Here is a 144,179-nt window from a genome sequence, read left to right as displayed (position 1 = left end):
AGATGGAGAAAAGAAATCTATAAAGAGTTTGGTCAACATTTCAAAAATACATTAGATATTTTCTCCTTGGCTTCCTAACAATGTATGACATCCATTGTGACAATGTTTCCGGATTCAGTAGGGACAGAAGTAAGCACTGGAAGCTTATTTTTTGATTTATAAGGGCAAAGGAATGCAAATGGATATTAACATATATGTGTGTGAACAATATAATAATATAATATTGGTATGAACAATATATACCTATCCATGTATATACCTATTTAGTATGCTACATGGACATACTAAGTGTAACCATCTATACTAATAATAGAGGAATATGCAAATTGTCTGGGACACTGTCACAGTAACAGTAACGACCGAACAGCAGGCTGCATGGGGCCACAAGGATAGCATGGGGGGTTAGTGAGGGATGACCAAATGACTGAACAGCAGGCTGTGTGGGGTGACCAGGCTGGCAGGGGGGCAGTTGGAGGCAACTAGGCCAGCAGAGGGGGAAGTTGGGGGGGACCAGGCCGGCTTGGGGGGCAGTTGAGGGTGACCAGGATGGCAGGGGGCAGTTGGGGGCAACCAGGACAGCAAGGGGGGCATTTGGGGGTGACGAGGATGGCGGGGGGGGGGTAGTTAGGGACAATCAGTCAGGCAGACAGGTAAGCAGTTAGGAGCCAGTGGTCCTGGATTGTGAGAGGGATGTCCGACTACCGGACATCCCCTGAGGGGTCCCGAATTGGAGAGGGTGCAGGCTGGGCTGAGTGCATGAATTTTGTGCACCAGGCCTCTAGTTTTATATATTTTGATTGAGAAATGGTTTTGAAAATAGAGATTATAGGTAAGTAAACAGGTTACAATTTAATTCAGTTTTTGAAATAGAACCAAAAGTTGATTAAGTTATCAAAATGTGAAAACATCTCAATAGACAACAAACAATGCAGCTGATTATTATATTGAAGTTTTAAAATTTTGACTTTTTCTGATCTTATGATTGACACAGAAAAATTACTTATATTTTGCTTTTCATAAAAATGCTCTGTGCCATGAAAATAGACCATATGGAATGAGATTATTCTTCATACTGTTTGGATAAAAGGAAAGAACAACTTGCAGAGAGAGAGAGAGAAAAGGAAGCAGCAATGGGGAGAGGAGGATATAGAAGGAAACAATAGAATTCATAAAGAGAGAAAGGATTTCTGGGGCTGTTTTGTCACTGGACTTCCATTTTTGGTTGGACTGGGTGATCCACTATTTTCACAATACTTTCTTTCAGTTGAACAATTATATTCAGCTGGATCACTGTTACTTTGCTCTACGACAGGTCAAGGAGGGACTCAAAGGCCTGGAGGAGCCAAGCCATGATTTTAACAGGACCAGGCTTTGTGTTCTGAAGCAAAGATCGAGAGCAAAACTAATCTATACTCAAGTGGGTCACAACTGCCATTGTGTCTTTATTAAAAATATATCCTCATAGACTGAATCAATTGGATTCAGTATATATATATATAATATATATATATATTTACCTTTATTTTCATTTTTTTCAAATAAGAACTTTTTTTCTAAGATAAAGCTAGAATTTAAGCAACTTATTAATAGTGCAGAATGATGACAATTTTGATAGGAAAACAAGTTCCACAAATATGAAATCAAGATGATATTTAATCTAATAATAAAATATAAGAATTTCCATAAAAGGTCTTGTAAAATAATAGACATTATAGGCATTACATCATGCAAAACTACTAGAAAAATATCAGCAAAAGGATTCAAACCAGTTACTTTGCCCTTGTAGCCAATAATCTAATCCACTATTTTAAGTACATATTTGATTTGCAAACATGTGTCAGAATATTGTACAATGTCTGCACAATTAAGAAAAATAAAATCAGCATTAATTGATTGTCCATGTAATCTAATTAAGCTAAACGACTCTACCTGATTAGTAGTATTATTATGCCCAAGTTTTTGAAGAGGAACCTACAGAAATGGCTTCTAGTGTAGCTGGATTCCAAGGCCTGCACCATGTGGCTGTAGGTTTTTGTTTCCATTGCACCAGGTGAGAAACAGTACATTACAAATTAAAAAAATAAAGTATTTACTTTTTATTTTATATAAATACCAAAGAAATGTAATATTCAGAGAAAGTTTTGAAAGAACCTTAATTGTTTGGGGGAGCACAGATCAGCTCGATATGTCAATAAATTCTTTTAAATAAGCAGACCCTATAGGTCACTTTATCAGACAATTACCTGACTGTCCAACAAAACCTCCTTCTTAAACATTCCAATATGTTGTTAAGAAAAAGATATGAAGTGTGATGTTAAGTATTAAAACACTTAAAAGCATGCCTGCACTTCTTTGGCGAATGGACGTGCCATTAATGAAGGTATATAAACTTCAGAAAATAAGAGCAGAGTGTGTGAGGAGAGATTTACTTCAAGTGAAATCCTCTGCCCTCAAAGGGTTAAATGTTAACAAAGTTAAAAAGCAGAAATCAGGCTCCTATTAGTCTTGAACACTAATCTTGTTGACGGCCGAAGTGTTTCCTTATTTTATCCATATTTATTATATTGAAGGTGGGTTATATGGTGGTGACTAATGACCAAACATCTGGACCTAGTGACCCTTAAAACCCTCTAGCCATTGCTGTTCACAATTAAATACCACATGACTAAAATGATATTTTGGCTTGATCAGGACAAATTAGTGTGGCAAATCTAAATAAGTAGACTTGCCTTTAGCTTTGCAGATATCATAGCCTATAGAAATTTTAAAATTAAAAAAAAAATGAAATTTTGTATGGCTCACATATCTCATTGTCATTATAGAACTAACAAAAGTAAAATGGACTTTTTTTGGAAGAAAATGAATAAGTATTCTGGTGGATTGATCACTGTGGGTATGAAGAACATTTGTTTCAGAAGTTTTACCTCCCAGAATTTTGATTGAGCTGTGGGAAATGGGATTACTTCAGGTTAAATAATTGGCAAACCTCATTTCCAGAGTAATTAATTTTATCTGCAGACAGATAGCTAAAGGGGAGAGAAAGCAAATGTCACCATCATCATAAGAATTATTCAGTAAGAATGAGTAAGTTTGTCTTCTTACAGGTTGAAAGGCAAGAGAGGCAATATAGAATAATACTGGTCAACAAGAATAAGTTGGAATGGGCAGAGACACAAAAGAAAAAGTGGGTTAATAGAATGCCTGAGGTTGTGTAAGTACCCAATGGAAGGGCTTCCATGAAATTCTGTTTGAACTCTACAAAGTTTGCTGATTTTTCTCTACTCTGGCTAAGAGAGGAGGTGGAGTAGTGCTGGGGAGAGGGGGGCAAAGGTGCTGAATGCCACTCCTGTGATTGAGTCCATGAGAGATGAAGCCTTCATATTTGACTTACATATTAAATTCAAGTCTATCTCTTGTTATGACTAGGTGGTATAAAACCTTTAATTTAAAAAAGTGTCAGAGATGAAAATCCACAAATCGTGTTGACACACAGCCTCTACTGATGAACCCATGCTACCTATCTAAAATAAGAGCACAAAATTACAGACAGACCACAAACCAGCAATAATCAGCCCTCAAACTTTGTGATGGTCTGAAGTGGACACCAAGAGGATTTAGAGAAGAAAGGAAAAGTATCATGGGGAATTCATATAAACTATATCTGGGGGAAATGTTCAGGTATAACTATCCATTTGGAATATGGGAAAGGAGAAAAGAAATCCCTGACCCCTGTGGGAAAAAAAAAATGCCAGCTCAATTTTAAGAACATAAAATGCAACACAAGCTTAAAAACCCTTCTTATGGAACTTATATCAGATACTTGAAAAAGATTTTCTAAAAAGTACTTTCAACTCCAGAAGAAATGCTAAGCAACTTGAAATCAATAAAACAAGGATGAGATAGTGAAACAAGAGAGGGATGTAAATTAGAGACTATGAAATCAAGGGGAAAACTGAGAATCAAAGCCATGTCATTAAAGAATTAACAATTAAGAGACCAATAATAAAGCATAAATATGCATATCTAAAAACTAAAATAATGACATAGAACAGACAATTCTTTAAAGTAGTTAAAGATGGTTTATATTGGGTACAGAGTTAAATTTTTAAAAAAACTAATGTTCCTAAACTAGAGAATGAACCATTATGCAGCAAGTAGTAATCAGATATATAAAATAAGAATGTAAGATTCTCAAAGATAAATCTGTAGAAACTAAATAGAAATAAGTAACACAAGAAATTTTATATCCTAAGAACAATCAAGTAGACAAATGAAAAGATAGAGATGTATATAGTAATTAATAACATTGATCCAAGTATATACATGAGTGAATAACCATGGCACTAGAGTAAAACTTTTTAAAGTTATTTTACATTTTCAAAAAATAGTATATTCTTGACAGAGTATTCCAAAATGTGGTATAGAACAAATAGGACTCAATGCATGTGCACACACACACACACACACATACATATATTTAGTATGCAGAATAGATACAAATGAAAGTACTACATATAAAAAACATATGAGATAGACTAAATTGGGCTCAGATGAAAAATTCAGAGCCTTACACATTAATGCTACTTACTTTGATACACAATAAATCTAAAAAATTAAATATTTAATAGAACAAGATAGAAATAGACTGCAAAATAAACCTAAGGAAAGATAAAAGAAGGGTATAAATAACAAAAGCAGTAACAAACGAATCAAAAAATAGAAAAAATTAAAAAAAAGTGAAGAGAAATTTTTTGGATAAAATTTAAAAAATAATAGGAGCCCTGACCGGTTTGGCTCAGTGCACTGAAGGGTCTTAGGTTCGATTCTGGTCAGGGGCATGTACCTTGGTTGCAGGCACATCCCCAGTAGGGGGTGTGCAGGAGGCAGCTGATCGATGTTTCTCAACGATGTTTCTAGCTCTCTATCCCTCTCCCTTCCTCTCTGTAAAAAATCAATAAAAAATATTTTAAAAAATAATAGGAGAACACAGAATTACAATTTTTTTATAAAAAGTGTAGAAAGGTACAGGCAGAAGTAGTTTAAACACTTTTTAGTATGCATTTTGCAAAAGTATAGATTACAAAAGTACAAAAAAACTAAAAGAAATGATTCTATAATAAAACCCAAACAACATAAAATATTAGAAAACCAAAATAACAAAAATGACCTTAGGAAAAATAGAAACATTGGATAAACTGAACAAACCATTAACTGTGAAAACAAATGCTCACAAAGTCATACGCTAATCATCTTCCAAAGTGGTAGGCTTAGACAATTTCCCAGGTAACTTCTTTTTAATCCCTGGAGGAACAGACAATGCTGATCTTGTTTTCCAGAACATGAAGACAGTGGGTAAGTCAGCATAACTCTGACTATAAATACATATACAGATAGATTTTTAAAAAATTTAAAGAAAATTTATATATGACAGTATTACATAATTTCTCCTGTTGTCTGAAATCAATTTTCAAATAACAGAATCAATTCTAAAGTATCCCTAAAAAGCATCTGTGCTAACTCTTGACTTTAAGGTTCAGCAGTAATTCAGGAGTTCTAATTATTTTTCATGGCTCATGCCATTTTTTTTCAAACGCAAGGTAGATCAAATTTGTATAACATCAGTAGGAAAATGAATACTTCTTTTTTCTACTAGTTTTGCATTTGGAGGTTATAAGCACACACACATTGCTATTGCTGTGTATAAATGTATTGAAACTGATGGTTATTGCATCAAATTCAAAACTTAGTAAGTTAAATTAACAAATGCTGTTCCATAATCATCCCTCCCTGTTTGACTATTTTATATTCTGTAGGGAACTAACTGGTGAATATTTAAAAACAATGCATCCTCAAAAGGTATTTTTTAAAAATAGAGATTATAACATTTGAATTAAGAGAAATATAACATTATCAAAAGAGGTCAAATATCTTTATGATGAGGAATTAATGGATTTTTGAATTTTCAAAATTTTAAATAACTGTCCCAAAGTAGCTTTATTTGATCAGATAGTAAATCACATCTGGTAAATAAATAAATAAATAAATGCAAAAAATTTCACGAGAAATAATCTCCAATTTTTGAAATGTGGTTATATTTTCTCAATAAGTGAGTTAAGCAGTCACCATTTGTTGATAAGCATCATATGGGAGAATGGAGAGGTTTGCCATAGTCGGAAAGTAAATCAATCATAGGTTTGCAAATAGAATCCACATGTGCAGACCTGCAGAGCTGGTTGAGCCACCGGCCAACACTCTCTCATCACACTATATTAGCTCCGTTCCTGTCCGGGGAAGATTGTTAATGGTGAGTCTGATTACACCATGAAACCCTATCCCAAGGGAACTGACAGAAACGCCATCTCACGTGCCATTTAAAATAACTTTAGGACCTGGAGGATATCATCTGGTGTTAAGATGTAAATAAAGGGCTTGATTATCCTGAGATATTAACAAAATCCATCCAACCTAAATAAGCCACCTTAAGGGGGTTTTTTTATTGTTTTTTTTTTTAATTTTTTTTAGGAATGGCCTCAAAAATGACCCAGCAACATGAAGTACAATAATTTGAAGATAATTAATTTTTACTTGGGAGATATTTGTTTGTTTGTTTTGGTAGAAGGGTGCCAAATTGTTGCTATACTTTGACTACAACAAAAATATATTTTATCTTGTATTCCTAGATGATACTTCATTCATTCATTCTTTAATTAGTAAATAAACTGAGGACCCAGCTTCTTCAAAGTCCTGCTATTGTATAGAAGAGGCTTTTCCTACATCACAGCACAGAGACAGTCATGCTATATCAATGCAGACTTTTCTAGTTGCAAATGATGAAAACAACCTAAATTAGCTTAATGTTCATTAGCAAGAATAGCTGAAATACCTAGGGATGCAAATGGCTTCCGGCAAAGTTAAAGTCAGATGCTCAAATACTACTTTAGCATTCATTCTCTCCCTCTTGGCTTCTTGACTACTTCTTAATGGCTTCACTCTCTGGCATGCTTCCAGTAAACGGTGGCAAATATTACCTGCAAATTTACACGATGCTTAGCAAGCGTGCTCTCAGACACTAGACCCGTTCTTTTCACGTGTCTGATGTCAATTTCAAAGTGGAATCTGGTTTTTACCAGTGGGTTATTTGTTCTTCCTGAGTCATTCATTGATTTAACAGAGTAGGTAACTTCTTGGCCTGAGTTTTAAAATGCAATGAAGATGTTTAATTTTTGGACAAAAGTAGTAAGAGGTGACAGCAAGAAGAGAATCTTTGAGTAAAAGTATAGAGAAATTAAACAGTCTGGGAAGCTATTTGTTATGAACTGATCAAGCGATAAGCCTTAAATCCAGATCATAGTAGTACTCACTATGTAACTATCCAGATCATAGTAGTACTCACTATGTTACTATCCAGATCATAGTAGTACTCAATAAAAGTTTGTTGAGTGAATACAAGTTGAACAATTTTCAAACCCAATAGGAAGAATCCAGTGTGAAACTAGGGAGGAGGAAGAATAGACTTTTCCACCCCTTTGGGTGTTTGGCAAATATGTTGATGCTTTTGGCAAAATTAAAAGGTGAGTTTCCAATTGGAGTATCACTAAAGCTAAATAAACTTTGCCTTTGCTAATAGTGACCTCCTCTTACTAAAGATCTCCTTCCCTAACCATATCTTACCACCATCGCTGACAAAGAGAAGAAACAAAGATGAGAAGAGGAGCATTTCAAGATTAAAAAATTTATATGTTTTCTCAGAACCCTATGGTGAATTAAGAACACATTTTCTTCAATATTTATTAGTCATCTTCTGTTCCATCATATGTGTGTGCATAGTTTTCTAATAAAAATTATCATGTTATTATTTAATCTCCATTTAAAAACAAATTATTTTAAAAGCTCTCTTTTAATATTATATTTTCACAATATTCTATTAAAATTAATGTGCACTTGTTAATATAACTAAAATATTTTCTCATTGAGCCCATGAGTACATGAGTATAGTGAGGAAATGGACTAAATAAATAAATAAATAAGTAAATTTTCTGACTTCTTTGTATCTCAAGTCTGTAGGCAGGCTATACATGGAGAGAAAGAGAAACAGTGAGGGGCCTGCATATGTATTTGGAATTAACAGTGTACTTTGTGAGGTGAAATATAAAACCATGTATAAGTCACACCGCATCATGGTCATGGCACTAGGATATAAATTAATCCAAAATATATCTGATTTTCAGTTTTGTCACTTTTAAAACTAGTTTTACTTTGGGCAAATTAGTTAACTTTCTGAAATTTATTTCTTTATCAGTGAAATAACAATAAATTATCAGGGCAATTGTGAAGACTAAATGAGAAAAATGTATGTAAACCACACTGCCTTAGATCTTGTACACAATAAATAGGTGCTGCATAAATATCACTATTATCTGAGAAATCTGTCTTTGAGGAAACGAAATAGATCTCAGGTTACAACAAAATCAGTGAAGGTAACAGTGTATGTAAATACAGAAGGTGTTGGTTGGAAAAGCAGTTACTCAGTCACAGATGTTTTGAGAAGGAACTTCACTGGCAGTTCTCACCTATGTCCAGTGGAGCAGAGATAAGGATGTGAACTGTTTAGTCAGGAGGCTGTTACATGTTTACGTGGAGGTGAACACATTTGCTTGTCCTAGAGCAGTTCCAGTACCCACTGGATCATCTCTCTGTCATTCCTAAATGCAAACTGGTGTCAGCAGACTTGACTGAGGTGCTTTTAAAAGGCAACTTCCAATGTCCCACTTGATATCTCCAGAGTACAGCTAGATAACCCACATTGTTAGCAAGGTCCCTAACTGATCTAACTATGCATCCTAGTGTACGTAGATGGCATGGGTGCTGCTCTCTGCTCTGATTTTGTGCTTATCACTTCGAGTTATGGTTTGGTTCCCCATACCCATCTCCTACAGAAAGAAAATGAACTGGTTATCCGGTCAATGTTTTCAGTGTCAACTGTATTTCTTGCTGTAAATTTACCATTGTCATTCTGGCTTATCCAGAGTTTACTGTGAGCTAGAAAAATATATTTGCCATAGACTACTTGTGGTGTGTTGAGGAAATAAAGTTTCTACACTTCCCAACTGTGAATATCAGACAACTCCTTTAGAGAAGTATCAGAATGTGAAGACCCAGTGTCACCATAGCTGCCGTCTTCTCAAAGGTCAACAGTGCTGGTCCTAGTGACTTCATGTCCTGTGTTCATATACACACCGTGTGCTTTTAGTTAGTGATAGGAGTCACCGAATGTTAGTCTACAGGCCTGACCCAGCCACTCAGTGACTGATTTCCTTGACAAAATGCAAGGGAATTTCAAAAATGAAGGCTCTTGGGTGGATATTACAGGATATTGCTGTCATCCCTCTGTCCCTAAAATTGTCTTTGTGTGGTGACAGGGCAGTCAGCTGAGAAGGGGCACTTTATCCTTCAGGGTTAGCTTTGCTGCATCAGGTCTCAGTGATCTGGTTAGAGCCTCCAGATATAAATCTCCTTACTTTAGGAGAAAAAGAGGAATTCTTTCTCTCACTTGCTTATTTTTGTTGTTCAACAAGAGACTCAAGACCATTAAATAATACTTAAAAATAACCCTGCTGAATCAGCAAAAAATCCTTGTATTGTCAGCACAAGGCTTTGGATGGGCCACATGATTGTATAGACTGGTGAGGTAAGTCCAGTGTGTTGCACTGGCCGCTGGAGGCATGTCTCATGGCATATCTTCTCTCTTGAATCCCTGAGAGACTTGGTTTACTATGAGGACAGTATCATTTGCTTCTCTTTCTATCTGGAAAAGACCATTGTTCTGGTGTTTCATTAAAACCAGACTCTTTTCAGCATGGCAAAACCAGCCCCAGAAAGTATCAACATTAGAGATTCTACCACTGTAAATGTATTTTTGTCATAAACCCTTGCTAAGTTCCCTAAACTAACTTCATTATTTCTGGTGTGACAACATATGAAACTAAACTTACCCTTCCCAGTACTTATTTTCTGAAGGTCTCATTCCAGTTGTAGAAGAAACCAGTTTTAAAAGTCTAAGAAGGACTCTTTTATGAGCATGTAAGGTGCCTACCGGCAGGCTGCCAATAATCCCAAAGCAGCATACAAGCTGGGCTTCTAAAATTTCTTCTCCCTTTAAAACTTGCTCTAATGTTCAGTTTCATCTATTTTGGGAAGTGTCCCAAACAGAGTGATTTTCCCCTGAATGTGTGCTCTCCTAAGTAAAACCTGAGTAGAGGTTGTTATAAACCAGCTGATAGGAAAGTGAGACAATGCCTCTTCCTCACTGTGCAGTGACGTGTAGAGAGCAAACCTGGTCCCTGCTTCACTGTCACGAGGGTTGGCCGTTTGAGGCCTGACTGGCAGAGTGAGGTACAGCAGGTCCACAGTGAAACCTGACCCAAACTCTATGTTGTTCATGTGAATGTGCACCCCGTTTGTATCTGTATACTGTGGTTTCATTGGAAGAAAACAGGGGCTTTTCTGAACAGCGCCTTGGCATCTTTCAGCCCTGAGAAGAACAGAGTGTGTGTGTGCATGCGTGCGTATGTATGTGTGTGTGTGTGTGTTTATGGCGTGCTCATGCCTTTAACCTCCTTCTTGTTCCCAGTCCAATGCCAAGATTTGGAGGGCTCACATTTTTACCAGGCCTTGTGTCGGTCTCTACGTGGGCTGCCTCAGCTATTGCTTCTAACAACCACTGAGAGAGGCATCATGAGCCCCATGTCACAGGGAAGGCGATGGGAAAGGAAATGAGTTGCCCTGGAAGCTGAGCTGATATTTGACTAACTCGGCCCAACTCCAGTGTTTCTATGTCTATCTCCAAACGCGGTAAATACCAAGCCTCTTAAATTAATGAGTGCTTTCTGAAAGGAATTCTAGGAGTCAAACACTAGAATAGAGGAAACCTAATTTTTTTTTCCCCTTCAAGGTTGCTGGTGCCAGGGAATATGGCAGGACATTTGTAAACAATTTGTACAATATCTTAATGATAGAAATCACAACACAAGCATGATTGTTTTTCTTAGAATGTGAATGAATTGAGAAAATGATAGTACTAAGTTTCAGATAAATAAACATCCAGTTATACATCTTATTGATTAAATATGAAAATGTCCTTAGGAAGGTCACAGGTTTAGGAAAATTGAGGCAAAATTTTATATATTATATTGCTCCATTATTAAAATATTTATTTAAATTTCAGCCGAAACCAGTTTGGCTCAGTGGATAGAGCGTCGGCCTGCGGATTGAAAGGTCCCAGGTTCGATTCCGGTCAAGGGCATGTACCTGGGTTGCGGGCACATCCCCAGTAGGAGATGTGCAGGAGGCAGCTGATCGATGTCTCTTTCATCGATGTTTCTAGCTCTCTATCTCTCTCCCTTCCTCTCTGTAAAAAATCAATAAAATATATTTTAAAAAAATAAATAAATAAATTTCAATTGAGAACTGATCCAGTTTATTATTCCTCTATGCATAAAATGGACTTAGTACCCAAATGCATTACTATATAGTCAAAGAAAAGAGATATGTTTATAATATGCAAGTTGTAAATCTTTAACACCATTTCTATATTGAATTATTTTTGTTATAATTATTAACCTTCATAATTCTAAAAATCAGCAAAAAATTAAAGCTATGTTAAAAATCATATTTACAAGTTCATTTATGACAGCATTATGACCATCAGGTTGTTTTCTGTTATACCACAAAAGCAGGTACCTAGGTATTCCCTTGATGGTGAGACTAAAATGCTACTTAAATGTGGATTGGGTGGCAACTGGGAAAGGAAAAGTTTTGCCAGTGGCAAGCTGACTGGGATCAGGCTCACCAGTGGTTTTACTGCCTTACCTTCCAAGAACATGGAGCTGTCTATGAATTTGTTTGAGGTTCTAGACATCTGTTAACTCAATTTTAATCCAACGTTTTTTTTTTTTTTGTCATAAAATACAACCCTTCTTTCTTTTTTGAAAAAAATTAAAATCTTTATGAAATGAACGGATTCTGAATCCATAATATTTAATTCATAGAGTCACTTGATTTCTTAATTTCATTATAGAGTCTACTATTGAAGTCATCCCATATTGCAAAACATTTGTGATTCTCTTATTAAAAAAATAATAGAAAATAGAATTATAAAACCATAGTCTATAATAGTTGTTACCAAATACTCTAAGCACATTGCCTAATTTAAAGGTCACAAGAGCCCAGTAAGATAAATATTATTATTCCAAGTTTATATTGAGAGAACTGAATTTTAGAGATGACACACTCTTAAAAAGACTGACATCAATGTTATTTTCCTCAAGCTACCAAAGCAGAATTGGGGAAAAATAATTTTAAAAATTGTTGTTCAATACTTTCTTTCACACAGAATTGTAGAGAAGATTTAAAATATTTAATTAAAAAAATTGGGAAATCAGAAAATGCTAGCGACTGAAGCAGGCCTAGCGATTAAAATATATAATAAACATATTATAAATAGAACAGTGTAAAATAGAATTCCTAAGGCTTAAGGGCTAAAAAAAACTTTGAACATGCACCATATATATTGAAAGGAGAGAAAAAGAACAATAAAATCTTCACATTTTCAGTGACATCAATTTCTTTTCAATAGTGACCTTTGAGGTTGAGAAGGTCACTCTTGAGATTACATCATAGTGCAAAGGGCAGGAAATTCTCTCATTTCTCACTTTTCCAGCTTTTGTGTCCATCTAGATGTTGATCGATGATGGCAAACAAGACTGTCCCCAATTATACACTAGTGATACTGCCTTCAAAACTCTGGACCTGAAGATTACAGAGAGCGAGGACTCCAGAGAGAAGACAGAGGAGACACAGAAGAATTCAAGTATCTCAGATGAGGGGCTGAGAAATAGGAGTGGAGTGTTAAGTGATAAAGTAAAGAGAGCCTCTACAACTTGTTGAAGACTGAGAAGGACTTAACCTTGTCCTCCCCTTTCCCCATTATTTACCTTCTTGTTTTGTCTGTTGCCTCTTCCTTCTCTTTCCATGCCACTTCCTCTCCACTGCAGCAGGAGAACTGTGGAATATTGTGGTTGCTAACAGCCTGATGGTATTTGGGGAACAGGGCACACTCTTTCTAGTTCTTTCTCCTCCTCCCACAGTTGTCCCTGCGGCCATGTTCCACTTCTCTACAGGCCTCTAGAATGGGAGAAGCTGTGCTGAGCAGATGGTGGTAGGTTGCCGTAGATTAGTTAGACATCTGTTGGGTAATGTTACCCATCAGTTGGGTAAGATATGTGATATACTCTACACTAATGCAGGATAAGCTCCATAGCTGGATAGTGCAGGTAAGCTATCAATAAGTAACAGAGGTAGATGTGTACATTAGTCAGAAATTGCCATATATAGTTTATATGTTACATGTATATCTTATATCACTAAGAGATAATACAAAATTCAAACACACAAACATATTTTTCACTTACTAATTGACTGACCAGGCATTTTTAAATAAGTATGAAGCATAATTAGGATGAAAAGATTTAGATACTTTCTTTTGAGTTGGGAAAGGCCAAGGTTATTAACTCCAGCTTACAGATAAGGAGATTTATGCACAAAGTGGCTGAGGCAGTTAAATGGAATCACTGGATAGTAAGTCTGAATAAATAATTCTTAATATGACATTTCATTTTTACTTACATTGAAATTGAAATCAGTTGAACTTTCTCGGATTCCTGTTTGTTAATTTCTATGGCACTCACCCAAGTGTCAAAATGTCATAGAAACACTTCCATCTCAAAAGATATAGACATGTATATCTTGGCTCTCACAGCAGCTCTCCTGAGTCATATTTCTAACTGCTTGTAAGGTATCACCACTGAACTGTCTTGCCACTATATTCAATTTATCAAGTCCTAACTGTATCATATCTCTCACAGACACTATTATTCTTCTAGTCATCTGAAAGGACTAGAACTTTGGAGCCATCTTTTACTCATTCTGTTCCTTCATCGTCTAATTATGGTCTGTCCCCAGGAGTTCTCATTCCTTCATCTTGGCCTCCCCTGTGTGATTCCCATAGCTACCTCACTACTCTGGGCTTTCATCACCTCAGACTTAAATGGTCAAAAGAACCTTCAGATGGCTCCCTTGCCTACACTCCATCATCTACTGCTCTGGCCCCAGATCAGTGGCCTGTCAATATTCACAGCCACTCGCTAGTCAAAACACTTCTTCTGGGTTTCTGAGTCTTTCTAATCTAAGTCTTTTTTCTAGAATAGTCTAACATTCACTCTCCGCTTGAGGGAGGCCACAAGTCACCTTATTTCTGTTCCACCTTTTTTTTTAAAATAATTTTCTCTTCCATCCTTCTTACATTCTTCTTTGTATTCAAACTTTAGCCATGTTGAAAGACTCAGCTCAAAATCAATGTTCCATCGTCTGTGATTGAGGAAGTTTATAATGATTTCTCTATTTCCTGAATTCACATGATTTTCATCACTATCACATGCTCTGGTATATTACTGTGTTCTAATGAATGTGGTATATTTATCTTACCAAAGCGATTGTAAATGCTTATTGTGTAGAACTACTGTCACTTGTACCTTTCATAGCATCAAAAACAGTTGAAGGCACATAAAAGCGATATTTTACTAATTGACTGATTCATTAAAAATGCATTATTATATTTTATAAGCAGAGAGGAAAAGCTGACAAGGTATCCTTTAGTATAAAAAATCTCAAATAGGTATATGACTTTTTTTTTTAATTTTACAAGTCTAATAATTTTGGCTTTATTTATACACTTATTCTGAGCCAAATATTCTGCTAACAAGGAAAGTATCAGATTTGGAAACATCCTTTATTTTGAGGACCAGAGATTTACATGCAGAATTATATATTGAAATTCTATGCTATTTCAAAATGTAACTCTGATGCCAGAGCTGCATCCTTTTTCTGATTAAATTACTCAATCAAAATATCAAAATGGTTGGGCATCTGAACGCATACATATGCCTGACTTTCTCTCTGTGTTTTTTTTCCTTCCTTTCTAATGTCAGCTGTATAATTTCACAAACAAAAAACCTGGGAAATACTGAACTCCCAGTTAGGTATCCTTGGACTTAAATAGAAATGCATCTAACTCAAGGTTTTGCCATTCCCGCCACTTATTCGAAATCTTTGCAAGAAAAGACAGAAAAGAAACAAGTTGTTCCAGTAAAATGAAACTGTGCATAAAATCCCCAACAGTTCAAAACTTGGCTTTCTGGACTTTTTCACAAATTACAACTGCAAGTTTAACAGCCAGCTTTGGGGACTTCAGTGCACCAGGTAGGGGATATTGTTCCATAGAATAATTGCTCTCCAGGGGAAAGGCATTTCGGTGACTTTCATGTTGTAAGGCAGCACGAGCCAGTGGGTCATTAATCATTAGTGAGTGTCACTGAGGAGTTTAAATATAAAGAAAAGGGCCCAATGACATTAAATATCAGAAGGAAAAAAGAATTGGGCAAATGTTCATGATAATCTGACTTACTGACACTAAAGTTTCTTACCTGTGCACATATGCAAATATCAGGTTTAAAAGAAACTTAAAGACTAATTTACGACATTGAAGTAAAAATGGCATCTTCACAGTTGATTCGTTTGGATACATGTAGGAGAACAGCAGGGTAGATGAAAATAAGGTATGTTTAATAGTCTGAAATAAAAATGTGCCATCTCTATCTTTGATTGGTTGTAATTTTTTGAGTTTTGTTATTTATTATGCATCCATTTAAGTATAAGAAAAGCAACTTTTGATAAAGGCAATTCTGTAGCTAAAAATTAAAATTAGGTAAAAATTAAAATACGGTAAAGATGCACTGATAAGAAAAAAAGAACAGCCCTAACCAGTTTGGCTCAGTGGATAGAGCGTCGGCCTGTGGACTCAAGGGTCCCAGGTTCGATTCCGGTCAAGGGCATGCACCTTGGTTGTGGGCACATCCCCAGTAGGGGGTGTGCAGGAGGCAGCTGATCGATGTTTCTCTCTCATCGATGTTTCTAACTCTCTAGCCCTCTCCCTTCCTCTCTGTAAAAAAAATCAATAAAATATGTTAAAAAAGAAAAGAAAAAAAGAACATTATTTTTCCCCCCAAAAAAGTTTAACTTAAAGATAGTTACTTGTAGTTATGAGCTATTCTACTCCTAAACTTCTTGGCAGCTAACCAAAAAGAAAAATAGGATAAATTATCTTCTGAAAAGCACAATACAATATCAGAAAAACAATTTTTCTCTTACTACTAATTTTCAGGAGTTTATTTCATAAGTGACATTAGACAGCATTGATTTAGTTAGTGTTCAGTTCCAAGTAGCAGAAACCACCTTTGGGCAACTTCAGGGCATTTATTGAAAAGATATTGAGGGAGCTCCCAGAAGCAAAGGAAAGGTTACAAAACCAAGTGTGGGCCCAAGAGCCACCAGGCTTTTAGAGTCTCCGTAGCTGAAACAGTCTGACAGCCTCTCCTTGGCAACAGCACTTCAGTAAGTCCCACTCTCCTGCTGTCCTTGTGCCTATCACTATAACAAGGTGACCTGGGTCTCAAGAGCAGGAAGAATTTGACAGTTTCTTCCAGGCACTATCCCTCTAATGAATTAGTCTCGCTTCCCATGGCCCTCCTGTCTATAGCTTGTGACAGTCAGTTGAGATCTGGAAGTGCTTTCCTTCTCAAGCAATCATCATCTCCCCCCTCCCCTCCCACTGTGTCCGGGGCTGGTAGACCTTGTCCATCCAAATAAATGTGGTTAAGCACATTATTCTGAGAGGAAAGGCACTATTAAACGGAGACAAAACGGAAACGTAATTATCTGCTGAGACCATCTATCATTGCACACAGAGACAGAATTTTTCAGGAGAAAAAAGAAGCACTTTAAGTGGGGATCTCGGTCTTCTCTCCTCCACACCTCTACTCCTCCGCCCCTCCTCCTGGGCCAGAGGGAATAAACCTGTCACCTTCAGGGAAGGAGAGAGATAAAGAGCCATTCCTAAAAAAGAAAGAGTATATCAGATATTTTTAAAATGGCTCCACATCTATTAGATGTTCGGTATTTACAGTCTTGTGAGAGAGTGGCTGAGCTCAGGAGGCACACAAGCCCACACAACTGCTGTGTAGGCCAATAAGAGTCAGGCTCTGATGTAGGAAATCTCCAGGGACCTCGTTGGCTTCCCTAGTGGGAAAGGGGGCATCTGAATGTGCAGTCCCACCAAGGCCACATATAGTGGTAGTGGCAATTACCCCCAAAGGAAATCAGCGTTCTCTCAAAAGAGGGAGAATGGACTGATGTCCAATACAGGCAGCAGCGGCAACAACGGTAGCAGTATCTTTTTTTTTTTTTTAAATATATTTTATTGATTTTTTACAGAGAGGAAGGGAGAGAGATAGAGAGTTAGAAACATCGATGAGAGAGAGACATCGATCAGCTGCCTCCAGCACATCTCCTACTGGGGATGTGCCCGCAACCCAGGTACATGCCCTTGACCGGAATCGAACCTGGGACCTTTCAGTCCGCAGGCCGACGCTCTATCCACTGAGCCAAACCGGTTTCGGCACGGTAGCAGTATCTTATCAGACATTTAGTGAGTGCTTATCTGCCAGGCATGGTTGTAGGTGCTGTACAACCTCTTTGCAATCCTCACAACCTCTCTGTGAAGATGGTACACTTTTATAATCGTCCTCAATAAGTTGCCAAAGGTGCTCAAAAGGTCAGTGTTGAAACTAGGATTCAAACCTGACTGCAGGACACATGTTCCTGATGCCTATGGACACCTTCAGTCGCTGTTTTAAGAGAGATGCAGAACTCTCTTCATCCAGCTGCTTCTCATAAAAATAAATGAAAACCAGAGCTCCTTCGGAATACATCGCGTGTACTATCAAATATATTTAAAAATAAATTATCCAATATAATAAAAGGGTGATATGCAAATTGACCCTAACAGTGGAACAACCAGAAGGACCACTCGACCAGTCACTATGAGGCGCACTGACCACCTCTCACCCGATGGAGAGCGGGAACTGGGGGTAGGTGGCAGGGGATGCAGATGGCGCCGGGCCAAGTCCCTGCCCATCAGTCACCCCACACACAGAAAGCAACCTGCAGCGGGGGGTGGCGGGGCCGGTGAGCAGGCGGGAACGGCCCACCTCATTGTCCCTTCCCCTGGCCATCATGCTCCGATCACCTGATGGCGAACGGGGAACCGGGGTGGGTGGCGGTGGGGGGCAGGGCTGGCTGCAGGCAGCTGGAGAAGATGGCCCTGACCGCAGGCCAGGCCTAGGGACTGTACCCACACATGAATTTCATGCACTGAGCCTATAGCACAGGGGTCCTCAAACTTTTTAAACAGGGGGCCAGTTCACTGTCCCTCAGATGGTTGGAGGGCCGGACTATAGTTTAAAAAAAAAAACTATGAACAAAATCCTATGCACACTGCACATATCTTATTTTGAAGTAAAAAAACAAAACGGGAACAAATACAATATTTGTATTTGCATGTGGCCCGCGGGCCGTAGTTTGAGGACCCCTGCTCTCGTATATATTATAAACATCTCTAGTATCAAGTACATACAAAAATAAGGATAAATAAATGATGCTAAAATGAAGATCAGTATTGTTTTAGAAAAAATAAGAAAGTGAGGTTTTTTTATGGTAGAAAGTTTGAAATTGCTTTCTTTGTATGTTTTGATAAATGTATCTTTCTAATCAAAATAATATAATTTAATTATTATTATTTTATTTCTGTTTTTATATTTTAAAATCCTGGTTGGGTAGCTCAGTTGTTTGGAGAATTGTCTGGATATGCCAAGATTGCAGGTTCCATCCCTGTTCAGGACACATACAGGTATAAACTAATGAAGGCATAAATAAGTGGGATAACAAATCAATCTCTCTCTCTCTCTCACACGCTCTTTCTCTCTCTCCTTTCCCTCTCCCCCCTCTGTAAAATCAATCAATAATAAAAAATAGGGGAGTTATTTAAAAATAATATGTAATCTATTGTCAATAATTTTATCACAATTCACATATTCCCCAACTTAAGAGAGAAAGCTATTTGTCACTGTCCCCAGATCCTCTGCCAGTCCTGTTCCCTAGATGAAAGTCATTTGAAGTGTGATTTTTCTAGAACACCCTCCTTCTCAAGGAGCAGGCAGATACTGTGACAGCCATGACATATTTCTGGCCCAGATTTACAGCCAAATAATAGAGAATGCTATCAATTCATTGAACTTTTATATCACCAAATCTTAAGTGTCTTTTATATTATTCTCCAAAACAATGATAATCAAATTATTTAAGAGTGGCAATGACAAGAAATTGAAGAAACCTATCCTTCTACTTGTCCCAGTTTGTCACTGCTCTGTGTCCTTAGTTTTATATAAAGGAGTGATTTTGTTTTTGCCACACCGATGTTAAGATCTACAGGAGAATTTGATAATCATTCTAAATCTTTTTTCTCTCCTCCTCTCAGGAAAAAGAATCATATACAAATATACTTGCACATATATATGTATCTCCCACAAGGCTCTAAATGATTTCGGGGTTTCATTGTATAATAAAGCCATTTAGTGACAACAGTTCTATGGTAAGACCTTTCATTTTAATTTAGTGTTTTTTGTTTGAAAATTTTCTTATGGAAATGTATATTGGAGAATAAACCAGGAAACAAAACAGGAAGGTCTTCGTATGCAATGATGTCCATAATATATAATATAATAATATAAATATATAATTAATATAATATGAATTAACATATATACACTATGTATTATATATGACATACAATATATAAAATCATATCTTATTTTTTTACCAATTTAAATTGTGTCTTTCACACAGATTTAGGTGTAGAAATGAATTTTTATCATTTGAGCACCTTTTAAGAGAGCAATTTCTGATTACTGAGAAGACTACATCTTAAGGCAGGGGTGGGCAAACTTTTTGACTCGAGGGCCACAATGGGTTCTTAAACTGGACCGGATGGCCGGAACAAAAGCATGGATGGAGTGTTTGTGTGAACTAATACAAATTCAAAGTAAACATCATTACATAAAAGGGTACGGTCTTTTTTTTCAATGGTTTTATTCATTTCAAACGGGCCAGATCCAGCCCGTGGGCTGTAGTTTGCCCACGGCTGTCTTAAGGGTATTTTCAAATTTTAAGGTACTAACACTTTGAATATGAAATGGGTGAGAATAAGACAGATTAAAGTGAGACTTAATTTTACTAATTTTTCTCAGCATCCTCATCCTTCTTCGCACATCCCACACTCTCCTTAATGTATCGGTTCTCTCTATGGTTAAACATATGCATGATGAAGTGCCCACAAATGCTTGCTTGGGGACACACAGGAGTTAACATTTTCTTATGTCCACAATAAATACAAAGTCCCTTATCTTGAAATTTCCTCAATATTTTCTGTGCCTGAACCACCATACTTACAAAGTGACTTTCCTTTAGCTACTCCAAACAGCATTTCTCCCATTTAACCAACCTTAACTTTTTCTATAGCTTAACTCTTGAAAAAATCATTTGTTAGATGTTTGATGATAAAATCGCAAGATCATCACAGAAAATAGATTTTTCTGAGGAAATGTTTTATATAGGTATATTCTGCTACCCATGGGAGGATAAAGACAGGCCTGTTTTCCTTTGTACCTTGGAGTGACCCTAACTTGTAAGGTGATGGTATCACTATTACATTTAAATAGAAAATTGTTCTGTGGAGAAAATGAATGTCCCAAGAACAAGCTTTAAGTTCCTGCAGGGAGAGGAAGGCTTCTTGCCTGAGCAAAGCCCTGTCTGCATACACAGGTATACCAAGAGCATTTTCAATTGCTTAGTTTTAAAAAATGAATAGGCAACCAAAGATGACTAGAGAGTTTCATAGAAGAAGCAACTTCAAAATAAGGAAACAAAGTAAACATTAACCTTGAGTAAAATTGACCTAAGAAAAAGAGCAGACTTAGAACCAGGAACAACTACATAATTTGTGGGGCCCAGTAAAAATAAATATGGGTCCCCTTGTTCAACAAGTATTACGAATTTCAGATGTCCACACTGAGAACTAAACTAAGAGCCCTTCTGAGCACAGGGCCTTTTTGAGACTGCAGATCACACCTGGGGGCAGCAGGCCTTCCCTCTTACAACACAAACTCAAACTTGAATAAATCTTTATGAATGACCTTTGGAGGGATTTGAAATGATATTTCCACAAAATAGGAATACAACAAAAATTAAGAAAATAATAGAGAAAACAAGAAAGGACTCATGAAGTTTAAACATATTTAAAGATGCATCTTCCTTCTTTAAATTTGGCCCAGATTTGCTAATTGGCTTTGGCTTCTGCCTTGGCCTTTGGAAAGCCAAAACGGTGAATGTTAGCTTTCATGTCCTTTTTGGAATCCTGAACTTGTATGTGAAAAGTGATTGGGCCCTGGCTGATGTGTCTCAGTTGGTTGGGTGTCATTCCATGCACCAAAAGATTGCTGGTTTGACTCTCAGTCAGGGCACATGCCCGGGTTTCGCACCCAATCGCTGGTGGGGAATATGCAGGAGGCAGCAATCAATATTCCAATCTCACAATGATGTTTCTCTTTCTCTCTCCCTCTCTCTCTCTCTCAAATTCAATAAAATATTTTTAAAAAGAATAGAAAAGTGATTGGGTTCCCATGAACTTTAATTGCCATATCAATGACAGAAACAGAAACAGGCCATGCCATTCAGATTTAGTTATCATTTCTAAATATTTACTTCCCTTGGAGCAAATAATTAGTAATTAAAGTATAAATACATACTTATTATTGGAAGTTTAATTTCTGAAGTATTTATGACTATAAATTGATATTTTATGAAAAAAGTAATTATTATCAAGCTTTAAAGTAAGTGAATCAACAATCAATTTAAATGTTGAACAAAAATTGATCACCTGGTTCTGTGGAAATTAGGGTTGTAGTACAGAATGTGAATGCTACCAGCATAAATATTAAAAAACACGTTTACATACTTACCATTTAAAAATATGTTTTATTGATTTGAGTGATAAAGGAAGGGAGAGGGAGAGAGAGAAACATTGATGCTGGAGAGAAACATCAAATGTTTGCCTCCTGTATGGGCCTCAACTGGAGATAGAACCTGCAACCTGGTTGTGCGCCGTAACTGGGAATTGAACCTGTGACCTCTGGGTGCATGGGATGATGCTCTACCAATTGAGCCACACCGGTCAGGGCCCTTATTGGAATCTCACAACAATCCTTTGAGGTAAGTAGAGGTAGTTGTTTACATTAGATATTTGAGGACCTTGAGTTTCAGAGAAGTTAGACTTGACCAGGGTCACCTAGGTTATAGAGGCAAATGGAACCAAACCAAATTTTGTTGCTCAAAACCCACTGTTATTTACTTTACACCGTACTGTCTTTTCTGAAAAACTAGATAATTCATGTCAAAATATTATTTTTATGAATAAGTGGGAGAAGATTATTATTCTTTAAATAATCAGAGAGCTCCCTTAAAGCAAGCATAGCATTGGTTCTAAATGAATCATTAGATCAAACATTTTTGTTATCAAGAGACTACCAAAGAGATTGTTTCAAATTGGGTTCCATGGTGTTGTAAGATGTTTGGAACAAAGAAATGTAGGCCAGTCTGGGAGGTAAAAGTATGCTAGGGTACCATTCTTTGAGAGAAGATGGAAGTTCACCTATTACAGGCATATAAGTAAACCATCTTTTGAAGGAAGGATTTCATCCTATATAATAAAAAGCTAATATGCTAATTAGACCAGACAACAGAATGACCTTCTGGAACAAGCAATGGGCAGGGGACTGGGCCACGGGGCAGCCGGGGCCACGAGGCAGCTGGGGCCGTGAGGGCTGAGAGGCAGCCGAGGCGGCTGGGCTGCGAGGCAACAGTTGAGGAGGTCAGGGCTGTGAGGCAGCCAAGGCTGCGAGGACCCTGGCAGCCAGGACTTTGAGGGCCTACCCTTTCACGAATTTCATGCTTTGAGCCTCTAGTGCAGCCGTGGGCAAACTGCGGCCCACGGGCCGGATCCGGCCCATTTGGCTGTTCTATCCGGCCCACGGAGCTGAAAGAGTGGAGGGTTCTCTTGCTCTCCCCTCCGCTCCTTCACCAGCAGCAGTGTTAACATGTATTAGTTCACACAAACACTCCATCCAGGCTTTTGTTCCGGCCCTCCGGTCCAGTTTAAGAACCCATTGTGGCCCTCGAGTCAAAAAGATTGCCCACCCCTGCTCTAGTGTCTTAATAAAAGAAATTAAATGTAAATCAACAATGAAAAATCAATGACACACTGACTTATCTATACTAATAAAAGGGTAATATGCTAATTAGACCGGGAGACCTTCCAGACGTCTTTCCAGACAAAGCCATGGTAGCGAGGCCAAGTCAGAGATGGTTAGGGGAGAGCAGGCCAGCAGGGGCAGGGGCAATTGGGGGCGAGCAGGCCAGTGGGGGGGGGGGCAGTTGGGGGCAATCAGGCCAGCAGGAGGGGCAGTAGAGGGCGAGCAGGCTGGTGGGGGGGGAAGTTGGGGAGAGCAGGCCAGCGGTGGGGCAGTGGGGGTAAGCAGGTTGGCGGGGGGCAGTTGGGGGTGAGCAGAGTGGTGGGGAGGCAGTTGGGGGCGATCAGGCCAGCAGGGGGGTGCAGTTAGGGGTGATCAGATTGGAAGGGGGGCCAGTTGGGGGCAATCAGGCCAGTAGCAGAGTGGTTAGGGGCGATCAGGCAGGCAGGCAGGTGAATGGTTAGGAGCCAGCAGTCCTGGAGGGATTTCCCAGATTGGAGAGGGTGCAGGCCGGGCTGAGGGACACCCCCTCCCGTGCACAAGTTTTGTGCACCAGGCCTCTAGTCTATATATATAAAAGACTAATGTGCTAAGCGTCCAACTGTCCAGGTAATGACGTCACATAGCAATGCCCAGCTTCCTATCCCTGGCGACTAGCCTCCTTGCAGTTTCTTCAGTTAAATATTTTACCCTTTGTTCTCCCTGCATGATCTACAATGATAATCTGCTTCATGTTGCTATTTACTGTGTGTTGCTGACAATTACCTGAAAGAGAAGTCATGGTGCTTCACTGGGCTGGAAAAAGTTTAGCTAAATCAGAAAGCAGGTCTAATTAAGCAATTTTATTATTATTATTATATATATATATATATATATATATATATATATATATATCCTATCTAATAAAAGAGAAACATGGTAATTAGCTTACGACCGCTACCCTTCCCATTGGCTAATCAGGGAGATATGCAAATTAACTGCCATCCAAGATGGCGGCCAGCAGCCAGGCAGCTGATGCGAACAGGGAGGCTTGCTTGCTTCAGTGACAGAGGGAGCCAAGCTTCCCCGCCTGCCTTTCTGGCCTCTCAGCTGCACTCTAAGCAACATTGTAACAAATATAGAAGCTAAACAAAACCCCGGGCTTTAGCCAGCAGGACTGCAACATTGTTTCAAATACAGAAGGGTAAACAAAGGCCAGAAACCTGCTTTCAGCAGCGGAGGTCTCATAGCTGGAGCCGAGCCTCAGAGCTAAAGCTGGCCCAGAATTAAAAAAAGGAAAAAAGGAGCGTTGGGAGCTTCAGTCACCCGCCAGCCTGAAAATGGCCCTCAGCCCCTCACCCAGGCTGGCCAGGCACTCCAGTGGGGACCCCCACCCTAAAGGGTGTGTGACCAGCTGCAAACAGCCATCATTCCCTCACCCAGGCTGGCCAGGCACCCAAGCGGGACCCCCACCCTGAAGGGGGTGTGACCAGATGCAAACAGCCATCATCCCCTCACCCAGGCTGGCCAGGCACCCAAGCGGACCCCCATCCTGATCCAGGACACCCTTCAAGGCAAACCAGCCATCCCCCACCCGTGCACCAGGCCTCTATCCTATATAGTAAAAGGGTAATATGCCTCCCAGCACCGGGATCAGCGTGACAGGGGGCAGTGACCAAACCCCCTGATCGCCCTACAGCTCTGTGTGTGACAGAGGGCGTGGCCACAACCTCTCTATCTGCCCTGCTCTTTTCCTGACAGGGGGGAGCTCCTCAACCCCCTGATCAGCCCTGCTCTGTGTGTGACATTGGGTGGCGCCGCAACCTCCCTATCGACCCTGCCTTGAGTGTGACAGGGGGCGGTGCCCCAACCCCCTAATCGGCCCTATCCTGAGCGTGACTAGGGGTGGCATCGCAACCTCCTGATATGCCTTGTTCTGTGCATGACAGGGGGCAGCGCCCCAACTCCCCAATCGGCCCTGCTCTGAATCCGACCAGGGGCTGCACCTAGGGATTGGGCCCGCCCTCTGCCACCCAGGAGCAGGCCTAAGCCAGCAGGTCGTTATCTCCCGAGGGGTCCCAGACTGCAAGAGGGCACAGGCTGGGCTGAGGGACCTCCTTTCCCCCCCGAGTGCACAAATTTTTGTGCACTGGGCCTCTAGTATATATATATATATATATGGCTAAGTTGACTTGTGCATGAGGAATACATATAAAGCTTTCTCTGGTGCCAATCGCACATTTGTTTTTCAATCAGTCATTGTCAATTGCGAATTTGGTTGACACTTCTATTATAGAGAAAGAGCGAGTAGCAATATTAAAATACTTCTTCTAATTAATTTTCATTTAATGTGCATAAATTTGTGCACCAGGCCACTAGTTGTTAATAAAACTGAAGCCCGGTGTTTTATCTATGGTCCCACACACAGCAAGTGACTAGCTTTATCACATGTTTCATGACCCCCTCCACATAGATCTTTATGTGAAAGCACACTGCTTATGATTTTACTTTTAAACTGCTTTCCACTAATGTAATTACTTGCAGAATATTATTTCTTGCACATTACTGTCAGTTATAGTGTATTAGATACCTATTACTTCTTAAATGTAAACCATGACCATGGCTTTGGATATAATGATATTTTAAAAAATTTATTTTCAAATATTTCAAACTTTACTTGACATCATAATTTCCACAATTCCTATTGCTATGAGTTCTTAGCAATTCCACTTTCTTTTATACACAGATACCATGATCACAAATCTCCTAGAAAAAAAAAGCCCATTTTACATAGTCAACCATGTGTAAAGCCAGATTTAGTTATAAGTGCATAAATCATGCATTTGCACCTGCATAAAAAATGCTGCATTATATAAATAATTTGTTCTTGCCAAGATAATGTTTAATAGAGCCAAACCTAGCAAAATTGTAATTTTTTTATTCCTTTCCTTTGTCTGAAGTTTCTCCCATGCTTTGCTGAGCCTATGTCCTCCAATAACATTAATAATACTAGCTATCATTTATTAAACTCCTCTTCTGCAACAGGCATTTTATTTATGAAACTCAACACAACTCTGCAAGACATTTATTAGCTTCCATATTTTTCAGATGAGGAAAGTGTAGTGCAAGAAATTGCAGAAACGAGTCACACCAATAATCTCTATGGTTTCATAGCTACTTTATCACCTCACCTTACAGAAGACCTCTCCAGACCTTAACAGGAAACTCAAAATAAAATGTAATATATTTCCTTTATTTTTGTCTCAAAAATAAAAGTAGCCTAGGCCTATTTTGGAAACTAATTTATCATATATGGAGGAGATGCTATTGTTTTTACTCATACTTTATATCTTTTCTGATTTTTCTTATACTTTTCAAGATCAAATCTCCAGGAGTAAAATTTTTTCAACAGTATGTCAAAATTTCATGACCAGAAAGTATAGATACTGCTGAGTTTATTTATGGGGATTATTAACTTTATTATTAGTGATATTATTTTAAGTCCTTCAAATGCTCATTTCCCTCCCCATGTTATAGCTGCACTTCAGCCAAATTGTTCACATTTTTAGTGTTAAATTTGTTGTTCAATTATTTTGAATCTATAATAATAAAAATGTAATATGCTAATTAGACCTGACAGCCAAACGACCTTCTGGATATCATTCCGGATGACCTTCCAGATGAAGCCGCGGTGGAGGGGCTGAGGCAGAGGTGGTTAGGGGCAATCAGGCATGCAGGCGAGCAGTTAGGGGCTATCAGGCAGGCAGGCGAGCAGTTAGGGGCTATCAGGCAGGCAGGCGAGCAGTTAGGGGTGATCAGGCAGGCAGGCGAGCAGTTAGGGGCGATCAGGCAGGCAGGCAGAGGGTTTGGGGTGATCAGGCATCAGGCAAGTGGTTAGGGGTGATGAGGCAGGCAGGCAGGGTGGTTAGGGGCAATCAGGCAGGCAAATGGTTAGGAGTCAGCAGTCCTGGATTGTGAGAGGGATTTCTGACTGCCGGTTTAGGCCTGATCCCAGCCTAAACCAGCAGTCGGACATCCCCTGAGGGGTCCTGGAATTCAAGAGTGTGCAGGCCGGGCTGAGGGGATCCCCTCACCCCCCATGCATGAATTTCATGAACTGGGCCTCTAGTATATTATAAAAAGACAAGAATACTTTTCATGAAGCAGTATTTACAGTTCTAGGATTTAATGGTTCAATATCAATATTTATATGAAGGAAATAAATGAGTGATACACTTTTTCATAGATGATAAGCTGAGGAAAAAGGAGAAGGAGAAGGCATGAGAGAGAGAGGGTGATCACTGGGGGAAGGGTGCTACAGGGCTAGAGGGCAGATGCAAATGACCAAAATGACCAAAAAATTACTTATTCTAGGGCTAATTATATAATTATGTCAAATAATCTCTATTATTTGACAGACAAATCTATTTTATCGTCATATAAATTAATATTTTGTCAGTTTCAAATTTTACTTGATTATGCCTTTTAGCTCGGTGTGTAGTTTAGTAGCTTGTTCTCTTAAGTAACAGCGATAAAAAAGACAACATCACAGTGATTGCTACTGACCCTATTTTGCATGGATTGGTATTGATGGCACCATAGCTCAGAGGATACTGGGTGACATAGTCCTGTCTATTCTATTATGTACTTTGTCACAAATAGTCACCATGAAACTAAAGTAATTCTTTAAACTATAGGTAAATCTTAAATGTTCCATGATCAGATTCTTTTACTGGTATTTTTAGAAAATTCTAATAAATAGATCACTTCCTTTGTTTAGAAAGTCATTCTTTTTCTTCTCTCCATTAGAAGAAGAATTCTAAAATGGAACCGCTGTTATACAAGAATATATTTAAATTTTTCACCAAGTGTGACATGCTTCCATTTACCCTTCTAGTTAAGTATGCCCACATTTTATCAATTACAGAGATACACGCAGAATATTTTATGAGAGACAGTATGGTATTATAAAAAAGTGCTCTGGATTTGAGTCAGGAAAACAGATTTCTAGTTCTTATTTCCCAGTTACTGACTGCACACTGCTGCAAGTCACTTCAGGTATCTGAGTTTTAGTTTCCTAACCCATGAAGTGCAATGGTTAAATTATATAATTTCTAACCCTTCATGCTCTAATATTGCAATGAGTCTATTCTTCCTCCCCATCCCCCCATTGCATTAGGAAATCACAATGGTGGAGAATGATGAAGAACTTAAAATACAAAGTTTTATTTATTTTTAAGCATATTTCAAGATAAAACAGATATCATGGTCTTCAGAAGAATCTCTATTTGTGTCCTCTATCGATGAGCTTAAGGCATTAAATAAATTCGTGCTGTGTGTGTTCTTTGGTAGACCGGTAACTATTAACTTTATGTGACACTTCTTTCTTATTTTTCTTTTACTGAAAGAAATCAAATTTAAAATTAAACATTAATATCCTATTATTTCATTCTCTGTAACTGCATAAAATGGTTTACAAATGAGATTAGCAAGTATTTGAGAGAGAAATTTGCAGGTTAACCTTCTTGATATTAGGTAATTACAACCTTCTGTGGTTCTATAGTAACCTTATTTCCAGGGTTAGAGCCAGTTTTTTGCATTAGTTCTTCCAAAGGGACCACATGTCAAATATCCTTGGACAGGGTACAATTTAAATTACTGGTGGTCTACTAGTTATTTTCAGTCTAGGAGAACAAACACCAGATGTATTATGGACAGACTTTAAGAGGCATTATAAAGAGAAGAGGGGATTGGTCTGTTTCTCACATTGTGAGATCCACCCATTGTTGTGTGTAATAATCTCATTCTGGAAAAATTAAGTTCATATTTATCACTGTGTCCTTTGAAATGATTCACTGAATGAACACTCTATGCATAAAGCAACTTCATAGAAGCAAGACATAATTCACTCTTGATTCCTAGCAAGTGACTTGAAATTTGCATGTCAGATTTAAAGAGAAATTGATGGTGTGCATTTTATCAAGTCTTATTTACAGTTACTTGATGGTGTCCTGTGGTTTTGCTTGGAAATGAAAGTGTTTACTAATTCAAGGAACAGTTTGTAATAATTGTCTGCAAAATGAACCTGCGTTATTAAGGGTGAAATAAATTTTAAAACACACCTCATTTTTCTTCTCTATAGGGCAAGGTTTTCCTAGGGATTTTGCTGATATTTTGAGCTACCGTCTTCATAATCCCTTCTCCATTTCATTCCCTGATCTCCAACCATACTCTGTTTCCAGGGTGACATTGACACTCAGCATAGCTATTAACATGATTTTGCTGACTGCTCAATGAGCCTGTGTGAATTGCGTAGCCACCCTCGCCAGCTGTGCAAAGCCTTTGATCTTTATTTACATTTTCATTTCATGTTTTGGTGCTGGTGGAGATTTTGTAGTCAACACTGGGTCAGTGAATTTAAAGTTCTGTACAAAGGTTCTTTTTTTTGTTACTGTCTAATTAGGGCTATAACGCATTGAGGTAAATAACTACCACTTATTTTTCCAAACCATAAAGATATGTACACACTATGTTTTAAGGTGAGCCTAATTCTTATTGAGCCTTGATTCTTTTGTAACCTACATCTACATTTCTATTGGAGTTAATTTAAATAAACATTCTTATCATTTGTACCATCTCATGGATTTTACTGAACAATGTGCATTATATAATTCACCTGAAAATTTTTGCATTTTAATGTAACAAATAATTTTGCTTAAGGTATTACTTAGAGAAATCAGATCAATAAGGGAATTGTACTAAAGGTATCTATCTTTCTGTCAATATGTATATCTTTTAAAGCAGAAGTAGGGGGGTTACAGAAAGAATATAACAGGCATGGCTAAATATATTAACACATAAATAGGGAAATTTTAAATGTTCTCATACATTTTGATTTAGCAAAGCATATATATACTTGTAAATCAATATATAGTAATTTGTACATCTATCTCTATCTTATATGGAATCAAAGGATTATATGAAGCAAAAGAATATTTAAAAGCAAATAATATCATTCTCTTAGACATAAATACATTTTATAACACAGAATCTAAATGTTTCTTAATGAAAGATATCATTTTAGAAGATGAGATGAGCACTGTTTACTGAAATGAGGGCTTAGAGCTTTCCCTGCCAAAAGTGAGTTTGTTCAAATATAAAGGACAAACCTTTCCTCCTGGAAATGACCCTCCAATGGCCATTTCTCTTGCTGTCACTCCTTAGTGTCAACAGTAACATCTGCATTTGTGAACCCTGTGGTTTTTTGTTTGTTTCACATATTATGTGCGTGAGAGATATAATTTTCCCAATTTGCAGACAAGGAAATAAAACTCAATATTGTGTGCAAGCAGAATGCAGGTGACCCATACCTATTAGGGATATTATTAATGGGCTTCCTGGAATTGGGATAGGGGTGGACAACTTCTGAATTCAAGAGAGTAATGTAGCAGAGTTCTATAAGTGTAGGCCTCAGGATTAGTAGAAACCCTTTCAAAAATGTACTTTTTAAATTTAATTTTATTTATTTTTGCTATTGTAAATGGCATTTTTCAATTACAGTTTACATTCAATATTATTTTGTATTATTAGCTTCAGGTGTATGGCATAATTTACATAGTGGTCCCTCCAATATTTCAAGTACCCACCTGGCACCATTCATAGTTATTACAATATTATTGACTATATTCCCTATGCTGTACTTTATATCCTGTGACTACAAATTTGTAGGTATTAATCCCTTCACCTTTTTTACCCAACACCCCAAATCAGTCCCCTCTGGCAACCATCAGTCTGATCTCTGTATCTATGAGTTTATTTCTATTTTGTGTGTTAAGTTTGCTCTTTATAATACAATATAAGTGAAATGACATGGTATTTGTCTTTCTCTTTCTGACTTATTTCTCTTAGCATAATACCTGCTAGGTCCATCCATTCTGTTGCAAATGATAGGATAGTATTCTTTTATGGGCAAGTGATATTCCACTGTGTATATGTACCACCATTTTTTAATCCAAACATCAATTGGGTTGCTTCCATATCATCAATATATACTAGTAAAGGGTTTCCCCACAAATGTATACACACTTGGAATAATTATGAATTCCAATGGATTAAATCTGAAAAGAAAGAAACATAAATTGAGCTATCAGCTGTTAAAGTGTGGATACATTTTTTGAGATACCCTATATATGTTAAATGAGTGGCTGAATCCTATCATTAACTCTTTGGCTTCTAAAACTAGGGAAAATAACTGAAGAATTAAAAATAGTCTGTCATCTCTTCTGTCCCCAGTAATGTCCACTATCTAGTGATCTGGAGAAATTTACTTACTTTTGTGATCACAAATGTCTCCAGTGAATTATTTTAGAAGGGTTTAGTATTTTGCTTTTTTTCCTATATGTCACAAATGAGATGAAATAATTAAATTCTTGGTGATTTATAGAGTAGCTTTTTTGTTAGATGTACAATATTATTGGACCAATGGTCAACATATTTTAGTTAACAGGATTGTTGAGGGAATGTTAACCAAATTAGAAAAAAATTAAAAGATTAAAAAATATACTTAAACATCATTAAAAGCAGAAATCCTTTTAAGGTGCTTCTATATACTATCTATGAATATGTCATTTTGTAAATGTCACAATGTTTGCTGTTTTATAGAATCTAAAATTTTGCTCAGAATTTCACGGTTCATCAGCTCTGTTGCAGTGAAAAAACACAGCAGAACTGGTGGGTGGTCTAGTCCCTACACGGAAGCAATTGGCAATCTGTATCTTTAAAAATATCTAAATTCTGCATTTGTTTCTAGAGCAATTAAATTCTGCCACCTATAATTAATTTACACAATCTGCTAAAGGCCTGAGAGAATGATCCAATCATAAAATAGAACAGAATACCTACGGGCAGGATTCAATCCTAAGAAAATGTTTGTAACATTGAAGAAACAGTGTCGAGGAAGGCAGCTGGGTCACATCTCTTTCTGCTCATCCAACTTGACCAGAGTGACCAGGGATTTCAAAGCCCATGATTTCTTATTAATGCCCTATTCCCCTACCTCACCCAGCTCATTGTTTAGTCTAATAGACTTTCTGCTTAACCAGTTCCATTCAGGATTTTCTAGTTCCCTCCCATTTGGCTTTAGTCATGCATTCTTGTGAATGGGTAACATTCTGAAAAGTTTCTATTTTTCTCCTTGATGAAAAATGTTGAATATAGATCTATTCTCATTTTTATTCAACAAGATTCCATTTAGTAAGACTTCTCTGAGAAAGTAAAGATAATGCTGATAATAATAATGGTAGCTGAAATTTATTGAGTACTTAATATGTGCCAGTATATATTTATTATTTTTTAACACTTAAAACAACCATAGCCTGGCTGGTGTGGCTCAGTGGTTGAGGGCCCACCTTTAAACCAGGAAGTCACGGTTTGATTCCTGGTCAGGGCATATGTCTGGGTTGTAGGATCAATCCCCAGTAGGGGGCATGCAGGAGGCAGCTGATCAATAATTCTCTCTCATCATTGATGTTTCTATTTCTCCCTCTCCCTTCCTCTCTGAAATAAAGTATATATATGAAAAAAAAACCATAAAAGTTAAATATGAGTATTATCATTTTATAGAGTAAAAACAATGAAGTGTAAAGATGGTAAGTAGTTCAGGTCATGCCAATTAAGTAGTAGTGCCAAGATTTAGCCTTCTAAAGTGGACTCTTAAGACTGGGCACCTGTGATAACCATTCCCAAGGATATAGATAGTTATTTCCTGAGCTTCTTGGGATTTATAAGAAACTCATACAATGACTAAGTATTTTATACAAAAAAGGATAAAATTAAGTACTGTATTTTTAGTGGTTGCTGTAGGGAGTAGTCAAAAGATAAATGTGAATCTGGGAATCTTCAGGCAAGGTGGTCAATTTTTTCCTTTTTTAGGAAAAAAAAAAAAGATCAAGAATTGAAGGTGGGAGCAATGCAGTGAAATATCAAGTTAAAGGGGAAAAGGCATCAAGAAAACAGCCTGGCTCCTTCTGAAGGGCCAAAGCACCAACAGCAGACAGAGATGCATGAGCACATTCTTCTAGCCCACAGGCTTTCAGATGCTTTCCTGGAGCTCTAAAATTCTCAGAGTCAAGCGACCCCATGCCTGCTTCAACTGAAATTGCTCTGCATCTGTGTCCACATATGCATGTATCGATATTCCTGCTGGCAGACAGACCAGCAAGCTTAACCTGGTACCACATCTTGCCACTTGCCCTAATGACTTTTCTTAAATAATTAATATGCAGAGTGACAGTTTCCATCTTTCTATAGGGTTGCAGTGCACATGAAGGACTTATAAGGCATTGTATGCTTTGATCTTTCTCACAACCTGGAGCATAGTAGGTGTTCAGTAAGTGAATGTAAGAAAAAAAAAAAGAGGAAAATCTGGTGTAGGTCCAGCAGAGACTCAGTGTTCTTGTTTCCCAAGAACAAGATTTCTAAATTTCCAAAACTTTATTTTCTACTACTGTCTTTCTTCCCCCAGAATAGATCTGACAATAAAGAAATGTAGAGAGTACTGGGTCTCTTTTTCCCTGCCTGTAATTATTTCCTCCAATCAGGATGTAGTTTCAAGAGTAGCCAGCACTGTCAATCACCCTCTACCCTCCTTTGAAACTTCTTGATTATGGGAAAGTGCTCTGCATGTAATCACTCCAATTACTCAGTAAAACTTCCTGTGTTCCTTCTGCTGTTTTGAATTTGGGATTTTAAAGGGGCTTTGCTACTTTCTCCTTACATATAAAAATATATGTATTTGGAAAGAGTCAAACAAAATTGCTTTTACAGATGACCACACATCCAGTTGTCCAAATTAGCTTGCCCAGCATGGAGAGTCTGCAGGAATGGAGCAGACAACAGGGACAGCACAGGCATCAGAATGAGGGGCTTTTTAGCTGAGGGTTAATCTGAGACTGCAGATTCCAGGGAGATTGCAAGCTGGGAACTTGGTAGCAGGCTGTTCCATTTGAAACCATTCATTTGGTCAGAAATTCCTCTGGCATGAAGTTCTGGGTTACTTTATGGGTGATACATTTCTCTGGCCTTGAACTTGGTTTTTTTTTTTAAAAAAAAACAAAAACAAAACAAACCAAAAACAAACAAAGCAACCACAGCAAAAGACCCTCTTTGCTGGACCTCCCAGTGAAGGGAATAATAGCTTCAAAAAGAGATTCCCTCTTGATCTTTGAGGCCTATGACCTGCTCTGTGATATTATAGTCACTCTGTTGGCAAAGTCTGCAGAGGAGCTTCCAGGCTCCTGATCATGGGTGGTGTGGGGTTTACAGGACTAAGTGAGGACTTCTTTCTCAATTGGCTCAGTGATGGCAATGTGGTGCCAGGGGTCAGATTTCTCCATATAATCCTCTGCACCCTTAGACACTCAATTATGGGCAGTGTGATGAAATCTTGGTGGTTTAATACTCAGTGATATACCCCACTCTTCTTATTTTAAAATTCACTCAAGATTATATCAGGATCATGTGAAAATAAATACAAACATTTATTAAACGCCTACTATGTTCTAGAAACTATGCTAGGCACTGGTGATACTGAGGTAAATGATACCTGGCTTTGTCCTCCAGGAGATCACAGGTTAATTAAGTCCTAATGGGGGAGTGGAATCCTCCTTCTGCCTTACGCAGGGCTTAGGCATCAATTCCCAAGGAACTATTTGTGGCGGAGCCAGAATCAGATGGTACCAGAATTGGCAAAACTCTCAATGACAGTTTCTTCTATAACCTATTCTAGATAAAGTGTTTAGACTTTATGTTCTAATGTCCCAATTTCAATTTGCTTAATGTGAGAGAGCTAAAGGCAGCAGAATTCTGAATTTTTCATTTATCATCCAAAAATTAGAGAAAAATTCAAGTGGAAAGATATGAGGACATGGATCAGAGGGAGACACTGGGAATATAAGGGGGAAAACTGACAAAATATTTTACACCATCAATCAAGTACTTTCCTGTATTATTAATTTTTTGTTCCTGTAATCAAAGGGGACAAGGAAGATTACTTGGCACTCATTAATACCAATTGGTTCTCTTTATGTTGTGTGTTCCCCTTATTCTTTACCGAAGTTTTATAAACCAAGCACATCATTTTTTTTAAATAAGGTAAAGGAACTGAGATTAAAAGAGGTTGTCACATTCGTGAGGCCATAGCTGATAAGTGGTGGGCCACATTTTCAATGCATTTGCCTCTTTCCAAAACCCATGTTATTTCCACTAGAAGTGTCTATAATTATTACCTCCGCTTTACAAATGAGAAAGTCATCTAAGTGGTCTAGGTTGACAATCCAAGGAGGTAGGAAGGAGAAGATAGGAAAGCATCTCCAAAGAACAATGGCTAACGCTTCCTCAAAAAAAAGGATGTGGGCGTCAGCTAATTCAAAATTCTGAACCTGGTAGTTTGAGAAGTGGTAATGTCACCAAAAACATTTAAAGTTATAAAGGTTAGCAAGTGTAAAAGAGGAAGTTAATATGGTGGTCTGTTAAACTGACTCTGAGTTGATATCCAAATATTTATTGAGATGACTAGAAGGTAACTGAAGATAATTGAAAGGGCAGGTCACATGACAGGCCCATTCTGGAAATATCTATATATATAAAAGGCTAATATGCTAAGTGTTCGACCATCCGACAAGTCACTATGATGCTCCCTGACCATGAGGGGCAGACGCTCGATGCAGGAGCTGTTATGACACGCACTGGCCATTTACAGAGAAACAGCACTGCAGACCTGGCACCCACAAAGCAACACTCAGCTTCCCCCAAGTGCAGCATAGGCCCCGCCACCACCCGGAGCGACAGCCCACCAAATCACAGCTGATGCTGATACTCATGTCGCAAAATGTGGCCCACAGCCCAGCCCAGCCCAGCTCTAAAACAGTCGCTATGGGTGCTGGGTAATGACATCACGTAGCAACGCCAGCTTCCTCTCCCTAGCAACTAGCCTCCTTGCAGTGTCTTAAGCCCAGGAACACAACTTGCTTTATAGCCAGGTGGAAACATTTTATACTTTAACCAAATGTCTGTGAAGCATTTTTCCATGTCTCATCTCATTTGATCCTCACAGAAGTCCTGGAATAGGTAAATAGGAGACTCGGTGGAATCCTATTTCTTTTCATTAGCTGGAAAATGGAGATTTAGAAAGCTTAGAAACTTGACCCAACTGAAAAGAAGAAATGGTGACCTTGAAAATGACTACAGGTTTTCTCACTGCACAAAATATAGTCAAACACTGCTGCAGTTAAATATTTTACCCTTTGTTCTCCCTGCATGATCTACAATAATAATCTGCTTCATGTTGATATTTACTGCTGTGTTGCTGACAATTACCTGAAAAAGAAGTCAGGGTGCTTCACTGGGCTGGAAAAAGTTTAGCTAAATCAGAAAGCAGGTCTAATTAAGCAATTTTATTTTATATATATAAAAGGCTAAGTTGATTCACACATGTGCGATACATATAAAGCTCTCTCTGGTGCCAATCGCACGGTGTATTTCAATCTGTCATTGTCAATTGCAAATTTGGTTGACACTTCTATTATAGAGAAAGGGCAAATAGTGATATTAAAATATTTCTTCTAATTAATTTCCTTTCAAAGTGTATAAATCTGTGCACCAGGCCACTAGTAGCTTTATAAATATAGTTGCTGCTACCTATGTGTAGAATTTCCTGTCCCAGATTTTCCAAAGCTATTTTCTTTTGATATTCTTACCTTACCTCTCTTGTTACTTTTCCCACTTAGTCTTCCTTAGTCCAATCTAAATTTTTCTTCCCTAGCTACCCCATTGCTCTAGCATTATGTGTTTTATGTCCTTCATATCATTTACTATTATCTGAAATAATCTTACTCATTATTTATTTGCTTGTTTTCTGTCTCTTCACACTAAAATATCATCTCCAGGTGACCAGGGACTTTTGCCTATCTTGTTTACTAGTGTTTCTTCCAAGCCTAGAACTATTATCGGTGGCAAGTAGACACACTATAACATTTTAAAGAAAAAAAAAACAGTGAAAAAAGTAATGGACATAGAAAATTCAACTAAAATATATGTTAAGTACTAAAGGCATACTTTTTAAAAACTTTTACAATTTATTTTTATTATTTATTTAGTTTTGATATTCTTATTGATAGTTTTGAGACAGAGAGGAAAAGAGAGAGAAACATCAAAGAGAGAAACACCCATCGGCTGCCTCCAGCACGCACTCTAAAGAGGATTGAGCCTGATACTTGGGCACATGCCCTGACCTGGAATTGAACCTGCAACTCCTTCCTACATGGGACAATGCTCAACCAACTGACCAGGGCTGAAGACTCATAATTTAATGAAATATATCAACTGTCATTACAGAGCTAAGCCATGGCAATAAAACAGTTTTCTGAGGGAAGGTATTTAGGCATAAGAACAAAATGAAGGACTAAACTCTGGAGAGCAACCAAAGATGATGTGTGGGGACAGAACTGATGCAATGAAAAATAAAAATAAAAGTATATAGTAAAAGTATAATATAATATCATAAACACCAAATGAGAAAATGTTTTGTGATGAACATTTGTGGTATAAAATTAAAATAATTAATTAATTTCAGAGATAAAAAATATCTAGAGCCGGCTTAGAAGCTAACTTATTAACTCCTATTTTAGTCTTTTTGTCCTAATTAAAGATAAATAATAAGTTAAAAATGTACAGGTTTTTCATTTTTTTTCTTTTGGCCTTAAACATCCCTGAAATGTTTTAACAATGATTTTAAGTACAAATTTGAATGCTCTTTTTACACCCTATTAATACAGTATAATTAATATATAATAACAATAAAACATATAATAATATGTGCTACATCTGAACAGTTAAGTGAAATTATCTTTTTTCAACATTAGAACACAATATTTGGCCTGTTATATGCTGTCTTTTTTTTTTTTTTCTTTCTGAAATCATGGCCCTGTTTGGAGATAAGTGTAACATTAGTGGTAGTTCAATAGCTGGAAAAGATTAGCAAGAATGAAAACAATATTTATCCTGGCAGAAAATTTAAATTACATTTTAATTATTACCATTTAAATTTTATTTTAGTGAAACTTACACTCAATCTGTAACTCATGGGGTAATTATGTACTTAATAGTTAGTTTAGTCTCTAAATTTGTTTGAATTTTGACTATTTTATCTTGAATGTCTTTGATGTTATGATGTTTTCAATGGGAGGTAAAAAGGTTGGGTTCTCTTTGTTTTTATTTCAAGAATTAAAGAAAAATAAAGACTTTAACAAACAATTCTATTTTTCCTGAAGTCATTTTTCTTTCTGTCATCAGTTTAAATTATAGATCCATCAGCAAAATTCACATCCTTTACTTACAGAACTTATACATATTTTTAACCACAGTAGCAGAAAATTAGGTTAATCGTGAATGCAGTTAATGTAGCACATTAGTAAGCCCTTAGGTATTTTGTATGCTATTGGAAAAAAAATTATTTTTTATTCTTAAATTCAGCATATTGAGACATGAAGTCTAAAAATAAATTTGTTGCCCTGGCCAGTTTTGTTCAGGGTTGGAGCATTAGCCCATGGGCTGAAGGGTCTCAGGTTTGATTCCTGGTCAAGGACACATAACTCAGGCAGGTTCCCAGCCCTGTGGGGGCTTGCGGGGAGGCAACCAATTTATGTTTCTCTCTCTCTTTTCTCTCTCCCCCTCCTCCCTCCATTCCATTCTTTCTCCTCTCTCCCTCCAACTCTAGAAATCAATGAAAAAAAATCCTCGGGTAAGGATTTTAAAAAATGGATCTGTCTTTGAAAAATGTTACACTGCCAGAAATCCTTAATGAATAGTTATCAGAATCTTTATGAATAAAAGCAAATAGTTTTGGGGAGATGGCCTTTTTAAGAATAATGGCATTCAACTATGAATATTCATTATTTTAATGACTATTTGTGAATTTCTACTTGTACTTTTTCTGCATACATTTTGTGTGTTTTTTTTAGAGAGAGAGAGAGAGAGAGGAAGGGTGAGAGAGATTGATTTCTTATTTCATTTATTTATGCACTACAGGCCTGATGCACGAAAATTTGTGCACTGGAAGGGGGTCCTTCAGCCTGGCCGGCCCCCTCTCACAGTCCGGGAGCCCTCAGGGGATATCCTACTGATGGTTTAGGCCCGCTCCCCATGAGAAGCAGGCCTAAGTCACAGTCTGGCCTCCCTCTGCGGAAGGCAATTGGCAGATCATGGGAAGGCACCACCGCCATCACCCCCTTATGGCTGCTGCCTCTGGCCTCCCTCTGCAGGAGGCAACTGGGCTGATCAGGGGAAGGCAACACCTCCATCATGCCTCTGCTGCTGCCACTGCTGGCCACTGCAGCTGCCTGAGCCTGAGCCCGGCCCTCACAGCAGCAGCTGCCATCTGTGGCTTGCCTAAGCCTCAGCCTGGCTCTCACAGCAGCAGCTGCTGTGGCTTTGTCCAGAAGGACGTCCGGAAGATGTCCGGTCTAATTGGCATATTACCCTTTTATTAGTATAGATTCATTGGCCGATTCTTGTATGTTCCCTAACCAAGGGTTGAACTGTCAACCTTGGTGTATCAGGAGGACGATCTATCTAACCAACTGAGCTACCTGGCCAGGGTAAGTATTCTAAATATGTTAATGTATATGTGTGTGTGTGTGTGTGTGTGTGTATATCTGTGCATTCAGTTTTCATTAAGATTTCCTTAATAAGAAATTTAAAGAATGGTGATTTAGCCCAGCTGGTGCGGCCCAATGTTTGAGCATCGACTCATGAACCAGGAGGTCATGGTTCAGTTCCTGGTCAGGGCACATGCCTGGGTTGCAGGCTCAATTCCCAGTGTAGGACCTGCAGGAGGCAGCCAATCAATGAATCTCTCTCATTATTGATGTTTCTATCCCTTCCTCTCCCTGAAATCAACAATATATTTTTAAAAAAGAATTGTGACTTAAATGCATTTTATTTCTATAAATATTATAAAATACTTCTTATCCATTGTTTCATTGTTTATTTGGAAATAAATACAGCCTAATGTTCTAAGCCTAAAGTCAGATAAACCAACATAATACAGGGGCAATGTACCAAGAACAGGTGAAAACAATTTTAAGGCATTAGTTTGACAATATCAAATAGTTACTATGCATATGTTCATCTTTCTCCCTCATTTTCATGACACAGTTTTACCTCAGTAGAATTTTGACTACATATTCCAAAATAAACAGAACTCAGGCTTCAGTAAATCTATTTTAGAACTTTGTTTCCAAAAATAAAAAAATAAATGGTAACTATACGATAGACAAATACTAAAAGAACTCATTATTTCACCAGTAAGTGGCAACCTGCTTTGCTCTGTTGCTTGACTTTCAAGAGGTTATTTTTCTTACTCATTTTAAACTGTATTCTGAAATATGATTTTTTTCCTGCCGGCATTCTGCCAAAACTTAATAAATTTAGAAAGGTCTGACAAGTCTGTTTATATTTTTGTGAACTATGAAGATCAGGGGTTCCTGGGGTAGATGTGAAAAAAGTGTTAGGTGTCATTTAGTTAATTTAAAACACATTATTGGACAGTTATTCTTTATCTTAATGTTTAATAATTAAATTTTATCCCAGTTGAAAAAAAATGGAATGTGGGTAAATATTCCAAAAGTTTTTTTTTCATAATTTATGGATACTTTTTGTATAGTTGTTTTATTTTAATGTTCCAAACAGCTTTTTAAAAATAATATACATTATTCCTATTATGGGGGATTTCAATTTAAAAAAAAAAATTGTGACCAAATGTTTATCTGTAAATCCTAGATAATAAAACCCTAATATCTAAATAGACCAGCCGTGGGCAAACTACGGCCCGCGGGCCGGATTCGGCCCGTTCAGCTGTTCTATCCGGCCAGCGGAGCCGAAAGAGTGGAGGGTTCTCTTGCTCTCCCCTCCGCTCCTTCAGCAGCAGTGTTGACATGGCAACGTCGGGAAGCACGGCCGCAGCTCCTTCTTCTGAGTCCAGTTTAAGAACCCATTGTGGCCCTCGAGTCAAAAAGTTTGCCCACCCCTGAAATAGACCGAACAGTGGAATGACTGGTCACTATGATGCACACTGACCACCAGGGGGCAGACGCTCAATGCAGGAGTTGCCCCCTGGTGGTCAGTGTGCTCCCACAGGGGCAGCACCTCTCAGCCAGAAGCTGGGCTCATGGCTGGCAAGTGCAGCAGTGGTGGCGGGGAGCGGCAGTTGGACATCCCCCAAGGGGTCCCGGACTGCGAGAGGGCTCAGCCCAGGCTGTACTGAGGCTCCCTCCCCCCCACCCTCCCCACCCCCAGTGCAGGAATATCATGCACTGGGCCTCTAGTATTTCATAATCAAATCATATGTAAATTATGAGCTGACTTAACCTTATATGCATGAGTTAAAGAATGAATTACATGGGAAAATAATACTTCAAAATTAGAGTATTTATGGGGATTTATTATGTGGGAATAGTTTTACTACATCATTTTAATACTGCTATAAAATACATTTATGTTCATTTTATATTTTATTGTTCCTAAATATCTACAAAGTATGTAAGAGAAGTTTCACAAGGCTGCTTGAAGAAGTGACACTGAGTGGGCACTCAGAAACCAGAGTGAACAAAATGTGGAGAAAGAAAGCTTGCATCTGGATAGAAATAGTATGCGTTGCTCCCCACATTACCCACTTCAGGAGGTTATTATGAGGATTAAATGGCATGGTATTATACAAAATTATCCCATATAATAATCTGTCACTATATGGATGAGCCTGTATAAGAATTGAGTTCAATTGATGTCTCTTTAAATTCTTTTAAAGAGGCAGTGCCTTTATTTATTTATTTTTTAACACAATTTTATTTTTTTTATTTTTATTTTTTAAAATATATTTTATTGATTTTTTTACAGAGAGGAAGGGAGAGGGGTAGAGCATTAGAAACATCGATGAGAGAGAAACATCGATCAGCTGCCTCCTTCACACCCCTTATCGGGGATGTGCCTGCAACCAAGGTACATGTCCTTGGCCAGAATCGAACCTGGGACCATTCAGTTCGCAGGCTGATGCTCTATCCACTGAGCCAAACGGTTAGGGCAATTTTATTTATTTTAGACAGAGAGGAAGGGAGAGGGATAGAGAGATAGAAACATCGATGAGAGAGAAATGTCAACATCAATCGGCTGCCTCCTGGGGATTGAGCCCCAAACCCAGGCATATGCCCTGATTGGGAATCAAACTGGTGACATCTTTGTTTATGGGTTGACATTCAACCACTGAGCAACACCAGCCAGGCACAACTCTTTAAGTTTTAATTCAGGAATAGAGATAATCTGAGTTCCACTCTGCGTAGACTAGACCATGTTAATGGTGTTTCATTCCCTTCTGGAGAATTTAGTAGGGCATTTGAGCATAAAAGCTGGAAATGATAATGGTTAAAAGGACTGGAATGAGATGCATCACTTGAAGAAGGAATACACATCTTTATGTATTTGAAAGGGAGTAGTTTTATTTTCTTTGGCTGTGGGAGGCAGAATCAGGAAAACATGGAAGTTGTAAGGTAGCAGATTTCTGATCAATATTGAGGAGAATTTTCTAACAATAAAAATGTTCCACATCAGGAAAAACTACCCAAAATGTTTATTTGAAGAAATAAAAGGATGAATGGCTACTAGTGTCATTTGTAGCAATGAATAACTAGGATTTTAGAATTCATGTTTTATTTTAATATTTAATAGGGTTCAGAAAAAAATGGAAAATTATATAGATGTATACAGGGTCTGGCGTGGTCTTGAGTAATGATTAAAAGAAGTGACTAATCCACACTGCCACCTATCAGATGTAGAAATCAATTATATAATTAATGGAGATATTTTTCCTCATTTTCCATGTTTAATTCAAGTTTCAATTAGTCAAACCTTTATCCTACGCTCTTAGATTGCTGTGAAGAATTTCAATCTTTTTATATTTATTTTCCCCTTCCTTCCTCCCTTCCTCCCTTCCTTCCTCCCTCCCTCCCTCCCTTTCTCTCTCTCTCTCTCTCTCTCTCTCTCTCTCTCTCTCTCTCTCTCTCTCTCTCTCTCCTTTTGTTGTTGTTGTTAGAGGTTATAATATAGGCTCCAGAAGCAAAATGCTTGGGTTTTAATCTTAGATTTGTCATATACTAGCTGTCTGCAGTGTCTGTAGTAAAACTGAGTGTCTGGGAAATGAATATAATAATAGCACCTATTCTTACGTTTGCCGCGAGGACTTAAGGAAGAATTTTAAAAATATAAAGTATGAAATGTGCTTAGAATAGTGCTCTAATAAATGCCTATTTTTATTTATGATTTGGAATTAATTCATTTACATTATTTACAGCAAAATCAATAAGGGAGATTACCTGTCGATTCCCCATACAGATTTCTTAAATTAATGAAAATGGTACTTCTAGCTATTTTTACATTAGGAAACATAGTGAAAGCAATAAGTTTGCAGTAAGTGCAAATGGATACATATTACTGACTGGCCATTATAATGACCAAAAACTAGGGTAACTCAGAACAAAAGGAAGAGTATAAACCCAGTTCTACTTAAGAGTTTAAAAATCATGAGAAAAGTAATACAAAGAATGGAGACACAAAATTAAATGTTAAAATACATGAAACAACTTTATGCATGTCTGAGAGCTCTCTCAGGTTTTCATTGTTAGGCATATTGGTAGAAGATCATTCATTCCTTTGGTTGGGGTTCATGTCTTCTATATCTTTGTATGATCTCATATTTATTAATACCTTGGGCACTCAAAGATTATTAATGTCATTTTCCGGCAGGTGCAAGAATTGGAGTAGGTTTCAGCATATGATTTATGTTTGCAATAAGATGTGTAAATACAACAGTCATCCAAGAAGTAGTAAATGGGCCAGTAAGGCGGGGCGGGGGATAAACATACTTTCATTACCCACATTACACCCACACGTCCTAGAGGATGTGGCCAGGATTTTTAGCAAAACCCATCTGTGTTTGACACTTGGTGTAATTTCTGTAACGATTTTTTCTGCTCCTTTCTAATAAATTATTTGGCTTTTTTTTTTTTTGCACTGTAATATCAATTTTTTAGTTACATTTTGCACAAGAACTTGGGTTCACATCCCAGAGGAGGCTCTGGGAAGCCTAGGGTATCGGATAAACTTGGCCTGGAAGAGGGCCAGACAGAAAAGATTCTCCAACAAGGATAATACTGGCTGTAAAAGCCTCCTTCCTTAGGAATCTGAATAGATAAAGGAAAAGACAGTTTTGCAACTTCCCCTTTCAAAGATACAGATCTCTGTCTTTCAAAACAGCACTATTGTTTGCTAATCTTCCTGAAATGTCAAGTGTAATTTCTGTGCCTTCTCCTGATTACTTGAATAAACAACACATTGCAAAATGTTTCTCTCAGAGCAGTTAATGCATCATTGCACAGAGCAAGGCAGAAACCACTATGAGGTGAAGATTGCCACCACAACCTAAACAGTACAAATAGTTAAACACACACAACTTCCTTATTACATCACTCAATCAAGATTTCTTGAACATTTACTAAGAGAAAGGCATAAAAATAGGCGATTTGGAAAGATATAAAGAAATGTAAGGCTTCACTCCTACCTTTAAAGAGTTTACAAACTACTCAGGGAGGTAATACATACACATATGCATTGGCTGTTATTGCTGTTGTAACCAATTACTACAAACTGGGTGGCTTAAAACAATATATGTTACCTTTGTTAGTGTAGGTCAGATGTCGGACATTGGTCTGACAAGGATAAAATCAAAAGGCTGGCATGGCTGTGTTTTTTTGCAGTGGTTTTCAACCTGTGGGTCGCGACCATCGGAAAACACATATAGCATATCAGATATTTACATGACGATTCATAATAGTAGCAAAATTACAGTTGTGAAGCAGCAACGAAAATAATGTTATGGTCGGGGGTCACCACAACATGAGGAACTGTATTAAAGGGTCTCGGCATTAGGAAGGTTGAGAACCACTGCAAGGGAGAATCTGTTTCCCTGCCCGTTTCAGCTCCAAGAGGATGCCCTCATTCTTTATTTTGTGGTCCCCTTCATTCATCAGCAAATTGCATTTCTTTAGTCATCCTGGTTCCCTCTCTGAACACAGCTGGGAAAGGTTCTCTGTTTTAAAGGATTCCTGTGATGAGATAGGGTCCACCTTGATAGCCCAGGCTAATCTCCCATCTCAAGGCCCTTAATCTTAATCACACATGCAGATCTCCCTTTGCTATGTAAAACGACATATTCGCTGGGTAGAGGGACTGGGGCGTGGACATTTTTGGAAACCACTCTCCTTCCTACCACAATTTATAAAGTCACTGTGGTATCTTTAGCACCTAACAGAGTGTTCCATAGATGTTTAGAATCAAGATGTATAAAACAATATATTAAATATATAAGGAACATCTTTTGGAAATAAACATCGCTTGTGCAATTATCTGGAAGCTGGAAAAAACAGTTAACATTTTAGTATCAACAAGTCCTGTATGGGACTGGCTACAGCTACAGAAATATCTAATTGCTTGAGGTGAAAGATTTCAAGTAAAAATATTTAAAGATATCAATTTATTATAAACATATGCTTATAAATATTTTATTCAATGTTATCATAATCATTGAAAATAAATTCTAATGTTAATGCATATTAATAGTGCCTGTTTTGCTATTGCAAATCATATGTTTTTAAAAAGGTACTTATTAGAGCTGAAATAAATCTCAATAGAGCATCAATGAATGTGGATTTTGGATTTTGTCTTAAATCAATGTCTAAAAATGTTTATCAGAAAATAGGGAATCCTTAAAAGTTCTAGAAAAGTAGAACTTTGCCTTTAGTTTCAATTTTTTTCTCTTGTAAATTGACAGACTTTGGGTCGAATAAAAAATCTAATAGTCTACGAAATGGAAAACTGGCTTTTCTTAGAGTAGTTTGTGATGGAGGGATCACCAGACTTGATGCATTCGTGCATGTGTGTGTATGTGTATATATGTGTCTGTGCATAAAATTAAATAGTGAGTTTATTACTATCTTGTCATGTTGTTTGAAGACAATCATCAACCATTTTGATACATTAGGCCTATTCAGAGTCTATATAGTTTTTGATAGTCACTAAGATATTCCAGACACTACTATAGGCTCTAGTGGACAATATATATTCAATCATATACTCTATACACTTGAATGTAAAATGAACGGATAGCCTGAATTATTTGGGAATAGGGGTAAAAAAAAAACAGTTAAAATTTAAGCATTGAGAAATCCAGACAATAGAAATCTTTTGGATAAATCATGTTGGTATTTAATCCCTTTTTTGCTGATTTAATGGAAGAAAATAGAAATACTGTTCATTTCTGGATGCAATAATTCCCTTAAGTAACATCAAGAATATTATTTTAGTGACATTTATTCAGGCAAGATGCCAATGCAAAGTTGAGCATGCCTCAAACTTTTTACATATTAAAATATCAAATTATTTTACTGAGATATAATTTTTCACTAGCAATATTTTATAACATGGAATTCTATACCTTTTTCTGCTTCCCTAGATTAGTTAACACATGGATGCATATGAAAAACTTATATTCGTATCTAGTGTCACTTAAAATTTATTTTAAAATATTAACAAGCACTTTGGATTAAATAACTGGTAAACACTAGGGGTTTTCCTTATATCATTATGCCAAAAGCATGTCTTCTCTCTGCATTTTAATTGAGGTATTTTCTGTTTGAGACATTAAATAACTAAAAGAGTATCTTATATGTTTCAGTATCAACAAAAACAATTACTAAAATTGTATAGTGTTTCTAAATATCCCCTATGTTCTTTATATGACTATTCTCCAATTGTTACTATAATAATTATCAAATACAACTGTCGTAACCCTTTTTATACATTCTTCATTATCATTTTGCAGATGAGTAAAATGAGTTAATTTGTCTAGGTTTTCTCAATAGGTGGATAATTAGGACTTGAGCCAGCTGGTTTTGACTTTGCACTATCTCTGTGTACATTAAGACATATATATATATATATATGTTTGTGTGTATGTGTGTGTGTGTGTATATATATATATATGAACCTAATATGCAAATAGACTGAATGGCAGAACAACCAAACAACCGGTCGCTATGGTTTGTGCTGACCACCAAGGGGTGTGCATGGAACATGGCGGGCGTTGGCAGCATGCGGCAGAGTGTGGAACATGGCGGGCATTGGATGTGGCGGGATGGTGGAGCAGGTGAGCAGGGGAGCAAGACCAAGGTAGGGCTCCTGTCGCTGTCATCTGGGTGAGTCTCTGGTGGTTACTGAAAATTCTTTGCTCCCACATGCTGCCGTCCTGCCCGGCACTCACACCTGCTCCCAGTGCTGGCCCTGCTTGCAACCGCTGCTGATGCCCGAGCTGCCACTCGCACCCGCTGCCGGCACCCTGATTGCTTGGTGCTGTCAGCAGGTGTGAGTGGTGGCTGCCGGACCCAATCACCCCTGAGGGCTTCTCCACCTCTCCCTGCTCCTGAGGGGTGATCAGGGCCAGCAACTGCCTCTTGCATATGCTGCTGGTGATGGCCTTGCTCGCACCTGCAGCCGGAGCCGCTGCTCGCACCCACTTCCAGCGCTGGCCTCACTCACACCCACAGTCAGCGCTGGAGCCGCCGCTCGCACCCGCTACTGGCACTAGCCCCAATTGCTCCACGCCGTCAGTGGGTGTGAGTGGGGCCAGTGCTGTAAGTGTGTGGGAGCAGCGCCGGTGGGAATGCACCAGTGGGAGCGGGGCTGCCAGCAGACAGGGGCCTGGGGGCGTGACAGGAGGGGCCAGGCGGGGGTGCCAAGGATTGGCTGAGACCTGTCCCTGTGCCCACCGCAGCCTCGCAGCCCACAGTACCTTTCAAGGTGCATGAATTCATGCACTGGGTCCCTAGTAAATCTATAACGAGAAATGTTAAACCATAGGGCATTAAAGCTATATATTGTACAGAAATCCTGAATTAAATCTTTAAGTAAGACACAATGTTTTCTTCTAAGTTACTCTTAGAATGATGCTAACTAACCCTAACATGTAATCGCACTTTGGAGAATTAGGAAGTTGTTTCTGAGGAAAAAGGAGGAGAAAAAATAAAAACCTGGAAAAAATATTAGTTACCTTTAAACATAAAAAATGCTACAATAAATTTATTATTTGGAAATAGACAGACATAATTAAAAAATATTTAATTTATTTTGAAAAGAAAAGGTTGTAACCTCTTTTATTTATAAAAGTAAAAATAAAAAAAATAAATCATGGAAAAAAGATTCAGAAAAATTCTATGAACATTTTTCTTTTATCAGGGCAAAAAAAGAAAAAAAGTTTAAGATAGCTACAATCCAGCGTTTTCCATGTGGGTGTTCTGCTAAATGTCATCACCTATTCAATATATGAGGTATAATTCTGTTTTAGAGTTGCAGGGTGAGAACATTTGGTCATTCTAGAGTTATTTTTCTCCATTCAGGATTAGATTAAAACATTGAGCAACATACTTCACCTGACCTTTGCTATTTTTGCAACATTATTGTGAATTATAAAAGCATAATATAGCACGATTAAATAATTAAGCAACATAGACAGTTTCAGAGATTTTCTCCTCATATTCAGTGTTGTGTGGCTAGAGAAAAGCGATGTTTCTGATGGATTTGATAGTCTCTGCGCTCTAAAGAGTCTCCAGGGGTCCAGTGAGTGCAGAGTCCCAAATATGAGTGAAGTAAGAAGTCTGCCAAAGACCCTACCATTTTGAATGAGAAATCCCAGTCTCCTAGATTAGGAATTTAAGTATAAGCTTATTTAAAAATCTAAACCATACTGCCTTATTATGAACAAACTAGATATAAATTCAGTCATTAAAAAAATTACCAAGGTTATTATGTTATACGAGACCATGGTATCATAGCATTAGTTAGATAGCTTTTTAAGTAATTCATAAGTAAGGCCAATAAACCAGATGAACTGTGTGCAGTATAGTATATTATAAAGAAACACCTCCCTTCACACCCCCCTTCACTTGCCCCCCCCCCGCCCCCCCCCCCCCCACACACACATACAAATTCACAGAAAAGCTGTGCTCCACCAGCTTAAGCCTTTCTCTCAAGTTTGAAATGTAATTCCTGGTATTGAGTGCCATCTGGTAAATGGAGTTGCCCTCAGATATCCCCAAGACCACAATAAACATGCAACATGGACATATAATAAAAGGGAAACCTCAATTTTATGATGTGGCTTTTAAGATGCAAAATGAATGGATTAAACAGTTGCTTTGAAAAGTACCTTATTGTGATATTTCCGTTTTCTTACACTAATATAAATATATTTTTTATCATCATTGGGTTCTAAACTCAGAAAACAAAGTTGATTCCCCAAATTTATACATTTTTACTAATATCCCCATGTTCAACATACCAGGTGTGGAATGCTTAGGCTTTATAAGTTGGGGGCACTCCAGATTTAACGAAGCAGCCAGCACCTGGAAAGACATAAAAGCTAGCCTCTAAACGAAAGGTGATGAGTGTTAGTTAACTAGCCCCCCTGGATTCAGAGAATGGCCCCTCGTGGCTCAGAAAAGAAAACTGAAAATGCAGCATCACAGAGTTTAGTTTTAGCTCAGATTTCCTGGTGTTCTCAACGCCTGTCTTCTCTTTACTCCCCAAAGGCAAGAACAGCCCCAGTCGTGACTGTCCTTTTGTTTTGTTTTTAGAGGAATTTCTTCTAATATGCACCGTGCTATTGCTTTATCAACATTAGTGAACTGCACAACGATTTCTGCTTCAGTATGCACAACATATTTCTAGAGAAAAAATCATTCTGCTTTTTTACACACTTGACAATTCCGACTGTGTGTTGACGTCCTTCAACTGTTTCTGTCATTGTCCTGGATGCTGCCTTGTGGTCTCACCACAAGTTCTGCAACAGATTTCCTGGGAGTGTGGCAAAAGTCACCCTGGGTAAGTGGTTGAGTCTACGATTTGGTTGAGTAAACATTAGACACTTTTTAGTGGTTAATCAATGTTAAGTTATTTAAATGTTTTTAATATTACATATAAAATGTGTCCGAAAGTCAGCGGTTGTTTTCAATTAGGTCATTTTTTTTAATGTACTAGACAGATTTGTCACATTCCTAGAGACCCTATACATACTTGAATGTATGGATTGTACCATATTCCTCAGTAGACAGGTGTTTGTTAAAAATACCTATTTTAGCCGAAACCGGTTTGGCTCAGTGAATAGAGCGTCAGCCTGCGGACTGAAGGGTCCCAGGTTCGATTCCGGTCAAGGGCATGTACCTTGGTTGCGGGCATATCCCCAGTGGGAGATGTGCAGGAGGCAGCTGATCTATGTTTTAACTATCTCTCTTCCTTCCTCTCTGTAAAAAAATCAATAAAATATATTTTTAAAAATACCTATTTTAAAAAGTTTTTCTCATGACCAGTTTCTCTGTGCTTGTTTCTGTAGTGTGTGCCTGACATGTCCTCCAAACAATGAGTTGTCTCCTGTCAGTTACTTTATATCCCAAAGAAAAGTAATGAAAGTCCTGTTATTTTTGTTCAAACTATGTAAAATATTAATAGAAAGAAAGTGTGGGGAGATTTTATATTAAATGTCCCCACCATACAAATTTTTTGTGTGGCCATTGTACCCACTCTTCAAAATATATTCATATAAATATGCCATTATGCCTGCTTGTCTCATTGTTTTCTGATTCTGCTTCGCATATTTTAAAAATATTCTCTATCTGATCCAAACTTATAGGTCAACCACTATGTATGTGGAACATCAGACATACTTTTACTTTTGGTTTTCTGGAAAACAATTGCCCATTAACCATTTTCCATCTCTGAAACATATATTCCTTCTTCATTAGGAGTTCCTGTCAAAGATACTAGTGCCTTTAGTCTGTTTGGCCTGCTACAACAAAATCCCACAGAGTGGGTGGCTTATAAACAACAGACATTTATTCCTCACAGTTCCTGAGACTGGAAGTTCAAAATCAGGTGCCAGCAGACTCACTGCCTAGTGAGGGCCCGCTTTCTAGTTCACAGGTGTTGCCTTCTTCATGTTGTGTCTTCACATCGTGGAAGGGCCTATGGAGCTCTCTGGAGCCTCTTTTATAAAGGCACTGACTCCATCCATGAGGACTGCACACTCATGACCTAAACATCTCCCAACACCCCCACTTTCTAACACTACAATCTTTGGGGACTAAGATTCCAATATTTGAATTTTGGGAAGACATAAACATTCAGATGATACCACCTTTCATACAAGCAGTGGTTCTCAACCTTCCTAATGCCATGACCCTTTAATACAGTTCCTCATGTTGTGGTGACCCCCAACCATAAAATTATTTTCGTGGCTACTTCATAACTGTAATTTTGCTACTGTTATTAATCATAATGTAAACATCTGATATGCAGGATGTATTTTCATTGTTACAAATTGAACATAATTAAAGCACGTGATTAATCACAAAAACAATATGTAATTATATATGTGTTTTCCGATGGTCTTAAGCGACCCCTGTGAAAGGGTCGTTCGACCCCCAAAGGGGCCGCGACCCACAGGTTGAGAACCACTGCATACAAGTTAAGGCAAATTAATGTGTTGACCAACATTTCATGTACATGCTCTACATTGAGCTATATTATCTAAAGGAAATTAATATAAATTGTTATGAATTTTGCAATACTTCCTACATTAAAAGTAGTCAACACAAATTATTCAGTGCTGAGTCTCTATAGATGAAAAATTACCATAGAAGGTCGGACCAATATAAAAGGAAAGAATGAGAAGATATCATTACATGGGAAAGATAAGCAATACCAAAGATTACACAAGTGCTTCTGAGATGTGGAAGGTCAGAATTACATAAAAGTAAGGTGACCACTACAGAATTCAGATAAATAGAATAATCAAATTTATATCTGGGAGAAATGTTGAAAATCTCAATATGGGTCTTTGTCAATGTGGCATTACCTAAGGCAAGTGACTTGTCTCTAAATCTCAGTTTCTGCACACAGTGTCCTCAGCGGGCCTCAGATATGTCTCTTGCTTCAACAGCGTTTGGATGGAATGGACCAAAGGACACCCCTTCTTCCAGCCTCAGGCCACTCTCCAGCATCTTATCCAGTCACCACCTTCAGAACCACCTCAGCCATCCTCAGCCTCTAAGACCAGTCAACACCGTTTTCTTTTTAATCTTAATTCCTATTTCCGAACAACCATGAGCTCCCAAATTCATCAGAATTATTCCACCAGGTGGAGCCTACGGTCAACCCCCTGGCCAGCCTGCATCTGCGGGCCCCATACACCTACCTCTCTCTGGGCTTCTATTTCAACCTCCATCGAGGATGTGGCTCTGGAGGGCGTGGGCCATTTCCTCCGTGAGTTGGCAGAGGAGTGGAGAAGAAGTGGAAGAAGCCTGAGGGCGCTGAGCATCTCTTAAAGATTCAAAACCAGTGCAGTGGCCGCATTCTCTTCCAGGACGTGCTGAGCCTCCCCAAGGTGAGTGGCAAAACTCAGGACGCCATGGAAGCAGCCCTGGCCTTGGAGAGGCATCTGAACCAGGCCCTTTTGGACCTGCAGGGCCCTGGGTTCTACCCTCACAGACCCTCAGCTCTGGGACTTCCTGGAGAACCACTTCCAGGGTGAGGAGGTGAAACTCATCAGGAAGATGGGCAACACCTGACTCATCTCCCCAGGCTGCCGGCCTCCAGGTGGGGCTGGGCGAGTACCTGTCCAAAGGCCTCAGCCTCAAGCTCGACCAGGAGCCTCTGGAGCCCAGAGGCCTTTGAGGGGCCTCTCTGCTTTCCCCTGGGGTCTGGCTTTTACCTGAGCCTCTCCCCGAAGCTACTAGCCATTCTTTTAACCACCCTGGAGCCCTCTCCCATGCCGTGGACCAAATGGAAGCAGTAAAGCTTTTTCAGCAATAAATAAATAATAAATAAATAAATCATATATATATATATAATTGGTGTGTGGGGGGGGAGGGTGAATTGGGTAAGTGAGATGGTACATTGGAAATGGTTAGCACAGTCCTGGCACAGAGTGTCCTAATTTAGTGGTAAGATAACTGAGGTATAGGGATTAATTAACTGTCTTAATAAGAATTGAGACCAGGAGTAGTAGCAGCAAACAGAATGGCATCACAAAAGTGCCAGTCACTTAATAAACGAAATGACTAGTCCAAGAGCACTTTGTACATTAGTGGTCTGCAGAGCACAGGCACATCAGCTTCCTCTTGTTGTGAATACCTGCAAATATCACTTGAGTTTGAGAAACATGGGGCTTACGAAGACAAAAAAATTTTTTGAGCCACGTGCAACCTTTTAAAAAAGTACAATTATGTACATTTTCCATTCAATCAATCTTGTTTCCTTGAGATATAGAGACCTCAATCTTATGAGAGATTTTAAAAATTATATAGATAATTTGTATTTATCCTATATTTAACTAATTACATAAATTCTACTATTTAAAGTATGCTTTTGTCCTGGCCGGGTTGGTTGGAGTGTTGTCCTATACACCAAAAGGTTGCTGGATTGATCCCCAGTAAGGGCACATACCTAGGTTGTGGGTTCAATCCCCAGTTGGGGTGCGTGCGGGAGGTAACTGATTGATGTTTCTCTCTTACATTGATGTTTTTACTCTTTCTTCCTCTCTCTGAAATCAGTAAACATCCTTGGGTGAGGATTTTTTTTAAAAGTATTCTTCTTGAAAAATTTTCTGTTCTACCAAAAAAATTTTAGAAACATTTTTTGGGATTTAAATGAACAGTTTAACTAACACCTAAGGAGTATAAAAATAATAGCACAGGATGGGGAAAACATCATTATTATAACTTAGGAAAAACAAAGAGAATGTGTTACCAACACAAAGTAAACTGATAATGTAATAATTTTTTTCATTTATATATCATTATAGTTTTGAAAGATTTAAAATTACTTATATATTGATTTATTTTATAAATTATTACTGAACATCTCCTGTATGTTCTGTCTTAGGCTAATTTTGGTGACCATAATCATCTATAATAATAAAAGCATAATATGCAAATCAACCGAATGGCCAAACAGCAGAACTACCATCTAGATGACCACGCTATGACACGCACTGGCAATAGGCCAGTCAAAGTGGGTGCAATACAATTGGTCAGGGGGCCCCACCGTCACCCCACAATTGCCCTGCAGAGGGAGGCCCAGGCCACCTTCTGCAGGGTGATCGATTGCAGAGTCCCAGCTGGGTGGGCGGGGCCTCCCTCTGTGGGATGATGGATTGTGGAGCCCTGGCCATGGGGGTGGGGCCTTCCTCTGCAGGGCTATTGATTGAGGAGCCCCGTGATCAATCACCCCAAAGAGAGAGGCTCAGGCTACCCGGCCCGTGGTGCTGCGGCGGGTGGGCCGGGCCTTACTCTTTGGGGAGATCCATTGTGGGGCTCCCGAACTGCAAGAAGGTGCAGGCTGGGCTAAAAGAACTTCCCCAGCCCCTGAGTGCACGAATTTTGTGCACCAGTCCTCTAGTATTGAATAAAAGACATGTGGTTCTTCTCATGGGGTTTATAGAAATTTATGGGACGTGGCCAACTTCATTTACTAGTAAATCTCACATCTGAATCTTTATTCCTTTGTGACCTTGGGCAGAGCAAAAAAGAAAAAGAAAAAACTTGGTGATTGCTGGAGTAGGGGGTGGGAAGAGGTGAAGGAGGTTATAGAAGGGATAAATGGTGATGGATGGCCACCTGACTTGGCACTGAGAACATACAATACAGTGTACAGATGATGTGCTATAGTACTGTGCACCTGAAACCTGTACAATTAAACAGTGTTACCCTAATTAAATAAAAAAGGAAAATAAATAAAACTTAAAAGAATAAAAATAATTTAACTTTAAATTATAAATGGAAATTATAAACAAGTTATAATAAGTAGAAATTATAATCATTCTTTCTTAATATAAGTTTTTTGTAAGGATTAAACAAGACAATCTTTTAAAAGAGTACTTGGAACAATGTTTAGCATAAACTAAAACCTCAATGTATATTAGCTAGCATTTCAAAATAGAGAAAACAAATAATCTGTCAAAAGAGAAATAAAAACATAAAATGCTAAATAGGTTTAAGCATTTATTGTATTTAATGTTGTGATAAGCAGTTAGACAGATATGAGCAGAGCAAAGACAACAGACGAGCTTCATAAGGTCACCAGGGTTGAAAGTCCCAGGTGTAACATAGCCTGGTCCCACTATAAAGTGGGCAATGGAGGGGTTTGGCCAGTAATGGCACCATTAATTTTAACACTATCTTATAGCTACCTCTGTAACTGGACCCCAAGTTCAGCTGCCCGTTGCCACAAAAACCAAACTCATGAAACAAGATCCTAGTGAAAAATGACAGAGGTTTATTCAAGTGCCAGTAACAAGGAGATGAGGGACTCTTGTCACAAAGCCCATTTCAACATCTCAGTGCAGGCATAGGTTTTTATAAGGAGGGAGAGGAGAGCAGAACAAGTAACTCAATGGGAAAGGGTGGAAAAGTTCTCTCTGTGCAGGCCAGCATAGTCCATTCTGATAAGGATCTCAAAACTGGTCAAGTGATGGTTTGGTGTATGTCATCCTGGTCTTCATCATCTTACCTCTACATCATCCTAGTTCTATGTTTGAATGTCAGCAAATCTCCCAGAACTGGGATGACTGAAGGTTGGAGTCTATATCTCCTGAAGTTAGTTCCTAGGATTCTATACAAACATGCTGTTTATCTAAAAGCTCTATGTTAGTCTGAGTCAGCATTCACAGAAGCAATGTCAATATAATCCTCACTGTTACAATGACCTATTTTGCCAGTCCTAAGGGAAGTACACAGAGGATGAGGCCTTTTTAGATCAATATGTCTTTTCCACACATGCAAACTTTTATGGCTCTCTGAAATCACCTTCAGCTATGTACCACTGGCAAACTAGATTTCTCTCTAATTGCTACAGAGCCTGAAAGAAAATATACCTAATGGAAAAACAACAACAACAACAACAACAAAAATTCCAAAAATGGGTGAATAAACTTGCCAGTTTTCACCAACATTTGAGTAGCAACCCAATTCTTGAGGTATTAAAAATGACTTCCTTGTTTTACAAATAAAGTCTTTACAGGGCTATAGGTATGGCTCCAGAACATCAAAGCCCACTAAATCTTTTTACCTTCCCCAAACCTCCACTATTCTGCTCAAAAAGCTTATAGATAATTGGCTTTATGAAACAAAGTTCTAGGAGGAGCCTACATTTATTTCTCTGTACCTTTGAAAGGGAAGTATCTGGTTTTCTTCAAGAACTCTTATCTGAGCCATCTCTTAAAATGCAAGTTTCTGGGATATAATCCTTACCGAAAGAAAAAAAATCTTTAGCCATTTAAACAGATCAAATTAATTTATCTTAGCTGTTAAATATTGATTGCTAGACAGGTATTAAGTTCATCTACTTTTATTATAAAAAGCTAGAAAATAGATTTGGAGCTGTTAATAAATGTCTTAAACTTTGTTAGAAATATGTCTCTTAAAAATATGAGTGTGTTTGCCAGTGGAGAAGCCTATGATTTTAGAACTTATGAAATATATTTGCCAATCTAAAAAATGCTAATTGCTTACTTTTTACTTGTAATTTGAAAAAATTTGTATAGTTTTTTGATAGAAGGTATAAGGTCTAAGAATTTTTTTTTTAAGGAAAATGAGGTAAGTTGTTCCAAAGCTGTTTCTTTCTGAATGGGTAAGAAGGGTTGTGAAGGTTGTAGAAAGGTTTGTGAAAGTTATAGACGATTTGTGAAAAAAAATCTTAAAAGGAAATTATATAAGTAAGCTGAATAATAAATGTATTAAGTGAATCAATTTAAAGAACAAAAGTAAACATTTGATTTTGGTTCTTTTTTACTTTGTTAAATGGACAAGCATTTTCCTCTTACTTTTCAGATATAAGGAGACATTTTTTAAAAGCAATTTGGTAAATTATTTATTTTTCTTTCTACCTGATCCCTCCAGAACCTGGCAATTCTTAATGAGTAAGTCATGGCAATATGTTTCTTTGCATGTTTAAGCCCAGTTTCCAATTGTGGTTTTATTAACCAAGACTTTGGCTGGAATGTCATGTCTGACAGAGACATGCCTGGACTCTGGATGTCACCAGAAATCCTTAAGAAATGAAGATTGACTTTGAAGCCAATACGAGCCCCTTAGAGACATGGCCTGGTACATTGCTTGGGCCTATGATTCATAGTAGTCTTTCCAGGTAAGGAATGAAGGTTGTTTTCCTGAGAGATGACAAGAAAGGAACCTCAAGACATCTTTGGGGACCTCAAGAACTTGAGAAATTCTCCCAAGTCTATAGGTATTGCAGGAAAACCTGATGGCAGCTAGGAGGTTTGGCTTCTTTGTCCTGAAAGGCTTATTGAAGCTCAGTAATGAGAGTTCAGAGAAGTAGATTTAAGAGACCCTAATTGACCAATTGCTATTCTTGTTGTGTTTATGCAAACAATCAGGACAAATTGAAACTGGACTTAATACAGTAAATAAATTAGTCTTAATTTGGCTCTTTGATAGAAAAAATAAGGGTGATTGCAGGGGGGGAAATTATGTTTCAATAGACTATATAATGCACAGTTGTGAATATTAGACTCTAATTCAATTAACTATCTTCAAAATTTATTTTTCACCTATGAATTGAACTGGATCCTGAATATTTCTAATTTTCTTAGGTATTTGACTACAATCCTCCAAATTAATGTTTTGTTTTTCTCCCATCCTTTTACTTAGAACTAAATCTTTCTCCTTCTATCAGACCATTTGTCATAATTCTTGTCATTCTAACTTTTGCCCCAATAATACCAAGACAGTTTATCTCCACCAGGTGACAAGCCCTACTCATACTCAGGGAATACCACCTCTAGACACCATTGCCACCACTTTCCATGCCCAGGCCTCATCATCCCTCTGACAGAGAGCAAGGATCTCTTGCTCTGAAGAAAAATGCCATTTCTCTTCAGCAGGAAGCAGCTATAGAAGAGACCCTGAACCTCTAGAATTTCCACTCTTACAGCCCTTAGGAAGGAGGACCCAGCATGTTCTCCCTCCCCGGAGCATGCCCATGCCTGTGCCTTTTCCTTCTCCCACCCCCCTCCCCACAGGTACATAGATCACCTTTACCTTCCTCACTTCTGAGCTCTAATGGCCCTTCCTTTGCCTGTATCACCTTCTTCTACGAATTACTTCTACTACCTCTGTGATTTTCTAAATAAATGTTCTCTTATAGTTTGAGTCTTGGCTCTGAATTCTTTACTAATCAGAACTCAAGTACATAGGTTGCTGAACCCAGGTGGTCCGGTCTAACCCCACCAGTCTGGTGCCATTCTCATCAGAGACAACAATGTGACAACAACAAATTGTGAAAATGTGTGACCTATTAAATAATCTCTTATCCAGGGTATATTTTTCCCCCAAGCCTGTAGTAATAATTGAAATTATGCTTACAGCCCCATACCGCTTTGTTTGTGTGAGAGAGCAGAAAAACTTGTCTCCTTCATTGTTTACCTACAAGAATTTACTTCAAGAAAAATCTAGCTTCTTTAAAAGGAGTTGGAATCCCTAATACAGTCCAAGAGATGCCATGGTACAATTTAGGATCGTGGTCAGGCAATACACTGAAAGTGACATTTTCCAAAAACTGTAATAGAAAGTCAAAGGAAAGTGAAATGGTTACTTGGGACACCAGAGCGAGGGGACAAATGACTTTTAAATTTGATTGGTTTTGTTTTTATAAGGAGAAAATGATCAAACAGAAAAGTTAGCAATAAAAAGGTGATATAAAATGGATTCCTCAAAGTGGTTGTCTTAAGCCCCCACTTCTCTAGCTATCCTGCAATCTTGTGGTGTGTGTGTGTGTGTGTGTGTGTGTGTGTGTGTGTGTGTGTTTTCTGGAGGTGAGGATGGGTAGAGCAAGAGGAGGAGAAAGCAGAGTTGTAGGTGCAGATAAGGCTGCTCTGTGGATGGCTTTAATTTTGCTCAACACCCTGCTCCAGAGTCATTCTCACATTATGTTCACTTTCCCTTCCTCTGTCCACAGAGACACTGCTTCCCACTGGTGCTCATCTCAGAGACACATGTGGCAACTATCCCCGCCCCCCTAACACCCAGTCCATTAAAAATAAAGCAAGTGCTTGCCCAAAGTAACCAGAGTAGTGCCGAGACAAATCCTCTCAATAAATGCAAAGTCTGGGCAATGATTTCACAAAGAATCTACAGAAATGAGTCGTGTCTCTCTCCCCTTCACCCCCCCCCCCCGCCCCCACACACACACCCTGCTCCAGCTCTTCATCCCTCCATTTCGATTTTGGGAGGCTGGTGGGTGAATGCAGGGGGATGGAGCTTAAGAAGAGAGGTCCATTCATCACTGCTGTATTGAAACCGCTTGAGAGATTTCCAGAGAAATTCTTTGACGGTGCGCACGTCATATAGACATATGTGTGTGTGACTGTGTATGTGTGTACATGTGTACAAGGACATATAGTCCATTCTACATTTATCCATCCAACAGGCAGTGGATAATCGCAGAACCTTAGACATTTTGAGAGCATGACCAGATTTTATCAGACCCCAGATCAGACAAGTTTCCCTGAGGCACTTTGGGTATATTTGTGGTGATTCTGGGGGGCTTAGCACAGCTTCTGAAAAAACTGCCTGCTCTGAGTGCTTTGGACAGGGTCAATTTTCCCACCTGACAGTGTGGCTGCGTTTGTTTGCTTATTTATTTTGCCCATATATTACCACACCCTTTTCTCACCTAACTTCTTTCTACCTGGACTGGGCTTGCCTGCGCTCTGCCTCCTGCCTGCCTCCTCCTCCCACCCTGCCTCTCACCCCCTGGGCACCTGTGCCAGGGTTTTGAATACCTAGATTGCTCTAGCAGTGAAACTAGACGGCTCAGGAGCGAAGGCACATTTGACTAAAAAGCAGCTCTTCGCTTTCTTCTTCTGCTGCTTCCCCTTCCTCTTTTCCCAAATAGATATGTAAACACATGTATTTTCTGTTTAAATTGAGCGAATTGGGTCTCTGTCTGTGCCTTGATTTAGCTATTGGGCTGAGTCTTGCTCCTCCCTCCCCTGCTCGGATAGGAGCGCTCCGATCTGGAGCTCGAGCTTCCAAATTGAAGCTGGCCCCAGGCCAGGTGACCTTTCCTTTGTAAGTTTCTTTCCTAAGCAGAGTTGGAAAGTGGAGGGGGAGGGGGGCGCGGGGAACTGGGATCTGTTTGGTGTTGGGGGGGGGGGGGTAGTGAGGGAAGGAGGGGGTGGAAGAGAGTAAAGGGCTGTTGTTAAACAGTTTCTTACCGTAAGAGGGAGTTCAGACCTAGATCTTTCCAGTTAATCACACAACAAATTTAGCTCATTGCAATAAAAAGCCGCTCAGAGCCGACTGGCTCTTTCAGGCGCTGAGTCGGAACAGGATTCCTCCACCCAGGCATCTCCTCCAGTGGGACCCGCCAGCGCCCAGCACCATGTGGGTGACCAAACTCCTGCCAGCCCTGCTGCTGCAGCATGTCCTCCTCCACCTCCTGCTGCTTCCCATCGCCATCCCCTATGCAGGTGAGTTTTCCCTCCCTCCTTGTTATTATTTCCACTATCTCTTGCTAACCTATTCTTTCCCTGGGCTCTCTCTTCCCCCTGTCCCCAGCATCCTTTCTTAGCTCAGTATGTCCTATGGGTTTTTTTAAACTTCTCAATGTCCTTTCTTTTGATCTCTTTGCAAAGCATTTAAAGTGATAATTAACATCCCCTCAGCGTGTCTCCCCACCCCACCCTTACTCCCTAATGACCCAGCCCCTTCTCACTTAGCTTAATAGGTGTGGACTTCTGGGTAGGGATGAAGTGCCAAAACTGGCTGGAACTTGGATGGTTTGGACAAGTTTAAAGTTGAACAGAAGGTCTGGGCTGACGAGGGGAGAGTGATGGTCAGTGCCGCAGGGATTCATTTTTTTTTTCCAGAGGATACTTTTCCATGACCATCCACGACCCCACATCACTCTGTAAACACTCAGAGCCAAATTATGGCTTTATGCAGGTCAACATTTGGAGACGGCAGATGAAACTCTGAGTCTATGCATGTTATGAAAATGAAAGAGAAAGCCTCCCTTCTAAGATCTCAGTTTTTCTGGGTATGGATGCCTGTCTTTTTGAAACTGCAGAGCAAGGAAGGCAGAAAAAAACAAAATTGTGTAACTTTGAGTAAAGCTGCAGAGCTGCTTTCGGCGTCTCACTTTCTGCCCTGAATTTACAGGTTGGGAAGGAGTTGCTTGGGAGTTCCTATTGCCTGGAAGTTGAGAAACTTCATTTACTGCTGTGGGACGTTTTCTGTTGTTATCAGGGCAAGAGGAAACATCTGCATTTGGTTGTATTATCATTGCAGTGGCTGGGATGCCAGCGGGAGAAAGTAGTGAGCATCATGGGTGGGCACAGGGGAATAAAAGAATGGAACACATGCCCAGATGGTAGACATGGCCTTTTTATAATCTAAAACAGAGAACTGGCTGTATTTTTTAAGAGAAGTTAAATATGAAGTTCGTCAGAGCTCTGATCTAGCTCTTGATGTAATAGAAGAGTTGAAAACATCAGGGATGTGCTAAGTGATAAGAAATCGTTCAATCCACCTGGCTTTCTTCTCTTCTGTGAATCGGTCCTTTTGGAAAACAACACTGTGTTAGAAAGGTCAGCTTGAAAACAGGTAGGTTAGACTTCTGAAGAGGTGAAAAAGAAGTTAGTGCAATCACCAGGTTATCATGCTTGAGATGTACCCTGTTAGAATAGATTCTTATAAGACATCGCTGGTTTAGGGGAATTTAAGTATAAATTGAAATCATGGCTGATATTTTGAGGGCTTTCATTTTTAAAGATTAAAGTGTTGCTAAAGTCTGAAATAGACTCTGGTTACCTGAAATCATCTGTGCTATTGCAAGGGGAACACAGTGTGGAAAACCCAAACAGTAGATCAACCATAGACAATGTCTACTTGCTTTTGGCATGCATCATGAAGTTTTGGCAGGAGATATACATTCGTAATTATATTTCACTTTGGCTAATGTTGAAATGACTGCGTTTCCTGAGTGTAGAGAAAACGCAGCCCAAGAGTGTGCTGGCAGGCAAGGAGAGGCCAATTGGGAATTACAGATATGCTGTGAATAATTCCTGAAGTGTATAATGGTCAAATTGTCATCAAAAGAGGGTCTGCCTTTGTTTGGGTGGCAAGTTTATGTTGATAGTTGTTTTTTTTTTTTAAATAACATTCTTCAAAATGGAAAACATGGATAGCCCTCTTAGGACACAGAAAGAAAGTTTGTTCTTTTCAGTTTCATCTAATGATGAACATTTAAAATTTTTGTTGTTGTTACTTGCTTCAGTGATACTTTTTGATTTATCTTATTGTACATATTGTAAAATCATGCAATGTTAGGAAAGAATTGGATACTATAGTAAAGTGACAAGCAGTTCTGAGCAGAATGCATTATGGAGATATTTTACTGAAAAGTTTTTTAAGAAATATTCAATGCAGTGGACTGAGCCATGTTTATAGAAGTTCTTACACAGAGAATTACCCTTTATCTGTTCCTAACTACACTGGAAATAAATATCTAATCCCTTGTAACTGCTGAAGCATTAAATGAGCATCTACTGTGGGGGACATAAGATGAACAAATGAGGAAGAAACCTACATTACTGAGCAACTGTTATGGACCAAGCTCTAAAAGTGAAACTTACTTAATTCTAATAAGATTGGCACTGTTGGACTCATCTAACACGAGAAAATTGAGGTTAAAGACCTTAAATTATCTTAGTGAAGGAATAGACCTGAGTGTCTTACCCAAATCTATGTGAATGAAATATATGGGATTAAAAAATATTTATACTGAAGCCAATAATTGTGAAATCAATTGAAACAGCCTTTAAAGAATCCATTTTGCTAAGAAATTTAAGAAAAACTGTGGGCAGCTGCTGCAAGTTTTCGAGTTGACAAGGTACTTGACAGTGTAGTTGTTTTGGTTGCTGTGTGGATGGAGCGTGGTAGGCAGAAACAGCAGAGGAAGAGAACAGGAGCTTTATGGGATGAAATGAAATGGAATGAAAGAGAATGGAATGAAAGAGAAGGGAAATGTCTAGGGAGGCCCCTAACCTCCTACGGAACATTGCTTCATTTTGCAAATCTCTTTGCTGCTTCTCAAATATCAACATTTGATTGAAGTCTGACAGGATGCCTTTCTTCTTGACATCTTTATTTGTGATGCTATTACCTTCTCTGCAGAAGGGGAGATGATTGTGATTTCCAAGTTCCTAGATAACTGCAATGAAATTCTGGACCAGTATTTATGATTCCTGCCTTTGAGAAGTTTAAAATCTCCTGTCACAACCATTCCTTCCCATTAATTATTTGTATACTTTCATCTTAACATCTTGCCACTTCAAGCTGTTAATCACTAATCATGTGGGTAGGTTTCTCAGAATATGTAGAGCCAGATTCCTGCATCTTTCTACACCCTGCAAATCCTTTCCTTGCACGATTTTCCTTTGAAGTCAATGGTTAGTCCACACAGAGAAGAAAATATATGAGGTACTGAGAGAAATGAGTGTGAGGCCCAGGGACCAGAGGGAGAAATGTGTCTTTCTTCAAGCACCTTGATACATTTGACCCTACTCTCTGTTTGTCGGTTTTCACTACAATCCTAATGATTTCAGTTCTAAAATAGGGACTTTATGTCCTTCAGGAAACACAGCTCCCAGAATGTTTCCCAGACTGGGAGAAGAGGAAAAAGTCGTTACAATTTCAAGTACAGGAAACATGACAAAGTTGGAGTGCTCTCCCACCCTTTGATTTCATTTCACTATTTTGTTTATAAACTTCAACTAACAGCCATGCACAAAATTAGTAGGGCAAAATCTGATCCAAAGATATTTTTGAGTTTCTTCCCAAATTAAACTTGTCTTTTAACTGTTTTCAGTAAAATAAGCATCAGTTGTTACTACATATGGAAGATAATTCTTTTTGGATGCTGCTTTTTAATGACTTCTGTTTTGAAGTTTTCTTTTATTGAAGAAGAAATTAAGTTTATAGGTGTATGGGGTTACATGATGTACAATTAGCCTGAACTTCACATTTTTGAGTATATGTTACTGATCCAGTAGAAATGACTGAATTATAAGGGAAAGCGTCTAAGTCATGACAAATGAATAGTGGAAAGGGAATCCTGGTATCTGGTTCTGATCGCCTCTGATTAGCTTTTGTAGCCCAGATAAGCCTTTCACTCCTATTTATTATCTAGTAAAGGGAAATCATGGACTTATTTGCCTTTTAGAATGCTTTTTGATCTTTAGATGAAATGTAGTGATGGGAAAATTTATCAGCAAGCAAGAGTAGACTATTTTTATGAGGTACAGCCACACATTAACACATTTCAATAGGACAACTGAGGAGCTGTAGAATTAAACACAACCAGCAAACCCACAGAGACTTTTTTCTCACAGTAGTCTTCCATGCTTGCTTTCATATTACATGGTATCAAGAAAAAAAGCAGAGCATTGACCAGGGATTCTATTTTTTTTCAATAGTTAGTAAAATACATATCTGAATTTAATGTTAGTCTTGGACTTTTTAAATTTCTCTCTCACTTAAATGTGTATAATAAATACATATTCATGAGGTCATTTTTAATTTAATATTTTTAGTTAACAGAATTCATTTGATATATATAATGCTTCCATTTTGGTGGACAATTTTTTAAATAAATGATCTGCATCTATTAACTATATTTGTTTCTAAGAAATATTTCTATTTGTGTAGGAAATCAGATGATTATTATGCTGTGAAACATTTCATAGCACCTGTGAAATAGTGCACTAAGGTCAAATGAAGGAGAACCTCTTAATGAAGAAACTTATCTTCCATTAACATGGTCCTATATTATAAACCAAAATTTGAAAAGAATTCTACTATTTTTTTTTTATTTTTTATTTTTTGCTTGGGAGAGTAAGTTTAACTCTTATGCCAGAAATTAAAGAATAAAATTTCAAAAACAAAAGTAAAACTTTGCATATTAATAACATTATTTATTCAAATTGGTTTCCAAATATTTACTTAATGAGTATGGTTTAAATAGCTCCTTTTAGTTCAACTATAATACAACTTTTATTTTTCTTAGATTGAGTAATTGGGATATTAGCATTTCAGGTAATTAAACAAAGTCATCTGGCGAGTCAATGAGAATGCCAGAATTATCATCTGTCTGCCAACGTTATGCAAGGCATTTGGTCCGCACTCAATAAAAAACATGTTGATAGATTATTTGGTTGATTGAATTTCTATGTTAAAATGTCTTTTAAATTATATCTGTTGTGCCATAGCCATTTAATCTTGTAGGGCAAAGAAAAGCTAAAAAAATGAAAGCATTACTACAGAAATTAATACCAGTCTTTTGGACCCTGTGTTCTGGAGTTTTATAGAGAACTAGACATGTAGAAGACTTCATGTTTTCTCTTATTTATTGTGAACTTCAGGTTAGGAAAGACATTAATGAGTAGCATCTGTCCTCTTAATAAACCAACTGGAGCCAGTGGTTGCTGGCAAACTTAAGAGTACAATGCCATTCTTGGTACCTCACTCTACTAGCCATAGTTCCAATTTTTTTAGACAAAAATTTTCATTCTCTTTTCTTGACACATTTCACCACATATAAAAGCCAGGAATGCATTGTCTGTTCTACTGTCCAACTTACTTCTGTACTGATGGCTCTAATCTAAATCTTCATGAAATATTTACAAGCCATATTCTCACATTCTTTCTTAGCAATGCTAACAGAAAAGAAGGCATCATAAGTGTTTAAGAGTGGGGGTTCTGAAGCTAAGGCAGCTGGGTTTCGAGTCAGATCTTGTAAGTGGTCAATTTTCCCCTGTGTCTTGGTATCTACATCTTTAAAATGAATATATTATTGCTGCCTTTCTTATAAGGTGTTCAAAAGGATTGACAGGCAGAGGAGGGCACAGCTATGTCTATCCTCATTATACAATAGCTGCAGTCTCTTAGACATTTTTATCCTCATGGTAAAGAGGGTGATCATCATTACAAACCAGACAACTTTAGGCAAATTGAGAATAAAGAAGCAAGTTCATGATACTCTGATGTTATTCAATGGATTACATCTTTTAGGATGTTTTAGTTCTGTTCTCGGGTTTTTAATAGGAGGATTCATGCTATCTAGGCGCCTTGTCGAGCACTTTCCTGAAGAAAAATGATGTTGTTACATTAAAGGATGAAGCTTTACACACATTTGATTTGCAGCATTTGGATTGATTTCAAGACAAACAGTTCAATGATACTAAGAACAGAAGTCACTAATGTGGGAAATGAGAAGAGCTAAAATATGAATAGTATGAAATATTTTAAAGAGCAAGTCAGAAAAATGTGTCCACTGTCCCAATTTTAGTGAGAAGTTTCTTATCTGTTATTGAATGGGCTTGTTTAATTAATACTATAAATTACATACAGACCACTTATGGGAGGAAATGACAAATTTAATTATAGAGCATGATATGATATGCCCTGGCCCTTGCTTTCATACTGTTTGGAGAATATCATGTTATTTATTTCTTTAGAGTGAACTCTGCCCTAATTTTTAAAAACATCCTTAATTTGAAAGAATGTAGATGAGTGAAGTGACTCTACATGACAAGTTATTTATTCTTCACTGATTATAATATTCTTTTTTTCTCTTAACTATCAGAGACTATCATTGCCCACTTCACTCTGTCCCTAACTCCTGGAGGTCTAGTATGTTGTCAGATAGAATCATTATTTTGTGGATGATCTTTAAGGATTTTTTGTATGTTAGCCTCAAAAGCATATTCCTCATGTGTGTTTTTTAAATTATTATTAATAGAAGGACAGAAGAAAAGAAGAAACACACTTCATGAATTCAAAAAGTCAGCAAAGACTACTCTATTTAAAGAAGACCCATTACTGAAGATAAAAACAAAAAAAATGAACGCTGCAGACCAGTGTGCTAATAGGTGTATTAGGAATAAAGGACTTCCATTTACTTGCAAGTAAGTTTCTTCATTTTGTTCTTAGGAAAACTTTCCAAATACAGTATGTACTTATTATCATCATGGTTTTTGTTTTTGTTTTTGTTTTTGTATTTAATGTGATTTGCCCTTAAAATTATAAGCTTGACTTTAGTGTTAAACACATTACAACAGAAGACTTAGCTCTCAATTGATGGAAATATGAGTAAGGAAGTACATATAAACTGATATCTTTTAGACCTCATGGTGGCTTTGGTTATGGAATTTATATTTCTCATCTTATAAACAATTGAACTTTAGGAACTGAAAGGTAATTAGATTTACTTTTATCTCACTTTTAAATGTTTTAGAAAACATTTAAAATATTTTATTCAGAGTAAACATTTTTTTTTTCTTTCAAGAGTGAAGAAATTTTCAGAATATAAGTTGGACAATAGCCAAAATTTACTGTAACTTATGTCAATGTCTTTAGGGATTTAAATAAAAGGTGTTGAGAGAATTAGATTAAAAACTAGAGGGGTTGGTGTCAGCAGCAGAGACTGTTACGGCCAGGGTAGTGATGATGACGTTATAGATGAAAAGTGATGGGGTAATTCAGAGAGGCAGGAGGGGACTCAGAGTGAGTTCTCTTACTTGTGAAAGTCCCTGCATGATCTCACAGAGAATTCCTTACTACTTTGCTAGTAATCCCAGAGGATGCAATTTGGAATTTTGGGCCATGAAGGTGACACTTTCATCCTAACTGCCCAAGGAAAATGTGTTTCCTAGTTCTTCTCCATAAACATTTCTCCCCTCACTTACTTTCCTCCCTTTCATTCCCTATTTCATCCCACATGTTAGAGGATTTAGCATGACACCCTGTAAATTTTAAATTCTGCTCTATAACATTTGGGTCATGACACATAATGTGAACACAGATTTAGTAATGTCATGGCAAGTGGTCTGAATTTCATCTCGCCTTTCTCAGAGAAATGAACGTTATGGGCCTGAGGGGAAAGGACATGGTCAGAGAATAACTTCAATAGATTTAGAGGGAGGAGAGACTATCTCCTTTCTATCCATTTACAACTCCTCTGGAAGTATTTTATAGCCAAACTGCCACTTTCAGGGAGATATTTCTTGGCAAGAATAGTGGGGGATTGACTTTGCAAGTATTTTCCTATGATGATTCTGCTTCTTTCCCTGACTTTCTGATAAAAGCCTTGAGTTAGTTAAAAATAAATTAGAGAAAACCACTCTCAATCAGCATCTCAGCTGTGCAGATTTATGGAGATGTTCTTCTGGCAACTGAGGAGGTTGGATTTACTGTATTTCCCCCCTTGGGGTTGGAAGGGCAGGGCATAGAGAATTAGAGAACCACAATCATTGTTGGTTTTTAACTCTGAATCTGACAATACACTCTCCTGAATCCACAAGTAAGGAAAGTATTGCTACCTTTCATTTTTCACATTAATCAGCCTTATGCCTATTAAAACCAAAACAAAACAAAACAAAAAAACCTTTTCCTTTGTTGTATTTAGTAGAAACGAAAATGAATTTGCTTCATGGGAGAACACATGTGACCTGATTAATATATCTTTATATACCCCATGTATATGAGGTTTCATATTTTCCTACCATATTCTGGTTGAGTTAAATTTAGTCTGCAAATTTATGGCAACCTGTACAGAAAATCACATGTAATAAAACCCATGCACAGCCCAAGTTTTCCTGCCTAGAAATTGTATCATCCTTCTCACTTATCTATCCCAATATGTGTGTCTTATACATAAGTGTTTGGAAACACTAAATACATTAGTTATTCAGAATTAAATATATATACTGTGATACTCTGAAATTAGGTTCTTAATGAATTACATGATATTTTTGCCGACTTGTTATATGGACTAGAATCATTGGCAAACAAGGGCAAATATAGGAAAACGTTGGAAAATACCAACAAAGCTGTGTGAAAGCATTTGCGATTGAGTAGGCATGGAGTGGAGCATTGTCAAACACTCTTTTCTCTTGAGAAGGGATCAACACAATTATTTCATAGAGATTGAAATGTTCCTTTGCTGGGTAGGAAAGATAACCAGAGTGCCTGGTTCTAAGCTCTTCAGAAAATTGCCATTCATCCATTGGCTCAAGAGAAGAAAACAGGGGGCATTCCTCTTCAAGCCATGACTGAGTTACTCTTACTGAATTGCCCTCCTGCCATGACCAACTAATTCTGGAAATAAAGTTGATAATTAAAATCAGGCTAAGATAAAGTCAAACTCTTAAAGTCAAACTTAAATTTGACAGCCAGGGTCCAGTCCCTATGGAGTGTACAATGGTCGAAGGAAACAGTTTTCTGAGAGAATATGGCAGAGTAATGGAAGAAGAGAAAAAAGGGAATTAAATCAGTGAGCTGGAGACCCTGTCCCTCACTTTCCAGATGTAACCACATTGTATTCACAGAGGCTAATCTTGCACGTTCCCCATGGGGCTCCTGCAAAGTTATCTCATGTCAAAGCCATATAGAAAAGTAGTTTATATATGTTTGCTACATTTTTATTTTAATGTAAAGTTAAGTGGGACGCTATTGATTTATTTTTAAATGTTTGTTTATTTTTATATATGTTACTTATATAATTACTATGGTTTCAAGGTCATTTAACACTCTCCCCCTAACACTACAATAAGGAAAGAGGGAATTTAACATGTATGGCATAAGCTTATAGTCTACCAGATCACAATACAAATCTATTATTAGCCAATTCTTTTTTTAAAAATTTGTTTTATTGCTTAAAGTATTACATTTGTCTCCTTTTTTTTTCTCTCCCCTTGACCTTCCCCTGGTCTCCCCTACCCCCCCCAGTGTCTTGTCTTATCAAGTTATTCTGCCACAGCTACAAAAATAATACTTTTATGTTTTGCTTTTAATTACTATGTCAGCTGTAAAATGTTTTTAACAGGTAGATATTTTAAAATACTTGTATGTAAATCAAAGCACAAAGTTTATGAATATGTTTTGAAGTTATGGATATAGAATGAATTGTAGTAAATAAAATATAAAATAATAAGTAAAATATTTTCTAAAATTTTATGTCTTTTTTGTATTTGTTTTATAAAAATTATTTCCCCTTATTCATATTATTCAAAAGTTGTCAAAATACTAAGAAATGAAGGCTTGTCCATGGTGGCATCATAAGTAGCATAGTGAGGAATTTAATATCATTTCTTAATGGGAAGAAAACACTTCAGAATTCCAACATCGGTTCTTATGTATAAAATGTTATCAAATACTTTACTATTTATGGTTAAGAGATTTTTGCATTTATAATTTTAGTTTAGAAAGACTTGTTATTGCCCTCCTTGGTTAAACCATGTGCCCAATCTTTAAAAACTGTATAAATAGTAGTATTCCTTCTTTTCATTCAGATATTTTTTTCAGGGCCTTTGTTTTTGATAAAGCAAGAAAACGATGCCTCTGGTTCCCTTTCAATAGCATGTCAACTGGAGTGAAAAAACAGTCTGGCCATGAATTCGACCTCTACGAAAACAAAGGTAACTGGCCACTTTCTAAATACCCATAATGAAATCAAGTGTAAAAGTCTGTAAATTTCTGCCACAGTTCTCTTTCTCATGGATTTTTCTGTTATGTACTGGATCTATTATGCAGTCAATTCATCTGTGAAGACAGACGACACTAGAGACTTGACAATAGAATGACACTTGATTACAGAGATCATTTCCCAAACTTCCCATCATTAGATCACCTCTTCTCAGTTTATTTCTAGGAGCCTCTCCTAGAAATGGTATTCCCCATGTCATTTTGGAAAGTGCCACCTTAAGCTATTAGTTTGACATCTTACATTACAGCAAATTTGGGGATTACTATAGTATTTTAAATTTTAATAACTTTAAATATCTAAGTTATAGTGATAATTGCTGATAATAACAAATGTGGAGATATTGAAAAAATAGTTGGATCTATTTCTAATTATTATGTTCTTTAAAACTATATATATATATATATATATATATATATATATATATATATATATATCTTTATTGATTTTCTGAAAGGAAAGGAAAGGAAGAAAAAGATAGAAACAGCCATAATGATAATCATTGATTGGCTGCCTCCTGCATGCCCCCCACTGAGGATGAAAACCACATCCCAGGCATGTGCCCCGACTGAGAATTGAAGCTTGATCTCCTGGTTCATAGTTTGTGGTACAAACACTGGCCAGGCTAATAAAATTTTTTTAAAAGAAGAATTGAGACCAATTTTTTTGTTAATTTGTCATTTTAGTATTCTAATATTATAGTCACAAGGTACTTACTTTGTAAAAAGCAGAATGATATCAAATTATTGAAGAGTGTTAAATAAATATGAATTTGAGAAGATAAATCTCTCATCACAAGAAATAGTTATGGATTGTATTTATGATAATAGCATTAATTTTAATGCTTCCTTCAATCATATTATCTTATTAATTTAGGTATTTGGTAATATACACAGATATTTTCTTATAATATGGTATATGTATAAATTAAATTAAGATGGTTTCATGGTAGAAAATAAGATGATATTTATACACCCCAATAATTCTACAAATCCTAAATATAATTCATACTCTAGTATAAGACCATCTTCAACTAACAACTGTATTATAGTTGATATTGTTTGACAGAAATATTCAGCATGTTTCAATTTGATTGCCCTGCAATTTAGCAATGGAAATATTAGCAAAAATATGGAAAAAATCAAAATAATATAATTATATCACACACACACACACACACACACACGTATATACAAAACCCACACCATTTTACTAAAAGACAAATTAGTTATTTTTATTATCTTAAAGTAACTCTGAATTCATTATAGGTTTTATAAATCCATTAATTTTCATTCTTAATATTTTCTTAACTTGGTCTGCATAATTGAGCAAATCATTCTGCCAAATTAAGTTTGGCCAGTTGAGTGTAGAGACTATGTTAAATACATAGACTAATATCTTCAGTTATCGAAGAATATGCTCACAAAATTAAAACTTCTCAATAGTCTTTTTGTTGTTCTTGTTTTGGATTATTCTGAAATGTATTATTTTGAAAATATTAGTAGAAGCTTTAGGCAATACATTTCAATACGATTCGAGAAACAGTAGTTTACAAGTGTTAATTACTTAAAGGTTTGAATGGAAGTTTCTTTTACTTTTAGAAATATACTGCATGTTACCCATAGTTATAGCCTTTGTCTCTGCTTTCTTCTGATAGACTATATTAGAAACTGCATTATTGGTAAAGGAGGTAGCTACAAAGGAACGGTATCTATCACTAAGAGTGGCATCAAATGCCAGCCCTGGAATTCCATGATACCCCATGAGCACAGGTAAGAACAGCATGAAGAAGAGAGGATAACCCTCTTTTTTGATTATGTGTGTTATAAATCTCACATTGGTCCTTCAGGATAATTCTACAGTTCTATCATAGCATAGACAACCTTGCTGAATTATAGTAGGCCAAGGATGATGTGAATCCATGACTGGTATTTAGCCAAAGATGAACAAATTTATCATTAAGATGTGGCCTAACAGCATCCTCCCTCAAAACTTCAATTTATAGATCCTAGTGTTTGTGAAAAAGTAATGGAAACATAATTTTAAGATTTCCCCCCCTCCCTTTGCCTTCAAAAAGGTTCCGCATTGTGCAGCTGGAAGTGGAGAGGTTGACTGTATAAATTAGAGATGGATCACATTCTGACCTTACCTAGTGGCCAAATGTTCTTTAACCATGGTGGTTCTCAACCTCGGCTGCACATTGACATCACCTGCTAGAAGCCCATAACACCTCCTGCCACCCAGGTATCAGCATAGACCAATTAAATCAACATTTCTTGGGGAAATAACCATGTGCCATCTTATTTTTAAAAAATGCTCACCAGATGATTCCAAAGTACAGTCAAAACTGAGAACGGCTGCTAAAAACTCATGCCTCTGACCAGCTTTCCTTTTTTACCTACTGTCGGATGACTGAAAACAAAACAAAACACAACCTTCTCATTCCTTGGGAAGTAAATGTCTACACTTAAAATTGTGTTCATTATGAGATGAATGCTATTTAAAGACGAGTACGCATAGTAGCCATAGGCTCATTAGTCTGAAAGTTTTAATCATAATGGAGGAGAAACATAGGTATCTACTCCCCACTAGAGAACTAAATTTAGCCAGTTTTCAAGGTTTATTTTACAAATAATTTTAACTGCAACTGAAGTAGTTGAAAAACAGCTCACCCTGGTTATTGAATGCATTAGAAGATTTAGATTACCATGTGCCAGTTACCTTGCTGAGCAGTATACCGCGTCTATATCCTTTAATCTTTCCAAGAAACACATAGTGGATGGTTTTATTAATTCTGCTTTTATATAGGGGGATGCTGAAGCACAAAGAGCCTTAGTAACCTTTCGAGGTCATTCACATCTAGTAAGTGGGATGGCCAGAATCTGAGTCCTGCTTTTAACAAGCCCAGGGCATCATACACTTAGCAGGTCAATACATACACAGTACATACACAGGCTGTCACTTGTTTTTGCAGTAGTGAGGATAACTTTGCCTTAATGAATCCACTTTTTATCCCACCCCATTAATTTTTGGAGGGTATAATTATGAAAGATGATTTTACTTCAGTAAACAAAGTTGAGTTCATTGGTCCACATACAAAGAAAAAGAGTTTGTTGCTTCATATTGGGATCAAACTTGTGATCTCAGCCTAATTAACACCAGCTAGTAAGTGTCCAAATTGATCAGCTTTCCCGTGTTTCAGTAACAGAAAACAACTAATCTTTTCCAAAGTATTGATTTTTTTAATTTTAAATTTATTTTTTAACTTTATTGTTACTATTGACACTATGACAGATGTCCCCATTATCCCCCGTTTGTCCACCTCTACCCATTCCCCACTCCCCCTTCCCTCTGGCCATCACCACACTGTTGTCTGTGTCCATGGGTTATGCATATATGTTCTTTGGCTAATCCCTTCACCTTCTTTTATCCAGCCTCTCCCTTCTCCCTCCCCCCTGACAGCTGTCAGTCTGTTCCTTGCATCCATGCCTCTATTTCTACTTTGTTGGTCAGTTTATTTTGTTCATTAGCTTCCACATATAAGGGAGATCATATTTACTTTTAATTACACACAGATATCTGTGAAATAGAGAATTGTCCTTATATTTAAAAAACAAACAATATAATTGGTTTTGTCCTCTCATAAGTATGTGGATGGTGTCATTCCCAGGATATTACGGAAAACATCTTATTTAAATAGATAGATCTATGCTTTTCATGAACAAAGGAATAGCATTTGAAATCAATCCAGCCTTAGCTAAGGAGAGTGCACTGGACTGACCCAGTAGAGGTCTTATTTCAATCCAATTTCTCTATGATTGTGATTCTCTGCTAGAGGAGTAAATGTGAAATAGATCTCCCTGGGAACAGGCTTTCCAGTCCAATCAGCTATTTTTCCAACAAACATTTCCTTGAGTTTAGGGTTGAGAAGATCTTGTACATTAATCAACATTTTAAAAAATTCAGTGGGAGCAACACTTAATTATCATCAATTATCAGCTTATTGGAATATCAGCATAATTGCTTAACACTTTTAAGTGTTAACTAAAGATTAACTTCATGGGAAATGGAAAAAGAAATATATAAATGTCTTTGTCTAGAGGAATGATTTGTTGTTGACTCCCTAAATTGAAATATTTTACAAGTGGCTTAATGGGAAGATGATGATAGATGATGAAATGAGCATAGAAACTTAACCAGAGAATCAGGTGACCTGATATCTACACCTCTATCTTTCATTGGCCACCCAGCATTCATTAATGAAGCAGATGATGGAACAGATCAAGTTTCCTATGAACGCTGTTTATATGAAAAGGAAAGAAAAGGTGACTAGCACCAGAAGATCTAATTTATATTTCAAAGTACCTTTATATATAACTCAATTATAAATATTTCTTCACTTATCTCTCTTAAAGCCTTGCCAACAAGGACAAAGAACCAACAATAGTATATATGTAAATAAAAGTTTATTACAAATCCTGTTGACTGGCATACGGCTTTGGTGTAACAGGTTTTCATAAACATTTGTTGACTGAACACAAATAAGTGAAAAGAGCAGGACTAGGCTTCACCCCTCGGTCAGGTACAGGCTGCTACAGAAAAGCATGCTAACACCTCAAAGCACAAAGGAAAACCAGTTAATCTGGGTAAAAAGTCATATATGCCAAAGAATGAAGAGAAGAGATGACGCAGTATTCTTATTACCCTGCATGCCTTCAAGAGGAATTCAATATAAATTGATAAAGAATTGTGAAAAGAAGCACATCTTTTCATTTCTCATTTTGTTAACTCTATTGGGACAAGTTTATTCATTTTTCAGCCACTTTTAGGTTTGATTTACACTTTATCTACCTTTCTACTTGTATTTTTCCTACTAAATTGTTTTTTGATTCATTCACTACTTCTTCGCAGCTTCTTTTTTACTTTAAAAATCCACTGGAAAGGTTTATTTGTTTATATATTTGTGTGTGTGTGTGTGTGTGTGTGTAGAACAAAAATCTCTAAAACTAGATATTTAATGTGTTCATTTAATATGTGCTAAATCCATTATTTAGTTTCTTAAGTAAACTGAGTCTGTAAAATGATACAAAATGAAGGACCTCATAATAATCCCATTCACTCCATTCATCTTATACATCTGGAAGTTGAAAACCCCAGATGTATCTAAGAACTGGTGTCATATATGGCAGCAATGGAGATTTTGTGATTATTCTGACTCTTCTATTATACTAAGCTTTCCCATAAAATAGAGTTATAAGAGAATTTTCTAAGGTAAATTTGATTAATACATTACTTTATGAAAAAGAGTAAAATCAGTTTTGATTCTATCAGAATAGTATTTCATTAAAAGTTATTATAAAAAATTGGAGAACTGACAAAAATGAAAGAAAATTTCAAGCACTGGCACATACAAAAGGTATCCTAAATTATTCTGGAATAACAGGACTAAAACTAAGACAAAAGATGACTCCTTTTTCCTTTCAAAATGAAAACTGTTAGGAAACTAGTGAAATCATATGGGCTTTAATTGTTCATTCAATTGTTTAATTTTTACTTCCACAGAGTAAAGACTACTAAGTGGAGTGTGCTTAATAGGTAGCATTTATTGTCAGTTACTCTGTCATCTCTTAGAACTTCTCAAAACAACTGTATACTGTGTAAGATATGGTGACACAGTGTACTGTGTTATAAGTTATGGTTATATTCATTGTACAGGTAAGCTAATAGGCTGAGAGGCCAAATTACCTGCTGGGTCTCCAGTTAGTAAGTGAGAGAGTTGAAATTTGAGTCCAGGTTTAATTTGATTCTAGACCCTTTGTTCCTGTTACTTCATCAAGCTGTTTCTCAGTTGTTCAGAAAATAGGAGGGACATTCTTCATAATAAAAGCAACAAATAAACAAGCAATTATGTGGGATAAGCAGCGTAACTGTGAGCTTTCAAGGTCAATTGCAGTGTTTCTTCAGTTTTCTTCTTGGTGGCCTTGCTCAATCACTTGCTGCCTTTGAATGAGGCTTAGAAATTGTGGTACAAACAATGTTCACTAGGTTCTTAAATGTTTGGCTCTTGAAAAATCCAGAGATAAATCATTCTTAATGATGTTGAGCATGTGAATTGTTAGCTAAGTGTTTATAAAATTTAAGGATTTTAAGAATGGATGGAAATAACACTTAAAGTTAATATACAGGGTGGGGCAGAAGTAGGTTTACAGTTGTCTATATGGAAAACAATACATAATTAATAAGTAATAATACAAGAATAAACTCTGTGTTTTGCATACTCACAAACTGTAAACCTACGTTTGCCCCACCCACCCTGTGTATGGAGATCTGAGTTAGAATAAATGTTTCTCCACTTTCAGGGAAAACGTACCCACTAATTAGTAAATTTAATAGGCCCACCGTAAAGTTGCATGCGCTTATACTGTAATGATTATCATTTTAAAACTAGCTTTTTGCCTTCGAGCTATCGGGGTAAAGACCTACAGGAAAACTACTGTCGAAATCCTCGAGGGGAAGAAGGGGGACCGTGGTGTTTCACAAGCAATCCCGAGGTACGCTACGAAGTCTGTGACATTCCTCAGTGTTCAGAAGGTAAATGAGCCTGAATGCCGTGCGCTCAGGGGCACTCAGCTCCTCCTTTGTGTAGATCTGCCGCTCGCATGAAAGGTTAACAAAAACAAACCAAATCGCAATGAATATGCTGTTAATTCAAACACACCCAGAGAATTAATAGAGCCTTTTATACACAGTGTTAAAACCTGATCATCACCAGATGAATGCAGACTAAGGGAGCGAGTTATCAGTTTGTGAGTTTAAGAGGCCTGAGGCATCATTCTGGGGAGAGTATAAGCTTGGACTTTTTCATTAACCGTGTGGAGCTCACGTGCCTCAAAGTCTGTTTCCATACATCATCTGAAAGGAACCAAATGCAACTTAGCTCTTTATGTATGAGTAGAGCTAATTCTCTAGTCATCAAACTCCTGCTTCCACAGCAGCGGTGCAGCAAGGCTATATGAACCCAGAAGGGTATATGGGAGGGGGTCATGGGAATTGGACACACCTGTGTGCGTTTTGGTGCAAACGTGACTAGAACCAAATCTAACACATAGACTGGAACACTGTTCAGAATAGCACCTGAAGAGGTCAAGGCTGTCTTGAAGGCAGGCACCCTAAATCCATGTCTATGTTTTTACCTCCTCTCACAGCATAAGAGGGCACTGTCCTTACTTTTGCAGTGGAAAACTGAATGACTGACGAGAAGGAAGAGTAACCATTTCAGCATTGTATACGGTTTATTTTTCTTAGTTATCTGGCTACCAAATAGCTGTTCTTTCAGAACCTAAAATCCTGAGAATCCAAATGAAACATGGATTACATTCTGATAGAAATTTAGTAGGATTTTGAAGTTTTTGGGGTTTGGGGGGGGGTCTGCTGAAATACTGTCCAATTTTTATAGTAAGTTATCTTACCTATTTGTTAATGAACCAGTTTTTTAAAAGACATTTCTTCCCTAAATATCAATTTAGTATTAGGTTGATATTTTCACATAAAAAATCATTGTTAGTTCACTGTCACAGAGAAGGTGGATTTGTTTTCTGTTGTTGGTTAATTTAAAATTGACTTCATGTGCTAGAGCCAGTTCTATCTCTGTTTGTAAATTCTTACTTTTCATTCGTTCCATATCGTATTCTGTTCACTATAACTTCTTCATCATTGTTTTCTTTTCTTTTAAAAATAATAAACTGATCTGTGATAACGTGATGAACAAGTCTGTTTTGTATGAATAAGTCTGTCATTAATGTTTGTCTTAAATTTACACCTGGAAGAAAATAACCTGCTTTTGGGAAACTCTCCATTATCACAATTTTCTGAGGTTGAAAGTCATCGCAAGGAGTTTTGTAATTGATTTTGTTTGACCTTGGAAAATGTTTTCAAGGGAAGGCAACATGGTCAAACTGTAAACAGTTTAGCATTTATGTTACCTGCCTAGTCTGTATGAGAATGTAATTTTTCAACCACTGGTTTATAAGAGAAACCTTATCAAAATACACTGGCATAGATCTGAACTGATAATTAATGTAGAACAAACATGCTAGAAAATAAGTAATTGTAGAAGTCCTCTTTCCAGTTATTCTTATGTCATTAGATTATATACCTCTAACATCCTTTAATAATCATTTTAGGTCATTACAGCTCCCTTGGAAAGGGCATTACTATTTAGTATAATGGTGCATGATGCTGATGGTTACAATGGCACTGAAGGTTGCAGATATGCTTTTTCTGGAAACAATTAGAAATCTGACAATAGTAGAAAAACCCTCCTGTAAGAGAAGTAAACCAACACCTACCTGCCCTATAGGCTGAACATATCTCAGGGAGTGTGAACTGAGTTGTGATGTTTAAATTCATTCTATAATGAACAATGTTTTAGCAGATTTTAATAAAGAGGATCTAAAATAATAAGCACTATCAATACATCAATAAAGAAAAATAGCTCTTTATAAAATAAGTAATAAAATACTCAAAATAATGTACAAATGATGTTCATTTATATTAAGATACAAATGTAAGGGGGAAACCTCAAAATCCAGAATACTTAATATCATCAGTGAGCCATTTTTATCTATGTATATTAATTTATTAAATGGCAATTTCCAAAGGTTACATCATTAGGGATGAGGTAATAATAATCAAATAGTTTTGAATATTTAAAATTAAGCAAGAAAAATGCCTCAAGTCAAACTTCAAACTGTTCTTTTTTAAAAATACATGTAGAACAGTATATATTTTTTGAAAAATTTATAACAAACTTTTGACTAAATACTCATCTGAAATTTTTCAGAAAGTTTGATTCATAGACAATATATATCTGATGTCTGATGATTAATATTATTTTCTTATAATTTCAAACTTTGAAATATATTAAGCATTCCAGTAGAAATGTCAATCTTTGATTCAAAGATTGTGGAAAACTGAGCTTTGTAAAATCTAATTTCTTGTTTTAACATTTGCTTGGGATTTAAAATAAAGCCAACACTAGTCATTGGAACAGATGTCTTTTTAATGATTGTCAGATATCCGAGTAAATACATTTTAAGCCATAATCATTATTTTTTAATGTCTCACACATAATATCCCAAATAAAACTGTGTGTTAAATCCATACTCTGCATGGAGAATGACTTTAAAAAAAACAAGGCTTAAATAAAACTATTACTAGTATTTATAAATATGGATTTGTGAGACTATCCATATTTTAAACATTCAGTTGTTCTGAAATAATCACCAGCATGGAATTTTCTGAGAAATACTTTTTGAAATATCTCTTTTACTCTTAAACTCAGATTACTGTGGTTTTATGATTGAGAAAAACGGAACACAATATTTTTTGTTAATTAGTTAATATGGTGAGAATGATGTTACGTTAATCCTACTTATGTTATAATTATGTGTCATTTTATAATTTTCTACTACTATTTAGGTCAAAACTATATTCAGAAAAAACAATCTACTTATGAATAGAAATAATTAGTTTGCATTTATGTGATCTGGATTAGTATTTTACTTTTTTGTACTTTTTGTTTGTTCTTTTTTTTTTTTTTTTTTTTTAAGAAAAGAACTTGCTAGAAGGGTTAAATAATACACTTACCACAGTAGAGAGAGAAAAAGAAAATAGAGCAGGAGGGCAATGCTCACCCTCTTGTACTGTTAAATAGCTTATGCTTTCACCTGGTTCCTTGAGTAGGTGGACTTAGTTTCTACCTGTCCTACCTGTACTGCTTAACTTTGAGCTACAAAAACTTAGAAGAGTCTTAGAATTCTGGAAGTTTGAAAAGTGACTGTGAGCTTAAAGTTTGGCTTTCTTGAGGTAATTTTTTAAGACTAACCTGATGGTTTGATGCAGTGGTAAAACAACAAACCTTGGAAAAGATGGTCAATCTACCTGCTTTCCCAGGGCCTCCTTTTCCACATGCCCCAATAGGTGAAAATCCAACAGGAGGACAACCTACTGTTATACACAGGAGAGCAAAAGGTAATTGGGACAATGTTGAAAAAGTCAGGGAGGTTGACTTTCTGAAATTATTCTTATCAGTCTACCTGAAAGTGTGACTAGTTAGGATATATAGGGGACACATTAAAATATGTAGGACACAAAAGCAGTGAGGGAGAATGGAAAGAACACTGGACTATGGGTCAGGAGACCTGTGTTCCAAGCACAAGTTTGACATATTTCTGTTTTAGGTAAGTCCTTTAAGATTTTGTGAGTTCTTTCCTCACTACATAGATCAAATGATTTCTTATACATTAAAAGTACTGAATAATCAAAGAACATGTAATGATAATATATTTAGAATCTCACTTCTATCACCATAACACATTCATTGACTACCAAAATCCAACATTATTCTTATTAACTTTTATTATTTAAAAAAATCTCACTAGGTCTGAAACTGCATCCATAATCATCTCTTCACTTTACTATAAACATAGCATGCTAATTCACATTTCTATACCATTTTATGGTATTTTGCCCTTTTTTAGCTTATCCAACTCTCATTCATCCTTCAAGGACCAGGTAAAATCCACTCTCTTCTAAAAAGCTATTACTGACAAACACTTAGAACTTTTAGAATGGAACTAATTATCTACAAACTTGCTACTCTCCATGAGATCCAAGTACCAGAAGTATCAGCATCCGCTGGGAGCATCCCGACCCCCCAAACCCTTTATAAGAACTTGCCCTTTAACAAGATCTCAAAGTGACTTTTTATGCACATTCAAGTTTGGAGAAGCACTGGTCTACCACACTCATTCTAGAAAGTGGTCAAAAGAAAAATAAAAAATCCTGAAGTCCCCAGGAAAAATGTTTTATAATAATCCCCATAGTATAGCCTCCTAGAAAATAACTTTATGTACTCTCATGTAAGGGGATATACTCTTATAAACTGCATTTGCTAAAGGAGACAAAATAGATATATTTTAATTTCTTGAGTACTATCTAAGGTTAGAAATTGTATATGTGGACCCTTACCTCTTATGTCTGACCATAGTATTTTATTCTATTTTCTCATTTAATTGAATTCATTTTTTCATTCAATTTTATTCATTACAAAGGAGCAAACAACAATGATAAATGTCACATCATTTTCTGTGAAGATATCAAATCTTGCATTCTTTTAAAAAAAGGGAACTAAATCAGTCTGTACTGCATTCAAATGGAAAGCTCTCGTGTGATAAGGCATAACATATGTTGAGCATTTCAGTGTTGAAGAGGCCTTGCCCAAACAGAGAACTGTTATCATTATGCTCTTGGACCCCTGAAATGTAGGGTGCACATGCTTACGGACTGTAGTCTGGGAATCTCAGGACCAAATGAGAGGAAGCTGAATTGGTCCCCTGTCTTAGTTCACAGATTAAACTACATGAAAAGAAGTAGATGGATCAAGCCAAACTGTCTCATGTTTTGGAGAGTTAATAGTTAATGTCCTATTAGATGATACAAATCAAAGGTTCAAAAGTGATTTTTCTGATATTATACCCCCAAGTTATTACAAATGCTAATTAGGCTAGATCTTGGTAGATAAAACTAAACATTGACATCTTTGCTCCCTTTCAGTAAAGGTAGATGATCAGTATTCACAAGATACAAATGATGTGTTTGGGGAAGTTTGCCTGACCCATAGGAAAGCTAAGCAATGATTTATTCCACAGGGTGCCTGTAGGACTACAAATCAACCTGTCCATTTGAGAAGTATCTTTTTTTCAGATAGTTGATGTGATTCAGGGTTTTCAGTGTGACATAAGAGGCCAGCCAGAAGAGAACTATTAATTAACCACACAGAATCATCAGTAAGATTCTGCATACCTAGGTCAACTGAAAACATTTTAGAAACAGGGAGTACAAGGAGTTCAATAGTAGGCCAACTTCTATCCTCAGCTAGATCAAAGTAAAGCCTGCACAGTTATTCAACATGGATATTTGCTAGCAGGAAGGAGCTATGGTTTCTTCTTTTAAAATATTCTTTGAATAGTAGCAGATTTGTATGCAAAGCTGGTCTCTACAATCTGTCTCATCCCAATTTGGGCATTGACCATATGAGTAAGATGTACACTCATTTCCGGTGCATGTCATTGGAGGTTCGGCTGAGAGGGGGGCTTTATTGTACTGACAGTATAACTACTGAGATCCCTTGCAGCTTAGACAAACCAAGAGGAAAACCCCAAGGCTCTATCTGCTATTTCCAGTTTCTAAGTACCTTTGGACAGTTATTGAAAAATTAGAAAGGTAATTTCCTGGTCCTGTGGTAAATCTGTATGACACTGAGGACAAAAATCTCATTTAAGCTATATGAAAAGTTCTGTAAGGAGGATTTTATGTCACTCTTTATGGACATTAGGCCATAATTTAAAGTTAAAATGACATGTAAGTTTTTTCTAGAAATCTCTTTGTGAAACAGATGATTTACTGTTCTTTAAATGGAACAGTGGTGTTTTTGATTTTTCTGTCAGAAGCAATTAACATGCCATGCTTTGATTTTATTAGTAGAATGCATGACCTGCAATGGGGAAAGTTATCGAGGCCCCATGGATCATACCGAATCAGGCAAGATTTGTCAGCGCTGGGATCATCAGACGCCACATCGGCACAAATTCATGCCAGAAAGGTAAAATACCACCAACCGTGCTCCCAGCGATTCTTTTCTCAAGCTGTTATTTGCTCCCTGACAAACAGAAATGGAAATTCTCTTTATACAGTGTTTTCTGGAAAGTCTTGGGCAAAGGGATTTATGATGAAGTACCTGAGTGCTGTGTACACTCCAATTGGTCCTGGCTGACTAGATTCCAATTCCCAGAAATCAGGACAGTCCTGAGGAGCACCCGTGGAAAGTGAAAGGGAAGCACTAACAGGAGCTTCCTCTTTCTCTTCCACAGCAGAAAAAAGACAGAGGCCCTTTCAATAATGACCTCTTTGACCAACCTGAGCTCTGGGAGCGGGCATTCTTGCTAAAATACAAGCCAGACTCTTTCTAGAGCCACATCTTCCGTGAGTTAGGTAAAATGGGCTCCCATGGGTGACAACCTGACAGAGGTCCTGCCCAGGGAAAGGGAATGGAAGGCAGAGCAAATGATTCTTTGGCTGATTTATCCTGCTGTAGTTTTTAAAAATACATTTGTATTGATTTCAGAGAAGAAGGAAGAGGGAGAGAGGGAAACATCAATGATGAGAGAGAACCATTGATTGGCTGCCTCCTGCACGCCCCCCAGTGGGGATCGAGCTTGCAACCTGGGCATGTGCCTCTAGACTGGAACCAAACCTGGGGCCCTTCAGTCTGCAGGCGGCCACTTTATCCACAGGGCCAAACTGGCTAGGGCTACCCTGCTATATTTTGAAATTTTAACCAAGTCTATTTTCTCCTCAGAAGTAGGTTTTGGAACTTAAATGGTTAAAAGAAATACTATCTACTTTGGCCCATTCATTTCACATGAAACACTTTAGTTGAAAAAAAAAAATCTTGTTTTTATTATAAAGAATAAAAATACAGATAATAATTCCAGAGGAAGCTTTCTCCCTATCTCTGTTTAGAAATGTGTTTTTAGAAACGTGTTTTTTCTTCTTTATATTTTTATTTATTGTTCTTCTAAATGAGGTTAGAACTTGGCTTTCTTTTTCAGTGCATCTCTCATCCTTCAAGTGAGAGCAGAAGGGACATGGTAGCAATTAAAATCAAGTCACCTATGCAGGCCCCAGCTAATTGAAAGGGAGGCGGGTAGGGAGAAAGGGGTGTGATGGAGTTTGTCTCTTGCTCCAGGGAAGGTGAGGGCATGACCTAGAAAGGCTCTGGTTCCAGAATTGAGCTATATCATTAGTAACAGCTCTTGAAACCTACCTTTTGGTTTAAACTTAAAGCCTGCCATGGAAGAAGACCTGTTTTTTAAATGAGTATTTTACACGAGGTGATGTTTGTGTAATCTGTTCTTAATTGGGCTTTATGAAAAGAGGTTTAGGTTTTGGACCTCTAATGGTAGACAGGTACCCAATGGACTTAACTTATTAGTAAAGGTGATGGTACTCTATACTTGGTGGAATATGTAAGTTCATAGATTCAACAATGATTAGCAGTCCCTGTAAGGTGAAACACAGAGAACTTTTTTTTATTATTAGTCCCCTCAGCTAGCAGTATCTGAGCTGGATCAGAGGTTATTTTCTGAGCTGGGGGCTAGGAGGTGTTTCCAGGCAGATTTACGTGACACTTTTGTTGGTGTGGTTTGCAGATATCCTGACAAGGGCTTTGATGATAATTATTGCCGCAATCCTGATGGCAAGCCGAGGCCATGGTGCTATACTCTTGACCCTGACACCCCTTGGGAGTACTGTGCAATTAAAATGTGTGGTAAGTTAGGGTCAAATTTATTGCTTCCTTTTCCTCCCACAGATTGAATCGAAGCAGGTGATTATTAGTGAGACTGGTTAACAACTATTTTACTTGATGCTTTACTGTGTGCAGGTTTTTAATATTTTAAAAATGTGTTACATAATCCTACCCAATCCATAATTTTGAAAGAGAGAAATACACAAGTGCACACATACTCACAAAACATTTATACTTATTAAAAGTCCTAAGCATTCTCATGTCATCAAGGAAAAAAAAAATCCACAGAAGGAGAAAAAGATCAGAGATTATATGAAGTGTCATAATGTCACCAATCCTGTATCCTTTCCTTACCTTTCCTCCCCAGACGTTACATTGGCTGTCCGCTCACTGTGAGCCTCCTCTGGTGAAGGACAGAAGCTGCAGTGATGAATAACAAATCTTTCATTTCTAGGAGCTGGTCCCCAAGGCTGTCCTTGTACACAACCTGCATTCTCTTCCAACCTCTCTTAGCAGTTCTACAATTCTTCTCTAGGTACTGTCCTTTACCCACTCCCACTCTCTGAATTTATGGTAAAAAGTTTCTTTTCTCACTTGCTTTGTGGTATCCCTTTAAATCTGTATGTTTGGTCCTCTCCTCCATGGTTCACTCACATATTTTTACTCTTTTCTGAAATAATATTAATGGATAATAATTAGGCATAGACATGCTTTTATTTACATGAGTACAGATGGGTCTTATTTTTTTTCAGCTGAATTCTAAAATGCTTTAAGAACAGTAGAACTGCATACATTTAGTAAGGTGTAATAATGATATAACTGACTTGATATTATAAAGAGGATGGGGATAGTCCTTTGAACAAACCTAATTTGGTGTTATCCACAGTATGATACTGCCAAGGTAAATCTCTCTTCACTTAGACCTGCTAATAAAAGGAAGTGTTTGGGACAAATCAAAGCCCATAGAAAGGGCCATGTCTGGCATATGTGAAGTAACTGCAGAATCTGGAAGGCTCTCAGTGTGAACACAATGTTCCAAGGAAATTTAATCATCTGCTCGGACCTTTAAAATAAAAGACAGCTCCTGTGACAGTGTGTCCCTGTATAGATTGAATTAGTTCCACTTGTTGGCTTTTAAAATCTTGTTACTCTTTCCATCATTAGACCATTTTAGGTACAGCAAAACAACTGTTTTCCTTCCCTGTGTGTGTGTGTGTGTGTGTGTGTGTGTGTCTTAGGTACTCTCATAAATTGTCTCTTGTATTTTTGGTGTGTTTTAGGCATACACACAAGCATACTCACCTGCACATTCACCCTTCAACTGATACCACTCCCCCCACCCCACACAAAATATCCATGTGTTGCTCTCCTCTTCATTTTCCCAACCAATCTTTGGTTATTGTTAAAGGACATTAGGAGAGGAGAGAAATGGAATGAATATCACACTTCCTAACTATTACATAGATTATCTTTCTTTTCTGTCTGAGGAAAAGTCAACTAATTATTGCAAGTAGCATGCAATAATTCTGATGGCTTTGTTAAACAGAGGGTGGTGTTTATAGGATGCTAATTCTAAGAAAATGGTAGAACTTGTGAGGCAAACCTAAAGTTAAGATTAAAATACTCTTCTGAGCTTTGGAAATATTTTAGAAATAATTTATTACAGGGAAGCTTTTAGTTTATAAAATGAATAAAAGTTGACATTTGGAATTCTGCAAAGTATGAGATAATGTTTTATGAATATCCTTTCATAATATTTTGGCTTCAATATATAATAAAGCTTATAATGCAAAATCAAGAAACTTGGTATTAGTTTGGTAAAGCCTATAATGTAAAATCAAATTTCAATTGTGTATTTGTTTTCTACTGCTGCATAACAAATTACAAAAATAATTTGATGGCTTAAAACAATGCATATTTATTATCTCATAAATTCTGTTGGTCATTAGTGCAGGCATGACTTAGGTGGGTTCTTACTATTGGATCTCACAAAGCTGTGATCCAGATGCCTGCCAGAACTACAGTCTCATCTAAGACTCGGGGTTCCATTCCAAGTTCACTGGTTATTGGCAGAATTCAGTTTCTTGTGGTTGTAGTGCCGAAGTCCTCAGCTCATAGAGAATGCCTGTTGTTTCTTACTATCTGACCCTCTCCACAATAAGTCAGTTTATCTCTTAAAAGCCAACAGGATAGCTTTCTGTTCCTTTGAGCTTCTTACCCCTATACCCTCTTTTAAAGAGCTTGCTTAATTAGGAAAGACTCATCTAAGGTAATCTTTCTTTAATTAATATAAAGTAGATTTTAATGAGGGACTTTAACTGCATCTGCAAATTCACTTCATTTTTATGAAGCTAATATAAGCTAATAAGTTAATGGCAGGAGCGGTTCCATAATGTTCACACCCACACTCAAGGGGTGAGAGTTATACAGTGTGTACACCAGTGGGTGGGAATCTTGGGGGCCATAATTGAATTCTATATACCACACACAGGTTCACATGCACTGATTGTAAGAGAATATTGATTATCACTTTTTATTTGTATTATTTGATTCTTGGGTGAGCTTTCTGATTATCTCTAAGTCCCAATTGCTTGAATTCATTCTGAGTTTTCAATATGTTTGAATAAAAAAATAGAGTTGATTATGTCACTTATCCTCTCTAAAGTTTAAGGGAAACTTTTAAACTCTTGTTACATTATATAATATTAGTGGCCCAGTGCACAAAATTCGTGCACTCATGGGGGTTCCTCAGACTGGCCTGCACCCTCTCGCAGTCCAGGAGCCCTCAGGGGATGTCTGACTGCCGGCTTAGGCCCACCACCGCCACTGCACAACCACCAGGGGGTAGCTCCTGCAGTGAGCGTCTGCCTCCTGGTGGTCAGTGCACGTCATAGTGACTGGTTGGTCTGCTGTTTGGTCAATTTGCGTATTAGCATTTTATTATATAGGGTATGTTCTCTATCCAGAATATATAGCTATACAGTGGGGCCTTAACTTACGAGTTTAATTTGTTCCGTGACAGAGCTTGTAACTCAAATTACTCGTATGTCAAATCAAAAGTGAACGAGTGAGACACGTGATGCTGGGCTGATGTTGTGGCATTCACTGTGACGTTCGCTGCGCCAACTAGCGGTGGGGTATCTGAAGCTGGCTCATAGCCCGAATTTTAGCTCACAACTCAAGGCAAAAAATCGGCCGAGAGACAGCTCGTATCTCAAAAAACTCATTAGTCAGGACACTCATAAGTCAAGGTCCCACTGTATATACATTTACACATTGTGTGTGTGTGTGTGTGCGTGTGTGTTTAGTGAATTGTGTATTTATCTCTTAGAATCTTGTGGTCACAAGAAATTAAAAAAACTCAATTTTAATATATTAAAATCTTTTAGAAAAGTATAATGGGGCAAGGAATAAAGGACTCTCCAACATAAAAGAAAATGAATTACATTAAAATAATATTTTGGGGTAAAGTGGAATGGAAAAATGATTGAAGGAGAAAAAGAAGTTGATGTACATTTTAATCAGAAACAGGTAGGTATCAAATCACTGTGGTATTTACAACCTATGAAATCCATTTAAAAATCATATGAATTTTTTTGTCTAAAAATGCCAATAGGTATGCTAGAAATCACATATTTTGTAACTATTTAAACTTACCATAAAAAGTATAGAGGTCAACTTAAAAACATAAGAGGAAATATGAATGATTTTTCAAAATTCTTTTAGTAAAGGAGAAAAAACAAAAATGAACATTTGAAGACCACTGATCTTGAAGAATTACTATACATTCCAAGTATTTTGGGTGGAGAGGGCTGAGGAAGGGGGCAGGTGGGTCTGGTGAGCTCTGATTTTAACAGCCCAATTAGAAATAAAGAGAATGTGAACTAAAGCAGTAAGTTGTGAGAACAATTGGGTGAGGAAGGATGTGAACAATACTAAATAGGTATAATGGATGTAGTGGGAAATAAGATAGGGATAGAGAAAAGTCTAAAATATATCCTACATTAATGGGTAGATGGTGAATATTTGAGAGAGTTAAAATTTTCAGGAGAAAGATAAGTTTAATTTTGCTTATAATGAAATACAGGTGATTGATGTGTGTGCTCATAGCACATCTAAGTTCAGTTTTCTCTGAAGCTCATGCAAAGTCATAAGTAATTACCAGTGGTAGTAAAAGCCTTGGACATAACAGCAATTCCAGGAAGTACATGGAGAACACAAAGAGGTTGTTCATCTCTTTTCTATAGGGTTTATTTAATAAGTATTTACTGAGTAGATCATATATGTCAAATGCTTTTCAGATTCTCAGGATGTAGAAGTGAACAAAACAAACCAAGACCTATGATAAAACTGCAATTTCAGAGCGTTAGCACGAACTAGTGAAGTGAAAGCTGACATTGCCTTGCCATTAGGATATTCACCTTTCTGAGCCAAGGTTTTGAGTACTGCTCAGTTACTTTTATTTGTTAAAAAGCTGAATGAACCACACATTTGTTGTCACTTTGCTCTCAGCCTTCTACTCTTACAATCAGCGTATCACTGAAAGTGAAGAATGAGCCTGCTGGCCGCCTGACCAGTGTGTGCCAGGGTGGTCCAGGACAGGCCTTCTGTCTTCCTTCGCACCACTTTCCTCAGGACAGGAAAGTGTTCCCAATGGCAGCAGCCCCACATATTCTAGCGATATTATGTTTAACAGATTGCCAGGGATATGAAATTTTAAAACATTGCAAACATATAAGATTGGAGGGCCTATATAGTGCCTAAATGAAGTACTGATTTTCTTATGTTTTTTTCCTATGACAACTTTATATTCTGATAAACAGTTTGTTCACTGTTATTCAGGAAGAAATAATAATATTGATTGGCCATAACTGTATTTTTCTGAACTGAACTTGAACAGTTCTCTGGCAATTTAAAAATGGTTGTGGTTGCTATCCCTCAGGAACTCTCATTGATTATTTAAATCAATTGTTAACAAACTTCTTGTTATCTCTAACCTCATGTACTATCACATTTCTCTCCATGATCTTCGTTCTATCCAGAATAGTTTCCTTCTTATACCTCATTATGTCCCATATTGTCATAATGGTTCCTTCACCTCTGCCATTTCCTCTGCCTCGAACAATTTTTCCTCCACGAGTTCAAAGTTCAACTCAGTTATCATTTCTTCATTCAATGTCCCTGAGTTGGTCAAATCCCTTTTTATATGTTTATAGCCCCATCAGCCTCTCTTTCCATGTACTTCTTAGAGTTCAGTTTTTACACTTATTTTACACTTATCTTTATAGTCTTTAACATTACTGAGATCCTCAAATTGTCAATGTGGATTATATGACTCAATATTTACTGTATTGGAAATTAAAATATAAATTTTAAAATTTTATTAATTTGCTAAATATAAGCTTATTGGATTTAATAAATATAACCAACTTTAAATAAAATAACTTTTTTCAAAAAATCAAGAAAACAATGATGTTTTTAGATTTTTTGAAAATGCAGATGTTTTGCAAATTTATTTAATGTGACTTTAATTAGAAGAGGATAACTGAGTATCTCACATTTGGTTCTGCATTCAATAGCTTGGGATATCATGCATCACGTGCATCTGAAAATTCCACTTTATAAAGGACAAATGATGACTTAGCATTGTTATGAAGCTTCTCCAGAGCCCCAGGTGTTCCCCTGAGTACAGCTGAGTTACTGCATGTGCGACATGTAAGGCTGATGTAATCCCGCTAGAGTGCACTCACTAGGATACTCCTGTTAGCTGCTCCGATTGATCCTCACCTCTCACGACCAGCAGCTCACCTAGTTGGGCATTTCATCTATCATTTATTATCTTTATCTCTGACTTTCTTTATCTAGGCTGTAGGGTGGTCTACTATGTTTTAAACTCTCTTTTGTATGATTGGTACTACCATTTACACAGTTTAACTGCCGAAAATCTGGCATAATACTAGACATGCTGTTTCTTTCAATATTCATTTGATCCATCCATACCTGTCAATGTTATCTTCTACGTACCCTCAAATCTGGCCATTACACTTTATCACTGTCTCCATTGTCCAAGAGAGCATTGTTCTTTATCTTGAATATTTGTATGACCTTCTGAGTAGAGTTGTATCCATATTCACTAGTTTTCCCCTCTAATTCCTTTTCTACACTGCCAATAGTATATTTTTTTCAATCTGAGTATACCCCATCTCTGGCATACAACATATGTACTCAGTTACACACACCAGTTAAAAACCCTTCAATTTGGGGAGTGAGGGCGGAGGGTGGGGTGGGAACTGGGTGGAGGGGAGTTATGGTGGGAAAAAAGAGTAACTAATGTAATAATCTGAACAATAAAGATTTAATTAAAAAAAAAAACCCTTCAATGATATTCTTTGATCTCAGGACAAAGAAGAAAGAAAACCATCTTTTACTCCTACATCCATATCTCTAACCTCACATATTACCACATTTCTCTCCATGCTCTCTGCTCTATCAGAATAGTTTCCTTCTTATACCTCATCATTGTCCATACTAGTATTGTCATAATAGTTCCTTCACCTCTGCCATTTCCTCTGCCTCAAACAATTTTCTCTCCTTTCATGATTTCAAAGTTCAACTCAGTTATCATTTCTTCATTCAATGTCCCTGAGTTGGTCAAATCCCATTATATATTTATAGCACCATAAGCCTCTCTTTCCATGTACTTCTTAGAGTCCAGTTTTTATACTTACTTTTGAAATTTTTTAGTTAACAGCACTGTTAAGATTTGTAAGCTCCGATAGTGCTTAGTACTTTGTCTTGTACATGGTAGTAGTTCCACAAATATTTGTTGAATTAGTGAATGTTACTTTCCTACAAAGTGGTAGTTTTAATTTTCTTTTTGTGTTTCCTGGAATTTCTTTTATGCTTCTTGATTTTCATATGAAAACTTGGCTTCTGTCAGATATTGTCTACCAGGAAAATTTGCTTTGTACCGTCTTCCCATCACCTCATCAACTCATCCTCAGGTTTCTTGTTTCCCTGGCCTAATTTTTGTCCCCTTGTTGCTGGTTGTCTTGATGGTCTTTACTTTATGGACAAAAGAGACAAGACTTTTCATGATTTGCCTTATTTTTTCCTTTTATTTCTTTTTCTTATTTTTTAAAGTTCTAGATATGTAAGTGTCCAGACCATTTTATTTTATTTTATTTTTTAAAATATATTTTATTGATTTTTTACAGAGAGAAAGGGAGAAAGATAGAGTTAGAAACATCGATGAGAGAGAAACATCGATCAGCTGCCTCCTGCACATCTCCTACTGGGGATGTGCCCGCAACCCAGGTACATGCCCTTGACCGGAATCGAACCTGGGACCTTTCAGTCCGCAGGCTGACGCTCTATCCACTGAGCCAAACCGGTTTCGGCCCATTTTATTTTTTAACAACTTTATTCAGTTGTAATTGATATGAAAAGCTTCACATTTAATGTTACAATTTGATGGGTTTAAGCACATCTATATACCCACAATCAAGGTAATAAACAAATCCATCACCTTCAAAAGTTTCCTTCTGTCATCCCCTGCCATTTATTTACTTATTGTGGTAAAAACACTTAGAGATCTCTCTCAACATTTTTTTAGCATACAGTACAGTATTGTTAACTATAGGTACTATGTTGTACAGCAGGTTTCCAGAACTTACTCATCTTGCATAACTGAAACTTTATATCCCACTTCAGAAATCTAAACTAGGCAGATCTTTGGTAGCTAGGATTTCTATTAAAAATATTGTTATAGATTGAATTCTGTCCCTTCCCCACAAAATTCATATATTGAAATCTTAACCCCTATTGTATCTGTATTTGGAAATAGGGCTTTTAGATGTAATTAAGGTTAAAGTAAAATGAGGATTCGTGGCTATATAAGTAGAAGAAGAGAGATCTCTTTCACTCTCTCACTTCACTATATGAGGTGAAGGTAGCCATATGCAATCCAGGAACCAAATTGACTGGTACCTTGGTCTTGGACTTACCAGCCTCTAGAATTGTGAGAAAATACACACCTATTGTATAAACCACCCAGTCTGTGGTATTTTGTTATGGCAGACTGAGCAGTCTCATGTAGTTATGTTGCCATTGGTCATTAATGAAAGGAACCCTTCCTCCTAGTAACTAATATACATTGGTATCATTTTAAGAAAACATCTACCTTTAAAAATTCAGTATGTTTGTATGTTGGGAAAATAACTTTCTAAAATTACATGCTAACACACTGAAATTATTTTCTTTCTTAAAGAAAGCTGGTTATTTCTCTGAATTTTAATAATCCATCTAACGCCAGACAGAGATTCATAGGAATAAAATCTTCTTACTGTAGTCTGAGTCAGGAAAAAACGATACTGTCAATACTGTTCTCAAGGGAAAGATCTTATGCTTCAAGGTTTTATTTTTTTTCCAAGTCATCTACTAAGGAATAAGAGTATAGAATTGAAGACCTTTCATGAAAGTCTTGTCTCTTGAGCATTTTATACCAGAAAAGGCTTGGATAAAGTCCAGGGAAAAGTTTCAGTCAGGAATTGTAGGTTCACATGGAAAGCAAACGTGCAAGCAATTTGAGGTTTGCACTTTGGAGGTCTTTATACTACTTTCCCACGTCAATTTTAAAACGAGAAACTTTTTAAATTTACATTGAGCCCGGTCCTGTCTTTTGTGGCCCCAAAGAATACAAGTCTATTGACAGGCGAGTAGCCTTACACACTGTTCTGAATCTCCAGGGACCATCATAGAGTAAAGCCTGCATTTCAGTTGCTCTTCAATAGCTAGGAGTAAGAAGTGGGTGGATTGAACTAGTTGGAAGAATAAGCAAGTATTTGTCTAAGGGCCTGTGAAGCAACTTGTTCTTCACTATAGTCAAAAGAACAGTGATAGCTTATCACCACTGGGAAAACCAAGTTTTGGGGTGTGCGGGGGATATGTAAATGTAGGGCTTTACTTATTGTCCATGTAAGTCTTACAGAGCCATGGGGGTGGCTCTCTGTAATATGCGTGTGCATTAGAATTCTTCAGTTGCCTTGGATCTCCGTTAGGGCCATGTGGTCTTTCTGCATAGATTTGGCTAGCCTTTCACAGAGAAAACGGATCAGACTTATTAGTCATCTTGTTCTACTATTTTTTGGGGGGGTGGGAGGGCGGTGGTGGGGGTGGGGGAGAAGCAGATGTTTGTTCCACATATTGCATCACAATTAATGCCCATTCTCTTAAACCTTAAAGTTCCCCACTAGCAATCCACACCAGCAAAGTGAAATTAACATTCCAAGAGGCACCCATTGTTTTTGATTGTATTCTAACAGGACAGTAAAACATTTAATTAGCAAATGCTGTTTTCCTTAAAGCATCTCCAAACAGAAAATTTCATGTCAATCATCAAAGAAAAACATTCTTTCTCTCCTAGGCCACCAAGGATCATATAAATTATCTTTGCATCTGCTCCAAAGGGTGATCACTACTGACACCTCTGGCAAATGTTTTATTTGTGCGGAACTCTCAGAAGATTCTGGATAGTTTCAGTATGAGTTTGGTAGACATTACTTGCAAAAATATTTGTGTACGTGGGAATGCAGTATTTAAAAAACATGTTGCTTTGGCTAGACTTCATCCATTTCCGCCAATATTTGAGGATATTTCTGTGCTTAACACTTCACTTGGCTTCCAGAGACTCTTCAAACTCATCCCTTAATTTAGGTGCCATGTTAAAGTATTAAGTCTCTAAAGGAACACCTTTCCTACCATTTAATAGCCCTTCCCAAAGTAATTGGCATAAAACATTTGTTTTTGAACCAGGTTTTGATATTTATACAGTAGGACAGCTGAAGAAGTAGACTTTATTGCAGTTCAGGAATAAGTCATCTTGTCTGAATAGTAAGTATGTATGTAGGCAGCAAAGATCAAACATTTATATCACATTAAAGGGTCTATGGACAAATCATTCATCATGGTGCTCATTGGGTAATAGTTATTAGACAGCTGCATGCATTATTGATTGATGACAACTAGTTATCTTGTACTAATTTACCGTTTTGGCCTTTGTTATTTATTTTTATACATTGTCACCAGAATTATGAAGTTTTGTCTATGGCAGCAGCTCTCAACCTGTGGGTCACAACCCCTTTGGCAGTTGAACGACCCTTTCACAGGGGTAGCCTAAGACCATCCTGCATATCAGATATTTAAATTACGATTCATAACAGTAGCAACAGTACAGTTATGAAGTAGCAACAAAAATAATTTTATGGTTGGGTCACAACATGAGGAACTGTATTTAAAGGTTGAGACCAGAAGGTTGAGAACCACTGGTCTATGGGGTTACTGCTAGCAGCTGAATGTCAAATAGGATAAATACAGATGCACTAACTTCAGAAGGTACTTTTTAGTTAAAGTAAAATTCTATCTAAATACTGCTAGTTTTGCCCTATCTGGTTTGGCTCAGTGGATAGAGCGTTGGCCTGCGGACTGAAGGGTCCCAGGTTCGATTCCAGTCAAGGATATATACCTTGGTTGCAGGCACATCCTCAATGGGGAGTGTGCAGGAGGCAGCTGAATTGATGTTTCTCTCTCATCAATGTTTCTAACTCTCTATCCCTCTCCCTTTCTCTCTGTAAAAAATCAATAAAATATATTTTAAAAAAATAAAAATAAATAAATACTGCTAGTTTGTAGTTAAAATCATAGGTAATGTTTCCACTGAATTAAAAACACAAGAATAAGTAAAACCATTAGGTGTTTGAGGTTATATATTTACCTTCAAATTAGGAAAATAGTTATTTTCTACTAGCTTTTATATATTAACATTCCTCTTAATATTTTCTGATGATCATATGATTGCCTACTCTTTTAATTTTCCCGGTATTAATTTCTTAATGAACTATGATAATATTTGTTTATGTTAATTATCTCCCTTTACAGAAAGCAGTGTAATTCAAATTGGTTAAAGCTCTATGTATTGTTTCACATTTTAACGATTCTAGGTCATTTCTACAATAGTGTCATTTTGTAAAAGGTGCTTATGAAAAATTACTTGGAAAATGCAATACTCTCTAAAAGTGACACTTTATATTTAATATTACATCAACACAGTAGGCATAAAATTTTGCTCTCACATCTCCACACAGGCATAGTTACACAATGAGAGGCTACTGGTGGATTCACATAGTAGAGGAAATAGCCCTCTGAATCTGCTGCCGTTTTTAGAAATTCCATCAAATCATGGCCAAATCCCTCACCATCTCTAAATAGCATATTCCCTTTTTTTTCATTGTTTAGGTTTATATCTGGCAAATCATACTGTTGTCCAAGGAGAATAAGAGACTGTTAATCTCTGATTGGCTCAGCCTCAATCTAGGTTCCTAGTAAGATGTGTTGGGCCCACATCTAGCTGAAGGTGATTGATGGGGACTCATTAAGACTAAGTTTTGCTGTTACGTGTTCACAGTGTCAGAGTAATACTTGAGTCTGGGGAATAAGTCCCCCAAAGTAGCTTTAAAACTTCTAGCCCCCCAAACTTCTGTAAAAACTGCTCTCTAAATTATTCTGTACTGTATTTCTCTTCTAAAAATATGAATCTTTCAACCAGGCTCCTGGTGACAGATGGGTTTCCTTTAAGCCAAGTTTTATTTTTGTTTTGGGGTGTGTGTGTGTGTGTGTGTGTGTGTGTGTGTGTGTGTGTGTGTAGGGTGGGGGGGGGGCAGTTCTTTTTTTTTCTTTTACATTAAACAAAAGCTACTGATGATTTCCACGTGAAAACAAAGAGCCATAGTTTCAGCCTTGAAAAAAAAATGAGTCAGTAATAAAAAAAATAAAACAATATATACAAATAAGTAAGAAAGTAAAAGAGGTTTGTGAAAAGATTAATAGAAGTGTTTCTGCTTTGACTGCTCTAACTCTGTTTCTCCCATTGTCAGGACTCTGAGTCCCGACCAAGGTCACAAGTTTGCTGCCCAGGAGTTTGTGTCCAAGAAGTGAAGGAATCAAATCTTTTCTTCTAAGATGCTAAGCTAACAAATTTATTGATTCCTGAGGACATTTGTTTTGTCTTCTTTCACATCACATATAGTTTTGCAGCTATACATGAAATATGTCAATATGAGCTTGACCTTTTATCTGTTTTAGAGTTATCATCCTTTAAAGTCTCCCCCCACAGTCTCCTCACATAATTTAACAGTAAACTCAAATTATCAGAAATGTAGCAGCTTAGTGGCCTTTGTTTTAATGAAATACATATAGTTCCTCAGGACCTATGAAATCCATCTTATTTACTATTTCTTGAAGTTTAGGTAATATTAAAATCATAAAGAACTTGGTTAATTAGAACCAACTTTTTTTATACAAGTCATTTCTCCTCAATAATTTTTGTTCTTATAGTACATTTGTAAACATTCTCTAGGCTATCAACAATGAGCACTTCATGGGCCAATCTTCAGCCACTTTCTCATCTCAATTTGAACTTCCTTTTAACTTAGGATAATTCTGAGGCACTTTTTTTTTTCTTAAAGTAGGTACGTAAAAAATTAAAACATTTAAAAATGAGCTGATGTTATTAAAAGGCAAATTTGTAGAAATCTGTATATACAACATATTCCAGCTGTTGGGATGGTTATTAATTAATCTTCCTCCTTTTTTCATGAAGCTTCATAGAATAACTTCAAGCTATGTAATTTCCATGGAATTTAATGAAATAAAGCATTTCGCCACACGAGGTAGTAATTATTTGTAAGGAAAATATAAAGTTAAATAAAAGTGAAAAGCCATTAAATTTTTTACTCTATTAAATAAGGAGCACTTTTATAGACATCCTCGGCCTCTGAAGTCATGTCTAATTTTGACCTCTCCTTTGGAGAACTGATACATCTAATTCCAGATTGGATAAATCAAAGGCATTTATTCAAATCATAAACTGTCCTGGAGGGTGTCAAATTGAGTTTTATCCAGTAGTATCTTGAATGCCATTGGAATGGCAAAGGTTACTGAGGAGTTTACACTGAATTTAACTCTTTTGAACCATAAACATTTTCATGTATGTTTTGAAAAGGCATATGAATTTTGGTTGCTCCAGAATGTTTTGAGTTAATATTTTGTTTGAATAACATTAAAGACAAAAAGAAAGTCCAAGTTGTGGTAAAAATTTAATTTTGTATTTTTTTCTTACTTCTTTGTTACTAAAATTTTCATGAACTTCATAAAATATGGTAAGAATTACAGTTGGACTAAGAAAAGAGCGAGAACAACTAATTTTTGTATTTTTAAATGCCAACAAGTTTATTAAAAATAAAAGAAATTAGCATATCAGCTTCAAATCCTATATAATAAAATGCTAATATGCAAATTGTCCCCTCAACCAGGAGTTCCACAGGGAGTTCAAACAGGAGTTTGACCAGGGGGAAGGGCTGGCTGGCCAACCTCCCACGTCCCCTTCCCCCAGCTGGTCCGGCCCGATCAGCCCCAATGGGGGCAGGCCGGCTGGACCCCATCTGGGCATGAATTCATGTAACAGGTCTCTAGTATATTTATAATATTAGAGAAAAACCAAGGTTAATACCATCACCAACTTTGTATGTATTTAAGCAAATTAATTTTAGGAATAATTGTATAGCTATTTCAGAAATATATACTCAGCATATATGTTATAGTGACATATGGAAATAAATGCCTTTGAAGAACTTTTCAAGAACCTCCTAATTTGACATTTGAAAGGAAAATTGGAAAGGAGATAGCCATAATGATAAATTGACTTTTTTTATAACTATAATCTCTAGACCAATATTAATTTCCCTTTTTGTAATTTTTTTTTAATGGCCAAACTTAGAGCAAAGTACTTTTTTTATTTCCCTACTTGATCATTATATTACTCATAGATGTTTTTCAATTTCCAAAGAAAAGTGATTAAAAAATATATGGGATAGATAAACATTAATAAATGGAGAAATTTTATGTCGAATGTTAAAACATGAGTAGACAGATCCAGGAAACTTAAAAATTACCAGTTGATGCTTTTTTAAACTGGTCTAGATGAAGCCAAGCTAAAATATTCTGTTTTATATGGAGAAAAATCTCACAGTCGGGTCCACCATGTCAACTTGCTCCTGTACGTTAAGTGTGATAGTAATAATGATACATTTAATATTTATTCCACTCAATTATTATAAAAATGTATGTGACAAAATATTTGGGTAATATGAATGCAAATGAACATTCAGAAGGATGATAGTTTGAAAGATTTTATTAATTTGTATTTATTTTTATCAATAGCTCACAGTACTATGAATGACACCAATGTCCCTATGGAAACAACTGAATGCATTCAAGGTCAAGGAGAAGGTTATCGGGGAACTGTCAATACCATTTGGAATGGAATTCCATGTCAGCGATGGGATTCCCAGTATCCTCACCAGCATGACATAACTCCTGAAAATTTCAAGTGCAAGTGAGTAAATTAGGCAAATATTATAAATATGCAGTAAGCTCTGGGAAAATGAGGTAGGGTGGTTACTTTTCACTAATTTCTGTGTTAGTGATCCTTAAACTTTAGTGTGCTAGGGATAATCAAAAGGCAGATTAATCTACTCAGAGATTTTGATTCCTTAGGTTAAATATGCATTTTTTAACAAGAATTCTAGGTACTTTCAAATCAGATGGTTTATGTACTATGCTTTGGGAAGCACATATACAGGTTTCTAATCGCAGCTTTGTTCTTTGCTTTTCTTTTTCTGGTTAATCTTCACCCAAGGATATTTTTCTATTAATTTTTAGGGAGAGTGGAAGAGAGAGGGAAAGACAGAGAAACATCGATGTCAGAAAAACACAATGATTGGTTGCCTCATGCACAAGCTCTGACCAGGGCCCTGGGCCTGGGAGGAGCCTACAAACAAGGTGCATGCCCTTGACCATAATCAAACCTGGGACCCTGTGGTCTGAAAGCCGACGCTCTATCCACTGAGCCAAACTGGCTAGGGCCATAGCTTTGTTCCTACAGGTCTAACAAACCAATAAATGGTAATAGTAACCAGTCAAATTTTAAACCAGTGCCTTTCATATTAACTTTAGATTATATACTTTTTCTCCTGCAAAAAGAGGAGTATCTTATTTTCAGCTAATATTGTAAACTGATGAATATTAGGCCTTGAAACAAACTTTTTTTTAAATGTTAAATGAATATTTTCTTTTGTTTCTAGGTTTGCTTTTTAAAAATGGGGATGTAAAACATTTGTTTAGGTGAATTAAGCCAAAGAAACTTCCCTTAAATGTCAGTAACTTGGTTGTATGTGCCTCCTCTGTGGCTGCTTTTTTTCACCACTTGACTTGTCGGACAGACACAGCCACAATGCCATGTGTTTTAAAATTGTCCACCTTGTTATGGGGAACATAAAATGATTGCTTTTGAAATTTATAACACACGTGTCATTCATAGTGCCTTGCTGAAATAGCACCTATAAATAACATATATTGGCTTTATGTAATTGGATTTTAATAAGAGAGCTTAACATTTCAAGATGGAGAATTTTGAGCACTAGTCAGCCAATCCATTGGAGAAGGGAGTTATTTTATGTTTTTCTTTTTAAGTTAATTTAATGTATTTACTTAGATAATAAATATTCATCGCTTATGAGTTTTTTCATTATTTTATAATAACACATTTATAGTTGTTATTCTGGGTTTATTTTCCATCATTTTTTTCACAGGAGTATACTTTTTATTCCTGACCTATATGCTTCACACCTCAGAAATAAATATCAAAGTAAAGAAAGCAAAGAAAATGAGAAAAGATTAGTTAAGAGAGATAGAGAAGACACTGTCAGTGCCATTCACACTGTCTGTTAACTTCTAAGACTGGTAATATTCAAGTAAGAAATAATGTATGTGTGAATACCCAATTAAATTTATTTGTAAGAAAAAAATAATAATGTAATTCACATATTTCACAATTAAATTTATCAAAAGTTTAGTTGTTATTTGTTATCAGAATTTAAGTTATCCTTTCTTAATTTATTTATTTGGTCAAGATTACCAAACCCACATACAAAAAAAAAATAGTGAGTTTTGTTATAAAGCAGATAAAATCTGACTCAACATTTTTCTCAGAATGCTGATGCATTTATTTGTGGTCTAGCAGAGAACAGTGTGCTAGTCAGGTGTCTCTGGTTGCATTAAACACCATTTGCTGCAATATGAGACTCTCCTTACAAATGACAATTTTAAAACTATAACTCAACCATAGTGCCCGTGATGAATCTACATGAATCATATAATAATTAATTTGTTTTAGAAATTGTAAACAATTCTTTCTTCAAGTAAAGGGAAAGATCATAGAAAAAACATTTGGGCATGCCTTGACTCTCACGCTTGCTTAATCTAGATTAATGAGGTGCTAATAGATATTGATTTGTGTGTGTTAAATAATTTTTTAAATTAAATTAATTGAGATGACATCAGTTAATAGGATAATACAGGTTTCCAGTGAACAAACACTCTCCCAAGAAGACATACAAATGGCCAACAGATATATGAAAAGATGTTCAACCTCACTGCAATTCGATATAGGTTTTTAAAGTGGGCCTAAACTAAGGCTTTTGTTAGCCTCAGAACTCTAATGATCTCGCCCTAAATTAATTTAACTAAGCAATTATTCATCTAAAATTACAAAATGGTATAAATTTTATGTAAACTTTAATGCACATATTTTGTACTGACATACATTTTTGAAACTTTAGTATAAATTGTTTGAAAGAAATGACAGATTTTCTTTACCTTTCCAGTTAATAATTTTATCATTTATAAGAAGGCTAAAGGCTTGAATAGGGGTTATAACTATGAAAACTTGTTGTTCTGGGGCCTTAACTATTGGCAATCACTGTTAGTATAACCTTAAATAACAAAGTTTGTGTCAGGACCTATTTTTACAGTATAAATTATTATTGATTTTATAATCAAACCCAAGCCTCTTCCTTAAGAACTTCTCAGTTTCTAGTGGTTAATTTTGGTATCAATAAAATTATAGTTCTTTTTAAAAATATGTGTTTTTGTTGATTTTAGAGAGAGAGGAAGGGAGAGGAAGAGAGAAAAACATAAATATGAGAGAGAAAACTTGATTGGTTGCCTCCTGCATGTGCCCCAAATGGGGAAAGAACCTTCAACTTGGTACGTACCCTGACTGGGAATGGAACTGGGGACCCTTCAGTGCATAGGACAATGCTCAACCAACTGAGCCACACCAGCCAGGGCAGTGCTTTTAATTGGACCTAAGTGATGTAAATAATGTGGTTTTAATAGATTGAATATTAATTTTGTTAAATTATTATTCACAGATCTAAAAAAAGACAGTGCAAGCTTGCTTTAAATTAGAGAGCATGTTTAGGAAAGCAAGTCTTAAATTCAGTATTTCATTTGAAGTGAATTTTATATTAAGTTTTGCATTAAAATACTTTTATACACAGAGAATATTTGTATAGAACTTTTCCTTACTGAGAACTCTAAATACTTAATAAGTTACTGGTAAAATAAAGGATGTACCTATACTACATTGATGACTTCTGTATTAGGTTTCTATGTTATAATTATGTCCTTATTTTACAAAAATATTTATAAAGATTTAGGTAACATCTCTAAGTCAAGAAATAAGTAATGTGCAATTAAAATAAATATATGTAGCAAGTTAAATGAATCGAGAAAAGACAGAATTCAAAGAAGAAATAGGTATGATGTTTTTGTGTGGCAAATGTTTGATTAGGCAAAATTTTCAGTTTAAGTGAGAGTAATTAATGACTATTAATACTAGTCTTTATTCTACAGAGAGATGCATGTTGTTTCTACATTATGTATGAGCCATAAAGATAATAAATAAGAGTTTAGTTTTAAAATGTGTAGCAGTTGAGAGTCCTAGACTGACAATAAGTGAGAAGAATGTAGTGAGTGGTACCAGTTCTCTCTTTTGTGAAGCAGGAGTGTTTGTCTGAAACTCCAGGCTGGTGGGAGGAAAAGAATACTGACATCTCTCAGCACGTTTTTCAGTAATGGGGCAGTGTCCGTTGCATATATTGAATTCTAAATTGTTCTAACTATCCTAAAACTAAAACTTAGAACTCTAATTATTGACATGCACACATTCTGGGGTGTCTAGAGGTATAGTAGTGCTGATTCCATCAATGTAAGAACTCGGGCAATTTACATTAACATGCTTATTCTCAATAGGGACCTAAGAGAAAATTATTGCCGAAATCCAGATGGGGCTGAGTCACCCTGGTGTTTTACCACTGATCCAAACATCCGAGTTGGCTACTGCTCCCAAATTCCAAAATGTGACGTGTCGAGAGGACAAGGTAATAGTTGACATTTTGCAATATGGGCATGATTAAATTCAGGGGAACTGCCTAAAGGGAGCTCACAATTTACAGCAGAAAGCCTACTTCTTATTGCACTGCTTTTGTTGAAAAGCAAAGTCCCCAAGTCTAATTTCTTTTTCACATTCCCATTCATTTGTTCAACGTTTATTTACTTATTGCCTGTATACCAGTGCCAGACACAGTTCTAGGCACTGGAGATATACCAGGAAACAAAACAAAATTCTTTGACCTCCTTGAAACGAAATTCTGGTAAATAGAAAACAAGCAAAGTAAAAACGAGGTTGGGATAGTAAGTTAGTTTGTGGTAGTGCTAGAGAGAAAAGTGTTCCAGTTAGAAGAGAGGGGTTTTGCTACTTTATATTTTAACTTGAGGCCCAGTGCCCAAATCTGTGCATGGGTGGAGTCCCTCGGCCTGGCTGGCGACATCAGGGCAGGCCAGGGATAGGGACTGTGGGAGGTTGACCGGCTATGGGAGTGCACTGACCACCAGGGGGCAGCTCCTGCATTGAGCGTCTGCTCCCTGGTGGTCAGTGCGCGTCATAGTGACCATTTGACCGGTCATGTGGTCGATAGGTCCTAACAGTCGCTTAGGCTTTTATATATATAGAATTGTTTGGGAAGATCTTACATAGTAACACATTGTATGCGCGAAACGTACTTATACATTTTACTTATATGTTTTACGTTGACTGGTAGTAGAGCACGGGACACGTATTAATACGTTTTTTATAGACTAGTGGTAGAATGCGGGTAATATATAAATACGTAAACTAAAGTTATCGTAATTTTACTGAATGTTGCCATTTGCGCAAAAAATTAGCAAAAATGGCCAGCGCCACCTGTTAGCGCACGATAAAAATGACCCGCAACAATGTGTTAAGAAGACCAGAAAGACGTCAGGGAGCACATGTGCCATATACATCTGTTTATAAAGGGCATTCTAGATAGAAAAAATCTACAATTGCAAAGAGATGGAAGAGTGCTTGAAAAGTTTAAAGAAACAGCACATCATTATGGCTGGTAGAGACTGAGCAAGATAGAGAGTCTCAGGAGAGGAGGTTATAGAGCAGCGGTTCTCAACCTGTGGGTTGCGACCCCTTTGGCGGTCAAATGACCCTTTCACAGGGGTCGCCTAAGACCATCCTGCATATCAGGTATTTACATTATGATTCATAACAGTAGCAACATTACAGTTATGAAGTAGCAACGAAAATAATGTTTATGGTTGGGTCACAACATGAGGAACTGTATTTAAAGGGCCAGAAGGTTGAGAACCAATGTTATAGAGCAATTGGCTAAAATCGCATAGGCCTCGTAGGAGTTGGAAGGATTTACACTTTTATTCTGAAAAGGAAGGAACTCTTGTAGGGTTCTGAGAAGAGAAATTAAATGACCTGTCTGACTTAAATTTTAACTGGACGATCCTGGCTGCATTATGGAAAATACCCAGAACTTCTGACAAGGACCCAAACAGGGTAATCAGTTGAGTGATTGTTTCAGTAATTTAGGAGATGAGAGTTATGGGGACCTGGGTGTTAGCAGGGGAGATGGTATGTAACAATGGGGTTTGAAATAAATCACCCTTGTACTTGAAAACATAGGTGCCATTGAAGGTAATTGTTTCAGGAGCAGTAGTAGAGAAAAGTCAGATTGAAATAGATTTTAAAAAGAAATTATTTGTCAAAGATTATTAATAATGTTAGGTTATGGACATGTATTCGTATATAGTAAATTGAGAGCTCTAATTTTTGAATAATTATTTTTTTCACATAAATTTAATTATGATGGCTATTGTCAATCCTAAATCATCCTAAAAAGTCCAAGCCAGAGTCAAAGCTTCATTTCATAGATTTGTTGTCCTATACATACTCATCTATCCTTTAACCTCTTTCTCAGTGACATTTTTCATGAACAACTCTGAACACAGTTGCAGAGAGAAGAGGGGATGAGTCCCTTTTCAGTCAATTTCACTGTTCTTTGGCAGATTTTAAAGGTCATTTGGAAATAAAGTTAAAACCAATTATTGAGGGAGTCTTGGTATCTACTGGATGTTTTATTCCTATCTTGTTCGTTAAAGCTATTACTGATAATTTGTGACCATAGAGGCAAAAAAGAGCAATTGCTTGATAAGCTTCTGGCATATATGAAGACACTTTTGTGTATTACTTAGTAAGTATTACTTACTAAGAGATCAGGTAATATAAAATGAGAGTTTTGTATTTTAGAAGTTAAGTAGATGTTATTGCTTATCTAGTAAGTGCACAAATTAATAGACAAAGAAATTAGTTTTATAGAATTTAAATAACTTAGCTAAATACTCAGATTAGCACAGCTGTGACTGAATAGAACCCTCCTTAAAATGATCTTTCCATTATTCCATGTTTTATCTTTTTTATTAATACTTTAACATTTATTGCATTGTTTTTCTTTAATAATGTATTGTACTGATACATTACAACGAAGTGCAGGCTCTGTGGGGCAATTTAAAAATGAAGTCCTACTTAATAGACAATTCAACATACAGCTGTGAAATTTTAACTCTGTTATGCTATCATTTGATATTGCCAAGCTAATGGCATGCGCCAAGCTAATGGCACGCGCGCGCGCGCGCGCGCGCGCACACACACACACACACACACACACACACAAGAATGTTGCTGTTATCCTCTCCATATACCAGAAAATATAAATTTCACATATAGTTTGATAAGTTAGAAATTTCTTCTCAAAACTTGCAACACCTGAATTAGCTTATTTATAAATGCTCTTCTAATTGGATATTAAATAACTTTGTTTAAAAAATAAAATCTTAAATTACAGACTTTCTTTATAAATGTTGATAAAACACAATTTATTAGATTATGTGAGATACACTTAAGAGAATTCATAATCCACATTTATATCACTCCTTCAACTACTAACAGTAGTATTGCTACCACTACCATTGCTATTACTGGCAGTAATAATACCTAAATGGAAGGAGCAGGGGAGAAGGAAACATTCATTTATAAGAAAATGACGACTACAAAAGAAGTGTGGGAAATAAAAAAATAACCATTTTAAAACCAGCATAGTACTAATTCATGCAAAATTAACCAAAGTATGCCTAAGTCATTAAGTGACTATTACTTGGCAGTATGTTTACTCAGTCTCAAAGGCCTCAACATTTTTTGTTTTTGTTGTTATATAAAAAGAAGTTTTTCTTTTGCACCACTTAATGAAGATATCAAACTCACCAGTAATAATGATAAAAGCTCTGAAAAGAACAAAATATCATTTAGTCAATATTCCCGTGTTTAAATTGATTTTATTCATGAGCAAATAAAAGATGAAATTAAAGAGCATTTGCAAAACACTTGGCTTGGCCTGGTTGATGTGGCTAAATGGTTGAGCATAGACCCCAGAACCAAGAGGTCATTGGTTCTATTCCTGGTTTGATTCCCAATCAGAGCACATACCCGGGTTGTGGGTTTTAGGCTCAATCCCTAGTAGGGGGTGGGCAGGCAGCAGTGCTCGCTAACATATGGGGATGTTTCTCTCATCTATCTCTCTATACCTTGTCCTTCCTCTCTCTAAAAATCATTTTAAAAACAAAAACAAAAAACCCAACATATTAAAAACAAAGAAAACACAGCTGGCTTGGGTGACTCAAAATCCCAATCACATGAAAGATAAAATTAAAACACAACAAATGTGATGAGTATATGAGTGTTCATTATGTCATTCTTTTCTGAAGAAAATGTTGGGAAATATATATGTCATTCTAAAAAGTCCCACTGTAAGTGTCCTTAAAAGCCACCTGTTTAATTTTTTTTAAAATGTGCAATTTACTGCATAAAGTCTCATTTTAATGAAAAAGAAATTTGGCTGAAAATAAATAATTTGTACAGATTTTAGAGTGATTTAATTTTTATGTTGACTTTTGTGAATGTATATGTTATGTTTTTGTTCTATCTGTATTCCCTAGTATTCACTAGTTTTTTTTCCCATGTATTTATTTATGTTTAGATTGTTATCGTGGAAATGGCAAAAATTATATGGGCAATTTATCCAAAACACGATCTGGACTAACATGCTCAATGTGGGACAAGAACATGGAAGATTTACACCGGTGTGTAAATTTCTTTCTTACAATATATAGTATCCTATATAATAAAGAGGTAATATGCAAATTGACCATCACACCCTCGCACAAAATGGCCACCTCATATGGTCAAATATGGCCACCACAAGATGGCTGGCAGGGGAGGGCAATGGGGGGCAACCAGGCCAGCAGAGGAGAGCAGTTGGGAGCGACTGGGCCTGCAGGGGAGGACAGTTGGGGGGGACCAGGCCTGCAGGAGAGGGCAGTTGGGGGTGATCAGGACGGCAGGGGAGCAGTTAAGTGTCGATCAGGCTGGCAGGGGAGTGGTTAGGGCGTGATCAGGCTGGCAGGCAGAAGCAGTTAGGGACAATCAGGCAGGCAGGCAGGTGAGCGGTTGGGAGGTAGCAGTCCTGGATTATGAGAGAGATGTCCAACTGCCAGTTTAGGCCCGATCCCTGACTGCGGTTGTGTGGGGTCAGGCCTAAACATGCAGTTGGACATCCCCCGAGGGGTCCCAGATTGGAGAGGGTGAAGGCTGGACTGAGGGACACCCCCCTCATCCCCCCCCCCCCCGTGCACAGATTTTGTGCACCGGGCCTCTAGTGTAGTGATAACAGTAATAGGTATATGCAGGTATGCACATTGATATATCTTTCCATTTTTATATATCATCATAAGCTAACAAAAACATTAGATTGGTTATTCATGCAACTCAATTTAATATTTTACCTCTAAGTAGCAAACTTTTAAATAAGAAATTCAAACCAGTACATATTTATTGAGCACTTACTGTATGTTCTGCTTTGTGATAGGTGCCATGGGGAACATTAACAAAAATTGGGTATACATTTTGACTCCATCTTTATGGAGGATATGGTCATATTGAGAAAATAATTTATATTACTTAATAAGACAAGGCATAATTAAGTGATAAATTTTATGTTTCATATAGTACATTATATTATTATGTTCTCATAATTAATTGTTAATATTCATAAAAATTGAGTAAGTTACCATTTTCATGTACATACATACCTTAATATCCAATTAACTCCTAAAAACTTAGAAAGACATGTTCCTTATATAACCTTATTTTGACATATAAAATGTTTCTAAAATAAAAGGAATGTAATTGGAAAAAATTCTATATAGTTCAAAGAAGTAGAGATTTTAACATTGGACATATTCACAGAAAAATAAGTTATCTTCCACTCAAACCTAGCAATAGTGTCAGTGTGTTTGAAATTACAAAAGAAAGGCCATAGTTGTGACATAAAATATCCCAGAATATATGCATAGTTACATTAGATGAGTTATCACACTTGACCATTCTATATGCGTGAATAAGAATTTTAGCACTCAGAGAAATTGAGTCATTTTGCCTCCAGCCACACTTTAACTTTAAAGCCTTTATTCTCTTCCAAAATGTACTCACTAGTGGATGATAATGTTTCAATTAATTTACTTCATAAATAGTGATAATTCTAAGGTAGTGCATTTCACATATGTAAGCTTCATATGTACTTTTAAGTTTTCTAATAGACACATTGAAAGAAGTAAAAATAAACAGGCAGGATTGTTTTTGTAAATATAGTTTTATTATAAATCAAATATATCTAAAGCTTTTTCATTTTAATATCTATTCAATATAAAATTATTAATGAGATCTTTTACATTTTTATACTAAAATGTAAAACCTTCAAGATCTGGCATATATTTACAATTATAGCACCATTCAATTTGGATTAGCCACATATCAATTTCTCAGTAGCCATATGTAGCTAATAGCCACTGTATTGGGCACAGTAGCTCTAGGACTTCAAGCATAAGCAGAATTCTTTCCTCATAGATTTTCAATTCTAGTATGTAATGCCAGAAAACAGAAAATGCCAATATCATATTGTAAAAATTATGAAAATAGCATATTTTATGCTGTGGGAATGCAAAGAAGTGGCACTCAAACCTTTAATCGTCAGGAAGAATTCTAGAGGAAGGGACATTAGCTGTGACATGAGATAAGTAGGAATTGCTGAAAGGAAATGTGGGAGATAGAGTGCATTAGGCAGAAGGTATAGTTTGTTCAAAAGCCTAAAGATTGAATTGTTCGAAAATCAGAAATAATTTTGGAAGTTTGAAACAACGTAATTTGGCCACTGTCCACAGCCAAGGAATTCCCCATTGGCAAGACTGTATAGAGCCCTGGAAGCTGTTTAAAGAAGTTTGGATTTTATCCTGAGCATTAAAGGGATTCATTAATGAATTTTAGGCAGGAATCAGCATGATTAAAATTAAATGCTAATTTGAACACTGCTATTTTAAAACTCATTTTTAGAAATACAAAGGGGTGGATCTAGCTCTTATGGACAGACCTGTGAGAGACAATTGTACTAACTCTGCCTTTACTGATTTCTCATTAGAAGGTCAATATTTTTATGATGGAAGTATTTACACCACAAAAATCAGCAGGAACAACCTATAAAGACTCCCTTCCTACACACTTCAGAGTTCCAGTTGTTAAATATTTAGCAGCATATTACTGGAAAGATGTAACATTTACTTAGGTATTGCAATGGTTATAACTATTAATTTACTAAGCTTAAGATTACTTTTGGAAATAGATAAAAGTCACTTGGAAATAATTTGTAGGAAACTGATGAATGATTAAGTTACATGGTGGCACTTAGGTTATATATGTAACTCACATAGAATCTGGCACATGGTATTATATGTGTTTGCTGTTGTTATTGCTCCAGAAAATAAACTTGAGTTTGAAAAGATGATCTAAGTTTCCATGTCCAAAGCTCTTCCCATATTAATTACAGTTAAGATGGTAGTAATAAATAATCCAAAACAAATACAGTTAGATGTATAGTTTTCATGATTTGGTTAGGATGGCCATGTGGAATTTGACTTCACTAATATTACTGAAGTAAATATAAATATCAATCTATAATAATAAAAGCATAATATGCAAATTGACCAAACAGCAGAACAGCAGAACAACTGCTGTTATTATTAAGGTCCACAATTTACTATGTTTATACATTTTTAAAATTTAAATATTTAGTAAGGTACAGTAATGATATTGTACCTTATGTACAGTATATATATATATATATATATATATATATATATATATACTGCACATAAGCAGGTATGGTCTTCTATACAATATTTTTGCTTTTCTTTTGTAACAAATTTAGTGAAGATGTAAAATATGAAAGGCCAAAGTGTTACTCAGTTATCTGTCAAGAAATCACATTTTGTAACTCTATGACCAATGATATTTTATAACTTAACTATTTTATTAGTACATTATTGTTATTAATTTCTCAATGTTTCTTCTTGTATTTTTGCAAAGTTATTTTGCAAGAGATGCTTCATATGTCACTGAAACAAAAAAGTACTTTGCAATGGATTATGTTTTCTAGTTATTTTATAATATTGATGTTCTTTGTCATCTGCTTTTTTTTTTTTTTTTTTTTTTTTTTTTGCCAGTGTTCATTTCCATGCACAGGTATATTGTGCCTTACCACTGCAATTATTAAATAGAAATAAAGCCATAAAATCTTTCATCATTTAACTATGCTAATTATTCAGCCCTATTCCATATTCCTGATCTAGAGAACATGCTTCCAAACTGTAGAAACAAAATAAATATCAAACAAAATAATCAAAATTCATATCAGTTGAAGCTTGTGCCATATCTCTAATGAAAGTTATGTGCTCGGGTTTTATCTTCTTGGTGACATTTTGGGTTTTTTTTGGACAAAATGAGCATCTTGTGATGTTCAGAGTATTTTGTTTATGCAGGCATATCTTCTGGGAACCAGATGCTAGCAAGCTAAATAAGAATTACTGTCGGAATCCTGATGATGATGCCCATGGTCCCTGGTGTTACACGGGAAATCCTCTCATTCCTTGGGATTACTGCCCTATTTCTCGTTGTAAGTATATTTAATGATCTTTTTCAGGTGAAATATTTTAAATATACTGCATCTTCTCTAAATTGATATCGTAATCAGAGGTGAAATAATAATATAGGAGGAATGCATTTGATCCCTTAATGAGAATGTACCACACACACACACACACACACACATTTTTTTCATCTTTCATCTAGACAAGGAGACATTCTGCTGACCTTTAAAAAATATATATATATACATATACATAGAATTATATATATATATTATATATATATATATAATTGATTTTAGAGAGGAAAGGAGAGGGAGAGAGAGAGAAAAAAATCAAATGATGAGAGAGAATCATTGATTGGCTGCCTCCTACTGAGGATTGGGCATGCACCTCTACCAGGAATCGAACCGTGACCTCTTAGTTCCTAGGTCAATGTTCAACCACTGAGCCATGCCAACTGGGTCATTCTGCTGACCTTTTAAAAGAAGACCTTCCTTCCTCAGAAGATTCTCAAATTGAATCCAGAAACAGTCATTGGTCATGGCTCCAATATGACTGCTCTAGGACGAACTCCCCATTCTCATCACCAGTACTATCTGTTCAGCCTTTGAATATAGCAGAGCTTTCAGCAAAGACCCCCAACCCACTAACCATCCCAAGAAGAGAGCTGAGGTAGTGGTGCTTCTATCTTCTTAGTTATTTAGCCCAAGACTAAGAAGTATGGAGCATTCCATCCACTCTTTGAGCCCAAGAGAATTTTGTTAAAAGAGTATTAGTGCATAAAGTAAAAGATACAGTGGGGCCTTGACTTACGAATTTAATTTGTTCCATGATGGAGCTCGTAACTCAAATTACTTGTATGTCAAATCATAAAATGAACGAGTGAGACACGTGATGCTGGGCTGATGTTGTGGCGTTCACTGTGACGTTCGCTGCGCCAACTAGCGGTGGGGTATCTGAAGCTGGCTCGTAACTCGAATTTTAGCTCGCAACTCAAAGCAAAAAATTGGCTGAGAGACAGCTCGTATCTCAAAAAACTTGTTAGTCGGGATGCTCGTAAGTCAAGGCCCACTGTATATGTAAAATATATGTGTGATATACTTCACATAAAAGAGCACCTATATATCAGTAAGAAAAAGATAACTTAGGAGAAAAATAAAGAAAACAAATCCTCAAAAATAAATATAATTGATAAACAAATATTAAAACTTAATTGTAAGAAAAATGAAATTATAAAAGCATAAGAAATAATTTCCACCTATCAGGTTGGCAAATAAGAAAATGATTGTTGCCGAAACCGGTTTGGCTCAGTGGATAGAGCGTCGGCCTGCGGACTGAAGGGTCCTGGGTTTGATTCCGGTCAAGGGCATGTACTTGGGTTGCGGGCACATCCCCAGTGGGAGATGTGCAGGAGGCAGCTGATCGATGTTTCTCTCTCATCGATGTTTCTAACTCTCTATCTCTCTCCCTTCCTCTCTGTAAAAAATCAATAAAAATATATTTAAAAAAAAAAAAAAAAGAAAATGATTGTTAATGCCCAATAACATTGAGAGCGTGGGTGATCAACTCCCTCGATTCTGCATTACTTTGTGAATGGGAAAGCTTATCTGGAAGTAGTATGGAGAAATTTTGTAACCTCAATACTAGAGACACTGTGTGCTAGATAACTCTTGTTGTGGGAGGCTGTCTTGTGCAGTATAAGATGATTAATAGCCCCTACCCACTACATGCCAATAGTACCACCAATACATCCAGTCACGACAATCAAAAATGTTTCCAGACATTGCCAAATGTCCCCTTGGTGGTGATGGTCGGGGAGCATGGGAAAATACCCCCATTGAGAACGACTTATATGGAAATATATCCTCAATATATTATTGAGTGAAAAAGTCTTATTATAAAACTGTACAGTAGCAAGAGACCATTGTACTATACTATGTATCTCACAGCTCCATGTTTATAGCAAACATCTTGAAACACTGTTAAACTACCTTCTTACTTAAAAAGGACGTAGTTTGATAAATTCAATACTAGTCTGTTTTAAGAATGTTTTACATGTGAGACAAACCAGCAGCAAGTACCTTGAAAATAACAGTAAAAGCACCCTTTTTTAAAGAGGCAATGGTTTGAAGAAATGTTAGTTTTAAAACATGAAATATAAACAACTCTATATTTTTCCTTAATATATGACAAATTAAAGAGATAATGTCTTACTTTAAGTGGAAACATTGTGAAATTTTAGCATAAAATGGTAAACCTTAAATACAATGCTAATCAAGTATATCTATCACTATTTTTAATAAAGAAATTCTCTATAATAATAAATAAACATGTTTGCAAAGGAATACTATTAATATCATTATATTTCATCTCATCAGCTCTAATCAATAGCCTTTCAAATTCATTAGTGTTTCTCTGGTGTTCTGTTTTTCCCACATTAGGGTTTGCGTAGGTCCTGGAAATGTTCTTTTGTAAAAGATGTCTTTCAAGTTTTAATGCTAAAACAAACAAGCAAACAAGCCTACTTCTTTGGCACAAAAAAACTTAAAAAAATAGTTAAAGGAAGTAATTTTTCTAAATATTACTTTTACCTCATGGAAAATTTTTGTGAAGTTTCTGTGATTAAGAATAAGGATGTCCAGATGGCATGGCTCAGTGGTTGAGCATTGGCCTATGAACCAGGAGGTCACGGGTTCAACTCCTGGCCAGGGCATATGCCTGGGTTGTGGGCTCAATCCCTAGTAGGGGGCATGGAGGAGGCAGCCAATCCATGATTCTCTCTCATTAATGTTTCTATCTCTCTCCTCCTCATCCTCCCTCTCTGAAATCAATAAAAATATATTTTAAAAAAAGACTAATAAAGGCTAGTAGACTATTCAATGAGAAGGAAAAAAGTCAATGATCTGGCTTTTAAAAAAGGTTCTAATGCTTTTTCTGCAGAATTCCAGATATGTAAAAATCCTGGTAGCTTAGTTTTAGCACATAGGATAAAATGCTCCCATAGAATCTCAGGGAACTGAGCTTTGGATTACAAACCTAATGGACACAGATCTCTAATAATTTAAAAGTTTTAAAAACATATTTCCAACTAACATTTTAAAACTAAAAGTTGTCTTGTGCTATTGAAAGACTTTAAGGTGTTGCTAGTATTTGATTAAATGTTATTGCAGATAACTCATTTTTACTTCAATTTATTTTGAACATTAATTTTAATAAATATTTTTACACTGTCATCTTTCTAACTAATATTTATAGCCAGGATTTATTTACATTTTACCACTGTTGAAAGGCTAATAAAATTTATCTTTAGAAAATTTGAGGTTGTATTTATTTAACTGCAGAGACTAAATAAATCATTTTTGCAAGGTACAATTGTGGTACAAATCATGTAAAGGTTTTATTACTTTAAAAAATGCTTACAAAATTATACTTAACATATATTTTTAAGATCAAATATGCAGAAATAAGACTAGAGAAATGTTTAGACATTTATCTGTACATAAACACAATCAATATAGCTTAGAAAAAAATCTTAGTTTTTAACAACTAAGAGTATAGTGATTAAGAGCTTTATCTCTGACCTCTGGGTAAGAATTCCAACCCTATTACTATAAGTGCCTTGGGCAAGTTATTACATTTAAGTTTGTATTTATTTATTCATTTTTAACAACTTAAAATTGAGTTACTACTATGTGCAAAGCCCTATATAACACACTAGGTATCCTATATAATAAAAGGGTAATATGCAAATTGACCCTAACAGCAGAACAACTGGGAATGACTGGTCACTATGACACACACTGACCACCTAGGGGCAGACGCTCAATGCAGGAGCTGCCCCCTTGGTGGTCAGTGTGCTCCCACAGGGGGAGCTCTGCTCAGCCACAAGCCAGCCTGACGGCTACCAGCACAGTGGTGGTGGCAGGAGCCTCACCTGCCCCCTCAGCAGCGCTAAGGATGTTTGACTGTAGTTTAGGCCTGCTCCCCGCTGGCAAGTGGACATCCCCCAAGGGCTCCCCGGCTGCCAGAGGGATGTCTGACTGTCAGCTGAGGCCCGATCTCCCGGGGACCGGGCCTAAGCCAGCAGGTGGTCATACACCAAGGGGTCCCAGACTGTGAGAGGGCACAGGCCGGGCTGAGGGATGCCCAAGTGCACAAATTTTTGTGCACCAGGCCTCTAGTACAACAATATAAACAATGTTTCTTACCTTTACATAATTTTCAGTGTAGAAAGGAGACATTTATGTAAATAATTGCAAATATAATTATTTAATAAACATATATTAATATTAAAATAAATAATGAAAATGGGAGCAATCAATATCTGCCTGGAGAAATATGTGATGTTCATAAAGTTTGAACCTGACTCAAAAACTTAAGAATATATTAAAAGGTTTCTTTTGTTTTCAATAACAGTTTATGGTTTGAATCACAACACATAAATACAACTTTTATAATTGACATGTTTTCCTTCTTCAAAATATAAGTTGAATCAATACATATATATATTTTTTTTTCATATTTGAGTACTATGGTGGAGATAGTGGGAAAGAAGTAAAAGAGGAAAAATGAGAATAGTATTTGATGGTAAAATGGAAAAGGCCTAGAGAGCAGTTTTTCAAGGTTTTGCTCAAAATGTACAACAGAAGAAACTAGAATGCTTTTAAAAAATTCATAATCTAGCCTTCAACCCAGAATCTCCAGAAATCTGACTATAAGTGGTATTTCAGCTAATTCTAAAGTGGGGAAAATATTTGCTTAACAGGAAACTGTATATATTTTCAATAATTAATTAATATTAATACCAATAATATTAATTAATTATTATTTAGGTCCACAATTTACTATGTGTATACATTTTTAAATTTTAAATATTTTAGTAAGGTGCAAATGAACTAGATACTGCGTTGTTCTATTAGCTTGATTCTTAGAAATAGAAAACTTGTTATGCAATTAAGGATAGAATAGTCTTTTTCATCAGGACAACATAAGAAATAAATATATATTTTTATTTTAGAAATTTTAAGTACTTAACTTGAGTGGAAAAACCACTGCCCTTGATGTTTTAATGAGTCACAATCAGCCTCAATCTTTATTTGTACTATAAACTAAAACCTTGGCCTCAGCTGACTCTAAGACAAAACCCTCCCTCAGGGTAAGCTAAAGGGAAAGTAAATAATGAAATTTATATGTTTTCCTTTACCCTTATTCACTTAAAATACCTAGACTTGGTAAATGAGCTCAAGTAAAAACTCTTGAGATTCTCTATAAATAACAATCAAATTTGCATCTATTACAAAGGAATCCGTATGCCATTGTTCTTTTGTTGTGGGTTTATTTGAGCTCAGAGTGTTTCCAGGGATTAACAAGCAGCTGGGTCTAAACAGTGCTTGACTAAACTCTATGCCATCACTTCTGAACAGTCGGACATTAAACTCCAGGAAATGTATTGTGCCTCATTTTTTACTGCATAAGTACTCTCAAATCCTAGCATCTTCTAAGCCTTTCTTTTTGTAGCAATTAAGCCTCAGTAAAGAAGTTATGAAAAAGGAGTAAGTTATGAAGTTTTAGTTAGAATTAATTTCCAGTTTCTAGTGTTTTCTTTTTCCCATATTTTTTACTATCATCTGGAAAAAACAATTTTGAAATATTCTAAGGAAAAACGTTATATTGTTATTTCTTTTTTCCCATTGATGATTTTCATTTCTATCTTCTGGAATTCTTAAAGTTTTCTGAAGCATGTGAAGTTTCAATTATCCTCCACTGTATTTTTAAAAAAATAATTTTCAGAAAAAATATAAATGAGCCACATTACACTAAAAACATAATTTATCGATATGAATGCCACAAGCAAGCAATAATAAGTATTAGTGCTATTAACTGAAATGGTCCTTGTGTATGATGTTGGGGGGTCTTGGTAGGATGAGGCAGCTCCTTGATGCCAGTAGACACCCTCCACAGTCATAAAACAGGGTTTTCCCCACATCACCCCCTACCAGTAGGCACACACCTTCAATACTGTCCAGTAAAAGTGACACATAATTACTCAAAAGAGTACTATTACATTTTATCTTTGAATAAAATGTCAATAATTTTAGTAAATTATCCAATTCATGGACATTTCAATTGCAGTATATAGCTTTGGTTTTATATTACAGAAGTAAGTCTGTATGAATTATGTTTATATGTACATACTTATTTTTACAGGTGAAGGTGATACCACACCTACAATAGTCAACTTAGACCGTAAGTAATATTTTGTATATTTGTGTCTCTATGTGTCAGAAAGGAGTCATTACTTTCTTCACAGGAAAATACTTTGTCACTATATTAACTTCCATTATAAAAATAAGTTAGTCTATTTTTACTTAATTTTTTTTATGTGCATATGTATAGGGTTACAAAGGTAACTGCATATTAAATATCAAAATTCAATTCTGTAGCAGACATTATAAGAAGTTATATTTAACATAGAAAAAGCCATTATATTTCTTTTAATTCTGGCCAAAATGAATGTATGGACCTTTACCCTCTTTTTAAGTTAATAAAGATGCAAAAATCAGAAGGAATGAAACCAAAAGGTTGGGAAATTATGCAGCACCTCCATCTTGCTCTATTTTTAAAGCTCTTTGCATGCTCTACTAGGCCAAAGATGACACAGCCTGAGAGGTTCGGTCAATCCTCCATTTAAGAAAATCTGTTGAGAGCCACTAGTTTTTAATTTTTGCATATTTTGGGGGCTAAAGGAAATCATTCAAGTGTTTTGATTTAAGAGGCCACTTGCTTTGTTCCAGGCTGAAGAAGCTAGTAGAGGTCATTTTTAGACTAGTTGATAGGATAAGGCAAGGGACAAAGAGGAGCGTCAGGAAAAAGTTTAATTCAGAGAGTTCTGTATTGTCATTTGGATATAATGATTTGAACATAGTAATGATGTCAGTTGGATAAATTATCAATACTTAGAATATTGATAACCTCATTTAAAATTGCTCTGCATTCTCACTTTACTATTTCAGAAATAATAAACCCAATATAGTTTTGGTTTGTTTGTTTCATTCAGGCTTTTGATTTGCGTTGGCATTTAGAAACTGCCACCATAAATGACATAGTTAAATTTTATGTTGAGGTTGGTGGGGAAGATACAATCACTAAGAGACATGGAGAACTGTTCTGACTTAGTGCTGGGTGAGGAAAGCCACTGTCATGCTCATGGCCATGCTGTTGACCTTGAGTTGATTAGTTTTTCTGTGTTATTCATCTAAGATGAGGATCGCAAACATGTGGGGCCTGATTTGGCACGGTAGCCACAAAGCATGCTCACCCTTAAGTGTTCTTCTGACAGAATTATAGTAGTTACGTTTGCCTAGGTACCTTTGCTGAGAGGCACAGTATTAAAAAATGTTTTGTTAAAATGTTAAGGGGACTGGGGCGAGGGTGCCTGGATAAAGAAAGTGAAGGAAACAGCTAAAGAATATATGTGCATACCCCATGGACATGGACAATCATTTGTAAGGGCCAAGGAAGGTGGAGGCAGGGGAGAGTGGAGGTGGGCAAATGGGGGGAGGAGGACTCCTGTAATAATGTCAACATTAATTTTTAATTAAAAATGTATGTATATAAATTGTGTATATAAGTTATGTTTGGTTCTCTTTTTAGATCCTGTCATATCTTGCGCCAAAACAAAACAATTACGAGTTGTAAATGGAATTCCAACACGAACAAATGTAGGATGGATGGTTAGTTTAAAATACAGGTAATTATTAATGACACAAATTATATGTATTTGGCTTATTTGCAGAAGGTGTATTCCCAGCAGTATGGCCATATGTGGTCATGCAGATTGCGCCCTCCCCATGGGCACTCCTATGAGGGGGGCTCCAGAGAGGATCGATGACATTCTGCTTGCCAAACAGCCCCATATTTTGCAATTTGTTCCTCTTCAGATAGTACCTTCTTATTTATTTTTTATTAAATTGATTGGGGTGACATTGGTCAACATGAACATACAGATTTCAAGTGTGGGTTTCTATGTTATAAGATCTGTATATTGCACCATGTGCCCACCACCCAAAGTCAAATCTTCTCCTGTCACCATATATTAGGAACCCCTTCTGCCCCCACCCTCTTTTTGCCCCAACCCAATACTCTTTGTGTTCACCAGTTTCAGTTTTATATCCCACATATGAGTGAAAATATATGGTCCCCAGGTTTTTCTGACTGACTTATTTCACTTAGCATAATGTTCTCAAATGGCGCTATTTCATCCTTTCTTATAGCTGAGTAGTATTCCATCATTTATATGTACAGTACCCTTTTAAATGTTCACAAAAGCCCCATATGTGTTGGTATTGTCCCTAATTACAAGTGGCACTTCAATTCTGATTAAGCAAAACATACAGTACTTATACCTTGATATCACCAGACTAGTTATAATGCATATGCTATTAATTTCCCACTCTAGGATATTGTGACTTTATTTTCTAACATGCCTATTCATAATTATATCAGAAATTTTATATTTCTTTTAAAATTTTGAATTTTCTTTGTCATACTAATGAGAATGGCACTAATTTTAAATTCTAGAATATTTTGCCATTGAGAAAAATATTAATAAACAATAGTGATGGCCCTAGCTGGTTTAGTTCAGTGGATAGAGTGTCGGCCTACAGACTGAAAGGTCCCAGGTTTGATTCTGGTCAAGGCCACATGCCCAGGTTGTGGGCTCAATCCCCAGTGGGGGTCATGCAGAGGCAGCCAATCAATGATTCTTTCTCATCATTGATGTTTCTATCTCTCCCTTTCCCTTCCTCTTTGAAATCAATAAAAATAAAGGGGTGAGAACAAAGCACAAATATTAAAAACAAAACAATAGTGAGGTTGAGTATTCCTGCTATTGTAATATTTAGTGTAGATAAAAATTCTTGGCATGTCTATTTCCCAGTGCTTTAAAGAATGAATGGTATGTTCTGTGTGAAATAAACTATGCAAAATATACTGTTATACAAAAATTAAGGTTAGTAATTCTGTTGTAAGAGATTGATATTGAAAATGAAAGTTAACTTAAAATATGATCTTAAAACTTTCTATATACTACATGCATTATACCATACGGTAATCAAAATGTTAAAATATTTTTGTCAATACCCATCTTTACTAGAGCCTCATCACAATGAACCTGAATTCTAACCACATTTTCTATTGTTTTGAAGACACCTTACATTTCCCCTCTAAGTCTTTGCGCTGTTCTTCCCACTACAGTGGTAGCTTTCTTCCTCCATATTTTATGCTTGGAAAATCCTTCTCATTCTTCAAATACCAACTCAAATATAACTTTTTTTGGGAAACCCTCTCTGTTCCTTGAACTATAGCCTCCTAGAGTAGAGAAAGAAAGTACATATTTTACTACAGTGAAGTCACAGTGATATTAAAGTAGAAAAGAGACAACTTGAAACCGAAGTTCTTTTATAAATAAGACAATTCTTAGCAAACAGAATCCTTTGATATATACCAGGTAGAAGATGGTCTAAAGTTCTCTTCTAGTATGTCTTTCTTTTGAGGAATAAATGACCAACTTTTATAAATATGTGTGATGATAATTGTAGGGTAGCTGTCCTAGGTGTGTAGTACTGAAATAGAGTTGTGAAACTCACCAGAATTTTAAAGCTAATTGTACAAGATGAAGATTTAATGAAGGCTGCAAAATTTAGGGGGTAGTGTTTCATTCTATTTATTATAGAAAATGTTTCAAAAATCCACATCTCTAAATTAATTATTCTTTGCAAATCTCATAACTCCATAAAAAAGGTATGTACATATGAATTTATTATTACCAATACAATATATAAGGATACTCCTTTGGAAGTTTCTGAGGAGAAGGAGATAAAATTGTTTTTCATTAGATCAGAGTACTATAAACTTTTAGGGGAAAAATATTTTTCTTTTAAATCCAAGTTCTCTAGTAACAACAGCTGTTTAGCTATTCTTCCAAAACACATACTGAGAGGAACAGAAATTAAAACTCGATATATACTCTTATCCTCCTGTGTGGTACAGGCCATAAATAACCATGGTCTTAATCTGGGAATCTTTTGCTATTATTCTCTCAAGCACTGAACATCTGTACACTTTGGAAATGTAAATTGTGAAAAGTTCTACTTTTTTTTATTTCTCTGCCAAAAAAACAATGGATTTACAGATTTTGGATATCACCAAATAAATGTACTAGTGTTTATTATTCTCCACAAATATCTTAAAATTTTTCCAGATGATATGTCTTGCAAGCTTGCTTTAATGATATGTTGCTGGTCTTAAGCTGAACAAACAAATGTATTCAAACTCAGTTGTATTTTAAGTTAACATCTCAGAGCTAAATAATGGTAATGAATGAAGGAAATAGTGTCCAAATTTTATATATTGCTGCCACCACATGTCTTTTAGAGTGTAAATAAAAACTTAAATTTGCATTTTTCATAATTAAACACTGAATAGGCCTATGTTGTTTTTATGGTTCATATTTTTGTTCATTCTAATTATCCTATATGTGTGGCACATACTTTCTCTCACAAGGAATAAATCTTGGTATGCAGTGGCAGGGTTCCACATACAAAAATAAAGTTGATTTCATAAAATTGTAATCACGTTATAAAAAAATGCTAATGCTACAGTCACCAAACATCATCTTTCTGATAAAAGGATTACTCATTTTATTCTAGTTGGGTTAATTTCTACATTTTTCTCTCAAATGCATTTATTTTTAACAAACGCAGCCATAGATTTCACATTAATTGGCAGCCAACCTTCCTGCACAGATGTTACTTGTTTCTCTTTCCTCTTTCTTGTAGAAATAAACATATCTGCGGAGGATCATTGATAAAGGAAAGTTGGATTCTTACCGCGAGGCAGTGTTTCCCTTCTCGGTAAAGTGTTTCTGAAACCAATTATTTGTTTTGAGCATTTAAAAATATGCATGGCTTCCACTTAGCTTTAGACTTAGTATGTGTATTTATTTAACAGAGGTTAACCAGCATGGGTGAAGACACTAATATTTTTTTTTTTTAAGTTTTAGCTAACAAAACTTTCTTTGACTTAATTATACTTACTTACTGGGTGCTGCTTCTATTCACCTTTTCCCACAATTGGCATTACTCTAATTTGAGGGGAAAGTTGCTAGAATTATGCAAATAATTTAATTACAACCTCTTGCACTCTATATTTCTAGATACAAATTCTTTTTCTGTTTTTGTTTCTTTTTATTATTGAATTTATTGGGGTGGCATTAGTGAATTATCAAAAACTTTCAATCCTCATTTCTGCTTTCTTATGTAGAGACTGCCTCCAGATCATCCTGGGAATAATTTCCAATGAAACAGTCTAGCAGTGGTTCTCAACCTTCTGGCCCTTTCAATACAGTTCCTCAGGTTGTGACCCAACCATAAAATTATTTTCGTTGCTACTTCATAACTGTAATGTTGCTACTGTTATGAATCGTGATGTAAATATCTGATATGCAGGATGGTCTTAGGCGACCCCTGTGAAAGGGTCATTCGACCGCCAAAGGGGTCGCGACCCACAGGTTGAGAACCGCTGTAAGAAAAAGATGGGAGGCAGCATTTGTAAGCTAACTTCCTGATTCTCATCAAGGTCACTCCGATTTTGTTAGTATAAATCACCAACCCCCATTAAGAAACCAAACACACACACACAGCTGAAGTGAAAGGAAACTTTGTAGTAAAATTGCCTGAAAATTTTTTCTCTCTAGCAAAACATAATCAAAAATTTTTGAAACAGCCATTTAGATTTTCATCAGTTTATAAGCTATCCCTTATATGTACTTTTAGCCATCAGAACTTTGCATAATAAATATGTTGCTCTTTATTATACTTTGAATGAGATTTTAAATTTAGGTGATTTTTCTTTTTCTTTTTTTTCTTTTTTTTTAAATATATTTTATTGATTTTTTACAGAGAAGAAGGGAGAGAGATAGAGAGTTAGAAACATCGATGAGAGAGAAACATCGATCAGCTGCCTCCTGCACATCCCCCACTGGGGATGTGCCCGCAACCCAGGTACATGCCCTTGACCGGAATCGAACCTGGGGCCTTTCAGTCCGCAGGCCGACGCTCTATCCACTGAGCCAAACCGGTTTTGGCTAGGTGATTTTTCTGTACTTGTAAGGTAAAATAATATATATGAATAATATTTACACAATTTAAAATTATATTTTACATTTTTTGTTTTTTACTTAGAAACAAAGACTTAAAAGGCTATGAAGCTTGGCTTGGGATTCATGATGTCCACGGAAGAGGAGATGAGAGACGCAAACAGGTTCTCAATGTTTCCCAGGTGGTGTACGGGCCTGAAGGGTCAGATCTGGTATTACTGAAGCTTGCTAGGTTAGTTCCTATAGGAGGTTTTGTATTTTTAACCTAGATTGAAATTGTTAAAGCTCTTTTCACTATGTGGCTACTCTTCTGCTCTCATGTAGATTTGTTATAGAAACATAAGTCATGTGTAATATTTGAATATATATGTGTGCATAACTAATTTACCTACCATCTACTACAGATTTCTAAATTATATATTAAACATTCCCTTTTTCTGTTTTCTTTTTTAAGAAACATGACTTCTTATTCTCTCTAAACATCATATTAAATATTAACACTACATTTCAATCTGTTAATTTTGTACTGAATCCAATTGAGAATACTACCATTATATTTTGTCTTTTCAGACCTGCTGTCCTGGATAATTTTGTTAGTACAATTGATTTACCCAATTATGGATGCATAATTCCTGAAAAAACCACTTGCAGTGTTTATGGCTGGGGCTACACTGGATGTAAGTTATTTTTCATAAGATAAGGCAATACCATATTTATTTTATTAAAAATTGTATTTGTTTCTTATTTTTTCTCGCTGGACCCTGTGCTCATTAACTGTAAATTTTTTTGCACCACTCTAGTGATCAACTCTGATGATCTATTACGAGTAGCACATCTCTTTATTATGGGGAATGAGAAATGCAGCCAATATCATCAAGGGAAGGTGACTCTGAATGAATCTGAAATATGTGCTGGAGCTGAAAATATTGCAGCGGGACCATGCGAGGTAAAAAGGGAGCTTTTTTTTAAATATATTTTATTGATTTTTTACAGAGAGGAAGGGAGAGAGATAGAGAGTTAGAAACATCGATGAGAGAGAAACATCGATCAGCTGCCTCCTGCACATCTCCCACTGGGGATGTGCCCTCAACCCAGGTACATGCCCTTGACCAGAATCGAACCTGGGACCTTTCAGTCCACAGGCCGACGCTCTATCCACTATCCCTTCAGCAAGGGAGCTTTTTAAATAAGGCATAAGTGATTAGTAGCATAGTTTCGCATGTTTATTTTGTCTATATTTTTCAAACGAAAATCATTATACACCAACATGTTCCCAGAGAGAGGAATTGGGAAAGATAACCCTGTATTATCTTTGTAATTTTTTTTTAACTAAACAGTGATACAATCCATGTTTCATTAGCAGTAAACTATGATGGCATTTGTCTCTAAAAACAACACAAAAAATCCCCAAACACAAACAAAAAGCCCCAATAAACTAATAGAGCCAGAACTCTAAAAGAAGCTGTATAAATGAGAAGTATCCAATAGGATTTTGATATAATAGCTTTAATTGTTCTAATGTTTTTCTAAATTTATCTAATGTTCCCAAATTCTCCCTAAATGGACTATATTAATAATTTTATTAAGAAATATCTATCTAACCCAACCAGTGTGGCTCAGTGGTTGAGAGTCCACCTATGAACCAGGAGGTCAGGGTACATGCCCAGGTTGCAGACTCGATCCCTGGTAGCTAGGGTCTTGCAGGAGGCAGCTGATCAATGATTTTCATCATCGATGTTTCTGTCTTTCTCTCCCTGTCCCTCTCTAAAATCAATAAAAAATATATATTTTTTAAAAGAAATACCTGTCTAGTTTTTAACTTTTACATGTGTTTTTCATTAAGTCAGTGTGTGTGTGTGTGTGTGTGTGTGTGTGTGTGTGTGTGTGTGTTAACAAATTCTATTTTAAAAACCAAAAGGTCAAAGTCTATGACTGTAAGAGCTTGGACATTATAATTTGTTAGGCAACTGTTCTTTCAACTTGGCAGTGTTCCTATCCCTGTTTTACATAGACAAGCTGTTAAACTGTTACTTTAGATGTATTTTTGAATGTAACAACACACTCCTTAAGCCTGGGAGCTGTGGAATTGTAGAATATTATGTGTAGCAAAGCATAGATTAAGTTCAGTATTAGTGAAATGTCTTTTGACTTGTAGGAAATGGCCTAAGTATGGAGCATTAATATTTATAGAAATGCATGTGTTAAATATATTGCTCTGAGATTTATTCCTGAAAAGAAAGCATTTACTTAGTTAAGAATATTTTAGAACTGCTTAAGATGATATGGCTAGAAACAGATTATATATTTATAACCACTTTTAAATTCCTGTTTTTCCAGTAAGTCAGTATTACTGTGTTCATTATAACTAATGAAAATAACAAGGAGAAAGGAATCCTCCCTCCCTACCACTTTTCCTTCCTCCCACCCTCCCTCCCTTTCTTCCTTCCTTCCTTCCTTCCTTCCTTCCTTCCTTCCTTCCTTCCTTCCTTCCTTCCTTCCTTCCTTCCTCACTACGATCCCTGTGAGCATGAAGTTTGAGCTAGACCCAATCTTTGCTATCATTTAAGATGCTATGCACTTATCCCAGCCCTACTGCCATTACTAAAAATGCTTTGGCAACTGCTCTTCAGGAATAGCCTGTAATCCGGTTTATCATCTATACATTCTTAGATTCCTAACTTTAGCATTGGAGTTTTCATCACATTATCACATACCTGTTATTTTTATTATATGGACAAGATTTGACTTCAGGTTGATTCTACCACTTCTCAAGAATGGATTTATCCTCTAGAATATATTTTAAAAAAAAACAGGGCAATAAATCACTGAAACCACTTAAAAATAAATCTCCCAAATGTTTGTAGCATCACATTTAGTAAAAGGTACCCAATGTAAATTGCTTTGAAGATAAAGCAGTTTACTGGTGATTTTATTTTAAAATCAAATTTATTAACTCATGTGTCATGATTTATATGAAGTCTCGTAGAATGAACTATTTTTTTCACTGTTTTATATTCTACTTCACCCTTACTTTGATTTTTTCCATCATAGAATGTTGATAGCTCTCTTCTTTCCACCTGTATCACAGAACTAAATTTCACAGTAGTTTATTTCTATCTCATCACTTCGCTGTTGTGGGAGAATTAAGATAGTGTCAAACACTCTTCTTCATACCAGGTTGCTGAAAGTCATTATCACAATTGTTAAGAGGCTACATAGTTCATGAAAGTGATGAAACACATTTGTAATGATTATATACAGCAATAGTGTAAATATAGGGTGGGGCAAAAGCAGGTTTACAGTTATGAGTATGTGAAATACAGTGTTTATTCTTGTATTCTTATATATTCATTATTGTATTATTTTCCATACAAACAGCTGTAAGCCTACTTTTGCCCCATCCCATATATGTGAATATAAAAATATACAAAAAAATCAATCTATTCATTTATCTATCACATATCTATATCTGATGATATAACAGGGTTACCATACAAAAAATGCCATAAAATCACAGTCTGCCTTCCTCAAGGAGGGGTATAAAATGTAAGCATAACTATGTATAACTACTAATGCCAATAGTAAGTGCAAAAACATTCCTTCTTTAAGCCTGGAAAAACAATATCTAAATAGTAAATAAAATTATTTTTTATCAATTATATGTTTTTGTTTCACTTGTTAAGATCATTTTAGAAACAGGATTGGAGGAAGGAAAAAAAGCTTTACAAATAAGAGGAAATTTAATGCAGTTTAATCATTAAACATGTATAATTACAGGGTTTTTTTGGTACTTGCATTTATCTACATTTTCCAAATTTTCTGTAGTGAACGTATTTTAAACAGCAGAAGAAAGTAAAAATAAATATAAAAATGTACCTTCTTAAATAGCTATCAGTGGCTATGTGTTAGTATGCATTCAAAAGAGGCAAAATCCACTTTCAAAGAGGAAAATATGTCATTCTCAAATGAATACTACACATTATAGAACACTTTGAACTTTTGTACTTATCTCAGTCTTAGTTAATTCAATAGAAAGATAATTAATGGTTTAGTACATAAATTTTTTTAATATATATATATATATATATATATATATATCTTTAAATATATTTGTATTGGTTTTTCACAGAGAGGAAGGGAAAGGAATAGAGAGTTAGAAACATCGATGAGAGAGAAACATCAATCAGCTGCCTCCTGCATACCCCCTACTGGGTATGTGCCCACAACCAAGGTACATGTCCTTGACTGGAATCGAACCTGGGACCTTTCAGTCCACAGGCCGATGCTCTATCCACTGAGCCAAACCGGTTAGGGCTAGTACATAAATTTTATTTAAATTAAAGTTATTCTCTTTTTTATATATGTACCTTTGAGATACAAATCTATATAGAAAATGTTAATGAATCATTCAATTATATTTCTAAAATAATTACTTGTTGTTATGTCACATGTCTTCTTCCTAGGGGGATTATGGTGGCCCGCTTGTTTGTGAACAACATAAAATGAGAATGGTTCTTGGAGTTATTGTTCCTGGTCGTGGATGTGCCATTGCAAATCGTCCTGGCATTTTTGTCCGAGTAGCATATTATGCAAAATGGATACATAAAGTTATATTAACGTATAAGGTACCGCAGTCATAGCTGATGTAACTGTGCCTGAAATTTCCATCAATACAACTCTCTTTTACATGAGGATTCAGAGAACATGGAATTAAAATGTCACTTAAAACAATCCTAAGACACTTGAGTGTCATGTTTGTTAGATACTCATTAATATTTATGGGTGTTTCCTGTTGTTTTGTTTGTGAATGTTATTTTGTAAATGTTGAAGTGAATTAAGGTACATGCGAGTGCAGTAACATATCTCCTGAAGATACTTGAATGGATTAAAAAATGCAAAGGTATAATTGCTGGATGATAAAAGACTTAATGGGAAAATCAATTAATCTCTCTACACTGCTTTCCAAGGTTAGTTTCTTAAGAATGAATGCACCATAAGTTAAACATTATTTTAACCTCACAAGAATAATTTATACCTTGTTTTTTAAAATTGTAACTCAATATTAAATTATATTACCTTTCATATGCCATACATTATATTTCATTTGTTTCTTCTTACTATGTATCCTGTAATATTAGTATACATACTTTTTATAAGAACTTGTACCCATATACACAAGCCTGGGTACACAGGTGCATACACTAGAGTTCAAATTGTGGTGTATCTAATGTAACCCTTAAATATTCTGAAAGAGTACTTATAGTTTTTCCTTAAGAAAAAAACAAACAAATGTAAAGACCAATAGAAATATTAAGGAAAGGTGCAAAATAGAAATGACAAGCTCATCCTGATATATAATCTGCAGATGACCTCTAGGGTTGGCATTGAATGTGTGTTCATGACCCACAATATTAAATAACACCTAATCTAGGTAGCTACATATATTTATCATCCTAGTTATTTTATGTAGTTTCTAATTCTTAAAGGGAAGAGGGTGATATGCGTATTAGTGTCATTTCTTCCAAATTTAGGGCCACATTTTTATGTAAGATATTTTTAGATTTATTTTCCTATAGTATTTTTTAAAATCTTAGATGAATATGCAATTGAAATTTAAAAGTATTTTGGTATTTAAAATGTATTTCAGTAAGGTAACTCTAAGACTTGCTGTGATTGGCTTCTAACTCATCCTCTTTAATTTTTAAAAAGTATTTCAGGGGAAAATTTTCTTGCCTTCAAATATTTGCTAATAGCCCCTTTTCAAATTATTCATTAAAGTATATATTGAAGAAAAAAATCGAAATACTTTTTTTCTACCTGGAGGTCTTTTAGCCTAATAAAATTTTACTCAAGTAAAGTAAAAACGTAAAATAAAAGGAAAGAAAATGACTTGTCCAAACTCTCTGTATTAAATTTTTTAAAAGATTGAATCTGTTAAATGAGCTATTTTATCAAGATATCTTTCTTTGATCTTAACTTCATTTTACATAGATCTTTCCTAACACCACAGGAAATAGTCATTCAAATTTTGTATTCTGTATGATAATAAGTAAATTATCATATTACTGTATTTGTTGTGATTAGCTGAATATCATATATTGTCAAGAAGTGAGATAGAGAGTAATAGGATAGGTTCTAAATTTTTACAAAATCTTCCTTACAGAAGATCTTTGAAAATAATGATTTGAATGATTCAAATCCAGCATTCCCACTTCTCCAACTAGCTTCTCTTGAATGATCTTTATTAAGGCCAAGGATTTATTGAAGAGTAAAAACAGCATCACCAATAATCTATCAGACATGCTGTACAAAACAGTTCTCCCTTTGGGAAGTTTTCTTTGTAATAGAGGGAAAAGGGAGGAATTGACAATAAAAGCAAGATGAACAAAATCTGTTATTTTAGGTGGCAGGACAGGGTATAATCATATATTTTTATTTGGTGAAGGATACTACTACCTGGGCATTCTTTTCTTAATAAACTACAAATCATGAAAAATCCAATTTATCCCAAAATCCATTTCATTTTGAGTCATGGATCAAACTATCTTTCAAATTAGAAGTTTTCATTGCTATTTTTGTTTTGGCTGTTTGAATAATGGTCATATGTTGTTATAATTATGGACATTTTCTGATGTCTACCAGGAATAGTAATGTAAAATTAAAATATGTGTCATAATGCCTCTGCTGTGCAGAAGGGATGATAATCCTTTTGTATACTTCTTTAATTTTATTGTAAAATATGTATGACTTTTACCTATGTGCTGTGGGCAGGTCCTCAGTAAAATGGTTTCTATTGAACCAATCTCTAGTATCAACAGTCTCTTGCTTACTATCTAAGTGTTTCAAACTGTAGGAAATATGAGACACTGGAAAGCAAGAAAAATAACAATAATGGTATGTGACAGCAAAATTATATTTCACTTATTCCTGTGAATATTTCTTGTTGGTACCAATGGTACTGTACAAAGTGAATGTTATAGCCACAGCATTCTCTTGAAGAAAAAAAACACTGTCAAGAAGTTAAAAATTGCTGCCGGGCATTTTCTTGTTGTTTCAAAACATGTTTTTAAAGAAATACTGGTTTTGCAATGTAGGGATCATGGTGTAAATAATTTTAATAAACTCTACTACTAAAAAACATTAAAGTGATGACTTACTAAGGTTCAAAAATTGACTACTTTCAAATAATTATATCTCATGTTTATAGACAAACATTTGAAAAACAAAAATAATTTGAATAAAAAGACATAGTGTGAACAAATTACTTTTCAAAATAAAGTCCAAAAATAGGTTATCTTTTAAAGTTCAATTAAGTTCTGAACTAAGAATTTACTAATACAAAAAAAAAGAGTACATTAAAACTTTCTGGACCTTATAAATCTTAACAGTGTAACTTTAAGTAGATAACTTCCATTTGCACAAAAAGTTTCTGTCTTTAGGAAACTGAAAATGGAATACTGTGGATGTTATGACTGTGTTGTGTGTGTAAATAGGAAACTGATAAGCTGCCTATTCCGTGGTATAGCAGGATGCTTACCCAAAAAGGGAACACTGTGGTTATGACTTGTATATGAAGTGTCTGTAGTTAATAAAGTTGTTATTTTTATAACCATGATTATATTAATATTATTCTTAATGATAATAAAATATTTTACCTAAATGCTTCAATTCTCTTATTATAATGATATATATGAACATATTTGAATCTGCTCTAGTGCTTAATGCAATAAATGACAATCATTTTATTGACAGAAATAACATGCAAAAAAAGGGCACACCTGTGCCCTAATTTCAATAATAAAGATAAATTTTTTAAAAAAGAAATGTCATATAACCTGTTTATAGAACTAAGACAAAAGTTATTATTTTCTTTCAACATATATCCATGGCAATAACAGCAGTCTTTAGTAAACCATTAATTTCTGCGCACTTCAATTTCTTCCACTGTGCAATAGTCATCCTTCATATTTCCTAGAATGGCGCTATGATATAATTTGCTAATATATATAAAATATTGTCATGAATGATCACCTTCATGTTTTTACTATATCACTCTCTATTACATGGATAATTATAGATAATTCAATTAATTAATTTGGAGTACAGTTTCAAAATATGTATTAAAGTCAGAATAAATATGAACCAAATGGGTTCATTTGATTCAAATTGCAAGCAAGATTGAAAGGACTAATTATCAATTGATCAAACCAAAAAGAGCCGTAACACCATTGATTATTTCAAGTTATGCTATTCTGCCTCTTCCCAATAGGGTTGCTCTATTTTTTTCTGGTATAAATACCTCTTTCACGATTAATGCATCTGATTCTAGAGGCCACGATAAAATATCTGATCTTCTTTATGATTTTAATGCAAGCAGAATATATGCACTTATTAATTTCCGGTGTTAGTTTCTTTAAGAGATAGCATTGAACAGATTCTCAAGCAGTGTAAATATCCAGAATCTGATAAATAAAACTTGGACAATATTTCTGTTAGCTTTTTAATATAAGTTATTTATTCACTCTTACAAACTGTAATGCTTTAATTAGTCACCATTTGTTAGTGTCCCAAACAGAATCACCTTGGTTTGCATTTTCTCAGTGTTTTAGTCCAGAATTTTTATCATTATTCTATCCATTATTTTCCTACACAGGCCCATCCTTAATCAATACAGTCAATAGAATTTTACCAAATTACAACCCTTTCATGTAAAATTCAGAATAAAAGTCTTATTCTAGACAGTCTATTTTTCTTTTGCACCTTACATTTACAAATATCTTCATTGCATGTATTGTTTAGGAAAGCTGAAATTTAAAAGTAACTTCAAGATAAAAATAATATTGTAGTAAATTGAACAAACTTTTCAGGCAAGAACATCTTGCCTAAAACACATCTAAGCAAAACAGAAAATACTGAGCAAATGAAAAACACTTCTACTTTTATATATTTAAAAAGAAGTGTTAGATGATACATTATAAGTATATGTATGCTTTAAAAAGGTAAACAACAACATCAAACAAAACTATCAATCTAACTTTAACTCCAAACTAGCTTTGGACTCTCATCTCTCCCAAATACTCCTGAACATCCATTACTTTATTTCATCATTGGGAACATTACTTCGCATTTAGGTGTCATGGCTGCATTCAACAGTCCCTGTGAACATTAGGCTTTTCTTTAATTCTTCAAAACCTTCAACTGTCATGTAACTTCTTCTGTGAACCCATCCTCAGCATCCTCATGTAGAAATCACCCCTTCCCCAGATTAGAGCTGGGTTTGCTAAAGCTTCTTGGTCACTTGTTATAATAGTCTGCCTATAACTACATGAGGTTCTTTTTTTTTTTACTTTGTATTTAATGTGTAATTTACCTCCACCCCATTTAAACTCTTTGGAAACAACAGCAATGTCTTGCTATTAATATTTATATATTCTTTATTTTGCAGAGTGCTTCACACATAATGATAATCTATATATTTTATAATTATTCAATAATCTATCATCTTTTTGAAGGCTTATCAGTATAACCCAGAGATTTATAAGATTTGTAGAAATTACACAACTCTCATTGAGGACTTAGAATTTTAGGATTTTGTATTTAATTGTATTATTTAGATTTGAAATAATAAATGGGACTATTTTTAAGTGGTTTATTATATTTCAAATACTAGAAGATACAGCTAGAAAAGAAAGCATTAACTCTAAAGATATAATATATATATTTGTAAATGTGGTTATCTACACTAATAAAAGACAAAGGTGCTAATTGACCGTACCTTCACTAACCCAAGCCACGCCCACCAGCCAATCAGAGTGACTATATGCAAATTAACCCAACCAAGATGGCAGCCAGCAGCCTCGGAGCTGGAGCAAGCAGAAGACTTGTTTGCGCCGGCGATGGAGGAGGGCAAGCTTCCTGCCTGCTCTGGCCGGCTGTGGCCTCCACAAAAGGCAACAAAGTTTCAATTATAGAAGCTAAATAAATTCCAGATACCTGCTTCCAGCCAGTCTCCACTGGGAGCTTGGGTGGCTGGGGGCCATGGCCGCCTGAAAACAGCCATCAGCCCCTCACCCAGGATGGCCACACCCTCATGGGTTGAGGGTCCCTTCTGGGGGGCTTGGCTAGCTTGAAAATGGCCCTCAGCCCCTCACCTAGCTGGCCAGGCACCCCAGTGGGGACCCCCACCCTGAAGGGGCTGTGGCCAGCCTTCAAACAGCCATCAGCCCCTCACCTAGGCTGGCCACACCCTCATGGGGTAAGGGTCCAGGCTGGCCAGGCACCCCAGCAGGGACCCCCACCCTGAAGGGGATGTGGCCAGTCTAAAAACAGCCCTCAACCCTTCACCCAGGCTGGCCAGGCACCCCAGCAGGACACCCACCCTGATCTGGGACACCCTTCAGGGAAAACCAGCCGGCCCCCACCCATGCACCAGGCCTCTATCCTATATAATAAAAGGGTTATGTTCAAATTGACCCTAACAGCAGAAAGACTGGGAATGACTGGTCACTATGACATACACTGACCACCAGGGGGAAGCTCCTGCATTGAGCTGGATGCTTAATGCAGGAGCTGCCTTCTGGTGGTCAGTGTGCTACCACAGGGGGAGTTCTGTTCAGCCACAAGCCAGGCTGATGGCTGCCAGTACAGCGGTGGTGGTGGGAGCCTCTCACACCTCCTCAGCAGCACTAAGGATGTCCAACTGCAGCTAGGCCTGCTCCCCGCTAGCAAATAGACATCCCCCAAGGGCTCCCGGGCTACCAGAGGGATGTCTGACTGCCAGCCCTGGCCCAATCCCCCAGGGAGTGGTCCTAAGCCAGCAGGTGGTCATTCCCTGAGGGGTCCCAGACTGCGAGAGGGCACACGCCGGGCTGAGAGACCCTCCCGAGTGCACAAATTTTTGTGCACTGGGCCTCTAGTTAAAAATAAAAATGGAAAACTAGGTTCTAGTTTGTTAATAGATACAGGTGTTTACTTCACACAACCTAACATAGTTTTGTTTACATTGCTGAACATTTCCCATCTGAGTTTCTTGCATGAAGTGTCGATGTCAGAACACTGAGGGGAAAAGTCATATCAATTATTGTAAAAAGTTCTGAGTCAACAATAGTCCACTCACTACTTATGTGCAAATAAGCCATCTGCTGTGCATCGAGAAGTTTCACAATATTGTTACTCAATTAGCAAAAGGTTTTCATTTGATGACGTTTCTAAACTGAGAGAAGTCAACTTGGGTAACATATTGCAATAAAATGAAGTAGAGAAAAGGCAGATGGATTTTTATATTATTTTTTCCATGTGTTTTTAAAGCTTTACAAATATCTAGTTTTCAGACCACTGAGTTTTAGGTGGCTAAAATAAAAAAAAAAAAAACCCAAAACAACAGTGATAATTTAGAATATATGACTATACTCTGAAACAAAGACTTTATATCCTATAAAAAATAAATAATATAAGTGGAAATTTGACATTATGTAATTATAAAAGTGACTATGGACCTTTACTGTACTGAAGACAAGGTGCACTTATGATTTAATATTTTTCATTGGTTGTTCCAAGAGCCATTATGAGAGAAAATTCTCAAGACCTTCTGGTTAGGAGTAAGAATTTGAAGAAAAAAAAAAAAAAAGATTGATATTTGAGTTAGACAGTTTAGGTACCAGGCAGAACTTCATAATTCTGAAGGCTAAGGAATATTTAAATGAATAAGAAAACACATCGAATCCCTTCCTATGGACATTTCTTAAGATAGGAAGTATTTCTTCAGTGACTTAGGGAAGCTTTACCCAAACAGTTCCTTGCAGAGCCGTATGTAGGACACTCAAAAGTTGTGCTGAGGAGAACAAAATGCCCAGGGCTTGCATAAGTTTTAGAAATGCTGAGATGCTTTACATGGGTCGATTTGTTGCAGAATTGTCAAGGGCCTTGGATATTCACGTGTATTTTGAAGCTCCATGAGGGAGCATGGTATGGCACATTCTTCAGATTCACTGTGCTACGGAATCCCTTTAACATTATGGAGACAATATTTGCCCCTCTAGCATCGGAGTTCTGCTACGTGCGGTCCAGGAAAACTTGATTTACATATTTATTTTCTGAATGGGAGGCAATAGTAACTACATAGTTTTAGATTTTTACTGTCTTTTGTAACCTACAATATTTTTTCTTCTCGACAAAAAACTCCCAGCCATCTTTCCATTTGACGAATTTTCCCAGATCAGTTTTCTTTTTTACATGATTTATTCCTTTATACTCAATTTGAGTAAAATTTGGACATCTAGGAGTTGAGGCATATTTTTCTTGACATATGTGTACCATCTGCTTGACATCTCCTATCATGGGGAAAAAAGACAAGTAACGACTGTTAAGAAAAAAAATAGAAAAGAGGAAGGAAAAAACACACGAAAAATAACACTGGAGGAAATTTGGGAAAGTTTTCTGGAGTTGTTTACATGTCACCAGAAGTAAAATCAACAAAAAAGATCTAAAGCATTATTTATTAGCCTCTTTCCTTTTTAGTCACAACCATTTGTACAGGGTGGGGCAAAGTAGTTTTATAGTTGTGAATACATAAAACAGAGTTTATTCTTGAATTTTTATTTATTTATTATTGTATTATTATTCAGACAAACAACTATAAACCTACTTTTGTCCCACTCTATACTAAAAATTAAAATTTCATGATTATAATAAAAGGGAAATGGTAGAAAATAAATATAGGGTAATTTGGAGGATATTAGTAAATATTCACATTCTTACTCTAGATCAGTGATGGAGAACCTATAACACACGTGTCAGAGGTGACATGCAAACTCATTTATTTGGTTGATTTTTCTTTGTTAAATGGCATTTAAATATATAAAACTAGAGGCCTGGTGCACAAAAATTTGTGCACTCTGGGGGCGGGGGGGCGTTCCTCAGCCCGGCCGTGCCCTCTCGCAGTCTGGGACCCCTCAAGGGATGACCACTTGCTGGCTGAGGCCTGCTCCCCAGGGGATTGGGCCTAAGATGGCAATCAGACATCCCTCCGGCAGCCCAGCAGCCCTCGGGAGATGTCCACTTGCCAGCAGGGAACAGACCTAAGCTGCAGTCGGACATCCTTAGCGCTGCTGAGGAGGCAGGAGAGGCTCCCACCACCACCGCTTTACTGGCAGCCATCATCCTGGCTTGTGGCTGAGCAGAGCTCCCTATATGAGAGCACCCTGACCACCAGAGGGCAGCTCCTGCATTGAGAGTCTGCCCCCTGGTGGTCAGTGTGTGTCATAGTGACCAGTCATTCCCTTTTACTATATAGCATAGAGGCCAGGTGCACGGGTGGGGGCCGGCTGGTTTGCCCTGAAGGGTGTCCCGGATCAGGGTGAGGGTTCCGCTTGGGTGCCTGGCCAGCCTAGATGAGGGGCTGATGGCTGTTTGCAGCTGGTCGCACCCCCTTCAGTGTGGGGGTCTCCACTGGGGTGCCTGGCCAGTCTGGGTGAGGGGCTGAGGGCCATTTTCAGGCTGGCAGGCGACTGAAGCTCCCAACCTCTCCTTTTTTTCTTTTTTTTTTTTTTATTCTGGGATTTATTTACCTTCTATAGCTGTCACTGGAGCTGAGAGCCGGCTCCAGCTCTGAGGCCTCCACTGCTGAAAGCAGGTATCTGGGGTTTGTTTAGCTTCTATAATTGCAACATTGTTGCTTAGAGTGGAGCTCAGAGCCCGGCTATGCAGGCGGGAACCTTGGCTTCCTCCATCACTTGAGCAAGCAAGCCTCCTGTTCGCTTCAGCTGCATGACTGCCGGCCGCCATCTTGTTGGCAGTTAATTTGCATATCACCCTGAATAGCCAATGGGAAGCATGTCGGAGGTATGGTTAATTACCATGTTTGTCTTTTATTAGATAGGATAAATATAAAAAATATAAGTCTTTGTTTTACTATGGTTGCAAATATCAAAAAATTTCTATATGTGACACAGCACCAGAGTTAAGTTAGGGTTTTTCAAAATGCTGACACGCCAAGCTCAAAAGGTTTGCCATCACTGCTCTAGATACTGGAAATACTAATTTGAACCCCTTACAAATACCAAATTGTCCCTTTATGTAGCCTGGCCTTGTTATTTAAATGAAGTCCTGTTATCACTGGGTGTTTTAGGAAATTATATCAATACTTCCTCTAAGTCAGTATTAAACTAATATTATCTTGTTACTTCCCATCCTTTTTATCTAAGCCTACTATAGATGGAAGAGAGAGCTGTATGCTCAGTATTCCCTTCAAAATTAGGAACAATTCTGAATATAGGAGTTCCCCTTAGCCACCGGTTCATTTTCCACTGCTTCAGTTACCCGTAGTCAAATGTGTCCTGAAAATATTAAAGAAAAAATTCCAGAAATAAACAACTTATCAGTTTTAAATTGCGTGCCATTCTGAGTAACATGGTGAAATCTTGCTCAATACTGCTCCGCCCGACCAGGATGTGAATCATCCCTTTGAGCAGCATATCCACTCTGTATATGCTTATCTACTCCTTAGTCACCAAGAGGCCATCCCAATGGTCAGATTGACTGCTATGGCATTGCAGTGCCTGTGCTCAAGTAACACTTATTTTGCTTAACAACGACCCCAAACACAAAAGCAGCAATGCTGATCATTAAGATATGCCAAAGAGAAGCTGAAAAATGCTTCCTCTAAGTAGAAAAGTAAAATTTCTTCATTTAATAAGAAAAGAAAAAAAATGTGTGCTGCGGTTGCTAAGATCTATAGTAAGAATGAATTTTCTATCAGTAAAATTGTGAAGAATGAAAAAGGAATTTGTGCTAGTTTTGTCGTCACACCTCAAACTGCATGTATGTATAGCCAAAAACATAGTAGGGTTCTATACTATTTGAGGTTTCAGACTCAGGGGTCTTTGAACAAATCTCTGGTTGGGGTGGGGGTGGGAGTAGTACTGTAGCTGGGAAGAAAGACAAAAAGAAGGTTTAAGGTTTTCTTTACAAAAGTAAATATCCTCTATTATACAGTTTGCTAGTATTCCCCTAAATCCATTCTCCACTTCTTCATTTGTAATGGAATCCCCAATATTTAGCTGAACACATGGAGCCTAAGATTTCATATATCCTTGTTACTAACCCTTTCAGCTACATTAGGCTAAGTTATGGCCAAGGACTCCTGGGAAGTGTTCTTAAAGGGAGAGTGCCTTTTCTTTCTCCCTTCCCCTCTCCTGGAACTCAGGCTTGATAGAACCTTGAGAGTCATTTTGGACATAAAATTGAGCTGAGTGCTGAGACTAACATAGCAATAACACCGACAGAGTCTGAGTCCCCGATGATTTCCTGAATTTACCATGCCAACTCTAGACTTCTACTTCCAGATTGCTTTTATATGAAACAGATATAACGTTATTATTTTCAGTTTTTGTCAATTGTAGCTATATCTAATTATAACTGATAAACCCACACTTATGGGACTTTCTTTTATATTAATAAACAAAATATTCACTATCTCAATACTTAACCTTGCAAACTACAACAAAACCACAAAAATATAGATAGATTCCCTTAACATCTTATGATGATACTAGAGGCCCGGTGCACAAAATTCATGAACTGCGGGGTGAGGGAGGATGCCCCTCAACTCAGCCTGCACCCTCTCCAATCGGGGACCCCTCAGTGAATGTCCAACTGCCCTGTGGGACTGGGCCTAAACCGGCAGTTGGACATTCCTCTCACAATCTGGGACTGCTGGCTCCCAACCATTTGCCTGCCTGCCTGCCTTCCTGATCACCCCCTAACCACTCCCTTGCCAGCCTGATTGACGCCTAAATGCTCCCCTAACAGCCCGATCGCCCCCAACTGGCCTCCCTGCAGGCCTGGTCCCTCCCAACTGCCCTCCCTCCCCTTCAGGCCTGGTTCCCCCTAACTGCCCTCCCCTGCAGGCCATCTTGTAGCAGCCATCTTGTGCCCACATGGGGGTGGCCATCTTGTGCGAGGGTGTGACGGTCAATTTGCATATTACCGCTTTATTATATAGAATTCTTAACTGGATTAGAAATTAGAGTGATCCAAACCACTGCTGGTTAACTAAAAAATCTAAATGAAAGCCAAGCCACTTATGTGTACAGTCTTCTGAATTCCATTTCATGGAAGGAAAAGCAAAAACCTCAGAATCTAAGGTTCAGTGATAAACACCTGTTCCCCCTGCAGTTCTGAGTCCATTTGATGTGGAAGCCGAAGCTCCAAGGAAGAGGGATTGAGTGTATGAACCATGCCGTGAGAGTCTTACATGTGACAGTTGTTCAGGCCCAGTTAAGAGCGGCAGTGCTGAGATCCTGTTGCCGCAGGGAAAGTAGGTTCTTTAAGGATATCCATCTGAAAACAGATGGGACAGATCTAGAGCAGTGGTTTCCACCCGGACACGGAGGCTGACAGGACTAAACAAGAAAGGGGGAACCAGCCATCCAGCTTAGGACAAAGACAAAGAGGAGGCTACACCTAGGGTCAAACTCAAAACTTCAGTAGAATTCAACAACAAATGGAGATGGTAGGCAGAACTATTTCAGGAAGACAGAATTCCATGTCGAAGTTATTGAGGCAAGAAACAAAGGAAACATAAAAATTAACAATAAAACAAAAGAAGTCACTGGTCTTTCAAGCAGCTACCGTGGTACCTCTTTGCCAGAAGCTGAGTTAATAAGGGGGAAGAGGGATGGAGAGAGCTCTGGGGTCACTAAGAAGCTTGGGGTCTGAATCCTGGCAGATGGAGAGCCAGGGAAGGACTGGAGGCACGGGCTGCCTTTTTCATATGTGCCTTTTCCATAGGTCGCTCTAAAGCACAGCAGAGGATGGCTTAAGGGAGAACCACTTTAGATTTAGCCTTTTAGAACACTGAACCCATGGATGGAAAGAATGAAGGCTTCAACGAGGAAAGGGAGATAAAAAGGACGAGGAATGGTCATTTTCAGGCATAATTAGGTGGCAAAATCATCAGACCCTGCGATCGGAGCTGTAGGAAGTGGGAGAAGAATAGATGAGCCAGGGCTCTAGCTTTAGTGGTTTTGTAGATATTACTGCCTCAACTGGAATATAAAATAGAGGAAAATCTGTGTGAGGGGGAAACAACATGTTCTGGATTGGGAAGATACTATTTGAAGTACCTATTGGACATGTAGGTGGAGACAGGCTTAGGGGTTTGTCTTTCTGAGAAAACTTCAGGAGATCATTTTGGACTCCAGATAAAATCAACTGCAAGCATCACTGTATGAAGGGTAACAAAAACTTAATTGACTAAAATGCATGCCACAGTATTGTGAAGTTAATAAAGTCAACATTTTCAGGTTGGCATTACTATTACAAAAATAAAAAGATCCAACTTATGCCACTGTACATCATTGACCAAGTGCTGAAGTGATAAAACTTCAGATGATCAGAAGACCACACTTGCCAACCCTACCTCTTTCCCTATCAGGACTGTGGCATGAAGGAAAGAAATTGCACAGTTGCTAGATAGGGCCAGTGGGCTAAGGTGGTCTTTGTTATGTTTTTAGATATGTGGACATCCTGAGAATTCTCATAATATTCTAAGGTGGATAGAGACAGAATATGAAGATTCAAACTACTGAATTAAGGTGGCCAAGACAAAACATTGGGAACTGTAAGTACATTTACTAAGCTTTTAATCCCAATGTGTAACCATGTATTTGGGAAACTTAGAGCTAGAGTTTCAAACTCATCTCCTCACGGATTGCACAACCCCAGAACACCCCTGGCCCTAACTGAGGAACTAAAAGCAATTCAAATCTGCCAACAAAGTCAACCTTTTAAAGCTGCTTTAAAAATTAAATCTCCTCTCTAGGTGAGGAACTCTTGCAGTTTTCTGAATTGGTTGGCCCTGGCAGGTTCACTTCCCCAGAGTTGGGAAGGACAGCCCTACACTCATCATTCCAGGTTCTGCTACTGCCTGGCAGTGTGTGCTCTTGCTGCTTCTGCATTTCTATTCCACTTCGACTTTTTCTCAGTCCAAGACGGAGTCAGGTCACAAATTGGACTTGGGAAGAAAGCTGAATCACATCCACCCTGGCTCAGTCCTCATGAAGGAGTTTGCTAGATCCTTACTTACAGTGGCCGTCCCTGCCAGGCCTTTGTCCCTTTACACTGTCAAGTAGACTGGGCCTCACTTTTGCTTGGGTGGCATTTTAAGTTTCTGTTTTAAATTGTTTTAAAACGCTGCAGTTCTTTTTTAGGCTTAGACTAAATTTCAATATTATGTACTTTATGCTTATGATCTCAGTTTAAAGATAAGTAAATAATAAAACCAAGATTTTTCATTTTAAAAGGAGTAGGTTTTGTTTCTGGGGCCGGCTCTGTCTCTAGCTGTGTAACCTTGGGCCAGTCAGTACACTTCTCTCTTTTTTTCTCTGTAAATTGATGAGGTGACTTTTAGCATGTCTTTGCAGCTGTCAAACTCCATGATTCCATGTGATACAATGCAAAAAAATAAAAAATTAAAAATAAATCAAGTTGTTTTTTTTACCAGGACTGCAGTGGTCTTATATAAGAGATTATCATTTCCTCTGTAGGTGTTTACCTTTTTCATAAAACACCCTCTGGTATCTACAATAAAGAGAAAGCAACATTACTGCTTTTTTTGTTTGTTTGTTTTAGAATAAATTCTGAGCTTCTTTTTTTTTTTTTCATTCCAGTCCCTTTAAATTTTTACCACTCTATGTTTCTCTGCAGTTCTTAGCATTTCTATCTCGTAAGCCTGTTGTTTTTCTTCTCCAAAAGCTATAACACCCTCCCAACAAAGATAAAGAAACCTCTCCTGCTAAACTAGTCCCTTACCCCACTAACCTTCAACTCTACAGTCTTTAGCATTACGAGCAGCTCCGATAAGCCATTTCTATTTGAAGGTGAGGAGGCCATGCTCCAGGGGATGCTCTTGGGGCAAGGCCTGTTTGAAAAGCAATCTGACTTCTGAATAGCTTCTTGCTCATATCCTGCCCAGATGATGGCAGTGGTTTTTTTTTTGTTGTCGTCTACATGAGTTCCTCTCTTTTTTTCTATTTTTCTGGAAAGAATTAAATTCAGTATTCATTAGACAGGATAGAACTAAAGGGTCAAACACAATTAATATTGAAAATCTTCCCCTCAGTGTGTTCTTATTACAAGTTCTTTGAATACTTCCTTTTCTCTAAAATAGATGTAACCTGCCTGTGTAACATTATAAGGACGATTAAATGAGATAAAACAGAGCCTGGCAAGTAGAAAGCACTGAATAAGCATTATCTATCATTATTAGATCATCTTCAAATATAATTAAAAACTTATGATGATGAAAAAATTTATTAATCTTGCGCTAGCAAAAGAAACCTTTATATGATTTTATCTCTAAAAACTGCTGGTGTTCTTATCATTTGAAAAGTTACATTATTCCCTTGATAATAAATGTGTCACTGAATCTACTAAAAGTGTCATCAGATTCTTAGGAATATAAGGAAGAGGGGGCAGGATTTAAAAGATTAGGAGCTTGGAAAAAATGAACAAAGAACAGGGAAAATAAAAGAAAAGTAAATCTAAACTTAGTCAAATTACTAGTAGTACAATGGTAAAAGTGTTCATAAAATAGAAAAACTAATATTCAAATTGACAAGATTTAGGACTAAAAAATAATAGAAAATTAAGGGAAGATGAGCCAAAAAGCTGAGTAAAATCTTACAATACCCTCCAGAAGCTATTTGGACTTCTCTGTGAACACTTTGAGGTCCTTGTTTCATGCTTGCCTCCCAGATGTGTCTGTATTTATAATGAAGGCAGGTGACAAGTTTTATATATTCACCATTGTGTTCCCAGGACCTAGCACTATCATGGTAAGTGATCAATAATTATGGGTTTATGTATGACAGAAGCCAGTAGAAATGACGCTACCAACATTACCACCAAAAGAATTTAGAGATATAACTATTTTAATACTAAACAAAATAATGTAACTGCATTTTGGAATTGAATGAAAAAAAAATTCTGCAAGCAGGTAATTACTGATGCATTCATTAAACAAATATTTATCATGTAGTACTTACCCAGTAATGAAGATCAATGTGTGAAGAAGTTAGACTTAGCCCAAGTTCTCGAGGAGCTAGGAGAAACTATACATAAATGCATACACACACACACACAGATGTGTGTGTGTGTGTATGTGTGTGTGTGTGTAAATAATTTAACTGGTGCATCATACTTTGAGTTGTGTAACTGGGTCAGG

At 36.7% G+C, this 144,179-nt stretch overlaps 1 protein-coding gene across 1 annotated transcript; it reads left to right on the top strand.

Moving 5' to 3' along the window:
* Nucleotides 1–60,680: 60,680 nt before the first annotated feature.
* HGF (hepatocyte growth factor) lies at nucleotides 60,681–129,822 on the top strand. The gene is made up of 18 exons (XM_081102775.1): nucleotides 60,681–60,987; nucleotides 67,320–67,485; nucleotides 70,883–70,995; nucleotides 72,718–72,832; nucleotides 77,509–77,651; nucleotides 83,604–83,724; nucleotides 85,334–85,452; nucleotides 99,706–99,880; nucleotides 103,642–103,769; nucleotides 107,802–107,904; nucleotides 111,691–111,824; nucleotides 118,006–118,044; nucleotides 119,452–119,548; nucleotides 122,637–122,711; nucleotides 124,041–124,187; nucleotides 124,526–124,632; nucleotides 124,756–124,901; nucleotides 128,419–129,822. Exons 1-18 carry the CDS (start codon nucleotides 60,900–60,902, stop codon nucleotides 128,593–128,595), a joined length of 2,193 nt encoding a protein of 730 aa, XP_080958901.1. The 5' UTR covers nucleotides 60,681–60,899; the 3' UTR covers nucleotides 128,596–129,822.
* The last annotated feature ends 14,357 nt before the right edge of the window (nucleotides 129,823–144,179 follow it).

This window comes from Myotis nattereri (genome assembly GCF_964212035.1).
Source record: "Myotis nattereri genome assembly, chromosome: 11".
NCBI lineage: Eukaryota > Metazoa > Chordata > Mammalia > Chiroptera > Vespertilionidae > Myotis > Myotis nattereri.
The sequence above is the reverse complement of the archived record's forward strand: the minus strand, read 5'-3'. Positions and strand labels throughout refer to the sequence as shown.

What these genes read in the sequence shown, in the direction of transcription:
- HGF (XM_081102775.1), top strand. Translation starts at nt 60,900, where the DNA reads ATGTGGGTGACCAAACTCCTGCCAGCCCTGCTGCTGCAGCATGTCCTC. An exon ending in CACAAATTCATGCCAGAAAG is followed by an intron (nt 83,725 to 85,333) that starts GTAAAATACCAC and finishes TGTGGTTTGCAG; the next exon opens with ATATCCTGACAAGGGCTTTG. An exon ending in TTACTGCCCTATTTCTCGTT is followed by an intron (nt 111,825 to 118,005) that starts GTAAGTATATTT and finishes TTATTTTTACAG; the next exon opens with GTGAAGGTGATACCACACCT.